A 113,954-nucleotide genomic window follows, 5' to 3' on the forward strand; every position below is an offset into this window, starting at 1 on the left:
TTGAATCCTATAAAAAGTATATAGATAAATGTGATATTAAATTAAATGACTTAATCACTATTAATACAATTTTATTATATTTAAAAGACAAAAATGTACATAAATATTTTACAAGTGTGTTTTATATTTTATTTAATGTTCAACAATAAAAGTTAAAAAATAATTAAATAATAAAATAATTATATTTAATGTTGTTGAATTTAAATATAATTAAACTTAAGAAAGTTTAAATTAATATAAGTTGTTTATTATATTTATATATTTATTGTATATTATTTGTTATTTATTATTTATAATTATTGTTTATTCTTCATCATTTATTTTTTCTATTATACATATTTAATATATTTATCATATTTATTATCTGTATTTTTATTTATTTATTACTTTATTTATTTGAATTTTTATCTGAACTTCAATAATAATAATAATAATAATAATAATAATAATAATAATAATAATAATAATAATAATAATAATAATAATAGTAATGCTTAATCATTCATGTGTATCTTGCAAAGGTTCACGTATTTTCAACACTCAAGAACTAGAACGTGGAACTTATTATAGTATCTTGCCAACCAACCTCAACATCCCAATCGAAAAATTAATTTATTTGACATTTATGGATACATTGAGCTTATGCGTATCTATGTTTTACCTACAGTAATATGTCGGCAATCACAACTTTGTCAGTGGTGCACTGTTTATGTTTTATAGTTCAGTGTTATTTTTCTTCTTTAGTATTTTTTAATTTCCTTTATATATTATTATGTGTTATAAAATGTCTTTACCCCCAATAAGCTTACAATGTTGTGTACAATAAATCAAACCAATGGATGTCAACATACAAATAGCATATATGTATTGAACTTTACAACAAATGATCACCAAACTCATTGTAAAAATACAAGAAGCAAACAGAAGTTGATTCTCATTTAAAAAGTAGTATATATATATATATATATATATATATATATATATATATATATATATATATATATATATATGATTTTTTATTTAAATTATAGATATTTCAATTGATTTATGTCTATTTTATGTTCTTTTTTAAATTATTTATAGAATTACTTTCCAACTACTAAATAGAAGAAAAAAAAACAAGTTATATTTTTATAACGATTTAGAAAAATATATCACAATTTGAAATTTACACAATAAAAAGAAGTAATGAAATTTTTATTTTTTTAAAAAATTAAGATTTATATTATACACAAAAAAATAAAAATTCGAAATATATGATATCAAACTTTGAATTTAAAACTCAAAATAGCAAACATAATTAGTAAAAATATGATATGAAAGTTTGAATTTAAATTTCAAAATCCAAAAAACTATAAAAAATTAATTTTTTTTAATGTTTTTAACAACTGTTACATATTTCTCTGTTTCTTAGAAAAACTTAACAATAATTAAAAAAAAATTGATAACATAGACATTAATATATTATTACAAAATAAAAATTATAAATTCTTAAAATTTCTAAAGATATAAAAGTTACTAACTTTTAATTTCAATATATTTTCAAGACTATGATATATATTTTCAAATTTGAAATTCAAAAAATAATAATAAAGTTTGATAACATACGCATCATATATTACAAAGTAAAAATTATAAATTCTTAATATTTTTAAAGATATAAAAGTCACTAACAATTTTAATTTTAATATTTTTTCTAAAACTAAGAAATATATTTTCAAATTTAAAATTCAAAATATATGGTAACAAAAGTTTGAATTTAAAATTTAAAATCTAAAATAATTGTAAAAAAAACTCTAACATATGGTTGATTTTTTGTATTTTTAGTTCGTTTACTATTTATGTTATTTTACGTCGTCTAATATTTATATCTTTACATAGTATATATCTTGTAATTTATGCATACATAATCTATTATCTGTAGTTTTATATTTTATGTATCAATTAACATTTATTGTTCTAACGTGTTTATTAAACAATTTTTATATTGTTATTTTTTTTTATTATTAAAGAATTTATTACTTACATTTTTCTACATTATGTAATCAGTAAAAATTAAATTTGATTTCTTAATTTTGATTAACTCAATGTTAATTTACTGTCTAAATAATTATATACAATATATTTTGTTATATATATAACTTAAATACATTTTTATCATAAAAATATTTAAAAGATTATTATTTAATTTTATAAAATAAAATACTTACATTAAATTTAACTATACTTTTATAATTTCAAATTTATTTAATAAATATACTATAACTTTTAAAATCCCGTGGGGTAAAATTACTTATTTTAAAAATAGGAAGGAGAACAAGGATTCCTTTAGATCTTTTATGGTAGAATATATTTCAACCTTAAAGTATTGCCTAAAAATTTGCATTCCACAAGTCAACAAATTTATGTCGAACGAAGGTTACAGCCACATGGTTCTCTTCTCAGCACTCAAACTTAAGAATGTGGAGTAACCATGATTATGATATTATCCCTAAAAACCTATGTATAAAAATATATTGATCTTTCAGTATAGTAAAGGCATGGATTAAAAATTCAGTATAGTAAAAAGTTAAAACTTGTATCCATTCAAATACGGTCAGAGAAACACTAAGAAACAACAAAAATTACTTCAGTGAACACCCCTCACCAAAACAAACACTAGTGCTCGCCATCCTTAATCTTTATGATTATCTTTCGAAGGAACCTTTGATTTCAGTTCTTTAGGAGTTGACTTCTCTATAACCCTGAAAAGTTGGCACAAATTTTATTACAATCTATGAATTACATATTTTAATTAATATAGAGATTTTGATACACAATAATACTTTATAATTATGGGATCGATTGCATACTTTACTTTTAAATAACACTCTTCTTACTGGTTTTCAATCATCAGTATTATAGCAGATCATATTCAAGTAAACTCAATGTGGGTAATAGATTTGAGTATCAGTGGATAGATATCTGGAGTAATCCATCAACGTATTAATGCATATATATACATACATATACATATATATATATATATATATATATATATATATATATATATATATATTTATTTGTACTTTAGTATCCTACTCAAACCAAACCATTAATATCCTTATCACATCTCTGTTCTCCAAAACATCAAAAGATCATATATTATAAAAAAATTATAAACACCAAGTACAAACTTGATTTGTCTTGTTTTTATATAGTTTAAGAGTAATTAAGAAAACTAGCCAAACTACTTCTGCCCTTCTATCTTTATAATTAGAGCATAACATGATGGATTTTAAACTAGAAAAAGACAAGCCAATTCCAACCTAAATAAAACAAGCAATCGAACCCAAAGTAATTAAAAATTATCATCAGAAAATATTCTAAGCTGTCATTTAAATATTTATGGCAATGACCTAAATGACCAAAAGATACGGCCAATTTAACAAGAAGATAAATAAATCAAGTGAAGGACGAAGCAAATTAACATGTTTGTTCAATATTTTGCACAAACTGTGAATAAAGCGAAAAAAATTGCATGATCCGGAGGATTCTTCAACAATTTTTTTCTGATTCATTGCTAAATCTCTATCAATTAAGCAAATAATTAACATAGAAAGAGGAAGAGAGATAGAAAAGAGAGACTGACTCGGCAGAAGCTGCGGTTTCTTCTTCAAGCCAGTGACGAATGTGCTTCACGTTGCGCTTGAAGATGGACGCAGATTGCTTCACGTCACTCCTGAGGAGGAGAACGACGGCGCTTACACCGGCCACCGTGAGCACGAAATTCGTCAATCCCATCTTTTCTCTTTGATTTTATCCTCGCTCTGTTATCTCTGGTAAAATTTCTTCTGTCTTGTAGTGCGAAAAATGAGGGTAGGTTTCTAAAGGCTTTTGGAAGCCCAATAGTTTATATAATACACACATTATTCATGTATTAACGAAAATCTTTACTTAATTGTTGTGTATTACAATTACAATAATCAATCATGCGTGAATTATTTTTTGAAATACAAAAAATGGCAACAAATTCAATTCTTAACACCGTGTTAAAAAGAAGTATATTATTTTAAGAGAAAAATAATTTATTGATACAAAAAATATAAATAAAAATGATTTGTTGGTTTTAATAATAATTAGATTGAACAAAATAATATGTGATAATAACTCCGTATTACGCGTTCAACACTTTTCCTTAAATTCCTATTTTGAACTCATAAATATCTGCAGCACCAAAAAAAGACTATACATACCTTTGTATTCTGAAAACCTATTTGATTTGGTGAGAGGTGCAAGCAAAGACGCAATGGCAGTGGGAAAGAACAAGAGGATATCGAAAGGGAAGAAGGGTGGAAAGAAGAAGGCGTTAGTGTCCATTCCCTTCACCTCTTAACTTTCACCATTTTCATGTATCTTTCTTCTGTAACTCTCTTTTTGTCTTCTTCTTCAGCGCTGATCCTTTTACCAAGAAGGATTGGTACGACATCAAGGCTCCTTCAGTGTTTCAGGTCAAGAATGTTGGCAAGACTCTCGTCACTCGCACTCAGGGCACCAAGGTATAACACTTTTCTTTTCTTTTTATATAATTTCTCGTCAATTTTTTTTTTTTTTTACATTTACGTTTCAATGATCCTTCGCTTATCTGCATGTGTTCTCACTAACATATAGTGAAATTTTGTGTATGGATCCGTGAAACTAATAAAACTAAAAGCTGAAGCCTTAAAAGTGGAATTTATCATACACGTTAGGCCAGCAGGTTACACATGCAACGTGTGATTTAAATGATAACGTTGATATATGTTTAAGAACCAAAACGACATTGATTAATTTAGGGATTTTGTTGACATCGCTCAACACTTAAAAGTCCGATTACAAACGAGTGATTAAGGTTAGATGCAATTTAAATTACTGAGCTTGATGTAGGCTTATAGATGGTGACATGATGGCTGTTTTACACTACAGATTGCTTCGGATGGGCTCAAGCATCGAGTGTTTGAGGTCTCGCTGGCTGATCTTCAAGGTGACGAGGATCATGCTTTCAAGAAGATTCGTTTGAGGGCTGAGGATGTTCAAGGGAGAAATGTTCTGACGAACTTCTGGGTATGAATATGATAGTTGCTGAGCCTCCTTTTGGTCACTGTAATTGACTTACATGATATTAATCATAGTTAAGATTGTTCCTCTGTAAATGTAGGGAATGGATTTCACAAACGACAAGTTGAGGTCATTGGTGCGAAAATGGCAAACTTTAATCGAGGCTCATGTCGATGTGAAGACCACTGATAATTATACTTTGAGGATGTTCTGCATTGGGTTTACTAAGAGGCGAAGTAACCAGGTGAAGAGGACCTGTTATGCACAATCGAGCCAAGTTAGACAGGTATAAATAATCAAATCCACTTTCTTGCTTCTGATATGCAATGTTGGTTTCTTTTCAATCTGATTTTCAAATATAATGAGATTTGAATATATTCCAGCCTTCATTGGGTTAACTTGTCTGAACATGCTTTTTAATTGAATCTCTGTCTCAATATCGAAAGTGCCTAAGAGAATATCAGAAATTTGAAGGATGTCAGCTTAAGTTATATCATTACCTGTTTGTTATAATGTCGCAATTACGAGATTCTCTTTCTGAACTCGAGAATTGGAAGATGGGTTTTGCCTATCTTAATTATATCATTACATGTTTTCTCTATTTCTTTAATCGTAGGATGATTTTGTATATTTAATTGCATAAAACACGTCTTTAATTTTTCAGATTCGAAGAAAGATGAGGGAGATAATGATCAACCAAGCAACATCCTGCGATTTGAAAGAACTGGTCCGTAAGTTCATCCCTGAGATGATTGGAAAAGAGATTGAGAAGGCAACCTCCAGTGTCTATCCTCTACAGAATGTGTTCATTCGTAAAGTTAAAATCCTGAAAGCTCCGAAGTTTGATCTAGGGAAACTGATGGAGGTACACCCTTTTCATTAAAAAATTTCTTACCCCTCTGTTCTTATATGTCAATGAATGTTTCAATGAGTTAATGATTCCTGTATTTGAATGAAATTAGTCAATCATTGTGGTATCCATCATTGAATTATTGAGTGTACTGTTAATGGTTTGAACCAAAGTTTTTATACGCTGAGGATTCATTTTCCCCTCTATTTTACTAACACTTCATGTTTTCGATTCTTTTAGATTCATGGGGATTACTCAGAAGATATTGGTACAAAAATTGATAGGCCTGTCGATGAAACAATGGTTGAGGGAGCCACTGAAGTGGTTGGAGCTTGATTGACTCATAATGCAATTTTGTGTTTTGAAATACTTCTAATTCAGTTTTGTTGACATTTAGAAACTACATTTGTTATTTGGGCCAAATTTTCTTGTTGGCTTATTAGTTATTTTGTTGTTATTTCCAATAAATAACTGGTGCAATCTTTGAACACTATTTATGAAGATATTTTATGTTGCATATCAGAATTAAACTTCTACTCACCAGTAATTGCTTCATTTCTTGCACCTTATTATGGGAGCTTGCTGCCTTTGTATATTTGTTTTTTTTTGTGTGTGCATAGGATTCAATTGGCTTTAATGAATCCTATTCACAGTCAACTAGAGATGGCAAATAAACCCGTCCCCGTGGGTATTGCCCGAATCCGTCCCCGTTTTGACGGGGAATCCCCGCATTGACTGGGTATGGGTATGGGTATGGGTATGGGTATGGGTATGGGTATGGGTATGGGTATGGGTATGGGTATGGGTATGGGTATGGGTATGGGTATGGGTATGGGTATGGGTATGGGTATGGGTATGGGTATGGGTATGGGTATGGGTATGGGTATGGGTATGGGTATGGGTATGGGTATGGGTATGGGTATGGGTATGGGTATGGGTATGGGTATGGGTATGGGTATGGGTATGGGTATGGGTATGGGTATGGGTATGGGTATGGGTATGGGTATGGGTATGGGTATGGGTATGGGTATGGGTATGGGTATGGGTATGGGTATGGGTATGGGTATGGGTATGGGTATGGGTATGGGTATGGGTATGGGTATGGGTATGGGTATGGGTATGGGTATGGGGAATTCTCGACTTTTTCAGTTGGGGATGTGTATGGGGATGTACATATACCCGCCATAATACCCGTCCCCGCCATATCTCCATTCTCGTTTAAATTATTAAAATATTCACAATTAATCAAGTAACCCCTATATATATATATATATATATATATATATATTTTTTTTTTTTTTTCTATTTTTTATTTCTTTTAATTATTTCATTTGTCATGAAACTCATTCTCATCTCCAATATATTTTTTATCTTATCATAACCTTTATGTAATTATGTTAAAATGATGTATGTTAATTAAAAAAAAATTATGCCTCACATTTGAATATTTATATTATTTTTTAATATTTTTATTTATTATAAATTTTTCTTTCACATGAGAATGTTTATACTCTCAATTTAAGATAATATAAAAAAAATTCTTTACTTATTATTATTATTAATTTTTGTTTAATTTGAAGAACTCTTTTGTTTCATTAAAATAATTTTCGTTATTTTTCAACCATTAATTATATGTTAATATTTGAAAAGTTTTCTTAATTCTCTAAGATATTTTTCGTCTTATCATACCTTAGTTATACATTTGATTTCCTTTGTGTGATTTTTTTCGATAGTCTCTCAAATTATTTCTAAAACACACATTTGTTAGTTTTTTAATATTTTTATTTATTTTTTTTATTTTCATCATGTAGAATAATATTTCGATATATTCTATCTAATTATTTTTTATTTTATAACTCATTATTAATCATAATGTAATTTTTTCACTTTAAATTCTGTTTGAAGTGGTTAAAATTTTATATATATATATATATATATATATATATATATATATATATATATATATATAATGATATTTAGGAATAGTATATGATAATTCACTACAAGAAAAACATGAAATGGTGACTGATTTGGTCAGTAACCCATATCAGTCACTATTTTTCGTCATTGGTGTCATTGGTGGTAGTAGTTGATTTATTGTATGAATCAATGACTAAATTAGTGACCGATTCAATGATCGAATCTGTACTTGATTTAGTGACCAATTTAATTACTAATTTATATGTAATTTAATGACAAATTTTTTGGTCACTAATGATATTTCTATTTAATTTTAACCACTTCAAACATAATTTAATAATTAGTTCTCTAAGGTATTTTTCATTTTATCATACCTTAATTATACATTTGATTTCCTTTGTGCGATTTCTTTCGATAGTCTCTCAAATTATTTCTAAAACACACATTTGTTAGTCTTTTAATATTTTTATTTATTGTTTATTTTCATCATGTAGAATAATATTTCGATATATTCTATCTAATTATTTGTTATTTTATAACTCACTATTAATCATACTGTAATTTTTTCCACTTTAATTGTATAAATAACTTTTATTTACTACAATATAAAAATTTAATGTAATTGCTATGAATATTTTTTTGTCACTATCCAACATATATTGAAGTTCAAAAGATACAAAATCTATGTCAAAATTTTATTATTATGTTTATTATTTGTTCTTTGTGTCATTTTGATCAAGTGATGTATTATAACTTTTATTAGTGTATAAAAAAGAGATTCATTATAATTTAAAAAATTGAAGTAAACAAACATTTAAAATATATTTTAATTTGAATATTTGTTTTCCTTTTATTATTATGTTTATTATTTATTCTTTGTGTCATTTTGATCAAGTGATATATTATAACTTTTATTAGTGTATAAAAAAGATATTCATTAGAATTTAAAAAATTGAAGTAAACAAACATTTAAAATATATTTTAATTTAAATATTTGTTTTCCTTTTATATTTTTTTGAAATATTTTTTAATTTTATCAACTAAGTTCATCAATGTTGTAGTTTGCAAATTTAACAAATGTTTTGGTTCACATGAAATTTTATTTGGTATTCTAATATAAAATGTAAACAATTATAATTTATTTTAAGGTATTTGGCATCGAAGAAAATCCTCCTAATATTGAATATTTCATAATATTATGTTTTCTTTACCGTAATTTTTTTTCTTTTATAAAAATTAATATTGAAGTAGTTAGAACACGGGTACGGGTATGGGTACGAGATTATACCCGTTACCCGGTGGGGATGGGGATGGGAAAAAAGTTTGATACCCGTTGGGTTTGGGTATGGGGATGGAGATGAATTTTTTATGCGGGGATGGGTATGGGATAGCGAAACCCGTCCCCGCCCCGCCCCGTTGTCATCCCTACAGTCAACCCATTCTTGTTAGAACTGTTATACTAATCAAACTCACGTGTGTAGGACCTCGATTTTAAAAAAAGTGTTGATATATTTAACATACTATTATCAATTAAATTTTATAAAATTAGAATTAAAATGTATTACATTAAATAAAAATAAAATTTTCGAATTTTTTTATATTTTTAATAAATTTTGTTTACGTTGTGGAGGGTGTTAATTTTTTTTTTAGATAGTTAAGATTTATTATAACGTTGTCATTTTGTAATAGTGCTATTATTTCATGAAAGGTCTTAAGGTTTATTTACGTACCGTAATATTTTATTTTTTCAACTTTGATAATTATTTTTGGATTTTAAATTTAAGTGTTTTCAATTTCTCATGTTGTAGTTAACTGTTTTTAGTATTTAGGTTTTTTTTCTTCTATTAATTTCTTTAGAAATCTAATTACAGATTTAAGCATATTAATTTTATTATATAGTGAAAATATTACTTTATTGTTTTTATTTTCTGTTTATTTTTGTAAAAAAATAAAATAAATAAAAAGGCAACAGAAAGTAATTTTTTAAATTAAAATTGTAAACAAAATGCTAAAATATATTTTCATCATATTTAGATCCCATTATTTTTGTACATGGCATTTATATATCTAAGAACCTCAACAAGCTGATTTTAACTCGTTTTTGTTGTGATCACTGTGAAGTTACTTAACTCCATTTTGAGCTTCGAATAATATAATAACGTGCGTTCCGGCAATCTCGGTTCAGCACCTGTATGAATTCTTATAATCATGCAACAACCCATCTTGTAAGGAGTTAACATGCCTTGCATTGCATACAAGTCAGTATGCTCATATGCTCATGCACAAGATCATCATGAAGTTAGGGTCGTGCACAACGGTGAAAAATCTTAATTTTGTATGGTAATAGGCAACATTATGATTTAAGTTTTGCCTCTTTTATTTTACGTTTTCGGTATTTTGGTCCAACAGGGATGAAAGGTCATCACGTATTTCTTTTCTAATCATACCCTTTCCTCCTATTTCGTTGAGTACAAGAGTAGGTCCAGTCATAACCATAAGTTAGCCTATCTATAAACTTACTTTAGTAAGATTTTTTACAAAACTAGCCCTACTTAAAAATATATTACTAAGGTTTATTCTTTACGTAAACATATTTTCTTTAATAAGCTTCTATTGCTTTTCACACGGTTCAAGAAACCTGGTATTTAACTAGTGCTTCACTTATTTAGCATATACACTTAGCCTTAGACCTAGCACAAACAATGTAAACAAGGCAAGGTCTGGTCTATTTGCAGCCGGTCCTCCTAACTCTAGATATGTTTGCTTGAGAGAAATAAATGTCACTTGTTTTCTTTCCTTTGAAAGAGAAGGTAACTTTTTCATAAAATTATAACTTAATTCGCACAGTGTGACTTTTCACTGATAATCTAAACGCATGTGGTTAAATGCCACAATCACAAGGTATCCTGCACAATTGATGGTAAACGATCTTCATTTAAATTCAAGCTAAGTTACAAAATAATAAGAAATGGGTGACTTGGTTTGTTTTTCCATTTGAAACGGGATTGAACGTCTATCCAACGAATTTCCCCTTTCACGCTCAGGAACCTCGGACAGTAGTACGCCTAAACAAACACGCTTAAAAGTTAATCCATTCTTCCTTTCAATATCCTCTCCTTTACTTCGGTTGGGGTGCTGCACCAAATAAACCAAAAGACTAGTAAGCCAAAACAATTACAATATACCAATGAGAGTCTTTAACAAAAATTAAATTCAGAATAAACATCTAAAGGCAAGTATTCTAGTTTAGCAGAAGAAAATTAAAAAAAAATAGTAAGAAAGAAAACTAAGTCATAATGGTGAAAAAAAGTAAAACTACAAGATTTTCTTTCAAATCATTACATCTATCCTCTATATTGTCGCCATTGCTATGTCATCCATGTAGTACCGCAGTAACTCTCGTTTTACCTAAACCTAATATATTTAGCCGTGTCTATTCTATTATAACTAGGAAAATTATTCGTGACCCACAGAAATTTAGAGTAACATGTACCAAAACAACATCTTTGGAAGTAGATAAGGATTTGTTTTCATTAGGCTATCACTCTTTTCTCTAGAATCTGGTAAAAGTATCATCAACTACATAAAGTATAAAGTATGAATGCTTAGTGCCTAATTCCAAAATGGTAACAGCATGCCAAAAACTTGTGGTCAACTATGATGAGAAATGGAGAAATCACTTACACAACATAAACATGTCCACCCCAGCCACTTAAGCAATCTCGATCGACAGATGACAGCAGCGCTTGGGAGATAGTCTCGAACAATTCCTCTGGTTCCTGAGTCACAATTAAGAAACCAAGGGAACATGAATAATCTTCTTCTCTTTAAAGATCATGAAAAAATATTTAAACATCTTTGAAGTTTCAAGAATATATAATAAGCCTCTATTTGTAGCAACTTTAATTTAAATCCCACAATCCAGTACTATACTACTATTGCAGAACATCTTATTTCATACAACAATTTTGTCCCAACATTTAGGCATATTACACCTGATTTGCATTTTGCAATTGTTATAATCTGTATTAAAAGAACCTTCAACATCAAGCAGACATGCACATGAAATAACCTTTTCTTATTTGTACGTACCCCATTTCTAATACCAACATTAAAAAATGAAAATATATGACTTGCTAATTTGTGTGTAGTGTGATAGAATGATGAGATGTCTTCACGGTAAAATGAAAAATGGAGTTTCATAGAGCTACTATTAACAAAAGATTTTATTATAAAGCAGTGTTCCAAATACAAGTCTCACTGACACAATTCCAATACATCACATCTACTTCTAATTCGAGCCGGCATATGATAGCCACACGTAACAAGCTCTATGATAGAAGAACAAAATGATACTTTAACAGTTTTTATAAAGACTTGTGTATTATGGGATGGCTAAATGCCACATCAAAAAGTGAGATACTCAGTGAAGTATTTAACTGTTCCGCTTTCTTCCCTAAATATCTAGCTTTTGAAGGTGGGTTTCCCATGTACCTATCAATTGGTAGATTAAATATATACCAATTAATGTAAAGTAAGAATATAGAATGTTTATTTATTTTATGAAATAAAAAGGATAAAAGTACAAAGAACAGACTCCTAATGGAGTTCTTTTGTATATAACACTGCGCTCCCAAAGGAGTTCATCTTTGAAAGATGGATTACTAAAATACTCCTTCCTGATTATCCTCAAAAAAACTAGAATACCCAATCTCCTTAAGTTCTGCCAACTCCCTACACATGGTGGTTACCCTCCCCTCTTTTTCTAAAGGGAGGGGTAATATACATGCATATGTATTTATATTTATATTAATACACCTATACATACAGATATAAAGATAAAAAAGGATAACTAACTTCTTCCAACAGATAAATAAAAAAGAAAGCTTACTTATTTCCATTTTTCTAGATATGGATTAAAATAGGATATTAAATTCTTCTGATTTCTAGGCTATCCTTGGCTCCTAGGAGATATATCATGTGATCCTACCTACTGTACATGAATGATATTCTGAATATATGCAAGCAGCTATTCCAATTAAGATTCAGTAACATGTGAACATGTCCATTTGCATATACTTATTTCATAATTTAGTATTAAAACACAAGCAAAGTACAGACATGACTGCAAGAATTGGCAATTTTATATATATATAAAAAAAAAAATGGCAATGTCAAAAGCACCAAATTAAATATTGAGACAAACCATGTCAGGCTTAAACATTGACTCGCAAGCACCATAAAGAGACTCAGATGCAGTACCAGCTACAACAAAATCTTTTGCAAGTTCCCTGCCAAAGAAAAAAAGCATAAAAAAAAGTTATTACCTATTACCATAAAAAACATATGGCTTCATGAACAATAAAAAGATTGCTCTAATAACTAAAGGGAAAAAATTTGCTCAGATTTTCAAAAAAAAAAAAAAGAAATCTAGAAAAAAATTAGATTAAAGAATACTTAGTGTGCTGTGCATCCAATTGAGAAAATAAAATCGGTTATTTATTGCTTCACTGCCAAAATTTCAAAATTATGTAGATAGAGTTCATCCAACAACACTTCAGGGCACAGGGCAGGGGTAGCTTAAATCTCAATAAAATTTAGAAACATTTTTTCCAACAAATTAGTAGTTTGAAAAGAAATAAAACGTCCAGCACACTAAATATTTAGCTGCAGAAACCAACGTCTGACTATGACAGTTGTGCCACTTTGTTTCTCTCAACAACAATGATTATTAGGTTATACAAATTTAAAAAGACGAAAATATTCAGAAACTTCCTCTGATATCTAATTCTAGAGTAGCATAAATAGCTAGAAATGATATAGTTCAGCAAATTATTCAGATTTGCAGATGCTATTATTCACCAGTCTCCAGCTAAATGCATTATAATATGTGTAATCTGTTATAGAATTATGACTCAGAAGAAATGTATACATCATGTGCATGTCACTAAAACACTAACCTTCCTCAACACTCAACCGTAAATAAGGGCATAGATTATACAATACTTCAACTTACTTTGCTCCAATTGCATCCATGGTGCAAATGAAAGGTTTATCTTCATCTCCTAGTCCAGCAATTACAGGTTGGCAAAAGTATGGACCAAACCTGAAATGTAAAAGAACATATTTAAAATACAGAAAACTGGATGTTCATGCTGACTAAACATCAAGTTCAGTAACACATTCCCACACCTTACGAATTAAAAATAAAGCACATTTAGACTGCATAGCCATGCACAAAGCCAGGGCAGTTCCACAAATGTTTTATTGAGTTACAACAATTTTATCTTCACAAAAAGATAGGAATATTAAATTACTCTGCATGTTCAGTTAGAAAATATTCACAGTCAATTTGAACATACACCATCAGTCAAACACTTGAAGTAGCAGATTCGGACGAGATATTACATCCTTAACGATGCAACTTTCAGTTTGTTGACAGGAGACATACTGTTGTAGGAATATGTCTTACACATCATTTTTGTTTCTGTATCTCACACTCATAGCAACATCATTACCATTATGTTTTGCTGATAAGAACAAAACTCTTTTAATAATACCGAGTCTCCCTTCCTCCCCCGATAATTATCTTAACAATACTATATATATTCATTCCTTTAATGAAAGTTAGAGTTCCACAATCAAGTTTTAGAATAAACGGAACATCCAACAAAGTCAATCCCAAAATAAAATGTACAACGACGGCGCTCTACATAAAAAAAATGTTTGCATAACGCCACCTAAACAGAATTTACCTACGAATCAATTATACAAATTTAACATTTAAACCCAAACAAAAAATGCCAGTTAACGGTATCCCGCGATTGACCACGAGGCCTACAACACAGTCTGGAATACTAAAGCGTTACAATAATGGAATGGAAGGATTCAGTTCTCGGCGTGTTTGGTAACAGCATCATTACTTATCAACCATTTTTTTTTTCGTTCTCAGATAAAAGTGCATAATTACCCTAATCCTAAGAATACTTGATAAAATTAAGATGGAGAGACACACCTTTTCTCGTAGAGAATAGCAGAGACTAGGCTAGCGAAGGTTTCGGGTTTCATATCCCTCTCTTCACGCAGCTGATACAATTTGTGGCGGAAAACGAGGCGCTGGTAGAGCGTCTGAGCGTCGGTGGCGAGGCCCGAGAGACCGATGAAAAGCTTGTCGTGGATCTTGGAAATCCTCTGGAAATCGGTGGCGATAGTCTGGAGCTGAACCCCGAGTCTCCGATCGCTGGCAATGGCGAAGCAGTTCTTCCCCACCATGGCCACTAGGGCACTCCCGTTGTACTCGAAGATCGACATCTTTCGCTACTGATCAACCAATTTTCTGAGTTTGTCACTGATTGAAGTGTTTGGAACTAAGCCCTAACATGGTGCTAGATTTAATAAATATGTAAATTATATCCATACCCTAATATACTTTAATACTATTAATATTGAGGATTAATTTATAGGATTCTTCGTTAAGTAAAACATTGTCAAATAATTTCTAATATTTTAAGTATATGTCATCTAATTCTCTCATTTTAACATCTATTAAACATATTTCAATTATATAATAATTTATTTTAAATTAAATACGATCGATACATTTGCATGTGTATAATTTAAAGAAATTGGTATACACATATATCTTATATAATCAAATTTATATTATCTGTATAAGAATATATACTAAGATAGTACCGTTATTATATAAAAAAAATTCTATTTAATTTTTAATGATATTTTAATTTCATAATGATTGACGCTGACGTAAAAGAAAATTGAAAACAAAAATATAGTGAAAAAAAATATATAAAAAAAATAACTAAAGCATGATAAAAAGAAAATATTGGGAGTAGATTAAACATAATAATTTTCTACTCCTCATTATATTTTCATTGTAAATATTTGATAGGTCAGATTTTATAAGATGTTTTTCTATTGAAACATCTTTAATATAATAAATAGTATATTTATTTATTTTATTTTATATAATAAATAAAACTGCATAAAATAGTGAATAATATTTATAAATATTCACAAAAATATAAAATTAAAATTAGTATAGACATTGATGTTGTGTTTGAATGAGATACTTTAGAAGAGTAATTTATTCATTTAAAAAAATTTAAATTTTGTATACTAAAATAAATTATTTAGATAAAATGATCAAAAATTCAAATTTAAGAATTTTTAGAATGTCTTTCAAATGAATCAAATACAATAATTTTAAATACTCTAAAAATTATAACAAATTTGAAATTTCACTTTTTCTCATTCCACTTAGAGATGTCGAGTTGAGTGGAACGAACTAAAGGTTTATTTAAGTCACCATGAGACTAGAGTTGGCTAGGGGTCAATTGAGTTAACATAGGCTGAAAGTTGAATCGATTTGGTTCGATCTAAAGTTATGTCGAGTCAAACAAATCAAATCGTAGATCAAGCCAAGTTGAGACAGGTAGTTGAAAGTCAAATTGATTTGATGCAAGGTGAACATCAAGCTGATTTGGCATAAATCGAAGGCCAAACTGATTTGAAATAACCAAATGTTGAGTAAAATCAATTCAGCCAAATGTTGAGACGAGTCAATCTGAACCGAAGATCAAGCCGAGTTAGCTTTTATCGAAGTTTGAGTCGAGTGGGCTCACACTGAAGATCAGGCGGAGTCAAATATTGAAGGTTGAAATCAATCAGCTCTAGTTAAAAATTAAGATTGTCAACCCGAACTAAAGACCCGACTTAATCAATCTTGGTCGAATCTTCTGCAATCGACCCAAACCGATAGTTGAAATGAGTCGTTATAAATCGAAAATCGAACTAACTCAACTCAAATTCAAACATAAAATTGAGTTTGTTTAAAATATTAGTTAAATAACTTATCCAAACAAAAAGAAAATTGAAATCTAAGATGTTTCATTTATTTCATTAAACAAACTATTTATAAAATAATTATAGATAATTCAAATATCAATGTAATTTAATTTTTGTAATGTTTGAAATCTCTCGTGAAACCATAAGGTAAACTCTTCATCTTACGAAAGGCAAAGTAGTATAATACTTACATGTGTATATCTACATTTAACTGTGTAAAAAATAATTCTAAACTATCGTAATTATTGTATTATTTTAATCCCGGTATTAGGTTGAATTTATACTGCATCACGCTATATTTAAACGAAGTAAATGCAAAAGTCAAAGTTTTAAATTTTATATATGGTTGTTATAAGAAATTTCTATTGAATAATGTTGATATGATTTTAAAGATAACAAATATTTATGTGATTTTAATATAGTGTTTTCAATTTACTAAATATTTTAATTTGTAAATAAAGCTTTTTAAAATCTTAATGTTACAATGACGTGTTTATACCTATGATCAATCCTAGTTTAGTTAGGTTGGGCTAGAAATGAAAATATTTTTATAACAGATAAAAAAAAGTTGGACACAATCTACTTACTATTCAACTCATTTAGAATTAACATACCAACTCCTTAGGAAAAACATAATTACAAGCATTTACTAGATTAAATTTGCAATTATTAATTAATTACATATAATATGAAAAGCTTAAAACTCGTGAACCAAAGGTTATAAGTAATGTTAAAATTTAAAACTTACAAAAATTAAGAAATAAATTAATATGATATTTACGGCTTTAATTCATAACTATAAATCTTATTTTCATATATGTTATTTTACATACATTAAAAAAACATTTTTTTTACTTTTATTTTAAAATAAATATTTTTAAACTTATGGAGCATGTCTTATGAAAATAATCTAGAAAATAACATTTTAGAAGTGATAATGATTTACAAATATAGAAACTTGATTATTGTAATATTAAAATGTTTTAATATAAATAGTTTTGTTATAAAAGAGTTTCATTATTTTAAAACACATCATCTTTTTAGAAACCACCTATTTAGTTCTCTAATTGTTCTATAGGAGTTTTCGTCTTCTTTTTGTCTATTTGAATATCGGAAACGCTAAGGTAATTCTCTTTGCCTACTCTTCCTTTATATATGATAAGTTTCTTCAACCATGTAAATTGAACCTTCACTCGTTTTCCTGCAAGTCTTCTCTTTTCTGGCTTGCATGTGACTCTCATTTGGTTGCATGTGAGGTTTTAACCTTCCCTATGAGTCTCTGTTGATTAGTGATTAAAACTGTATGTCAATCGTTATTATGTTGTTCATAGGTATAGATAGAGCATCATGTGGAGCTAAAAGTATTTTAGTATTCTTATAATTGTTTGGGTCTTTTGAGTCGCTTTGTTAGGCAAGGGGAGCTAGTTACTATCAAGGTGTGTGAGTTTATCAAATTGATTGCAATTGAGGATTTTCTTATGAATTTGATTGTGTGTCTTTTTATGTAATATTAGGGGTGACAAACGGGCCAGCCCAACCCGTTTTGGCCCGGCCCGTATGTGGCCCGTCAAAAAACGGGCCGGGTCGGGCTGACCCGTCAAACAGAAACGGGCCAATAGTCATAACCCGTCCCGTATAGGACGGGCTAACGGGCCGGGCCGGGCTGGCCCGTCTAGTTTTTTTATTTATTTTTTATTATATTTTGTTTTTTAATTAGTTTTCAAATTTTTTAATTTGTTTTATTTTTTAAATTTGTTTATATATACATATAAATTATTATTAAAGTCATATTTAATTAAATAAAATATTATTTTAACTTTTAATTGATTAGTTAATGTTTTTAATTAGATAAGTTAAAATAATTATTAAATTTACATATTAAATTATTCAATTATAACTAATAATTCAAACTTAATTTGTAGGTGTTAATGATTTAAATTACAATACTATTATATATTTATACATTTAAAATATATAATCTCAAAAATTAATCTTTTTAATTATTTTTATTTTATTTTATTTTTTTAAAACGGGCCAACAGGCCAATGGGTTAGGACGGGCTGGCCCGTACTTTGGCCCGTCAAGTTGACGGGCTGAACGGGACGGGCCAGAACAGGCTAACGGATTGAAATCTTCAACCCAGCCCGTTCCTTTTAGCACGGGCTGACGGGCTGGCCCGTTGGGCCCAACCCGTTTTGCCACCCCTATGTAAATGGTGTGTCATGGGTGTTAATTGATGTTTGAATGAGCTTGTTTGAATTTATGTTGATCGAGGCAAAATTAGAATATGAGCAATTGAAGAAGTTGATACTCGCTTTTATGTGTTAAAATTGCCTTGAATCAATGTATTGAGGAATGTGTATAAATTTGAACGACTGATTAGGTTCAATTTCACTTAACATCACAAAATAAAGTTGTTGTCATTTGGTGCAACGTTGAGTGGTATCAAAGGGGCACTGAGCGCTATTGTGCATTGTATATTTGGGAGCCTTTTTTGCTCTAGGGCGTTGAGTGCTAGTTTTCCTGAATGGTCTGGTGTTGAGTGATGACATGATGCAGTTGAGCGTCAAATTTTGCAAGGCAAATAGCATTAAGCACCACTGCGCCAATTTTCTTTGTTGGCCGTGTTTTACTTTTCATGCATTGTGATGGTGCTATTTGGCTTAGTTTATTTTGTTTATTGGTTTAATGATTGATAATCGATATAAGTATGATGTTGTGGACATGTATGATCATGATGGAGATTAAGGAATTTAAAGGAGAAACTATTGGTGGTGGTAATTTTAGCGTATGCCTTGACGTAAAGAGGCCACTAAAGAGATATCTTGAACTCTAATAAGTATTCATACTCAAGTATAACAAAATAGGTTATGCGGTGGGAGTAGTAGGAGATCTTAGTGACTAGATTGGTTATAGGTGCGAAAGGGACTTACCTTGTAGGTGGTTGGGTGATAACCCCTTAAGGCCAAGCTTTGCAGAGTCTAGGAACCACCATAGGTGTACACCTACAATGGGTTCGACGTCATTGACATGTATTTGGATAATTGAGTTAGTGTCAACTATTTGTGTATATATGTATTCTCGTATGTTAACCATGCTCAATAGTATTTAATATTGCTTTAGTTGTGTAGTATAACATTTTTTGTACACTAGCTTACCATTTTGTGTGTTTTGTGTTCTCATGTGTTGCCCATCTCTTTCTCTTGCAATAATCACCTATTTGGTAGTAGCGGATAAAATTGAAGGTTTAGAGGTACATATAGAGGATGAAGAACCATCACTCAGAGTAGTGACATGTCTCGAGGAAGCTTTAGTTTCTATTTAATTTTTTATAGAGCTTGCTAATCTAGTTTGAGTGTATAAATGTTATATTTAACATTCATATATCATTTTAAGATTATATTAATATACTTTATATTTTGTGTTATTTGTTTTGAATATTATGATCAAGTGTTCTATTTTATTAATTTGAACTAAAATGAAATGTTACCTATTATCTATTTTAAACTTTATTATGTTTTTCATTAGAATGTATTTTGAAAGTTAAATAAAAAAATTATATTTAAGTTGTTCTCAAATTTTAAACAAGATAAATTATTAAATATATCGACACAAATACATTAGGAGAAAGAGAAATACAGTGATATTGAAAATTGAGAATAAAAGTATATATTTAAGTGCCAGAAAAATCAATTTAGCATAATTGGAGTAATGTAAATAAAAATAACATTGTGTTATTTAAAAAATAAAATTGCAGTCAAATTTATTAATAAGGAAAAAAGAAATATATGTTATAACTTCATAAACGGATTATCCTTATCAAATAAAGCATATTCCCTTCACGTATGCAATGAATGGTTTAGATTCGCTTTGGAATAATAGGTATGTTTCCGGTGGGAATGCTGTGACCTGGTAGAACTTCACCGTAATAAAATAAACATTTTGAATGAAATTCAAAACCCCATAGTAATACCCATTTGCAACTTCCTACTTTTTAAAATATTAAAATCATGGTTAAAATATTCTTGTAGTCCTCGTTTTTGTCGCAAAATCTCAATTTGGTCATCATATTTTTATTAGTCTCAATTAGCTCCTCATTTTTGTAAATTAGTATCAATTAGGTAATTTCCGTTAGTAGAGAACTAACACAGTAAGTAGGTACCACGTGTTAACTCCTCGTTTTTTTGAATTTTTTGAATTTTTTTGAATTTTTTTTGAATTTTTAATTTTTTTAAAAAAATATTTATGCCACGTGTCACGTCTATAATATGCCACGTGTCAATCTAATATGGTGACACGTGTCAAATTATTATATGAATATCAATTTGGTCCTCATATTTGTTAATTTGATTTAATTTGAGTCCCAAATTTTTTTAAAAATTTTCAATTTCACGCACTCCAAATTTAGACCAAATTTTACTTTTATATAATGTTATGATTATTTTTATTAAAATTGATACTTTTATTAAATATTTTAATAATATTAATTGTATTTAATATTAAAATTTTAAATATATTTATTTTAATTTGTTATAAAATTATTTTAAAATTTTACATTTGAATTTATAAAATTGTTATTTTTAAACGAACTTTAAAATATTGTTGATATTGAATATTATACAAATATTTTGAATATAAATTTATTAATCTATATATTTATAATTTTAAAATAAAATTTAAATAAAGTTTAACGTAAAATATAAATTTAAATAAATTAAATATTGTTAAAAATATGTAATAGAAATATCACTTGTAATAAAAGTATCATCATTATATTTATAAAAAAATTAAAATTGTTCTAAATTTGGAGCACATGAAATTAAAATTTTTTAAAAAAATTTGGGACTAAAATCAAATCAAATTAACAAAAATGAGGACCAAATTGAGATTCATACAATAATTTGACATGTGTCACCATATTAGATTGACACGTGATACACTACAAACCTGACACGTGGCATAAATATTTTTTAAAAAATAATTCAAAAAATTCAAAAAAAAATTCAAAAATTCAAAAAAACGAGGAGATGACACGTGGCATCTATTTAACGGTGTTAGTTCTTTACTAACGGAAAGGACCTAATTGATACTAACTTATAAAAATGAAGACCTAATTGAGACTAATAAAAATACGAAGATCAAATTGAGATTCTGCGACAAAAACGAGGACCAACAGAGTATTTTAACCTAAAATCAATACCGTACTGTTATTTGAGGGTTGGATATATTGTCATTCTGTTGAAAGGTGTGGATCGATCGTTAACAAATATTAATATGGGTATTGCTTCTTGAATTTAGTTTTTATAATTTCTCTTTAGTTTATCAAATTATCCTTTTCTTTGTAAACTGAATCAGATCATGAAAGTTCAGACGGTTAGGTTAAATGGTAAATGAGCAAAGGTTTCACATATCTTTCTAAAACAAGAAATTAAAATTTAAACTTCACTTAAAAGTAAACATATCTATTTGGTCAATGACTGATGGGTGAGTTCTGACTCATTTCTTCCTAAACCCCTTTTGAGGGGACTCTCAAATGAGAGTGCTAAAAAAACCTTCAATTTTAAACATCCCTTTCAAGTAGGTTAGGATTAGGGATAAGGTGGATTTGACTCACTAAAATACTTTAATTAATTTTAAAAAATAATATTTTGAGTTTTTGAGTCAGAAATGAAGTCAATTCATCTCAGACTGACCTAGATCGAAGATTGAGACTGAATGATCGGACCAGGTCAGACCAAAGACTGAAACAGGTCAGTTCGAGCTAAAGGCTGAGACGGGTTGGCCTAAATCCACAAACAAGATGGGCCAGTATGGACCGATCCGACCCGACAACCGAGATGGGTCGGTTTGGGCCCACTGCTAAGACCAGTCGGTCCAATTCCACGATCGAGATGAGTCGACATATGCCAACGATTAAGACAGGCTAAGACGGTCTAGTCCGTGGTGACAGTCGAGACAGTATGGCTCGAGTCCATGACCAAGTAGGTCCGGATACACAAATCAAAAGTTTAATGGTATTTTTAAAAATAATAATATATTTTTCATGTTTAAAATAAAAACCTATAAAGTGGTTTTGACTCACATAACTTTTGTGAACTTTTTAGTCTTGTAAGTTTTTTTAATTAGAGAATTTTTTGTCATATAAACTTTTTGACTCCATCCCATATGAACTAAGACCAAACTTAAACTGGATTAAATTGACGATTCTACTTCAAAATATAAAATATAAATAGTCACGGTTTACCAACAACTAAAAGTAAAAAATTGAAATTACTACTATTATGTGTCAATTGAAACTCTATCTTTAAACATTTATTGAAATTAATAGATCATTATTTCTGTGTCTACTTTTTAAAAACATATTTTTGGTGTTTTTTCACCATACTAGTTGTTGCAATATTTTACTCTTCTAATACTCTTCTCTCTCGAAGTATATATACTTTAAAAAAATATTAAAATATCTTAATTTGTTTTTATCAAATAGTTTTTAATTCTTTTATAAAAAAGTACATGCATATCCATTAAATATTTAAAAAATAATATAAATCTGTTAATAATTTATATAATTATCCATATTGAGATATTATTTAAAATTTAGGTGTGAGAATATGATAAAAGGAATTAAGATAAAAAAAAAAAAAATTAGAGCAGGTACGATACCATTCCCTTCGATTCAAGCAATTAAGACAAATTTATTGTTGCAGTTGACATGAGAAGACTGAAGATTGGAGTGGAGAAGAGCACCAAATAAAAGTAGGGGCTTGTTTGGATTGGATGGAATAAGAAGAAGAAAAAGAAGAAGAAGCAAAAGCAGCAATGGCAATGGGTGAAGGAAAGCGGAATGCGGTGGAGAAGTTCTTTTTTGGCACTCTACTTCTCTGGTTAGGCTCCGTTTGTTTTCAGATTTTGTTGAATCAGCGGTGGGAGCTTCTCTCCGTCGTAGCAGGTTCAATCTTCTATCAGACATCTAATTGCATCATCCGATTCTTCTCCCCCGCAGATAAAGATCCTCTCTTCGTTAACACTTCCGTCTCTCTTCTCCACTCTTTCGTCACTTCCGCTTCAGGTCATTTCTCTAATTCTCTTATAACTTCGCTTCTTTTTTTATTATGACTTTGTTTAGATGCTTTTCGGGCCACCCAATTTCCATAACCAGAAAGCAGAGTTCTAGGGATATTCGACTGATTTTGTTGTAAAAGAGAAATGATAATTATATGAATTACAGCTGAGTGCTACCAGCTTCAACAAACTTTTGCTTGAATTGAAACTCGGTTGAGGGAGAGTGTTTCAATAATATCCATTAATCAAGCATTCTACGAGTCTTGTTTTCTACCGTGAATCTCCAAAATCCTCTCGTTTTTCATTTAGGTCATGTTTGAATAAGTTTGTCCGTAGAAGCATTTATAGAGAGCTGATTTTAAGTTATGCGTAGCCTAGGTTATGTTTATGAAATGATCTTATTTCGATTTTTCTTCATTTTTCTTACCAAACAAGACCTCAATCTACTTTCCTGCATTTCTGTTGGTGGTTCTTTGCTAAAATTCTTTCTGTTGGATCGATGAGAATTCCGTATAGATGTTGTGGTTTTTAATACCTTTTCTCCTTTCTCTTCTCATCGGGTTCTTGCTGTTATTGCCTTTTCTTTTGCAGTGATCCTCATCTTGTTCAGAGAGTTGTTAAGTAATAATGGGCCAAGTGGAATGTTTGACCACTCACAGTTGGTTGAACATACTTGGCCTTGGGCCTTTGAAGCATTGAGCTTCTCATGTGGTTACTTTGCGTATGATCAGTGGGATATGCTTCATTATCGCTTGTATAATGGTTGGATCCCCTCTATCCTTGTGCATCATCTGGTTCTCCTTATTTGCTTCACTCTTGCTTTGTATCGAAATGTTACCATCAACTACCTTATTCTCACTCTCATCTGTGAGGTAAGCCACACTTCCTTTGAAACTCTTGCCCTTGTTTATATCTAATGTTTATTTATTTTTTTCTTCAAAAGACTAGAATTTTGGCACTAAGTTTTCCCCCCTTTCTAAGTTGTATGTGTATGTGATGTTCGTAGAAAGATATTGCTAGATGGTGGTATTTTGGTAAAGCACCGTGTCCATGAGAAAAATTGTTAGATTGTTGTGAACCACATGATCCCCATTAATTTTTGGAAAATAATTTTTTAACTACTAAATTTTGACAACTTTCTCTTACAACTTTAGGTGTTAGATTTTAAGCAGTTCACTAGTTTTCTATTTTTTCATTCTCAATATTCTAAATCCACATAGAAGATGACACCTCATTTTGCAAGAGAAAATTGTTAAAATTGAATAGTTAAAATATCATCGTTCTTAATTTTTATGTGACATAGTCGAGCATTTTAGTAAGTAAGAATTAGTAACTCATGATTACATATTATTTAAAGATTAGTTTGGACAGAGATTATCTCATCTCAAATGATGTTATAATTTCTCATTTGTATGAGTGTGTTGTTAAGCCCTGACTACATAATACTCAATGGTCAATGTAGAAACTAAGGAATACTTACTTATTTGTGATGTATGGCTCAGCTGCATTCCATCTTTCTGCATGTGAGAAAAGTGAGACGAATGGCCGGTATTCGGGATGCAAAGAGCATTCTTGTTAAGTTAGAATGGTTTCTGAATTGGGTCACCTTCTGTGTGGCAAGATCTGTACCTCACATTCTCATCACAGCCAAGCTCATGAAGGATGCTCACAAATTTCAAAAGGGTGTAGAGCTACCACTGGCTCTGTTGGGCATGGCTGGGATGAATTTGCTCAACATTGGTCTTGGCATGGATCTTCTCAAAGCTTTTAAGAGAGAAAGGAAGTCCCAACAGCGAAATCTTCATGACCACCGTGAGTGACAAAAGAGAAAAAGTACAATACTGTACTCTTTTTGGTGTATGTACAACAATATTTAATCTTCAGCTAATGGGAAAAAACAAAGGGAAACGATGCAGCATGCATGGAGAGTGATTGTGTATGAATATGTTCAGCCTCTTAGTTTTTTAAATACAACACAGATAGATTATCTGTAATTTCTTCTAAGAATTATTTCGAAGCATCAAGTTCCAGCATGTTGTATCCTGGTAAGTTGCCATTTACCAACTCCTCCTTGGTTATTCCAAACCAAGAATAACGTTTCGGGTTGAAATAACTTGGATTTAGACACACGAGTTTAGAATAGTATATATTTTTTTTTTTCTGAAAATTTGTGTAATGTCTAATGTTATTTTTGTCCTTTTTGTTTTGGTACATTTAATTTTAAGTCTTAATATGATAGTTGACGTGTCCGTAAATATAATTTTCTAAAAGTTTAATACGATGGTTTATGTTTTTAAAAGTGATTTGTTTCTGCTGTCTATCTTTAAGATCATTCAATTTTTTAACACGCCGAGGGGTTCGATTAGCTTATTAACATTTTTGTTTAAAATGACCAAAATAAATTCTCTTAAAAAATATAACATGTCACATTGAGACTTTGAAAACTTAATGTATTAAAACGCATAAATACCATGCCATTAATTATTAAAAGTAGTACTTAGCTTTTTTGAGAGCAGTCATCATATCATAAACTCGACTCAGATTTAACTAGTAAAAATATATAATATAAAAATAAATATCAAAAATTGTATTTATAATGTGTATCCATAACATAATACTCTTACTACTGTAATATAATTCAATATTTCCGCATCATAAAAAAAAAACTACCAAATCACAATCATAAAATGTAATAATACCCTAGTGGTGCCGAATAAGTTGAAATTACATACATGATATAATTATATATAAATTCATAAAAACGTAACTTTACGGTGAACAATCTAAAAAATAATACTTGAAGTTTAATAAAATATTATCATTATTGAATAAAGCTGGAAAAGAATTACATTTGAGTTTAAACTTAATGATTCATTGACTAAATTTGGTACGAATTTAAATAAGTTAATTAGAAAAACAAATAAACTCGTTTAAATTGTAAATTCATAACAAATTTGAGTACTTTCCTCCTAGCCTTTTATTTTCTATCTTTCTTGCTCTCTCTCTGTATCAAGTATCTATGTTTTCTTCATTTTCTTTTAATTTAAATACTTTGTTTTACTGCAGAGGCAACACCTTAATATTCGGTTGCGTGCTTTTCATAGCACAGAAGTACAATTAATGTTCCGTTCCTTAAATAACTACAACTATGGGACATAAAAAAGAAAAACATATTCTAGGGGAAAACAATTATAGAGCGAACTGATGTTAAATAATTCAATCTAACTAGCATTAACAACAGAAATAATAATATTATATAACTATGTAACACTAATAATTAAAATAAAAACATGATTTTATAATTTAATTACAATCAACCACTATCTTGATTAAAAATTATATTTAGGCAGCAAAAGTGTCAATATTAACTTCTGAAAAGATGAGGTCAGATCGTTTGAATGAGAAAGCCTTGAACAAAGGGGTGGTGGCGCAGTTGGCTAGCGCGTAGGTCTCATAGCTTCTGAGTAATCCTGAGGTCGAGAGTTCGAGCCTCTCTCACCCCAAATGTATTTTAGTTTTCGGTTATTGTTAGTTTTTTGTTACGATTACTAAGGGAATACAGAAATAGTTTTACGTAGCAAAACCATAAAGAATGTAATCCATGGTTCAACACAAGAATACGAAAAAATTGATTGTCATATTATATGATAGATAGCAGTAAATGAAGGCGTTCCATCATTATAGTTTTAGTCCCCACTAAATTTCTAGTTGGAGTCCAATCTCGGTTTGAGAGAACAAATTTACAAAACCATTTATGCTCTTCTCAGAATCATGCTTTGGCAAGTTAGTTGATGAGGGTGGCGGTGAGCTTTCTTCATTTTTACTTGAAGAACCAGAATCTCTTTTTGTTGAGTATGTGCCATTTGAATTCGACTTCAACATGACTGCACCGTCTCTAGCAATGAGTGATGGAGTTGCAGAAAGTTCTGGAATGCTGGTAGTGTCAATCAGGAAATCTTCCAGTGTTGCTAGTGAACTTAATTGATTCCCCAAAGACGCTATTGTTTTCTGGCACTCAGCAAGCTTTCCTGCAGCTAATGCTAGGTCCTCCTGGCGTAGAACATGTAAAAAGTATTAAATGAGTTTTCATGTTAGGAAAATTTAATATAGATGTTAATGTTCATGTTCATGATTACCAACCTGCTTGAGCTTCATTTCACTGAATGAGGTTATTGACCCGAATTTCTCTTCCTGCTTCTTCCTTTCTAGTTCTTCCTCTAATTCCTTATACCTGTTTTCAATTTCGACTGATATAGCCTTTTCCTTATCAACTTCTGCTTCTATTAGGTGAACTTTTGCAGTTATTGATTTAGCCTCAGATTGCATGGTTGCTAGTTCATTTTCTAACACTTGCTTTGATTTGTAGGCGTTCTCTAACTCTCTTTGCAACTCCTCCAATTTTGTTTCTGCCTCCCTCATTTTAAGCTGTGATATCTCAATGACACACTCACTTTTTACTAAACATGCCTTCACTTCCTCTTTCTCTTCTTTGGCCTTCTCTAGCTTCTCTTTTAGTTCATCAATTTGCCGATTGCTAGCGTCAAACTCTTCTCTGGTGGAGCTTTCTTCGTGAATGCAATCATTGGCAACAGCTGACTCTTTGATAAAGCTCTCATTCTTAGTATCTGGGAGTGCTGCGAGTCGTTCCATTTCAAGAAAATCATCCATGAGATCAATGTTAATGGAACTGGATGAAATTTGTTTGTACTTTTCATTCTTGAACTGATCAAGCTCAGCAATTAGTGCAGATGCCCATGAATCAGAACAACTTAATTCATCTATGTCTGGTTCTGAGCCACTCTTCTTTGTGGTATCAATCTCCACTGTAGTCCTCTCTCCAGTGTTTGATTGACCATCTTTGAGAGATTCAACACAACACAAGGATGATGTAGTGGAAGCTCTACAGGCCATGTTTGTCAGTCTCCGGCACTCAGCCTCAAGCCTGGCCACTTTATTGATGCTTTCTAAATGTTGCTTGCTAGCCATCTCAGCTGTTTGAGTACTTAAATTCCACTCTATTGTCCTGAGTTCCAGTTTTTCAGATAGAGCTTGGAGCTCATGTCTGAGAACCGTGTTCTCTTTCTCCAAATATTCGACCTTCTGGTACTTGTCAAAATCAATTGATGTCGAAGAACTAGCATTCGAAAAATCTGATTTGCTCTGCACCTCCATGAGCTGCTTCTCTAGTGTAGCTTTGGAAGATTCCAGCTCATGTGTTTTCTTTAGTACAGCATCATGAATGTTTTTCTCCTGCTCCTCCCTTGTTTGTCTAAGCTGCCTAACACATTCCCTAAGTGCACTGTCTAGATGTGTGACTCGATCTTCCAATGTTGAATTTCTGAGAGTCAGTGCCTCGACTTGTTTCTTTAAACTTGTCACTTCATTTTCAGCCTTTTCCCAGCCTATAAGTTCATGGAAATTATCCAGTTAAGAGACAATGAGAAACAGAAGAAAAGAAATACATATTCAGCAATCATTTAACATTAGCATTCTGCTGATCATATCTAAGCCATTGATACCAAAATACTATGGACACAACTTATGTAGTTATGGGGTACTGGGAGTTAGGGATACCACAGCCTATAATGAGGCACTTGTGGGAAAACGGAGATGAATGCTATAAACTAAGTAAAAAGTTATGGACTAGAATTATAGAGTAAAAATATGGGGACTGGGAAATCCTTCGGTTTGCTATTACTTGTTTAACGGATGAATTGTTTAGACACAAGTTCCGCTACAGCAAGCATATCCAAGTAAGAATAGAGAGGTAACTACTGATCATTAGAAATAAATGTACCTGAAATAGCTTCTTCAGCGACTTTGGCATGTTGCTTAACCAAATCTTCTTTGGCACTTACATTCACGAGCGCTGCAGACAGCTTTTCTGACATATTCCTCAATCCATCAGGTACATCTCTATCCTTTGATATACTTATCATTGCTCCATTTACATCTTCATCTGTTGAGCCATCATTTACATTCTCTGTTGCATGTGAGGTGACTTCAGGTGATTGTGGTTTGATAAATGACATATCATTAATATCTTCAGGTATAACCGCAATTTTTGAGGTGACCTCGGGTGACTGGTTATGCTCAATAGGAGATTCATTCAATGCCTCATCCTGCAGAAACAAGAAAAATATACTCAGCATAAAGTAGAAGAAAGTAACAAGATAAAATATCAACCTTCAGTCGATGAACAGCTCAAAAGAAATGATAATTATGCTTCATTTACATTAATGTATGGCAGTGAAGTTGGTAATATATACATCCTTCATTGTACTGAACTTACATACATCCGAAAAGACATGTACGAGTCATAGTTAGCCTTGTCTTAGTTCATTTGTTCAAACAATTGCTATCAATGTAACAGGAAACAAAGTTGTTCTTTTTTCTTTTTGGAGACAGACTCTGTAAGTATCACCTTCTAATCAAGACAGTAATTACCTCTGCAAATAAATTAAGGGACCAATATCAGCAATATGTGAAACCTGGCTCAATTGGATGAACTCGTTATTTTGACAACTCTTTCAATCTTCCAGGTTTACTCGTGTTACAAGCATTATGACATTTGTCTATATTATTATTTATCTTATGTAATGACATTTAAGTACAGAAAACGATAGATAACGGGGGAGTAAAACAAGTGAATGTCATCTTAATAGCAGTAATTGATTGGTAAAATTCATCCATTAATTGATGAATTCTAAGTTTAGTACAGAACAGTAATCAAATTATAATTTAAAACTTTTGACTTGTGAATGTTAAATATCATATCAACAAGACCCCAGATTTTCAAGAAGGAACAAAGACTGAACATTTCTGATATCACTGTAACCCCAGCTTAGTAGAATGATTTCGAAAACAGCAAATGTACCAGGCTTCTGGAGGTTTTATCTTTTGTTTCAGTTAGCTAAAATGACAGTAGTAAACTGCTTACCTCTTCATCTAATTGCTCCTCAGAAAGGGATGATGCAGAGCTTGAATTTTCAGTTTCACCACAAGATTTCCTCTCCCATAACCCTCTATTCTCCCCCATCATCCCCTCTAACTAATAACCTGAAATTAACTTGAAAACTGCAAGCATTTCATCTGCGGGAAAAACCCAGATGTTAGAAGCTTGCCCAAAACGAAGAACAAAAAACTTTCTCAAGGATCAAGATTATAATGAAGAGATTTATAAACAAACTTCGCTAACGTTTCACCTTGTTAGAGAACAGACTCTTCAGTTATACATGAGAAAGTGGAAAGTCAAACTCAAAAACACATTTCTTCTTCAACATTCTCAATTGTTTACAAAGAAAACAGGATTACATGGCTTAACATTTCTTTCTTCTGACCATCTTTGTGTATAATTCATAACACACCGACAATAAATTCACGAGGTATATGACTAAAGAATGAACCTTAATTTAAAAATACGCAGTTCTTGAAGCATTATTGAGATTCGTATTCACATATATTTCGTAGCATTTCGCCTCAAATCTACAGATTGAAGGTAATGAAACAGTAAATGATATGACAGGCAATGCAAAATATCGCAAGACGAGAGAGTTTTTCTGCCACAGAACACAAACTGCCTCCAACATTCCCATAAACAAAACAATTGGATAAAAAAATTACTTCTTTCAAAGCGGAACTTTAAAACATGAATGAAAAATGTTGAGGAAACAAGAGATCAAGTACCTTTGAGTCTTTCACTGTGTGAATGACAGGTTAAACGGTAGCTGGAACCCAAAAAATTATGAAATTGTAAACATGAACAGTTCAGAATCTGTGGACAAAAAATCTGTAGAATGGCCAATAGTAACCTCATAGAAACATACAAAATGATAACTGCTACTGAGAAACAAAACAAGAAGCATGTAATGGGAGTTTCTAATTTTTGTTTTTATGATTGCCCTTTTCTTCTCTCTTCGAATAAAATATTGGAGGGGCACGTGACTGTTCGTGTCCAGTTGTGAAATTCAAGGTCAAGGTGTGTATGACAAGAAAGACCAAGATCACTTTTTTCAGCTTTTTGAGAAATTTTTTTAATCTAATTTCATATTTGAAAATTTGCTTCTCTTATTCCCGCCATGGATGAGGACTATAAATGGGGGATTCCGAATAAGAAAAAACATTAATGCAGGTCACTGTCCATTTCCCTTCTTAATAATCTGTCTAAAACCCTAACATCTACCTGCTCTGTTTATTTTCCGTTGCAGTTATGTGTCACTGAAAAAGTTTAAATTTTTAAAGATCAGTTTTCATAAAATAAGTTTTCATTAATTAATCATATTTTGATTTTTGTTCTTGTTTGCCTATTGCTTTTGTATATTTCTTCTGGCAAACAGTTTATAAATTGTCTTACTTTATTTTTTTTTTCTCTTTACTTTTAATTTTTTTCCAAGCTAAACATACAATAAAATCATAGGCAAATATTCCTATAAGCACTACCATAAGAAAAAAAAGACCGGATAAAATTTAGTCTTTAAATTAAAATCAAATATAGTTTTAATTTTTATAAAAGTGAAATATATTTTTAATCTTTAAATAATTTATTTATTTATTAATTTAATATTTATATTTTAAAAATGAATAAATATAATTTTCATATTTCAATTGCATTAATTTTTTTATGTGTCAAATACGTTTGAAAATTTTAACTCAAAAGCTTAAACCAATAATTTTGTTAACTTAAAAAGGTTATATTCATTTTCTTTTAAAATATGGCAACGATCTCTATTTTAACCTATTTTATAAAACTCTTTCACTCTTGTTCTATATATATGCTTTTCAATATGAATTAGGCTATGATTAAGAGAAGTTGAAATGCAAAATGTGTAGCATAAGGAGTAGCTTTGTGATGAAAATGACTTTGTACTACCTCTAAGGGGCCTTGAAATGATTTTAAGATTGAGAAAACAAAGTATAGTGTTTTGTGTTTTGATTGTAACAAATAAATAATTTGATTTTGACTTACACGAAGTTTAAATATTTTTGGTTTCTTGCTTCTTTATATTGTATATGAAATTAACATCAACAAAGAGTAATAAGAAGGGTGACTCACTCATTTTGATCCTCCCATTTAGCCCACAAAAATAAATGGAGGAGAGTTGATTCACATGAGATTTGTGAATTAAAAATATGGTCTAGTTCACATAAATGTAGATTTGAAAATCGACCCGCATAAATTAAAAATCTTTTACAATTTATTAATCTCTAATTAAAATATATTAAAAAAAAGAATTTATTACAAATATTACTATTAAAAATACTAAAATATTAATAATTTATTATTTACTATAAATAAACAAATGAAACATATTATTGTGATAACAAATATTAAAATAAATCATGAAATAAAATATACATTTATATTTATAAATATGATATTAATGAATAAAAATGGTTAATCATATTTAACATGTACAATATTACATAATAAAAAAAAAACTAATGCAAATTGCAGGATAGTATAAAAAGGATACGTTCACATTTTTACCTGTTATGGGAAATTGATCTATGCTAGAGTCAAATGTTCAACCTATTCCACATATTTTTTATTATGAATTATTGTTCATCCTTACAATATAAAAACATTTAATTCATGAAAAATAAAGATGAGAATGGGAGGATTCATGCTTGACTAACTAGTCAACACAACTTTTCTCACAATTCACGTACATACTTATATTATTTCAACGGATCTTTATTGGAATGGGTCTTTATTGGAAAACATGATTTAGAAAAAAAATATATACAATGATTATAGTAATTATTATACAAAAATCATTATAATTGTTCTGATATGAAAATATATTACAAACAGTTATTTCAAATTTTTTTATACTCTAAAAATTTTATTTTGGGTATATTTATAAATTCAAAAATACCTTTTAAAATAATTAATTCAAATTCTTTTTTTATATTTTATTGACCGAGAGTGTCCCATGGCATTCCAACTTTCATGGGAGTGCAGAAAGGAAATGGCGGTGCAGGAAGAAAGAACCCTTTAACAATTGAATCGACCACAGGCCCATCAACATTTGAACTGAGCTTGGTCCATCTTCAAAGACCTACATGTAATACTTTTTTTTTATGTCCAGAAAATTTATAGAAGGCTACAAGTTGGATATGGAGAAGTTCATAACCAATAGTTATGGGGATTTCTTTTTGCGTCTCCAAAATGTTTTCTGTGGCCCAAACATTTTTCAAATTTTAAAAATATTCGTTGACTATTTGATCAAGGTTAGGGATGTCAACGGGGCGGGTAAGGTACGGGTAGTAGCTCCCCCGTACAATATCCGCTGGATAAATATTCGCCCCGTACCCGTACTCATATCCGTCGGATATCCGTTATATGCGGGTACCCATCTATTTTTTTCATACCCACGGATATCCACGGGTACCCGCAGGTATTTACAAAATTATTTAAAAAATAAATATTTAATCATAAATTCAAATAAAATAAAATAAAATACATCACTGTCATAAATTTTAAATAAATTTCAAACTAACTCAAGTCCATACAAATCCAAATAATTATAAAAATAAATATAAAATGACGTTCATGAAAATTCTTTAATTAGTGTTTTGATCAACAAGTCCACTTTCTCCGATTGATTCCTGAAATAATCAAATAATAAACTTCAACTGTCACGTGTCAAATATTTTATTTTGATTTCATCATTTGACAACAAGCATATCATAAATGTCACTATCTATATATGGTAGTTTGATGTATATGCCCAATTTCAAAGAAGGGAAAGAGAAAAATGTAAAGGGATGTACTTGAAAGAAGACAACGTACCAATACTTGAAGTTGGAAGAATGAAGACTAGAGATGGCAAATAAACCCGTCCCCATGGGTATTGCCCGAACCCGTCCCCGTTTTGACGGGGAAGCCCCGCATTGACTGGGTATGGGTATGGGTATGGGGAATCCCCGACTTTTTCAGTTGGGTATGGGGATGGGTATGGGGATGTACATATACCCGCCATAATACCCGTCCCCGCCATATCTCCATTCTCGTTTAAATTATTAAAATATTCACAATTAATCAAGTAACCCCTATATATATATATATATATTTTTTTTTTCTATTTTTTATTTCTTTTAATTATTTCATTTGTCATGAAACTCATTCTCATCTCCAATATATTTTTTATCTTATCATAACCTTTATGTAATTATGTTAAAATGATGTATGTTAATTAAAAAAAAAATTATGCCTCACATTTGAATATTTATATTATTTTTTAATATTTTTATTTATTATAAATTTTTCTTTCACATGAGAATGTTTATACTCTCAATTTAAGATAATATAAAAAAAATTCTTTACTTATTATTATTATTAATTTTTGTTTAATTTGAAGAACTCTTTTGTTTCATTAAAATAATTTTCGTTATTTTTCAACCATTAATTATATGTTAATATTTGAAAAGTTTTCTTAATTCTCTAAGATATTTTTCGTCTTATCATACCTTAGTTATACATTTGATTTCCTTTGTGTGATTTTTTTCGATAGTCTCTCAAATTATTTCTAAAACACACATTTGTTAGTTTTTTAATATTTTTATTTATTTTTTTTATTTTCATCATGTAGAATAATATTTCGATATATTCTATCTAATTATTTTTTATTTTATAACTCATTATTAATCATAATGTAATTTTTTCACTTTAAATTCTGTTTGAAGTGGTTAAAATTTTATATATATATATATATATATATATATATATATATATATATATATATATATATATATATATATATATATATATATATATAATGATATTTAGGAATAGTATATGATAATTCACTACAAGAAAAACATGAAATGGTGACTGATTTAGTCAGTAACCCATATCAGTCACTATTTTTCGTCATTGGTGGTAGTAGTTGATTTATTGTCTGAATCAATGACTAAATTAGTGACCGATTCAATGATCGAATCTGTACTTGATTTAGTGACCAATTTAATTACTAATTTATATGTAATTTAATGACAAATTTTTTGGTCACTAATGATATTTCTATTTAATTTTAACCACTTCAAACATAATTTAATAATTAGTTCTGTAAGGTATTTTTCATTTTATCATACCTTAATTATACATTTGATTTCCTTTGTGCGATTTCTTTCGATAGTCTCTCAACTTATTTCTAAAACACACATTTGTTAGTCTTTTAATATTTTTATTTATTGTTTATTTTCATCATGTAGAATAATATTTCGATATATTCTATCTAATTATTTGTTATTTTATAACTCACTATTAATCATACTGTAATTTTTTCCACTTTAATTGTATAAATAACTTTTATTTACTACAATATAAAAATTTAATGTAATTGCTATGAATATTTTTTTGTCACTATCCAACATATATTGAAGTTCAAAAGATACAAAATCTATGTCAAAATTTTATTATTATGTTTATTATTTGTTCTTTGTGTCATTTTGATCAAGTGATGTATTATAACTTTTATTAGTGTATAAAAAAGAGATTCATTATAATTTAAAAAATTGAAGTAAACAAACATTTAAAATATATTTTAATTTGAATATTTGTTTTCCTTTTATTATTATGTTTATTATTTATTCTTTGTGTCATTTTGATCAAGTGATATATTATAACTTTTATTAGTGTATAAAAAAGATATTCATTAGAATTTAAAAAATTGAAGTAAACAAACATTTAAAATATATTTTAATTTAAATATTTGTTTTCCTTTTATATTTTTTTGAAATATTTTTTAATTTTATCAACTAAGTTCATCAATGTTGTAGTTTGCAAATTTAACAAATGTTTTGGTTCACATGAAATTTTATTTGGTATTCTAATATAAAATGTAAACAATTATAATTTATTTTAAGGTATTTGGCATCGAAGAAAATCCTCCTAATATTGAATATTTCATAATATTATGTTTTCTTTACCGTAATTTTTTTTCTTTTATAAAAATTAATATTGAAGTAGTTAGAACACGGGTACGGGTATGGGTACGAGATTATACCCGTTACCCGGTGGGGATGGGGATGGGAAAAAAGTTTGATACCCGTTGGGTTTGGGTATGGGGATGGGGATGAATTTTTTATGCGGGGATGGGTATGGGATAGCGAAACCCGTCCCCGCCCCGCCCCGTTGCCATCCCTAATGAAGACAAAAGACAAAATGTGCAGCTTATAAAAAATTAGGACAAAATGTTTTTTACTAATATATATATATATATATATATATATATATATATATATATATATATATAAGGGTATTTTTGTGAATTAAAGTTTAGCGGGTACGGGTATCCACGGGTACGGATACTATGATACCTGTACCCGCCTCGTTAACATGCGGGTATCAAAAATACCCGTACCCACGAATAGCAGGTATCCATTTTTAATATCAATTTCTTACCCATTGCGGGTTTTATCTGCCACGGATATGAATATTTTTGACATCCCTAATCAAGGTAGAGCAGATCTCACTTTCAAAATTATTTTTGGATGTTAGACTTACGATGAAAGATGCTTTTGCATATCAATATCAGTGAAAATTTTGTACTTCCAAATATTAATTGAACATATATATTTATATAATATCGAACATCGATATCTATAATATATATATATATATATATATATATATATATGGAAGTCGACTTTCGATATATATTTATATATATTTTTGACATTTGAAAGTCTGTCATTTTCACCGGATGTTAACAGTCATAGGTATTCTTTATTGAAAGTCGATATTTGGAAGTAATTTGGAAATGAAATTTGAGTTAGTCTAATTAAATAATCAAAGAGTATTTTTGGAATTTAATTTTTTTTTTTGGAGTTGTAGAAGAAATTTTGAAGGTGTAGGAAGAAATCTCCATATTTGTTTGTGCCACGTGGGTGGTTTCACTAACTTTATCATTTTTGCACTCATTCTTTGTTTGTTAGGAGGATAGAAAGGGACTGAGAAGAAGAAGAAGGAAAGATGAAAAAAGCCAGGAAAAAGGGAAATAAACAAAATTATCTGTATTAAAAATAAATGAATAATAATAATGTAAAAATTTACCTAAAAACAATGTAAAACATGTTATAAAATCTTTTACAAATCGTACATCATACAATTACCAAATCTATTTAGTTATATAAAACAACAAATTTCTTTTTTGTTTACTAAGAGATGTTTCCAATAAGTAAAGAGAGGAAAAAATCTCCACTAAAAATAGTTTACAAAGTATGGTGAAGTTATGAATGAAGGTTGTGGATACATTTTCACGTGCGTTAATTATTAAACCGTTATTTTAGAGAAGTATTTTTTTGATGGTAAGATAACAAAAACTGTGTACTAGGAATATCCAGCGGTGGTTGTTAACGTGTCAAAAGAGGATTTGTGGAGTTGAGATTTCCTTGTCCAATCCTCATAGCTACAACTGACTAACTTCTTTCTTCAGATTCTGGACCGCAATAAAACCCAACTTAGAATTTGGAAGAATCTAGACACATTGCTTTTCAAAAACTTCAACTTCAATTATTTTGTACGTTAATAAAATTGAACCAAGAAAATAAAATACAGAGAGCGAAATGAACTAAAGTGAGTGAGTGTACTAAGTTTGAGGCAGGAAACGAAAGGAGATGAATATTATTTTTTGCAAAACCTGAAATGAAAACATTATCACCATACCACAAATAGTGTTGGAGACGTGGTCACTCTTGTTGCCTGTCATCAACTATTACACCACATCCACACCCTTGTTAAATTATAGATGGTGTTCCTCTTCTATCATCATTTTGGTAAACCCTACCTTAACATATTCAACACTACCATTCCCAACATTCTGAACCAAACCACCGAGGTAAGGTAACACTTCGTTTCATACTCCACCAATGGCGCAAACCATGTTGCTCATGTCCAGTGTCTCTAGCAGCCACTCCCTGGGTTTGAAGAAGGATCTTTTCCTCCAATTGAGGCCTAAATTCTCTCAACTCTCCTTCAACCCTCTTCCATCTTCAACTCCTTTCCCTTCTTCACCTCGTACATTCACAACTCTCGCCCTCTTCAAATCAAAGACCAAGGCCCCTCCTGCCAAGACCAAGGTACTCATTTTCCATTCTTTTATGTAAATGAAACCTGTGTCTCAGAAAATTACGAGATTTACGTTGTGTATTCATTAATTGAGGTTGTAAAGCCAAAGCAAAAGGTTGAAGATGGTATCTTTGGTACTTCTGGAGGGTTTGGTTTTACTAAGCAGAACGAGCTCTTTGTGGGTCGTGTTGCCATGCTTGGTTTTGCGGTTAGTAAAATAAATCTTACCTTGTAATTTAATAAACAGTGGCATGACGTCATATTTTATTGTGAGTCAGGAAGATTTATAAAAACATTTGTGTAGGCATCATTGTTGGGTGAAGGAGTAACTGGGAAAGGGATTCTTGCACAATTGAATCTGGAAACTGGAATTCCCATTTATGAAGCAGAGCCACTTCTTCTGTTTTTCATCCTTTTCACGCTGCTGGGAGCTATCGGAGGTTTAGGTGACCGTGGGAAATTTGTTGACGATGAGGAACCCAACACCGGAGGTGTTATTCCCGGAGGCAAAGGCTTCAGAGAAGCACTTGGTCTCGGTTCAGGTACCTCACTTTCGAAACAAACAATGTTGTTCAATTTCGGAGTTCTTATAGTAACATTTATAGAAGAGTAACATTTGTTGGGTTATTTTTCAGGTCCTTTGTTTGGATTCACGAAAGCTAACGAGCTATTTGTGGGAAGATTGGCTCAATTGGGATTCGTTTTCTCTCTGATTGGAGAAATTGTTACTGGGAAGGGAGCACTCGCCCAGCTCAACATTGAGACCGGTGTACCGATCAACGAAATCGAACCCCTTGTCTTGTTCAACGTTCTTTTCTTCTTCGTTGCAGCTTTGAATCCTGGAACTGGCAAATTCGTTACAGATGAGGGGGATGATGAATAGAGAATAGCTCTTTTTCTTTCTTTATCTCTGTTTAAACAATACTTCCTTCCTTATCTATCATCAATGCATTCAGTTCACAACAACAACAAAAAAAAAATCATCACACTTTTCTGATCTGTTTTACCCTATTATATCCTACTTCCTCATACACACGTTACACGTGTCACCGAACAAGCTTACCGGTGTGGGAATTAACCATTGCTTGGTGTCGGCGCAACACGTAAACTAAGAAAATATAAATAATTTGTTTTGTTTGTTTGTTTTGACATACGTGGTAGATATTAATAATGCTTGGTCGACGCCTCCATAAATAAAACAAAATCACTTGCATCATGGGCGGTAGCATATAAAATTTCTATGATAAATTTATTATAAAACAAAGAAGATTAGAAAGCGAAAAATGTCACGAACACGTTAAATTTCATACATTTTCTCACCTTCGTTAACATGTACTTAACAAAAGCAACTACAAAAAGAAACCCTGTCTTACGATAAGAAATAACTTAACGAGATTGGTCCCGCGTCTTATTTTAGTCTAATTACGAATTTAATTTTAAATTAACAAATAGTCAGCAATATTAATCATAAAAGTAAGTGAATAAATGTATATTGCAATGGCTTAAATACTTTATTTATTTAAAAAAACGTAAAAATGTCTATTACATCACAAATTTTCTAATTTAAACGTATGACATGAAAGGTCTTTCTTAATCCCGTCAATTGCTACAATGACTAAGCAAATGTGTAATTAACTCGGGAAGTAATTGGTGACCCTAATTAATTATAATGGACACAATTACGGGCATAGTGGTATGAATTGTAAATATAAAAAAAATGTTAAATATATTCTAAATATGATTTGTAAAATTGTAAAAAACGACCATTTGATTGTGTAAGTAGTAAATAAATAAATATAGTATATAAAAAATTAAAAGTCTTAAGGAATGTTTAGAAATTAGAAGGACGTGTGAATTGGTTTGGGTAGAGTCAAAGTGGTGGTGGACTCTATAAGGGACACGAACCTGCACAACCATAACTTCCAATAAGGCAGTTTCTTTCCTTCTTCCTCTTGTTATTATTAACTTTTCTTTCTCTTTATCTTTCTCATTCGCTCACTCGATTCATCTCAAAATGGAGAATTCCGTGTTTAACAAAAAATCACAAGTTCATCACAATCCAATTTCCTCCTCCTACACCTATTCCTGCTCTTCTCAGAGGGATGTCCACTACAGGTTCTTTCTCCATCTCTTTTTGCTTTTCTTTTTCTTCTTCTGTTTTTTCTTTCACAATAATTGCAATATCATGTTTGCTTCTTTCCTAATAAATATACCTGGTAGGTCATTTTTCAAGTCTGAATGACTGAAAAGCAGTGGCTACTTGATTCTCCTTTCACTTATATTCCCTCCTCTATGCTCTATCCATCACATGTTTTCGGATTCTTTAGGGTTAATGTTTCTTTCCTTTAAGTGTGGTTCAATTTGTTTCTCTTTTTTGGGATTGTTGCTATGAAAGAGTAACATAACATGGTATCTAATTCGCCTTTTTCATGGAAAAGGTTTTGGTTGTTAACATGTTTTGAGTGGCCAGAGTATTTCCGGGGATAGTCAAATACTACCATCTAAAAGGGTTGACTTATCTTAATAGATGTTCTTCGTGACACACACAAAGATTAAACTCATGATCATCACAAACTTGAGAAACATAATTATCTTCCATGTTAGTCGAATTGTTTATTTGGCATCTCTATACAATTTGAACACGACTACCCATGTTCTTTACCTTTCTTTTTCCCTTAATTCCACTCAAATTAATTTCTCAAATCGATCTTCAAAATCAAACGCATCCTAAATTATTAAAAAAAAACTGATTATGTGTTTCACTAAAAAACAACGAGACCAACTTCTCAGTAAACCGTCGCAAAATTTTGCCTTGTGTTGTAACAGTATGCTATGGTCAAATTTGCCTCTTCTACTTTTCTTTCTTTTTGACCATTTCACAAATACTTGGTGGGTGATGATTGGGATGGTCCAAATCCAATGCGAATGAATTTTCAAATTCTTGTTTTTGCAGTTGTGGCACTTGTGGGTATGAGCTTAACCTATCATCCTCTAACCGGAGCATATCCTCCATCGGTTCAAAATATGGGAAATCCATAAGGCGAGGTATTATATCATTCTTCAACGTTGATGACAGCAGATTCACCCGTGCTGATGAAATTGAATGTGCGCCATTTTTTTCTAAGCACTCGTGGGGTTTGTTCCGCAAAAAAACCAAGCTTCTCTGTCGCAAATGTTGCAACCATGTTGGATATTCCTACAATGATCACACTTCATCGTCTTTTCCCCTCCTTTCAAACGGAGCCCAACCATCACCTGCCACCGAAGCCTCAACTCGAATGAAATATGACATTCGCATTCGTGCCTTGCAACCTTCATCTCAAGAATATGGAATCACCGTGTCAGCTTGACATTTTAATTACCTAGCAAAAATTGTTCCATTCCTTACCACATAGTAATAATGATCACTGACTACAAGAAGTTTGTGATTTTTTTTTTCTTTTTAAGGTGTGAACTCATTATTCATATACGTAAAGTTCTGTCTTTGCCCTGTTCCAGTGTGTTTGTATATAAAAGTTGTAGCTGTTGGATTTTGGAATGTGAAATTCAATTGGAAAAAACTGAGACATAGCATCAATTGGTGTGATACCTGGTAAATCAGAAGTTATTATCTAACATTGAATTATCAGATTTCAAAGTTGATGATTCCTACTCTGGTGGTCCTCGCATTTTATTATATTTTATATTGTAGACTATGAATATAATGTTGATATACAATCGTATAGTATAGTATTATTTTAGCAAACTTTCATTTCAATGTCCATAAATGTATGCATGTCTTGGGTAAACGCCAAAAGTAAAAATCAATATAAAGATAGTTTGAAGAATGATATCATATTCATATCAATTTAGACATTTAGACGCTGGGGTCAGCCACATTCACTTTTTTATTTTTTTTTTCCAAGTATAAATTGTTCATGTAAAAAATCTGACATTACTTTCAAACTTTTAAGGGTTAATCTTCCTAGAACTTTCTAACTCATATTTGAATTCTTCTTATCTGTCTCTCTCACAAGTGAGTTAGGTTTTACCAACACATTTTCACTAATACTAATTGTGGTTGGTCTTACTACAAGGAGACATACTTATCTCTATTTGAGTTGGATACCAAAATAAATCAGAGAAAGATTAATCACTGCTGAGATATGAGTTATGTAAGAAACTTAATCATGTTCTTAACATAAAACCTTAAAGTTTAATATTTGTGGGACTTGTTTCTTTTTAATATACAATTTTACTTTTTTTTTTCTACGAGACTTTCAATTTATATTTAGATTACTAACAAATACTACAGTGAATTTTGAAGAAAAAGTAAAGTACAATGATATATTTTTTTTCAAAGTGATTTTGGGTGATGCTCCTTTCTCACCCTTCAATCAACTATTCATGCATATTTACTCTCCTTGACACACACCTCTTGGTGTCTGTGCATATTGTGTATGGGTTAGTGATAAAGAGAGATGACAAGCATTTCTGAGTGAAATTGAAACGTTCGAATATCTTAGGTTGATTGATGTTATCGGGAGACAATTATAGATTTGAATCCAAAACTATATGTTTTTGGACCTAAAAGACGTATTCAACAAAATGAGAAGTGAAAGTGGATTGACTTTATGGACCCATGCTTGAATTAAAACTATAACTTAGCTGGGTGCTTCTTCCTACACCCCCACAGTTTTCTTCCTGCACCTCTTTAAGAATGTAGTTGTGTTGGTTCTCAGTTAGGTATTTATCAAAGTCTCCACATCGAGTAATATGAAGAAAATAGAGCAGTCCAAAAATATTATAAAAATAAAAATTGCTTCTGGAATTGTTACCACAACTCAATATGTCTTCTGGATGTATGGGAACTTGGAAAGTTGTGTGTCACTGAAAGATTTATAATTTTTGTCAAAAAAATTACACTATAATGAGTTTGCCATTTTGGTTTATAAAAAATAGTACAAAGGTTTGCAATTTTTGTTCAAAAAATTACACTTAAGTGATAATGTTTTTTTTTAAGTCTTTTTGGATATAGGTCTTAGGTGTCGGACAACATTAAATGTTCAAGGAAGAAGTGTGTTATGTTCGAGGGAGAAGTGTGTCAATGTGAAAGGATTAACACTTGAGGGAGAGATTGTTTAGAAGATTGTTGCGAATCCAAATGTGAGTCTAAGTCTCACATTAAGTAAAATTGAGAAAGTTGAGCACCCACTACTAAAATTTGTCATAATATATGATATTTTTCTTATAAATTTGTTAAAAGAATTTGTAGAGAAATACTATTTTCTGCTATTTTTCTAAGAAGCTTAATTGGTAGATAATTTATTCATTGATAATTATTTCCTACAAAATTATAAAATTCGTAAGTATTTCCTATAAATATTTTTGTGAAAAGTTTGTAAAAAATTTGGTAACAACTTCCTATAAATTTTTTTCATAACAAAATTTATAAGTATTTCTTAAAAAAAAAATTATAACAAAATTGAGAGAAAATATATTTTTTTTTAATAATAATCATATAATAATAAAAACTCATAAATCATGATATTTAGGTTTTGGATTAAGAATACTCAGTAATTCTAAATTATGTTATCCGATTTGTTACTACGAAGAGGATAAAATGGAAAGAAAAAAAAGTTTGCAGATAGAAAAAGAAAAACGTGGGTTCAGGAAGAAACGCCTCTCTTAACATTAGTTTCCCATTAATGGACTGCACAACCTTAAGAGACTTGCGTCACTAATGTTACAATAATCTAACAATTTAATGCTTAAAATGGTACCTCTTCATCAAGAATCCTGGACAATAATAAAAAAACAAATTCTAAAATTGTGTACTATTAATCAATTTAATCTTTTAAATTGTGATAAAATAAAATCGATATCTAAAATAAATAAAACGGAAAAATACTCCTTAAAGTTATAAATTATCAATCAATTTACTCCTTACAATATTGTATCCATAATATAATAAGATAATTCAATATTGGTCCATAACTATAAAGATTTTATTGTATTTGATATTTTTTAAGTTATATTTATGCTGATTGGTATAGTATTATACTAAGTTTATATACAATGTAAATTTTATCGACCAATATTTTTATTTTATTTTAAATATCTTTTTCAATTTTATGGAAATGAAGTAACAATAAAAAAAGTAATAAAATGACAATTGTTTTAATATATTTTAAATAAATGTATTAGAACAATTTTAGCAGATTTTTGACCGTGTATTTTTCACGGAAGTCAATCCAACTTGTGAGACTCGTGGGATTTGTTTTTTGTTGGTAAAAGAGTTGTGGGATTTTTATAAATAACAAAGTTTTTCCTTTAAATATTTAGTCTAAATGTTTATGCTTTATTTAGACTTGATTCCAAATTATTGATCAAATAATATAAAATTAAATTTTATACTAATTTATAAGTTATACCAAAATATTTATTACACTTGGACATTACGAACTGAGCATAATGCCTCTAAGGTCGAAAAAAATATGTGAAATGAAATTCAAAATATTATGAATGATATTTTTTTAATGCATTATTTTTTATAATATATTTTCATATCGTGTTGACTTTTCAAATGAACAAATAAAAATATCTTGCATTTCTAAGAATAGAAACAAAAGCAGCGTATTGTATTATTACAGTTCAAAAAAAAAAGTGGTGGCTGAGATTAAATCCCTTATACTCTATTCTCATCCAACTAACATTTTTTTTTTCTTTATCGACAATAAAAAATATATTAATCGAAAATACTTGGGATGTTTTAATTCTTAAAAAAAAAATTTAAATACTAAGATCACACACAAAAATTTAGGAAAAAAAGAAAAAAACATGTACTGACATTGTTATGAAAAAAATTTAATAAAGTTTGATCTTCAACAAAATATTTCCAATATTGTTGGACCAGACTTTCATTTAAATATAAAAATTTTGCTTTTGGATATTTTATTTGTAATACATATCCAAACTTTTGGACTAAATCTAACTAACAGATAATGTAGTAGTTTGGGGGCATAAATCCTCTTTCAGTTACCAAGTTCTTGTCACTATAACCTCATCTTTTCAATCCACGTTTAGCTTCTTATCGTAAAAAATTAATCACATCATCAAATATAAACATTCCTTAAAATGTATTAAAATTAACCAAAACTTGATGCCCTTCTATCCATATTCTTTACTTTCTTTATTCCTTTTTTTTATTCGAAAAATGAGTATATATTCAGCAGCAAATATTCTTAATTGGCATCCTAATCTGTAAGTAAAGGAATACTACATCATAATCCAATCTTACGCGGCCCAAAATTACGTCTTTTTTTTTTAAATAAATATTTTCTTAACTAAAATCATTTCCCACATACATAAAGATTATCTTTTTGAAGGTTTTGAAAATCTTGCATAAATCAAAGATAAAAATCAATACAATATTAAAACATATAATTGTAAGATTTGTTCGACCTATAATGTTGTTTATTACAATATTATTTAATAACATTTTCCCAACAAATAATATGGAAAGGATGAGGTTTGAAGATAGAAGAGAGGGTGCATTCCACATGGGGTGTTATTGTTGTAACTTTGAAACGAAGTTGACAAGAAACTGAGAAGTGAAACCAAAACAGGAAATACGTGAGCAATAGCTTGTGAACACACTGTCCCTACGTACTCCCAATTCTCATTATTCATCTTGGAGTAATAATATCTTCACATATATTACATTTATTTAAGACATAAATTATTATTTATTAAAAAAAAGAAGTAAAATTTTGCGTAAAGAAAAGAAAAAGAGTAAAAAAATTCAATTTATTTTTCCCAATCTCTGAACCAAATTAAATTTATAGAACATATATAATTGTGTGTATGCGCTGTATCTTCTTCTAGTCCTCTCTTTCGCTTTAGTTGGGCAATTCCACACAAACTCAAATTTCTTGGTTTGAAAAGGAATGCATAGTTGTTTGGTCGCAAGTATCTAAGCCTAACTCGGCAAAAACATACTCATCACACACACCTATCATTGGACCATTTATGTATATTTGTTAAATTTTGAAAATACGTGTAATGCCAATTTTGATTTATATATAAAAAAAATGCATCAACAAATGAGTTGTTAACCTAAAAACCATGATTGGATGATAGAAAAATATGGAAAAACATTAAAGAGCATGAGATTTAAAAGAAAAGGTATACCTAAGTTGATTCTAAACTTGGTGATAAAGCAAAATATTTGCGTGGTGCATTATAGAGAGTAATATAAATGATAATAATAATTTGGTATGATGGAAATGGTGCCACATTTCGTGGATTTCCCAATCTAATGAGCTTGTTGGTTTTTAGTTGGGTGAGGATTGGATCGTGTCTTGTCATTTTCTTGTGCTCCGAATAAAGCTTTTCTTCTTCAGTCCCTTCTAATATGTTGTGGTCCTTATGTGGCAAATTCATGACCCCACCCCCAATGCCATCCATCACTTGGGGACAAAATGGCCTTGTGTAGGGCACCCATCACACCACTAAGCTAATTATAAGGGCCTAATCGGACAAGCACACATGCACTATCACTTGCGTCGTCGGAAAAAAAACATTTATATATGTAACCCAGATTCATCATCATCATTATTATTATTCACCAAATAATTTTTATAAAATGTTTGCACTGTTATTTATTATTATATATAGTGGTATTTAGAAAACTGGGAACAAGACATTCTCCCCCCTAAGACAACTATAAGACAAGTACTGTAACACAATGTTGAAGGGCCCTTATGCTTCATTGTTTCCCACTACGGGTACCTAACATGAGGAGTTCGTGTTTTTTTTTATGGAGAAAATTCTTAATTTTTCATTATATTTTTTTAACTATATTATAACTCTGAAAACCAAACCTTTTACAGCCTGTACTGTCTATAGCCATGAAGAAATTAAAAACCCAAAACCATTTGATTACAAGGAAGAGCATATTTTTAGATAGCAAGAAGGAGAGAAAGGGAATTTGAATAGTATGATGTAACTTTACAGTGCAGACTGCAAAGTGAAGAAGAAAAATGGTGGTGTTGTTTATGAGGCTTTATTCGATGGTCGTTTTCCTCTTTGTCAGAGTCCTCATCCAACCACCACCACCACCCTTTCTCACCTTGACTCCCTCCACGTGGCACACACCGCCACTCTTCTTCCACCGTATGAGCTGGAACATGTGCCCTATCCTCTTTCGCCACCTAAACGCCTCACGTGACTTCGCGTGCTCTATCACGCTCTTCTCCTTGTTTTCCTTCTTCCACGACACTTTCCTGTTGCACTTCTCTAGGGACACCTTCTTCGACACTCTGCTCTTTTCCCACGACGCCACCCCGTTCTCTTCAAACTTGATTGAGATGAACGACTCTGCAAAGTTTTTTTTTTTTTTTCTTCCTTTTATTAAAGTCATTCCACAACAAAAAGATAAAGCAAAAATGCAAAAAAAATATGTAAAAGAAAACCTTTTTTTCTTTTATACACTTTACTATCATACCCTAACCTTTGCTTTCCTTACTTTTTGGTTTCTGCTATGCTAGTATTCCCCCACAGTTCCACCTAACCAGACTCATAATTCTTGCTACATCATAATAATAATAATAATAATAATAATAATAATAATATCCTTATATATGTTTTTGTTCGTACTAAATCACTATGCTGCCGACGTATTTTGCTCAGTGAAAAACGGAGATAAAAAAAAAAAAAAAACAGTTATGTGGCCTAATTAACTCCCCCATCAAATCTTGGAAAATAATTTTGCAGTGTCATAATGCTCTTGGCGTATGCATCTGACAGGCATGTGCGACGCCAAGAGGAAAAGAATGACACACAACACAACACAACCCAAAGCCTTCAACTCCTCTCTTTCTGTCTTATAGCACTCTTATCGTTGTAGCTACGCTTTTTGACCTTAATTTCGTAATCATCACACAATGTAATCTTCCACATGAAGACACGCAAACATGCACTCATAATTCTCCACCAATAATGAAAGCAATTCATCAACATTCAAGTGAAAAAAAAAATATCCCCCACTACAACCAATTACCAATTATAATCACACCACACCAAACACCCAATTAACCGAGAAGGAGGCAATAATTAAGAGATAATTATAATTGCAATCGCAAGCATTCAACATTAATTAGTAACATAATGAAGGTAAAAGTGAATCGGGAGGTTCTAATTATTACCTTCTGGACTGGGAGAGACATCGTCATAGTCATTGTCGTAGTCGTGGTTGTGAGATTTCCAGTGGTGGGATTCGTGGCGAGTGAAGAGAGAGCCGAAAGCGAAGATCTTGTGAATGGAAGAGGGTGGTTTTGCGTGTGGAAGCCGGTGGGAAGATTTGGAGGAAGAAGAACAGTGGTGGTGGTGGTGGTGGTGACGGTGGCGGTGGCGGTGGTGGTGGCGACCTTGTTTTGCGGCGAGGAGGAGGAGCCTCTCGTTCAAGCACAAGGGGCAGACCCCGAGAAGAAGTTGTCGGGGGTGGAAATAGCAGAATGATTTTTCTTCTCTGTAGGCATTATTTGTAATATTGTTCATGATATGGTGGAATTGAAAGACACTTGGGAATGGAGAGAGAAGAAGAGGAGAAGGAAAGTTGAAAGGGAGAAGGAAGTGTTGGGAATATATATGGTGGAAAAGTGAAACTAAATGGAAGATCATCAACGTGGCCCACCAACACAACACAACATTCATCAATCTAAACGATGTATGTAATGTGAATAGTGTTGTGTTGGGAGTATAAATACTGGTAATGTGTTTATACAGTACAACAAATTCCTGTTAAGTAATCACCTTTGTTTTTTTTTTTCAATAGAAAAAGTAATCAACTTTTTTTTTTCTGTTAAAGCTAAGCTTTATAGGTTTTAATCTTCAACCTAGTTCTTTATGACACTCTCCCATGTTCTTTTACAAAATATTCTCTTGTGCTTATCACTGTAAAACTCAAACCCAAAGATTATTATTATTTTTTTTATGTATATTTGTTTGCTTTTCAGAAAGTTTAAAAGTTAAATAACAAAACAGTATTTTGAGATTGAAAAGTGAACCACAGCACAGGTGCCTAATATGCTATTTTCTGAATCTGGAATATATACTTTTTGTTAACGTACTTACAAATAAATAGTTACAATTTAATATGAGATATATTTTTTTAAAGTAATTTTTTTATTATTTTTAAATTACTTAAAAAATGTTACGTTAAATTTATTTAACAAAATTTAATTATAAAAATATCATTCTCCTTAATCAATAACACTTAAACACACGTATAGATATATACATGCATAGTTTTATTTTATAATTGTCTTCTGAAACTGGATTCTTTAAAAACTAACTTTTACCTTAAAGTAAAATTTTGGAATTGAATCGCATGATAAGAAAAACCAAGATTTGAAATTGTAAACTAGTTAAAAGTAATCCATAAGTTTTTTTCTGATATTAATCATCAATAGATCATCGAACATTTCTTATTTAATAAAATAGTCACCAGAAAAAAAGTTAACCATATGTATTAACCTAATTAGGTTATACGAAGAGCATATTATATAATTTTCTTTATTTTTTCTCTATGGAATAAAATAAAATATAGTTTTTCATTCAAATTTTCATCTGAGATTGCTTACAAGTTTGATGTTAGTCTTTTATTTTTATTATTAATTACTAGAAATTCTCATATTAATAAAATTTTTCTTGCAAATTTGTATCAAAAATTTACAAGAAAAATTTTTTTTCTATTATTTTTTATATTTGTAAATAATTATTTTCTACAAAATTATAAAATTTGTAAATATTTTTTACAAAATTTTGTTGCGAAAAGTATTTTATACAAAATATTTTGTAAAAAATTTGTAACAATTTCTAGCAAAACTTTTTTACAACGAAATTTGTAAATATTTTCTATAAAAAAAATTTCAAAACAAAATTGTCAGAAAATATATATATTTTTAACGGTCATTCCATACCATTTTTAAAATGGCTCTTTTTTAAACGGTTTTCAAATTTATTGAAGATTATTAAATAACATGTGTAAAAAAAAATATTTATCGTAAATTTGGGTTTCTTATAGTTTTTAATTAATAACAAAAAATATTAAAAATACACAGAAATTTTTTATTTGGTATAATTTATACATAAAAGAATTACAAAAATATGACAATATGTAGTGTAGTATTACTATTACATATTTCAGTTAAAATGTATTTTGTTCAATTAATTCATCTATACAACCAAACACAAGTAAAATGAAAAATAATTATTTCATAAATATTTAATATGTCTACTCAAGGTTAAATTATTTTTCACCTGAAACTAATTATTTCATATATTCAATAAAAGGATCCAAAATTAATTTAATAAATAATTAATCATTTTTTAATAATATTATTTACTTTATTAGTTGTGTCTAGAAATATTAAAGTAGGATTTGTATCCAAGAATTTCCCTTGTTTCCAGCAGCTGCCACAGGGTACGGTACGGTGCATAGAAGAATAGCCAATTTTGTTCTTCGCTATGTTTTTAATTTGTGGAATTTAAAAGATTTGAAATAATATTATTTTATTTATTATTTTTATGACTAATTATAAAACTGCCACGTATTTTCATTTTATTAACAAAACTATGTATAAAAAATATAAGGAGATAAATCTTGTTTTTACTATTTTCTATACAAAATTTTTAAAATAAAATAAAGAAAAAAGTGTGAAATTCAAAATTGTTTACATAAAAAAATACCTAGTTTAATAGGTCCGTCATTGAATGTCTTCTGGGAATATTGTGCACTGCGTTTTAAGGAAAACTAACTAACTGAACCTTCTCCAAATTGTTGGGTTATTTATATGAATTTCAACATTTCCTTTGACTTTAGATGGGAAATTAACTTAAAACAAATAAATGTTTGAATAAGGAAAACAAAAAAGGTTATATTTCCGAAAATTTAATGTCATAGAAAAAGTCGTGGGTTTGAATAAAGCATTAATGTAAACTAGAGCAGAGACTTTTTTTGAGAGGTAGGTTTGAATAATAAATGAAAAATATGACCATTGTAAATGCACTTTCTTTCAATGATGTAACCTATATGAATATGAGCCTACATGAAAGAGATGGCCAAAACACCCAAACCTAAAATCAAATAACCTCTACTTCATTTTACAAATTAATGTGTCCACATTTTTTTTGGCATGCTTTATTTAAAGATAAAACTACCAAAGTTTAGGCTTACAAACAAACAAAAAATCTTATTGAATTTTATCGAACAAAAAAAAAATACACTTTTTGGTAAAGAAAATGTAAAATGAAAAGATTAAGCTTACTTTATATCTCATTATATTTAAAGTGACTTTATTTTTTTAGTCAGAAAAACAAATATAGTTAAATAAGATAATAGAGTCATACAAAAAATAACAAATACAAATAAAAGATAACATATTGATATGGAAAACAATAAAGAAAGAGAAATTAAAGATTATAATTCATCTATTTGATATGGAGACTACAGTTATTACTCATTTATAATTTTGAGGATTATTTTGTTATTTTTTTATTTTAAATACTATAATTTTGAAAACCGCATTAGTTGATAGGTAATGATATTAATTTTTATTGTAATATTTATTCAGTTTAAATACTAATTAACTTATCGTTTTAGTTTAAAAGCTAAAGTAATGATTTAGATTTTAGGGTTTAATACCAGATTAGATTTTGGATTGCAACAACAATACACAGCTAGTATATGTTGGAATAGAATAGGATGTAGTTTGAATTTATGATAAACGTGTTATGTTTATTTATACTTATCAGTATATCATCACATTATGAGTTTGATTAATTAGTAATTATATACAAAGTATCAAATTTCCTAAATACATAATAACATTGGTGGATATAAGTATAATTATGTTTTTTTATAGAAAGTTAATCAGAATCAAATCCGCCACAGTAAATTATAATTACTTATTTTTAATGTAACATTATCACATTTCACCTGTTATTTAAAAGTATATCAATTCTTACAAATAATTTTATCCAAGAGAAAACAAAAGGAATCATGAAGTATTCTGGTGGGTGTGAGCCAGTGATTCCCCTTTTCAGAAAAAAAAAAGAAAAAGAAAAAAGTGGGTATACGTGAGTGTATCAAATAAAAGCAATTACCTACATGGTTCCATAGTCTATATGTCAACATTGTTTTTAAAAGTTTTTTTACGAAAAACATTCTAAGAAAAAATTTATTAAAATTGTAGATGTTTATTTCGATTCTAAAAATAATCATTAGCTTAAAAAAAATAAAAACAAAGTTATGTTGAATAATTTTTCACTTTTTTTATTTCAAGTAATGTTATGATTGAAAACCGTAAAACCTTATAAAACTGATTACTTTAATATTAGAATGTTTTAGTATAAATATAATTGTTATAAAATAGTTTCTTTAATTTGAAATATATTATCTCTTTGGAGTCCCAGTGATACACTTGTTAGGCGAACAATTTGATCGTTCGTCAAAAATGCACTTTTCATCCAACGAGATGACTTTTCGTTGAAAGAGTAAATCAGAACCTTAGTAGTTGTTGACTAGTTTATTTTAGAAGTTGTGTAACTTTTATGAATGATTGATTTAGAAATGATTAATACACGAAATGCAATATGAGATTGTTTACATGAGGTTGAGTTGGGATCGGTTAATTCTAATCCAAGGAGGATTAGTCGTGGTTGTTGTAGTGTAAGCATTGATGTGAGAGTTTAATTAGAAGTTATCTTGACGCTCTAATGACCATCAATTTTTCAAGTAGAGAAGGATGAAGCATGTGGTGAGAGGAGCATGAAGTCCTGGCCTAGGATTTTACCTTGACCAAAGGTGTTAATGAACTAACCTTGTGTATGATATTGTCTACCGCTCTGTAGAGCACTGGATGCCACCACAAGTATATAACCTACCAAGACTCAGCATCAATGCTTGTATTCAAAAGGTGGTTGCAGTTTCAAAAGCACCTTGAAGGATGAGGAGTCATCTATTAAATTGGTGGAAGGTTTTAGTGAAGTTGTTGTAAGTGAGTAATCTATACTTAGTGTTAGAATTGATTTTTAGTTAGTTTGTATAAATGTTATATTTTTATAATCGTATTTGTTATAGAGTTGTATTAATATACTTTATACATTTGACTACTATAGGAAGACAATCTTATTTTATTAGTTTTTAAGTTGCTAAAGTTGAAATGTTACAAAAAATATTATTTTTCTGAATTTCCGAATATAGTTATGTATAAATATCATTATTATCAATATCAAATTTTCATCTTTATATTTTACAAATGTTCAATTTTAGTCTCCATAAAAATTTAGTGACAGGTATGATTTTCTAGTTTTTTTAAAATTGAAGTGCTAAAGATCAATATTAACAAGGTAATTAGTAATAATAGTATTAATTACTAATTAATGTAAATTGTTATTTGGCATATATTACCATATATTACGTCCCTAAATCAAATCACCGTACATTTTTTAATTTGAATACTTAGAATTTTCAGCACCTCACACAACAAAAAAGATCTATAGTAAAAACACGTATTTAAAGCAAAAATGAGTTTCAAATTACAAACTTGATTTTTTTTTCTCAACTTTGTTTCTTTAAAATACTTCCCAAATATGTCGAAGTACTTAACGTAAGTACTACTTTAGCAACCAAAACTTGTAAGTTTAAAAGAATATAACCTTAGATGATCAATTTAAGTTTAGTAATAAAAAATGTTAATGAACAAACCCAAAGTATTTCGAATGTTCACCAAATGATTAAACATAAATGTGCTTAATAGTTTGAGTTTGTCCATCTTTGTAACATGTTGATTTCACAAATTTAGCATTGTAACGTAATAAATTACAGATTAAATGTTATCTCATCTGAAAAATTCACGATAAAGTGGAATTTATATTTTTTTTATACCGCTTTATTTACATGACATGTGAAAGTGTCATGTTTGCGTAAGATTACACTAGATTTTTAACTGTAGTAAAAAGTGTAATACTACACTAAATTAGACACTTTTGTAAAAAATTTTACTTTGACTAACATAATAAGTATTTATTTATATATTTATTTAAACTGATAAATTACTTTTTATATTATTTAGAGTGTCAATTTTAAAATCCATTAAATAACAACATATATTTCAAAAACAGTTTTAGGATAGATAAATAACAACATATATTTCAAAAGCATTTTGCAATTTTCTGAAATACGTTGATTACTAACATTATATTACAACACCAAAACAAAAATAACCTCTTAGAATGATTACTTAACTTATCAATCAACACCAGCACTTAACAAAGTACTAAGTGATAAAAAAAATTAGAAAACTAAAATAAACCCACTCTCGTTTTATATTATTAAAAAAAATACTTCAATTATTATTTTATTTAATTTTTACTTTGGAGTTAGTAGCTTTTGACTAGACCTGAAAATTGGTAAATTTTAGAATTGATCTGTTTTGGATGAAACGATATACCTTGGAACTCTTTCGAAAAACCTTGAAACTCATTAGATACACCAAACGAGATAAAAGATTTGAGGTTGTAGAGAGAGAAAATTTTATGTGCGAAATAAAATATAAAATGAATTTGAAAAAGTTGATGCAGCACCGTCCAAATGAAGAGGAAGTTCTAGAAAAACATGTTAGAAAACAAGTACAAAGGTTGATGGATAAGGTCAACATTTGCGACTGCAACTTGAATTTTTGGGTATGAGAGCTTTGACAAGGTCAAAATAACCCATGGCCCATGGGCTTTCTCCTGCTATGCCCCTTCTCAATAACTTCCTACTTTCTCCACAATCAATTACTTTTAAGATTAATTATGTCATTGATATCTGGCTTTAATGCAAAATTAAAACGTATATCAATATATTTTTTCCCAATTTATTTTAGATTAAAAAAAATTCTAAATTATTATAAAGTTGAAAAATTATAATTGGATTGACGATTTTATCATGTGTGTACAAATAATTGAAGTTTTACTTTCATGAATTTTGCTTATTATTTCTTTTAAGTCTCACTTTGTTGTAATTATTTTTAAGAAGTTTCACTTAAAATGAAATTTTTTTATTTTTTAATTTCCGACCTTAGCATATTGAAGATAACAATTGAGAATATCAACTACAACTTATATTCATAAAAAATTACATTAACGTGTTCGAAATAAGCTAAAAAATATTTACTTCTATTAAAAAATAAAATTTATAATTGTTATAATTATCCATATAAATCATGAATGAGATACCTGTTATAACATTTATAATTGTAATTTATTATTATAATTTATTTCAATATGTTTTCTATTTTTACTTTATATAAAAAACAATAAATTATGTCAATAATTTCAACGTATATATATATATATATATATAATTAAATAATTAAATTATACATTATTTTCAATCAATGTGTGTTTTAAAACATAACATATACACTTTTTCACTATTTTAAAAAGAAAATTGTTTCTACGAAGAACAAATAAGAGATGTTAGAACAAAGATCATCTTACCTCAATCCGCGTAGGCTTCCTCCCGGCTTACATATGCTATTTGCTGGTATCTTGGTTTGAACCGGTCTGGACCTAAGAGGGGTTACCTGCAGAGAAAACTCTGACGCTCAAGTCATAAAAGAATTCTCAAAAAGTCAAATCTCATGATTAAGAGATTAATGAATGCGTACCTTTAATTAGTGGGGTCCACGCGTATGTAAGCCGGAAGGAAGCCTACTAGAGAGATTGCGGATTGAAATAAGGTGATATTTTTGTCTGACATCTCTTATTTGTGCTCCGCAGGAACAAAAATATAATAATTTAGACTACATTCATTTACTCCATTGTAAATGTAAATGCGACTTGCCCTGACTTTGTTAAAGGTTGTATCTAAAGTTAGGTCGAAGAATAAAAAGCCTCAATAATTTTTGTTTTCTATATAAAAATAATAATAATAATATTATTAAAATACAAGAAGTAAACAAAAAGTCATTCCTTTAAGCCAGACTTCATAAAAAAAATAACAAATGAAAATCATCTAGCAGGTAAGACTTCAATGTAAGAAATTTAAATATGAAATAAATTACTGAAATGACTACTTCTTTATATAAAGAAAAGAAAACTACAAAATCTTGGGATGACAATTTTTCTTATGGTAAAGTCATGAACCCAATAACAATTTATAAAAAATTGTAAATTTTCGCACACTTATCCAAATTGGTACATTGCAAAAGAAAAAGAAAAAAAAAAAACTTTGATCGCAAACATGTGATACACACTATAGCTAAGGAAGTAGTTTGAATTTTGTTGTTTGTTGTCTGTCTTTATGAAGCATGTGACAGACAGAAGACACGAAGTGATTTGCAGTAGTTGTACTCACTCCTTCCCTCCACCACTCTATATTTCATTACTTTCTTATTCTAATACTCTTTCACTATTTCTTTTCATACTCAACTATCACAACGTAATTTCTTTTACTTGAGAAACAAAGATAAACTCTAAGAAACAATGCAACATACTCTAGTGGATAAATGATAGATCCCTTTAAAATATACTAATTAGTATTAGTATATTAATTTTTAATGTATTTTAAAACGTCAAAATAAATATTTATTAATTACTTTATAAGAAATAAAACAGAAAAAAGAAGGATAAATTACGTTGAATGTAATTAATAAGTTTTCTTCGCTATTAGAATTTTTAATACTTTACGAGGTTTTTTTAAAAATTTGTTATAAAATTTTGTAGGAAAATACTTTTTTATAATTATTTTTTATAAATGTATATAATTATTTCCTACAAAATATAAAATTTACAGATATTTCTTACTAAATTTTCTGCAAAAATATTTTATGTAAAATATTTTACAAAAAATAGTAGCAAATTTTTCCAAATCATTATTCATAACAAAATTTACAAGTACTTCTTAAAAAAAACTTTAAAAGAAAATTGACACACAAAATATGTATTTTTTTAACAGTATTTCTTGTCAATTCTTACGTGTGATTTGTATGTGAAAAAATAATATGATTTATCATTTGTTACGTAAAAAATTAGTTAACATCGTTAGATAGAAATGATTATATCTCTACATTTATTAAATATGAAAACCTAATAGAATTAAAGTTTAAAATAAGAAATTCTATTTTAAAATATCAAAATTAATATTATTAATATATTTTAAAGACTCCACAGAAAGACATAATACCAAAAATTTAATAGAAAACCTAATTTGTTTTATCTACACTTTGGAAAAAAAGAAAAGAAAAGAAAAAAAATCAGAACAGGAAATATATATAGTTAAATTGAAGAAAAGGGTTAGTGACATTTTGGATGGAGAATGTATGGAGTTTCCATGAAACATCCGAAAATATTTGAGAGTTTGAATTAAACATATTAACTCATAATGAAAACAACTATTTATAGCTTTATGCTAAAGGAATGAAAGTGTGATGTTGCAGTTACTGAATCAGAATTTGACATTGTTTCTTAAATAAAGTTAAAGTTTCCTATAGAAGAAAAGAAGAAGTATAATGTGGTGGATGTGTATTAATCATGGTTATCAGTTTCCATTGATTGATGTAATGTGATTGTGATGGTAGGGCAAGTATCCCTTGGAGTGGCATAAATGTTGTTACATATACATACACAACCCTAAAAGTGTTTGTTTTTTGTGGTGACACATCTCTCAAATAAATGATAAACATCATCAGTGGAAAGAGAAATGCTTTTCAATCAAATTGCATGGAGAAGGACACTCACTTTGCAGTAACTGAATCACAAACAAATATGCTATTCTCATTTCAACAAATTTCGAGTTATACCCTCTTTAATTAATTGTCATAATTAGGATTTTGGTTATTGGCTGAAATTAAGGTTTAGATATCTTAAGTAGAGAATTTTGTATGAATATACTACTTGTGACATCGTTATATTATTATATAGAATAGGAGGATATATGTAATTGTTACAACAAAATAAAAATTGTTTATGCTAATAAGTATATTTGGATTTTGTAGTAAAAAATATATTTGTTGTCTTGTATCAATGCAACTATAGATAAAGCTTTCCCACTTTCTTTTAGTTTTTCGATATTTAATCCATGATAGTATTTCGTACAATAAAGTAGAATAAAACTTATATTCTTGTTGATACTTTAATATTCTCCTTTTTTTTTTTATGTTGTTCAATAAATCTTTGAGATATTCTTGTTATTATGATAGATTACAATGATATATTATGCGACTATTTAAGCAGTGTGGTAAGTTTAATGTTCGAGTACAAAGAATATTTTTGTTGTTAGGGAGAATGTAAGAACCTAGAAAATTGCATTTTAGGATTGATAAAGAGTTTAAAATAATGATATTTGATTATTTTAATATTATAAAGTTAAAGTATAAATATAAATTTTATAAATGAGTTTCATTATTTATAAACACATAATCTCTTTAAGAATCTTTTCTTAGAGCCTTCTCCCTTCTATCTAGATTTCTCCTTCCTGTATTCATCTTTTTGAAATTTGGAGACAGTTAAGGTTATCCTTGTGACGATCTCTCCATTTCCGACTGATCAATTTATCTAATTAAGTAAGTTGATTTTTTTTTTCTCAAGGTCAATTGTTATTCTTGTTGCATGTGAGTGAATATACAGCTAACATGTGACATTTGAGTCATCTTTGTGAGACTCTATTGATCAATAAATTGACATTGATGTTTGTGATAAATTTGAGTTTGGTTTGTTTTTGGCAATTGGATTAGCTATTGGATTGCTTAAACTGTAATGAAATGTCAAGATTATGCAGAATCAGATTCTCCAAGATTATGCAGACTCGTTGAGCGAAAATATGTTCACTGAATGAATCCAATTTCAGAGAGATCACTGGCTATAATCGCTGAGCAAAAATATACTCGTTGAGCAAATCCAAAGTCATAGAGCTTATTGACTTTGTAGTCGCTAAGCGAGAGTACACTCGCTAAGCGAATTTTGGAGAAATTTACCTCTGTGAGTTCTAGTGATTTATTGCTGAGCAAGTGGACATTTGTGCACTTTTTACCTTGCAAGTGGATGATTTCACTGAGTGAATACATTAGAATCTGATAGCCATTTTATATTATAAAGCTTTGGTGTCTTGTGGTAAATGTGAATTTGGCCTATTAAATGATTGATATATGAGATGTAACAGAGATTATTATGAGGTTGAGTTGAGATTGATTTATGTTAATCCAAAGAGGATTAATAGTGATTGTGTAGTGTAACCATTGATGTAGGGTCCAATTGGAAGTTATCTTGATGCTCTAATAACCATTCAAATTCTCAAGTAGAGAAGAATGGAGTATTTGGAGCCTAGGGGTTTTACCTTGACTAAAGGTGTTAACGAACTAACCTTGTGTGTGATAATGTCTACTACTCTGCCGGATGCCACCATAAGTGCACAACTTACCAGAGCCCGACATCAATGTTTGTATATGGATTAATTGAGTCTTAACTTTAGATTTCTATATCAAATGAATTGGTTGTTTATCTATGACTTAAGTAATTGCAGTGTGAACTGATTTAATCTTTTAATTACATTAGCTTATTCTTTTCTTAGGTGTCTTACTTTTTTTTTGTATGTTTCTTTTTGCCACGATCACCTGAATGATGTGAGTAGTTGAAGATTTTGTGGTTGGATCAATGTAAGAAAGAAGAGATGCAACTATTTAGTTGTATCTAAAATTTATGATGTATAACCTTTCGTTTCCTTCTTCTGAAAACTCTTTAACTAATATTACAATTATGAAAACTATTGTGGTATATATTCAATTATGAAACGTTTTTTTAATATTTTAAACCGTTAAATGAGATATTCCAAAATGTTTATAATTACATTGTTTTATTATTATAATTTTTCTATTACCTTAATTACAATATATTTAAATTATATTTTTAATTAAATACATTTTTTAAATTTAAATTCATACGAGTTTGTAAAATAAATTATAAATTTTTAATAAAATAACTTATTTATAATAAATATACAAATCTATAAAATTAAAAAAAAAGTGCTAAGAATTCGTTATTGAAAAAATAGGATTTCCAAAATTAGAAAAAACATGAAGAGAAATTTTGTCAAATAGCCAAGTCAATAAAATTGAAAGAATATAAATGTAATATTCAAAATACGGAAACAATTTTAGGTTTCATGAAAAACACTAGTCAATTATTACAAAGTTCAATGAATTTAATCAAACCTACCTGCTACAAAAGTATAAATTAATTCAATTAAACAAGGTTTTCATATATCATTAGAGAACCTAACTAAAGTATAATAATTTACCCTCAAAGCAAAATTATTCATATTAATTGAGTAATTGAATTCATTAATTATCACTGTGATTATATCAAATATTCATTATTGACACTGATTTCCCAACCACAACACAACTGTATACTTGTAATCTTTCCACGTCATTAAAAATAAATAATCATCATTATATCCAATTACATTTCCAATGCAGAGATAATCATATTTACTCAACTGGTTAATCATTTGTGTAAGGTGTACAACAATTTTCCGATTTGCGATAAACTATATGTATTCATGGGAGAATTAAGGTACATTGCCGGCTGGCCACCCAAAGGGCAGGGACAATGCTTTTTGTCCAGAATTAAGAAATAAGGGCGTCTATTGGGAAAAAAAAATTGAAGATTTTAAATTCTTATCAGATAAATTTATGATAGAAAATTTTGTGAAAGACAAGGTTTGATAAATTTCATCATTCGCCAAATTCAGACTATTCAAAGATGGTTGCTTTCTACTCTTAATAAGCCTCGCTGTGTGCATGAGAAATATAATTTAAAATGGACATATGATTATAAATAAAAAATATATAAAGCCCTCCCTACAAAATCTAAAAATAATTATAAGTGGTTACTTTTATTGAGACTGGTAACCAGATCCAATTTTGGTCTAGTCGGAGGCATATAACTTTGCAAGCTCCTCTTGAAAAGTCTTTCTAATTACCTCTCTCTTGAGCTTAAGAGCTGCAGTGACTAGGCCACTTTCAGGAGTCCATGGCTCAGAAAGGCAAGTAATTTTTGCAGGAATTTCAAACTTTTCCAAACGAGCCTTCTTTGCTTCCTGGAAATGGTTTATGATAGTAAGTAAGAAAGTGGAATGATACAGAACTAACAACAATAAAGGCAATGAATAAGCTAACTCAGTTATGTTAACCTCAATGCTAACTCAGTTAACCTCAATTGTAGATTTTACCGTTGATTTAGACAAATGTACTTTCTAAAACTGAAAACATTCTTTCAAAAACATTACCAATAAGTTGTAAAAGAACTTCGATACAAAAGGCATACCTTTACAAGTGATGCATGCACCTCGTTCACAGTTTCTTCTTCCTCGCACAGTTCTGAAAAACTACAATAAGCAATTCCTTGGTATGAAGCCCATTGATCCAATGCCGGACGAGAAACTGACACAAGTGCCACACAGTAGCTATGAAAAGGGTCAGCATGCAACATGATATTGGAGACGTAGGGACTGGTAGAAAGAGCTGCCTCCACCTGTATTAAATTAATTAGTCATTATATATATTGGAAGCAGTCGACAAACTAATATCCATCATACCTTTCCCAAGGACACATATTCTCCATGCTGTAGTTTAACTATGTCCTTTTTCCGATCAATGATCTCAATGCAACCATCTTTATGGAATCTCCCAATGTCACCAGTGTAGAACCACCTTACTCCTCTTTCATCAACCTTTTTAACAAAAGAAAAGTAGATGTATATGAGACAGGGGAGTGACAGTAAACCACAAATCTTAGGAAAATGATTTTTTAACAACTAAATTTTGACAACTTTTTTTATAAATTGATGTGTCATTTTTAAAATTGTTTCGCATTTTTTATTTTCTCATTTTTCTATATTTCTAAACCAATTATAAAATGACATCTTAGATTTTAAAAGAAAATTGTCAAAAATTGATTGTAAATATATCATTGTCCCAAATCTAAACATGACTAAGCAAAATTGTCAAGGACCAAACTTCTAAAAGCTTAACAGTTACATGAAGTGTCGTTAATGGTTCCTCACGGCACTGAAGGCTTGCTTAAAGCATGGATGGCCCATGCACTGGACCTAATCTGACCTCTATTTTGAAAAATAGAGGCCGTGAGGATCAAACGCCTAATTTAATCATTTGTCATATAAACTTTGTTAATATGTGAAGGATCAAACCTCCTAAATGGTCAGGCTGTTAGGTAAAGATTTGGGAATGGTTTTGTGTCTTAAAAAGAAAAATCACTAACGTGACAATGGAGGAGAATCGTAAGTGATCCGCTACAAGAAAAAAAGAGAAAGAACATATATAGCATTACCTTGTAAGATTCTCTTGTTTTTTCTTCATTTTTGAAGTAGCCAAGACTGACATTTGCACCGCCAACCACAATTTCACCACGAGGCATGGGCATGTCATTAGTTGAATATCCACCTTCGGGCCAGTCAATTAGCTGAGCCAAAAAAAAGTAGAGTTTATGTTTGTAAATATTCGTTGAGCTTAAAATGTATGGAGTTGGATTACATCTGATCAATTCCTACTTTAATATATGAGCAAGGAATAGGTGGCCCAACACGGCCCACAGACGTATCGTCGAAATCAGAGAATGTCCCACCAGCACACGTCTCAGTGAGACCATATCCTTGACCTATTGGAGCACTGAAAATGACAACCAAATATCAGTTTGATAGGAAAAGACAGTACTGGAAACTAGAAAAGCAATAAAAGAAAAGTGCATGTAAAACTATACAATTTTAGAGTATTTATTTTAGAAGGCCAATCTGTAGAACTAGAATTTCCCATGAAAATTAGGCAAAATGCACAAAGTGAAAGTTGTTGTAAACTTCAACTATCAAGCCGTGATTTTGTAGTTTACTCAGAACCTCTGCAGTGTTGGCTCCTTTTTTCGGTTTCTTTAAGAGAATATCAAATCCTCTACTATCATGTTTCCACCTTTTCTTCTGTAATGATATTTGTTTTATTTACAAAAAAAAAAATAATAACAAGGCAATGTTACTGACCCAAGACAAATGTTGATGAATCTTTGGGTGTCACCAGAAAGTGGAGCACCACCACACAGTATAAACCGAATGCGACCACCCAAAATTGCTTGAACCTTCTTGAACACAAGAAGATTCCACAGAGCTTTTTCTAAGCCCCAAGCCCCAAACCAGCCACCATTAAGTGCATGCAACCTTCGTGCAAAGGCCAAATAAAACAATTTCTTTGACATTCCTCCTTTTGCATTTACCTGCACGATCAGGGTTTAGCCTTACTACGCAAAGTAAAAGGTTACAAACTCACCAACACAGACACCAATGCATAATATTGATATGGAAAAGTATATTCTTCAATGGAATCACAAATCGAATACCTTCTTGAGCACTCCTTCGCGTACACGATCAAGAATTGCTGGTACAGCTGCCATCACAGTTGGCATCAATGCAGTGGCATCCCCCCTTTTCCCCCTCATTATTTTGTTTGATGTATCAGTTAAAGTCAAGGGAGTTCCATATCCTATACTACCTCCAACAGCTGCAATCAAATTCTAAAACAAATACTTGACATTGTCAAAACGTGCAAGATAAGAAAAATATAATACAATCAAAATGTAGTTTGAACGGAAATAATTATTCAACAATCACTGAAGTAGAAACTCATACCTCAGCTACTAATTCAAGGATGTGAGCCATCGGTAAGTAGGCAAGATAGACATCCTTTGGCCCAAGGTTAGGAACTATAATCATTACCGAAGAGACTGTTGCCAAGACATTGCCATGTGTCATCATTACACCCTGTCAAAATAATACAGCCGAAAAGGGCGGAAGGAAAAGAAAAAAGGATTAAAAAAATAAGTAAAAATTGCTCCTATCAAGAATCTAGATTACTATTTAGGAAAGTCAATCCAGTGCAATGATACAATTGTTGAAATTTAACTAAATATCTCAAAGATGCTTTTAACCTTGGGTAATCCTGTACTTCCACTTGTGTACATTATAACTGCAACATCGGCTGAAAGGGGTAAATCAGCCTCTACAGGATTGTCTCTACCAAGCCTCTCAACGTCAGAAAAGGAAGTGATTTCCCATCCAGTCTGAGCAGACAAATCAGATGGAATTTTGTCATCCATGCATATAACACGTTTCACAGAATCAAGTTGACCACTGATATGTACTAGTGATGTCAATTCTTTGCGCCCACAAATCACTGTTGTGACATCTGTCTGGCATAGATTTTGCATGTTAGATTAGATTACAAAATAGAACAAGCACATGAACTAAGAAGCACATCAATTTTAGTAAACCGTTTGAAAGCACGGACAAGATCCAATAAGTACATAAAAATATTGTGAAAAGGTTGAATTCTTAACCATTACATAAACTTTGAATACCAGAATTGTATGTTGAGTAGCTGAAACGAAAAGAAGGAAACTGAGGGTAGGAATAAAATGAAGAACTTCATCATGAGAAAAGGGAAAATAATTAATCCCTTAGTTTACCTAAAAGAATCCTCCTCCACCGGAAGGTTTTCTGTTCCTATTCTTTTAGTTTAAATAATTCATTAGGATTTCAAAAGTCTCACTTGAGTAAATAAGAAAAAGAAAAAGAACCTACAAATACATAGTTTTAAAGGTTTGGATTGAAGGTGCTTTCTTGGTTCTGGTTGGCTCGTGTCTCATGATACCTATCCCCTGTAGTTTTATGTGAGAATATACCAGGTGAGCTCCCATCCCGCGAGTCCTACCCCTCCTTTTTTTCAACCTCCTCGCAGACAAGTCTAGTTGCATAAGTGTGTATATCTTTCCAATGTTAGTTATTACTTAATAAAGTAAACAATATCATTGTCCCTTTTTCAACCTCTTCGCAGACAAGTCTAGTTGCATAAGTGTGTGTATCTTTCAACTGTTAGTTATTACTTAATGGGAAGTTTGACACGAGATTTTAATACAGTAATCATTGCTGTCCCCCCGATCCCCAAAAAGAAAAAACTGAAAATTCATTGTTGATACTGTCTTTCACGAGAACTGTGCCAGTCATTTACGCAACGCCACCTTAAAAGTTGCCAATAGCATTTAATCAGATTGCATGGTTGGCGAGGAGAACATGCGGAATTTTGAGAAGCAGGTTACTGCAAGTGGTTTTCTTCTAATCAAACCAGGAGGACGAGTATATCTTATTCCAGGTTTAGAAATTTTACAGATCCTTCCCTCGCCGTCAAAATTGTAATATCACTATTTAGTTCAATGTTACAAAGAACCGATTCTACCTCATAATACTAAACCAACGAACCTCGTTAACACGGCACAGCAAATGCAGCATAACCATAGAAACATATATAACAGTAACAGTTAGTCTACGATGATTAACATAATAGTATGTAACGATTAACATAAACAGAGAACGAACCTCATTCAACGAGTGACACAAAGCTTCCTCTCCCAACGACGAATATATGGTCACAACTGTCACATTCCTCCTGAAGCATCCCTGCATAAGAAACAAAACAATGAGAAACACAAATATCGAACGAAAAATCGTCCGAATCAGAGAAGCAAAAACCTGCAGTGCAATAAACCAACGATCTCTGGTATCAGCGAATATAGCCACGCGCTCTTCCCTGCGATGACCGAGCAACGCCAAACCGGAAGCGAAACTCGTGACGGATTGGAAGACTTTCCCGTAAGTAAGCCACCGGTAGTCCCCGAGGTGAAGCTTCTCGAAGCTTCTACCATCACGAGAGACCTCAATTTCACGCGTGATCAGCTCGCGCGTACCGAGCAGCAAACGGTCATGATGCTCACTGCATGCGCGCTCGAAGAGCTCCGCCAGGGTCGTGACGCCCTCCCAGGCAGAAGTGAGCGGCGTAGTGAAGCGGTGGTTCCGCAGCGTGAGGCCGCGCTCGCCGCCAACGTCAGCTGGGAGGCCGCGGCGCTTGATGGAACTGCGGCTGCGGAAGAGGATGACGAGGAGAGGAACGACGATACCGAAAATATAGGCATTCATTGTTCTGGATCCAGATAGGTGAATTCAATTGAAAGCAATGTTGTATTGTTCTGTGGCGGCGATCGGAGGAAACAGTGAGGCCCGAGAATGGCGTTTGGTGCAATCAATAATTGGGAGGATCGAATAGTTTCTGGTTTCAGGTTTGGATTGCGAGGGAGAGGGCGTGGGAATGAGGCTGCATTAGGATCAAAGATCGAAGAGAAGAAAGACGAAGGAGTAAATGCATAAATGCATAGGAGATCTTTTAGAGTACTGTGATGGTCACTGCAATGAGGCGGAGAGAACAAAGGGCATTCTGGTTTGGAATTTCAGAACTTCTCTGAAATATATATATATATATTCTGTGCGAAATTTGAAATAAAAAAGTTATTATTGTTATTAATAGCACTAATAAATTATATAATTGCAAGTATGTAACTAAATTAATTTTTTAATCGCAAGATCTTATGCTTAGGTGATTTAACTAGTGATTCAAACACGAGCGGTGTATCTTTGAAGAAAATGTTGAATGTGAAAGAGACCGTGTTGCCTTTCATAATAACCATGTGGAAAAAACAAAAATATTTTTGATAAATATTTTATTGACAAAATTATTAAATAGAATATTTTTTTATTTTTTATGGAAATTACATAAATAAAGAAATAAAAATTTTAAATTTTTCTATTAAAAATAATTATTTGTTAAAGTTTGTTAAATAAAACTTTGTTAAAATATATTTTTTGTGAAAAAATTAGGTATCTACATTAGCCAAAATCAGTAAAAATGTGGCCCTGGCATGTAATGTGTAAGTGTAACTATGAATAGGGATATCGCTCTTAGTCAAATAAAAGTGGCAATGACAGATTTATTCTCAGTCTATATCATTATGAAATTTCTGTCTACAAATATTCATATTATACAATTCATTACAAATTGTAGGAATCAATCGAAACGTTGATCACCAAAATTTAAATTAAACTTTATTCCTTTTAAATCGAACTGATTTTGTATGTATTATTTAATAACATTTATATGTCCATGTATTTGAAAAAATATGTAAACTATATTTCAATATGTAGATTTACTGTTTATTTGAATATTTGTTTACTTTTTTTAAAAGTATAAAATCAGTCCAATCCAAACTGAAAATATAAATTGTATTTTAAAATTAATGTAACTAATTTGGGCACCTATTTTCAGCTTTCTATTATTTTGTATGCTTTACATTTTCCACTCACTTCTAATTTCATAACAATTTCTTCCTGCACCTCGTGTTTTCTTACTGCACCTCATAAGCAAGTTAACAAGTCAAATTTGTTCTACTCTTTTTCCCTCGTCCTCTCCCACAACACTTATATACTTTCCTCCACCTCAACCCCATCTTCTTTCACCTCCATCTTCACCGTATCTTCTTCTTCCTCCATTTCCATCTGCATCTTCACTTCCACCTCATATTTTTATTCCACCTTCACTTCTATCATAAAAAACATTCACATGTGTCCATTAAAACAAAAGAAAAAATCATAATAATATAAAGTACAAGAAAAAAAATGGAAATCAATAATAAAATAATGTGAAATGTAAGAATTTCACGACGATCTGTGCGCATTTTAGATTGTACAATCCATAATACAATTTTGCATTACAAATTGTAAAATTCAGAATATTTACAGATTGCACAATCCAAAACTATAATTGCACCACGAGTATAATTGGAATTTAAAAAAATATAGGTGTGTTGGAAGAAAATATGGTAGCAAGGATATAATTGGAATTTTAAAAAATACAGAGGTGTTGGAAGAAAATATGGGGTGCAGGAGGATATTATCTTAGAAGAATTGTCATCTTAAAAAAATTAGCCTGTTTGGTATACAAGTCAGTAAATTATGTATAAAGTAAAAAATATATTCTAAAATCTACTTTTTAGAATACAAAATAAAAAAATGTACTTTAAATTCTATATTTTAAAATATAAACTATATTTCAAATCGTATAGTATAAAATACTAAAGTTTATGGAGGTTCAAATCAAAATCACGGAGGTGCAGAAAGAAATTTCCTTTCATGTGCATTTTTTTCTTTGGGTCAACCTGGAAAGTCCAAATTGAAAAATAACTCTTAGCTGTAGAAGCTGGTGTGGGCTTTGGAAATAGTTGGGTTGCCTTGCACGATCCAGGCTATTACTATCTGTATCTTATGATTTCTCTCTGCACATCGATAAGGTGTGTTAAATACAACAATACTCCTCCGATCTTAACAATTTTAATATACATTTCTCTCTTTCCATAAGGTATCACATAGCATTCATAAGTCCCAGCTATTGCAAATTCTTTCACTGTTACCCTATGAATTATTCTCCAAGTCACTCATAGGCTTCTTTCATGAATAAAATTGGAGATTTTATGTCTTTAAATTGAGAGTTATAATTTACACAACACACTCTTATAGATATCAATGAATGAATCTGTAGACTTTTTTTATTACTATGATTAATCATTTTTCTTCATATGTTTCATTGTACGATAAAAATCGATGTATTCAATATTGTTTTTTCGTTTCTCAGTCGACCAGCACTACATTAACTCATTTTCTTAAGTATTAATCTTATGATTTAACCTTTTTAGTGAAATAAGCCCATCATTCTAGTGGAAAATCTATTTGAAAAAGGTTACACATCTTAGAGTGACGCAATGTAATACCTATTAGAGTTACAAAATTTACAAGATGTCGCTTACGAAAGTGGTTTTATTAGGTGTTACAAGTGAGTCTGTATAATAGATTATAATATGTTCTCGTAATTGACACAACCATGTAATCTTTATACGAAAAATGGTCTTAAAATATTTTAAATCAACAATGCTACTGGGGTTGTACTCATGAGAGAAAATGGTGAGAACCGTGACAGTGATTGAGAAGTTAAATAAAGCTATGATGATGAATTTAATAATGGGGTTTGATTTAGCAAGTGTATCTTCAGGGATGATTGGCCAACTTGTTTTTACCAAGGGTGAGTCTCAGTTGAATGCAAAATTCTATCTCTTGTAAGGTTTGATATCAAAATATGCTTACCAGTATATTTTATTTTAGGTTTAATTAGTTGGATAGTTGAAATATATCAGTTTAATATTATTTTAAAAGTGTCAATTGTATTCCAACTATTTTAAAAGTATTTTAATTAGATCTCAATTAAAAATTATGAGTATTATTAAAAATGTTATACTATTTTTTTGTTGAAAATAACGTTATATCATATTATATTTTTATAATTGTTAACCAATGTTTTATTATTTTTAACTTTTATTACTAAATTTTGTTGAAAGATACATGATCGAGATACTTTTTAAAAAATTAGGATGCAACACTGGATATCAAACTATAATTCTCTTTTAAATTGTATTTTTTTAATTTGAAACAATTATATGCAGAATTGTCATGATTCCAACAATACCATAATGATATTTCAATCAGACATTCTCATTTTACTATATTCAGAGATAGAGAAATCACAGTATACATACCTACTCCAAATTTTATGCAGATAAATTAGAATTGTAGCGCCTTATAGCATGGTCCCATCTTCTATTCCCTAACTAGTAGAAGTTTGGGCCACCTTGCACTGCATCAATGAGTTAACTCCCCCTTCACACACGCAATTGACGCCGCGCCTTATTTCACACTATATGTATCTCTATCTCATAGCTTCTCCAAACAAATCACGCACCCACTACCTTCGCCAAACTTCTATCCCCACATTTCTTACCTTTTTTTAGTATACTCACATCACATGCTTAATATTCATTACATTTTAAATCTTCTCAAACATTTATTATTCCTTTAGTCCACTGTTAATTCTACGTATGAAAATTGTACGAAAATTATACTATGATTCTTATTTTTGTATTATCATCATTTTCTTCTTGATGTGATTTAGTATTGTATCGTATGACTTATCAACATCCTTAGTCAGACCTTCGGTCAGGCAACCTAAGGATAAGCAGTCGAAGGTCGTCCATTACAGACGGATAATCCAGTGGGTTATTGATGTGACAATTTCTCCAGAGTGATTTTAGACCCGAGCAGCTATAGTTCGCACCGTGACAGTGGAACTTGGTCGCCATAACATAAATATGGGGCCTCCGACAGCACGCACGGTCCTTCGGTTGGGCGGGTGCATTAGAATTAAATATGCAAATTAAAATAAAACAAGTCAATAATCAAGTTTAAAAAGTAATTGGGCCATGATTAAGAAAACCCTAATCACCTAATCAGATGCCCATGTCATGTCAAACACTATAATTAGGAACCGAAAGTAAGTTTGTAAGAACTTTTACTTCGCATTTATTACAGCATTAATTACATTCACCCGAACATACTTGAACTGAAGTATCAGAGTCTTATCCATAAGTACATACCCCAATCGTCTGAACAAAGACAAATCAAGTATTTTAAATAGGTGTTTGATCCTTATAACCGAAATAAATATGATGAATATTATTGAATGATTCATACTAAATCATATCAGAATAAAAAATAAAAGTCAAAAAATAAGAATTATAATATTATTGTTCAAACACTTAACACATGTAGCAAGAGAAATACAAGAACGGCCAATGATAGACTTTGTGAAACGTTGCAGAAGCGGTGTTTGGAATCAATCTGCATGCAAATGAAAGAAGTATCAAGTTGATGTTTAATTTTGTCTTTTTACTTTTGTAGCAAGTTTGGGTATATACATTTGGTTTATTTATCCTCACTTCGGAAACTCCACCCAACAAAACTATGCTGCAAATGAACATAGTAGAACTGTGTTATGGCTCATTTGTAGCCATGTGACGAGGTGTTGCCCCTTTCCGTATCAAAGCGATAAACCCAATTCCCCGTAAATATATTATTTTTTTATTTTTCTAACAACTTGCTATTCCGTTATTTTTCTAAAGTCTATCTATTTTTTATTTTTTATAATCTATCATTTTGTTATCTTCTCATTTTTGTTACGTTTCGTTCGTTCTTTGATTCTACGAAGTGTTTTATAAAATAAGAAATGAAAAATCTGCTATGATAACTAAAAACTTAAAAGAAATTAAATGAAAATTATTGCTAAGAAAATTATCTAATTAAAAAAAAACAAAAAATAATCACATAAAAATAAATGTCGCCAAAAAGTTCACAAATTGGTTGAGTGGATTTTCAATCCATACATATAAAGAAGAGTGTTGTAAGATTTAAGTTAAATTATTACTTTAGAAAACATAGATATATATAAGAATTTGTACAACAAATTAACAATCCAACACTATAGTCCATTGAGTCATCTCTCCTCAAAAAATTCAAAATTTATCAAAAAGCTAAAATTCAAACGTTTTAACAATTTATAAAATCATATAAGTCTTGGATTCCAATACTAAAAATTTTAAATACATAGAAAAAAAAAGGACCTTCTCATCATTTACATTTTTTTAATTGAAAAAATCTAATCTGATTATTTAATTGAATCTCTCACCAATCGAATACCTAAATTACAAAAAAAAAAGATTTTTTACCAAAAGAATTATTGATAATTTATAATAAAATAATTTATTCTCAATATCAATTTATTTTCGATACTCATATATCTCTCTACATATCCTAAAAAATCTTTATTTTTATACACTTAGTATCTTAGTATTAAAAAAAACAAAATATGTTGTAATATAAGAGAATCTATCGTCTTTCTTTGTCGGAACATAAAAGAGTAATTTATATGATGTACAAATTTTTACATAAAGTTAGTTTTCAATATTCATTATACAATGATCGTAATTTTTTTTTTCGATTTTAAGATTTTTACATTATATTTTTGTATTTTTTATATTGATTTTATTTATATGTTAATAGGGTGTTTTATGGTACAATTTTTTTCAATACATTACAACATTTAATATTACTACAAACTTATCCTATTGATTAGAGTTTTCAAAAATAAATAAATAAAAAGATATCTTTTCTTTTACCTATTCTTGAGTCATACGTATCCAACTGAAAGAAAACTTATTGCTTTACCAAAGCCAAAAGAGGTAGTTGACCTCAAAGTCGTATTTTCCCTAACATCACACATCACTCTTTTGTTTCTTCACATGCATTAGTCTCAACACACTCGCTTACTTACATTTTCAAACATCTCAAAGTACACACTGATAACCCCTCATAGAGTAATGCCTTAGATCATCCAAGGCAAAGCATATGAACAATTACTCTCACTACCCTTAAATTCCCTAATCAGTAACACTTGCATTCACTACCCAACTTTGCATCTTCCTTTCCATCTCTTCAACTTTTCGATCACATTAACATTATTTCTAGTTGATATAGAATTTCCAACACACTTTTCATCGAGATATAGACTTTTTTTAAAAGAATAATGATTTTGATACCATGTTAGAAGTGTAATTTAAACTTAATTCAACCCTATAAAACTGATTTGTGAAGTGAAATTTTGCACTCTATTTATATATTGTAAAATTGTCTCGTCTTTAATTGATTTGAGATTTCTAACACACTACTCGACAACTTTTAAATTACAAAAAAATAAACAAAAATTTGCCCAAAAGATGAATTTTATTCAACAACCTCTGTATTTTATGAGTGTACGAATAAAGTTAGTAATAATAACAATTTGGTTCCAAATAATTTCATTCTATGTTGTCCTTTCTGTAAATGAAGTTAACTAGGGAAGGTCCTTCTGCTGGTGGGTGGTAACTCTGTGCGGCATTAGTGTACGCTTTCATTTATTTATTTACAAGTACAATGGCTAATATGTATATATTTATAGTAATATTTTAATACTTTTAAGCTGTAATAATATATTATTAACATGTGGAGGGATTTTCTCACGTGGGATGTCACACTAGATAGTTTAAGAGAGATGATATTTTTTTTCTTATTATATTGAAAATATATTATATTAGTACATATTTTAAAGTGTTGTGTTCTCGTCTAATCAAAATGTTATGCGAGAGAGAATATTCTTCCTTTTAATCATATATCAATATTTAAAATTTTTCAAAGCATTGTAATAAAGATGCAATTTGTTAAGTTTAGTTAAAAACAAGTGATAAAGTTCAAATCCCCATTGTCGGGTAGTTGGGTGGCGATGAGAAATTGTAATTGAAATTTGATAGATAACTTTATCTTTTTTATTATTTATTTTATTTAATATTTTGTTCATAGAGTATATATTAAAAAGATTGTAAGAAAATGTATGGAAAGATTTACTACAGCATTGAAAAACAATAATGTTTTTTTTTTTTAAATTCCTAGCATTTTTTAAGTTTAAACCAAATATTTTAAAAGATTACTAAAACCGGTAAAATACAAACGCTATCATACTTGTTCATATTTTTTATGACAATAAAAAAATAGTTATAAAAGTATATTGCAACATATCTTATTTTATCTATGTTGTAACTGTTTTATTTTTTATATTATTACAACCGTCAACTTGTACAATTCAATTTTATAAAAATGTATAAATTTTCCTTGAGAAGGAAATGAAATTATATTATAATTGTCGTGTCGAGTTAAAAGACAATGTCGGGTTAAATTATCGTCTTTTATTTAAATGCAGTGGCGGAACTTGGATAAAAAATGTAGGGGAACCAAATAGATTTGTTATATATAATTTTTTTTAGTTAGAAAAAAAGTTCTTTATCTTTTCTCTTCATTTTCTCTGCTTAAAATAAGCACACATAATAGTAGAATTTAAAAAAAAATATTACTATCATTCACTATTATATCATGCTATTATTTTATGATACCAAACCATGAATACCATTTTAGATAAACTCTTCATACCTTATCAATTTGATTTTGTGATATTGTCAAATTTGAGACCGTTTTTCTCGCGTTGTAATGAATTTTTAAATTCATTATATTATAACTCTAAGAACTTTAGATATTTGTTTTTTATTGTCTTGAATTCTTGGTTCTCATAAAACCTACCTCTTAAAAAAAAGAGAATCAATTTTTTTACTTTTTATCATAATCTTTCTAATATAAATTTATCATCTCTCGCCTATCTAAAAAAAATAAAATTTATATTCACAAATCACAATGCAAAACATAACAAAACTCATACCACTTTAATTAAAAAAGCAACACCGTATGAATTCAAAACTTTTAAAAAAATTTACCATAAACAGCAAAAAACACAAAATCCCTAAATTTCACAATTAAGGATTATAATAATATGGAAAAAATTATAACTAGGGTTCATATCAATTTCATAAAAGAATCCCTCAAATCATAATTAGGGTTTTATTAATTTGGGATCAACTTAATTTGGGATAAACATTCTAAAAAAATCATAAATTTAACATACAGAAATCATAATAAAATATTAACCTTGATCTGAGAGATCATGCAATAATGTATACTTCAATCTCAATTTATGTGTTTTTCAACCTCTATTTCCCAATCTATCTCTTTGTATTTATTTCTCTTCACACACTTTCATCATAATTTACATGGTGGAAAGATCTTATGACGAAAAAAAAAATCCTAATCTCTTTTATAAATCAATGTCTCTATTAAATTTTTTTATTTTATCTTTTATTATAATTTTTCATAATATAAACTTAATATAAATAATATATAAATATAATTTAAAAAATATATAAATATATATAAAAAAAAACAAAAAAAAAAATGGGGGAGCCACGGCTCCCCCTGTCACCACATAGGTCCGCCAGTGTTTAAATGGGAGTTACATAAAATTGATAACATCTTTGTATGATAGTAAAGAAATTGAAAGAAAAATATTTTTTTTGGTCAAAATTTGTGTTTCGATTGATTTTAATTTATTTATGAAATAGTGTTATTATTAATATTGTTCCACATTCTTATGTTGGTACTAATTATTTTATCGTGACCATATATTGGATTTTGAATTGAGAATTACTCATATATTAATTTTCTTTATATGTTAATATTTTATAACACTATTAATACATAAACTATGTTTAAAATAAAAATTAAATAAAGTAGGTCAATCTGTAATTTAATAATTTAACGATTGATAGAATCAATGATGAAGTTTATTTTTACTACATTAATATTGTTTAGATCCATGATGTTACGTGTGATTATCTCACTCTCTCTTTAATTTATTAATCAAAGTCTGAGGGCAGCGTATATTGTATGTTTCTGCTTAATATTTTAACCATGTTGAATTCAATTAGTAAGCTCGTCCAACTAAACTTTTGAATGAGTCAAATTCAATTAAATTGTACTTTTTGTAATTCACGTCATTGAATTTTAAATATGATGAACAAGACTCAACTATTATTTGTTTAATAATTTTATGTTTCGTGGTATAAATATTATTCATGTATTTGTTAATTAATGCAGCTACCTTATAAAAATACAAACAACAACTAAAAATAGTTATGTTAAGATATTATTTTCTTTTAAAAAACTATTTTAAGGTAAACTTTTTTTAAAGGGTGATAACTTTTTTTATATATATCATCCAATTTAATGACAAAGTCAACCAAATAAATTTAACTAAATTAGAAAAAAGTTAGATTATGTTTGATAGTAAAATAAAAACACAAAGTACAAATTCTTATCATTATACAAAAAAAGTTCATGAATTGTTTCAGTAAGGAATGTATTCATGAGTTAATAAGGATAGTATAATATTTTTTCATTAAAATTTTATTTTAATTAAAAAAATAATTTTTTATAGCATAATTTTATTTTATTTTTTGCGCGAGAATGTTGATTAAAGTTAATTATTTAAAAACTTGCTTTTATAGGAATATTATTTCTGTGCGAGATAATAAATCAAATATGGACACGTATTTTTCAATTTAAGACTTCTGAAAAAAAATAATTTTTTTTATCAAAACACGTTTACTTTAGAATAAAGATGTTTAACATTAAACTCTACTTTTTAGAAATTTAATTAAAAAGTAAAACGTACAAAATCAGTCAATGATGATGCTTAAAGTAATACAGAGAAAGATAAATCATCTTAAGGCAACCACAGTCGTCATTTCCGTTCATTTTAGTTTTAGATTGATTAAAATATATGATATATCCTCATAAGAAAATATCAAAATATAGCATATTCCCTAATTAAGATTTTTTGTTAATAATTTAATAACATTACCATTTTTAAAAATAGCAGCATTAGTATTATTACATTAAATACAATTTAAAGATAAGGTAATTTGACATTATATTATAAAAGAAGTCTCGTTCTTTATGATTACTTATTCGACCATGATCTTGGCTAAGATTTTGATTTGAATATAACGACAATGTAATTAACTTTATGCCCTAACTATAGATAGAATTAAACTATTTTGATCGATACCAATTTTTTAAAAATAGTGTTTTACGATATAAATTTGAATTTTATTTCAATATAATTAAATAACACTTATTTTTTTTTAAATAAATTATTCAAACATAAATCACGTTTGTACCAGTTCAATTTTAATTAAAATGACGGTCTCTAATTCAAACACACACACTGGAATTAAAATTAAGAATGTCAATTAATTATTCCTTGTTTTAATTCGAATACTGTCTAACTCAATCATGATTCAATATTAATTAATTAATTAAATCACTTAACTTAACATTAATTAGATTAATATTTAAATGATCTTATAACTGGTATTTGGTTAAGAATCATTAATAATATAGTTTTACTTTAATAAAAGTTTATAATTAGGTGTGACTTTAATTGAATTCTAAGCTCAACAACTATTGATGTAATTTTATTTTATTTAAAAGATAAAAATATCTATAAATATTATCAAGATATAGTTGATAATTTATTTAAATACGTATCAAAATTTATCATCTTATTTGTGATTTGACATATTCAAAACAAATAAAAGAAAATTAAATTGAAAGAGTAGAGAATACTGTATGAGAAAAGGAAAATTTGGAAAAACTAAAAATAAAAAACTATACCTTTTAAAGATTTTTTAAGCCTTCATCTTTTAAACCTTCACACTTTATATTTTATCTGAGAAACAAAGAGACAGTAAGAATATTTTTGTTTGACTTTATAAAGTGTAAAATACTTGTTTTGTATTTAAAAAATTATTGACAAAAAGAATATTTTTTCCTTAAAAAATATGTTATGTAAATTTATATTATTTTAATTAATGAAGTTAATTATATCATACTTCAACATAAATGCAATGAAATTAATAATTATTAATTTTTTCTTAAATTGTATTTTATTTTAATTAATGTAATTAATTATTTTAAATTTTAATATAAATACAGTGAAAATAATAATTAATTATACATTAAGCACCAATTAGCATTTATCATGTTTAAAACATCAAATTGAATTGCGCTTGCATAGAATACACAAATGCATTACAATACTGGGAAACAATTAATTAAGGAAACCTTTACTATGTTTTGTTAAGCATGGCAAAATTTACCAGATTAATATTTAAAATACCAATTTTGCTATTAATGCATTGCGGTACAAGGAAACAGTGATTTACGAATATTTCAAAATAGTTTTTTTTAAACATTCGTAAAGAAATAATTAAATATGTTTTTAGTCTGATAATTACTATTAATTTTTTTTTAATTTTTGTTTAATTTAGTTCATCAATTTTAAAAATATATGAATTTAATATTTTTTATCAAATTATATTAAATTTATTTTATATTTCAAACTCTTTTCATAATAAATAAATATTTTCGTTTTAATAATAAATAAATTCGTTTAATATTAAAATATAAATATATTAATTAATATAAATAATTTAAATATTATCATAAAATATATTAAAAATTTAACAAAATTTAATTAAAATAATTAAATTGAATTAAATTTCAAAAATTTAATTTTAAGTATAATATGAAAGCCTTAAAAGAAACATTAAGATAATAATTTATTACAAAAGCGATATTTAATATTTTTATCCTAAAGAAGATAAGCAAGTAAAACAAAACAATATGTTTTGTTCAGCTAAATTCATCGGCCATTCATTAAGTTTAACTAAAATCCGAATAAAAGGTATTGTAGGAAAAAGAAACCAAGACTTCACGGTATTGGGAGGGAAAGAAAAACAAGGTGAGAATTAATGAGTTTTGAAAAAGTGGGGAATGTTGATTTCTGACCAAATTGACCCTGAACCTCAGAGCTGGAATACCGTGGGACCCACATGCCCCACCAACCAAAGCAGAAAGAAACATAAAATTTCCATGGCGTGACAGGGAGAGAGCGAAATCGAACCGAAACGTTTCGAAAAATTTCTCTGGCATAATAAAAGGGAGAGAGAGATAGAGAGAGAGGGAACGCAAATTGCAGAGAGCAGAAGAGGTGCCTCTTACTCGTTATTCACCGTTACGAGTTCGACCCTCCTCTCGCTCTTCATTCTCTTCGTGTTCTCTTCGTTCCTATTATCGTAGACACAACGCGCAATAGCTGCGCCTCTGGAACCGTAGATGGAAGATAGTTTCGTTTTCCAGTGGAGCGATATCAGATCTCTCTTGTCCATCATTCAGTGGTGGGCTTTCAATGTCACCGTAATCATCGTCAACAAGTGGATCTTCCAGGTTCCCGCACTTTTCTTCCTCTCATTTCAATTTCCAAACACTCGCCGATTCGCTTCTTCTTTTCTAATTCATGAGATTTCTTTTCTGTCATGTCGTCGATTTTGTTAGATTCCGCCGCTAGGATGTTCCACACGGATGCCTCGTGTATCGTGATGCTGTCAGAATGAAATTGCCATGGATTACTGTTTTTCTTAGTGTTTCTGTAGATTGCTATTTTCGGCGATGCGTTTTAATTTGTAGAGTTTCATATCTTAGTCGAAATCCATGTTGCGTGTCTGGATCGAGTTTTTGTGTGTCTTTGAAGCGCCTTTTAAAATTAACCAAGATAGTGATTCTTCTCTCACAATTAAAAAAAAAAGTACACGTGATCCTAGCCTGTCCACCGAGTACGATTGTAATTCAGAAATTTTGTTTCGTTACTGATCTAGTTAATTGCCCGGTACTTCTACGTGCAAGTTGTAGGTTTCTCTTAATTTATCGAGTTATTTGTCTGGGCTTTGTTTGATTTTATTTTCTCTGGCCGTGCTATGGATTTAATTTAGAGCTAGATGTTTTGTTTATGGTGCAATAGACCCGAGACTATAGTTTGTTAATCATTGCAAAATTCGTCTGTTTTTGAATCTTGGAATATTTCGTGTGAGTTTTAACAACTGAACTAAAATGTGAAAAATACTGTTACTGTAATGTTACTTTCCTAATGTGGAACATAGCTTAGTATGATTTTAAAATAAAACAAAAAATTATTCTAACTGGTGGCATGTGTGGTTTAGTTTGTGAACAGCAGTAATTGTGTCTTTAAAGTCTGTTTTCTGTTTTTTTTCCTTGGAGATTGGGCTTTCTATTGGTGTGTATATTCTACAAGATGCAATTCTGTTTTTTGCTTGTCAGTAAAGGTCTTGCGGTTTTCTTACGTTTCATCCCTGGTTCTCAAAACTCCATTTGGAAAGGAATTATTGTAAAATAATCATTTCATGATGAAATGGATCTGTAGATAAAGTTTTGTGATCGCCGACTGTTTATATCTTTTATGCTTGTGTTCCATCTATAATCAATAATAAATTTATCTATATTGACCACTTATTTTCTACGATCCATGTGTATTTAGGATTCAGGGTATGGATTATAAACAGTTTACCTTTTTTTTTTGTTGCAGAAATTGGATTTCAAGTTTCCCCTATCAGTTTCATGCGTCCACTTTATCTGTTCAGCCATTGGGGGATATGTGGTAATAAAGGTGTTGAAACTTAAGCCACTGATAACTGTTGACCCTGAAGATCGCTGGCGAAGAATCTTTCCAATGTCGTTTGTGTTCTGTATTAACATCGTGTTGGGGAATGTGAGCCTACGATACATTCCAGTTTCTTTTATGCAGACAATAAAGTCATTCACACCTGCCACCACAGGTGGGTTTAATAATCGGTGTTAACATTTCTGCCACATATTTGCTACTTGCTTTATATTAAGATTCGAGGATGTTTACGATTACATCTAATCTTGGTAAACTGGTGCAGTTGTTTTGCAATGGCTAGTGTGGAGGAAGTATTTTGACTGGCGTATTTGGGCTTCTCTTGTACCCATTGTTGGAGGGATTCTTCTGACATCTGTAACAGAGCTTAGTTTTAATATGTTTGGATTTTGTGCTGCATTATTTGGCTGTCTGGCTACTTCTACAAAGACTATTCTTGCAGAATCTCTTCTGCATGGATACAAATTTGACAGGTACCATCTTTACGCTTGACTTCCCTTGTTGTTCATAACTCTGTATTTTGGTTTTCTTTCTTCCCCTTCTCTATTTTTTGCCTTTTCTGGATTTTCCAGTATATAGACTTTACACTTGACCGTTATTTCCATGTCCGTAATATTATTTATTATGGAAAATGGGTTTTACCTCATACATTGCGTTTTTTATTAACCTTTTTCTCACATGTAGAGCTAGGAAGTATTCTATATTGGTGCTCCGAACATCTCTGGGTACCGTTTAGTGTTTAGTTTGATTGCAACAAGTCAATCACTAAGAACCAGATGCAACTAAACCAAAGCAAAAAATTGCTGGGTTTCACCTTTAAGTTAATGTAGAAGGCCCCTTATACGGTGACTTTATTTATTAATAATGATCAATATTTGTGCTATATGATTAGCATCTGTCAAGGTGCCAAGTTTACAACAATGTTTCATGAGTTCCTTTGTATTTTTGTTTGCTTCAAAGGGGAGGCGTTACCTCATTCCAAGGTCAGGGGCGTGCCTCAAGCCTTTGTAAAAGTTTTATGTTAGGAGTCCTACATTGAGTAGGATGAGCTATGAACTTCAGTCTTGAGGTTTTCCATCTAATGGACTTGTCTTTTGAGTTGAGTGACTCTTATGCTTATGTCTTAACAATTTATTCTCTTGTTGAGAGTTGGGTTAGGAAAGGGTTATTTATCGGCTGAATTAAGGAGCAAATAGAAACAGATAATTGAGTGAAACTGTCAAAGAAAAAAAAGATATAATTGGGTCAATATTGGTTGAGTGATGTTGTGGATGTCCTCCCTCCAAAAGGAGTAACAATGCCACGAGTTCTACATTAGTAAAATGAACTGCTTAATATTGTTAAGAAAGGATTATTTATAGACTGAATTAAGTTAAAAATAGAAACTGATAGATGAGTGAAACTGACAGAAAAAGAAGAGCTACCATCGGTTCGATATTCGATTTGGGTAGAGTTGATGTCTTCGCAACAACGTAGAGCTCCGCATCGAGTAAAATGAAATACTTAACATTGTTCCGTAGAAATTGCACCGAAGACGTTTTTTTGGGGCAATGACTTAACATTGTCTTGGCTGTTTTATTCTACTCGGGTCATGTCTTGGTTTCTCTGAATAGCTTTACCATGACTTTTCTGCAGCACACGGACTAACTTTTGTTTGCATGTATCTTTAGCATAAACACAGTTTATTACATGGCACCTTTTGCAACCATGATCTTGGCGCTTCCTGCCCTGTTACTTGAAGGCAATGGAATCCTCGAATGGTTTGGTACCCATCCATATCCTTGGTCGGCTCTCATCATTATTTTTAGCTCCGGGGTGTTGGCTTTCTGTCTTAACTTCTCCATTTTTTACGTGATTCACTCCACCACTGCTGTAACATTTAATGTTGCCGGAAATCTTAAGGTGAGATTTGTTATGTATATCATCATTCCTGCACGAGATGCGTTTCTCTCCTTTTGGACTTTGTTTCATTCTAGCTTAACATTTACTCCCTAGTTTGGATTTATTAAATTAATTTTCATTCTTTGACTTTGCTTGTAAGTCATTAATGTGCTCGTGTTAAAGGATAACTAATGTCGGTGGATCTGAAGTACATGTTAAATCTCACTTCGTCTATAACTCTGTTTCATTTTATTGGAGCATTTTAGTCTTACGAATTATTTGACATTTTTGAAATTAATGAGAATCGTGTTTTTTGTGCAGGTTGCAGTGGCTGTCCTTGTTTCTTGGCTGATATTTAGGAACCCAATTTCATATTTAAATTGTGTTGGATGTGCCGTGACTCTTGTGGGCTGTACATTCTACGGTTATGTGAGGCACATGCTCTCCCAACAGCCAGCAGTCCCTGGAACTCCTCGGACCCCCAGGACTCCCAGGACCCCCCGTAGTAAGATGGAGTTGCTTCCTCTTGTAAATGATAAATTAGAAGATAAGGTCTAGTTTGTTTAGCTACGCATGAAACTCGTGTTTCAGCCTTTTTAGAAGGCAGTAATAGCAATAGGTACAAATGACTTCTCGTTATTTATTGTTAGATTACCCAAAATTCTTAAATACAACTTTCTTTCGTTTTTCTTCTACTATCCTACCTCTCTTCCATCTTTCTCAATTCTCTGTTTTTCCCTTCTCCACACCACCTAGGGCTCAGTTTGTTTTGTCTCCAATACCCTTTTCTATATTTTTCCCGTTTGATGCTATATGCACTGTAAAATCACGGCCCATTAGTAGTGAACTTATTGTTATTTTTGAAAGTGAATACGTATTCATTCATATAATAGCAATGTTTACGATCTACGTTTATTGACAAAAAAGAAATGCCTGTTTCTTTTAGTGAATCGCGAAGACCGGATAAACTGCATGTGATTTACAATACAGATAACGTAAACGATAAATTGAAATGTGCTACTTTTTATAATACTACTATTTCATTATATAAATTTAAATTTATGAAAATAATTAAAATTTAATGTAAACATTTTATTTTTTAAAATCGAATAATAGTACTTAAATAATTTATAATAGGTATGGTACACTTCTCAATGAATGGTACTGCAAAAATTAGTGGGTCTCTGACGATGACTTTTTTTTACCAGCTCTAAACACTGAAGAACACAGTAACAAAACATACTGTTCACAAGCATGGACAATTAGATTATTTTTATTAAAAGTCAGAATTCTTGGTCACTCGACATTTTAGTACACGATATAGTTAGAAGTAGTTACAGGGTGCACGATATAGATTATAGATGACGATGCAGATACAAAGGTTGCTTTAGCCACTTACCCCTGTTATCCCTTCTAGGATCTGAACTAGCGGTATCTAAATTTTCAATCTAAGCCAAAAGCCAGAAGTTCTTCTGCCACCTAGTGCTAATGAAGTATCCATTTGTTCCCTGGCTTCTCTTCCTCACCCCAATTGTCAAGCACTCTGCTTTATTGATGCAATGCTTCACAAACTCCTCCGTATAACTGCTTCCGCTGCTTCCACAGATACTGCAGAAATAATTCTTAACTCAAAAACTGCATACACCGAATCGCTTAAAAACTCGAACTGAGTAGCAAGAAATTTAAAATTTGGCCTCAAAGGTTCTTTATTGCAGTTGTGTGGATGATAGAATAGAACTCACCAACTTAAAAGAGAAGATGATTTCTTTTGGCCCAGTACCAGGACAGAGACCTCCAACTTCTTTACTTGGCTCATTACTGTGGCCAGTTTTGGTCCTTGGATAACGAGCGCTTCCACTTCAACCTATGTCAGACCATAACCTCATCAGTAACTCTTTATTCAATAAGGGTGGGAACAACATAGGAAGAACTGTCAAAAGAAAAGCTGAAACATCTGAAAACTTCTCATGATTTCTCTCTGAAAAGTGAAAAGGGGGCAATACAAGAAGCCCATCCAAAGAAAAGAAAAGTCGGAAAAGAAACAACGGCAAAAGAGGGGATGTGAAAAAAAAAAAAAAGATAAAAGAAGGAACTTCCTACTCCATTATTGAACAGCACTGAAAAATCAAAGACCAACTGGAATCAAGATCTACCAAACAAACACAACCATCTTACCCCTGGCTTGCAATCTTTGCAAAGGGAGCCGAGATAATTGACGAGATAGGTGGAAGAAGAAGATTCAGGACCTTTGTGAGGAGGTACAACATGAAGCAGAGTCAAAGAATCACCCTTGTTAGTTACATGAGTAAGTGCCCACATCATTGCATGTTTGGAATGTGAAGTTCCATCAACCAACACCATCACCCTCTTCTTCCCCATCACCCCACTCTCCTCATTTCCCTGAATGTTAAACCCTTCCATTCGATTCACGCTTTCCCCACACTCTTTCTCAGAAACGAAGCCGAAGAACCGAGCATTGATCTCTAGAACACACGCGACACTTGATTTATGTAACCGCAAGTGTAGCACCGTACTATCATTTCCAGAAAAAGAGGGTGTAGGTGCTAGAGTGTTGCAGGGGTTTTGTTTGACAGATTACTATAGTTGGGAAAACACACTTGCACTTGCTACTTCCTAGAGAGAGAGAGAGAGAGAGAGAGAGTTGCAGCAGAGTAGGTAGAGAGGGTGATGTGTAGAGGGTAAAATGTGATGCCAATGGCGAAGGTTTGGGCTTTTATTTTTCCGTAGATTAAAGTGTCACGGGAATCTGAGGTCTGTATTATGCATGATGCAAAACAGGATCTTTTGGGAAATCTTTTTTATCTATTCCAGAATCTTTTGTACCATTGTAGTAATACTTGTTTTGTCTAGATTTAAACTAATAACAATAACGATAAAAACCAATTTTCCCATAACATATGATGTCTTACCTCATTCCGCATGATGTTTAGTGGTCCATCACTAGTCAGATCAGTAATCTATGTTTGTATCATATCAGGTTGCATTCTAATAATCTCAAATCATGAATATGATTAGAAATGGTTTCAAAAAGCCATGAACTTAACTTTTAATTATGTTGATGGGATTAAGAATTAGCCACAAGAGGAACAAATATTGTTTGAATGAACCATACACAGTGAATCTCTGCTGAAATTTAACACTATTACTGTTTGGGGGTGAACTTAAATGCAACCCACTTTCACCAAAACAGTGTACCCAACTGGGTTTGCCTGGGGAATCGTTTGTGCCTATTTAGATTAATTTCTTTATTTCTATCAGAGTAGATCAATTAAACATTTTTTTTTAAATACGATTACAGAAACAGTATTTCTATAACTGTCATTAGCTTCGTTGCTTTAACTCTATCTACTAGTAGCTTTTCAAATTGAACATAGGGTGAAAGCATGAGTTGGATCACTTCACCTTCCATAATAAAATCAATTGATGATGGTCTCAGTGATCAGATTCAGAGCAAAAGGGCACAGGAAGAAACTAATAATAAAAACAAATAAATTTTGGCATGAAGAAACATATAAAAATACCGACATATAACTACTAATCAATCTAGGATTTCAAATGTGGTTGTGTTGTGTTTCTTGAAATCGCGCTTTTGGCATCATTGAGGGGTTTCAATTAGCACCCGTAGTAATTAAACTGGATTAAACCTAAATGAGAAGATAATGGCAGTTTATATTTTTTTGAATAAAATAAGAGTTGCTTTACTTCTCATTCACTCGTCAGTGTTCAGAGAGCAGTAAAGAAACCTGACCTGACACAGACTATAATAATAACAAATTTGAAAAGAATAAAATAATAATAAAAGGGTTTTGTCTATTTTATTAATTCATTAATATGATGATTATTTATTTATGCACAAGGTGTCAGAAATAAATAGATGCATCGTGAATTGGGTTTGATTTGTTTGGTAATGGAAGGTGAGATTGGAGGAAGTACAAAAATCGGTAATATCAAATTATTGCTCCAGTAACTTTCGCTGAACCAACTCTGCACTATACATCAAAACTACCATTTTACCCTTTTCATCATTTCTCACTTACCCTATCCTAACTCAAACCTAATTAATTAATGAAAGGGTGGGGTGATAATTTGGTGTCAGATTCATTCATTCACCTATTGAATCACGATAGTTACTATTGCATCTGCATCATTCATATCATTAATATTAATATTTATTTATGTATTCCATAAAAAAATTCCATTGAATTAGTGTAATTTTGTATTAAATATAAATTTAAGATGGAACATTAAACATGACTGAAATTCTATATAGTGTTTTTTTTAATATGGGTAATATTTTATTTATTTAATTATGTTTTTGGTCTCTATTTTAGATTCGAAATCTCAAATTGATACCTGTATTTTTGGAAATCTCAAAATGGTCCCCTTTTAACTTTAAAAGTCTCACTTTTGCCCTTTCCGTCAAGTCTGGGCAAATGACGTTAGGTGAACAGTGACATAGCAAGGTTTACCATTTGTTGAACAGTGACTTGGCAAGAAAACGTTGACGTGGAATGGGCAGCTGTAATTAAATTACGTTTAGGGTAAGAAAAAATGTTAAATTAAATTAGGGTTTAGGGTTTTTATAATTTAAGGTGGGATAATTATTTTTCAAAAAAATTAGAATTGCGAAATTAGGTTTAGGGTTTTTAAAAAAGAAAGCTGGGGTGAAATTGGGGAAACTGTGGTGGAAGCTGTGGAGTGCGATAGTGAGTCCTTCTCCATCGTCATTACACTTGCAATCTGTGGATATTGAGTTCATCGCATTCATCTCAAACGCTGGAGCAATCTCAGGTTAGTGACTTTCCCTATTTTGGTTCGATGCTTTTGTTGGGTGCATTTGTTCGGTGCCTTTTGTTTGTCGGTTGAAAAGTTTGCTTTTTGGAAAGGAAATGGTAGTGCTGTCGCTGAAATGCAGTGTATTATTGAATAATGTGCTTATTTGAGCATGGGTCTGTGTCATAGCATGTGGTCCTTTATTTTTTCGTTGTGGTCCCCCTTTTTTGAAAGTGATATCGTGTATTTCTGTACTTTGTATTTTTTAATTTTTTTAATGTTTGTCTGTATATGAATATTATATAGGTGTAGTTGGTGAGTATTATAAATGGACGAGGAAAAGTTTGATGTAATGTTCCATCACGGAGGGAAATTTGTGAATGAGGGGAAACTTATATATGCTTATGGGGAAAGTAGAACGCTTTCTTGTGACCCGGATCGTTGGAGTTATTTTGAGGTCTTAAGTATCTTGAAAGAGATGGGATATGTTGGGGGGAATGATTTGTGGTATTGTGTGGGAGGTGGTTCGGTTTTGGAGGATAGGTTAGAGCTCTTAAGTGATGATCGTGGGGCCATGCACATGGTAACCATTGCTAGGATACTTGGTGAGGTTCATCTTTTTGTTGTTCATAGGATGTGTGACGAACCACAAATAATAGAAATGTTGGAGTATAATGTTGGAACAACAGATGGTGGTCAGGTGGGCGAAGTTGGTGAGTTGGGTGGTGAAAAAGAGGATGTTGTGGATAAGGTGGGAGATGCAGGTCAATCGGAACCTGTTGGAGAGGCTGAGTGTGAGTTAGATAAGGTGGGAGTGGGTGGTCCTGCACATGTTGAAGCTGAACCTGAAGGTGTTCATACTGTACCGTTGAAGATGAACTTGTTGGATGTGAACCTCAAAGAGGTGAAGGTGTTGAAGGTGAAGCTGTTCAACCTCAACCTTCAGAAGCTGAAGGTGAAGAACCTCAAGGTTTAGAACCTGAACCTTTACAAGCTGAACCTCATGGGGAACATACTGTTGGTACAAGTGTTAGAGTTGCTCATGTGGACAGTTGGAGTGATTCTGGCCGTCATGGAAGTACTTAAGAGAGTGTTCATGGTATTCATGATGAAGGATTAGTAGATGTCTCCGTTGATGCAGATGTGGAACACGGACATCATAAATGGCAGGGTACTGTACCTGTTGAGGTGGGAAGCATTGGAGAGGAATTGGGTGGTCCATCTACCAATAACATGGGTTCTGATTCAACAAGTGAGGAGAGTCATATCCCCCCTGTAATGGCAGATAGAGGGTTATCAGATAATGAGTGGCATTCAGAGGAATTGGACAGTGATGCACCTATTGGTGAAGGTGATCTTGATGACACAGATGATAGTGAGGAAGGTTATGGTAAATTTGATACATTTTCGATGCCCAAATCCATGAGTGAATATAAGTGGGAGGTTGGTACATGTTTCGCTGAGAAGTCAGAATTTGTGGAAGCCATTAGGACCTATGCTTTGGAAAATGGAAGAAGTCTGAAAATTTTTAAAAGTGATAAAAGAAGAGTTAGAGTTAAATGTTTGGGTGCAGATGGAAAATGTTCGTGGTATGCATACTGTGGATACATGAGTTCAATGAAGATGTGGCAATTAAGGATAATAATTGACCATCACACCTGCAGCAGAGAGTTCAATATTCGTTTAATTAATGCTAAATGGCTAAGTAAGAGGTTGGAGAAGACTGTTAGATCCAATCCAAAAACCAATGGTGTGGAAATTAGAGAAAAGGTTAGCAGGAAATATAACATAGGTATTTCTAGGTGTATGGCCTATAGGGCAAAAGAAATGGCTGAAGACAGTGTTGAGGGGTCATTTGCAAAACAATACAAGAGGCTTTATGATTATGCACATGAACTTCTCAGAACTAATCCTGGATCAACAGTGAAATTAAAAGTGCATGAGAATGAAGGTCAACCTATGTTCCAAAGGTTTTACGCATGTTTCCGAGCTTGCAAAGACAATTTTATGTCTTGCAGACCCATAATTGGACTAGATGGATGCTTTTTGAAAGGGAAGTATGGAGGAGAGTTATTAACTGCTGTTGGAAGAGAAGAGAACGATCAAATGTTACCTATTGCTTTTGCAGTTGTGGAGGTGGAAAATAAGGATTCATGGACCTGGTTTCTGGAGCTCCTTATTGAGGACATAGGTGGGACACAATTGTGTACAGGATGTACTTGAATTTCAGACCAACAAAAGGTACATTGATATCTTCATTAAGCTTTTAGATCCAATTTTATAACTTAATTGCCTACTAACATTTATTTTATGTCATTCAAACATCAGGGACTGTTACCAGCTATTCAGGATCTACTGCCTGGAGTAGATCAAAGATTCTGTGTTAGGCACCTATATGCCAATTTTAGGAAAAAATTCCCAGGTAAAAATTTGAAGAGATTGATGTGGAAGGCAGCTGCTTGCACACATCCAGAAGGTTGGGAGCAAGATATGAGGGACATCAAAGAGCTAAACGAAGATGCCTTCAAATATTTGTTGGCCATTCCACCTAGGTATGTTTTCAAAACTGTTATTGTGTGTAGTTGTCATTACTAACTGGGATAATATTAATCTAATTATTGTGCTGCAGGTTTTGGTCACGATCTAGATTCACAACAACTGCACAATCTGATACGTTGGTTAATAATATGTCTGAAGCCTTTAACAATGTCTTAGTGGAATGTAGGGGCAAGCCAATAATCACCATGTTGGAGGAAATAAGGCTGTACATAGAGATGACAAATAAACCCGTCCCCGTGGGTATTGCCCGAACCCGTCCCCGTTTTGACGGGGAATCCCCGCATTGACTGGGTATGGGTATGGGTATGGGGAATCCCCGACTTTTTCAGTTGGGTATGGGGATGGGTATGGGGATGTACATATACCCGCCATAATATCCGTCCCCGCCATATCTCCATTCTCGTTTAAATTATTAAAATATTCACAATTAATCAAGTAACCCCTATATATATATATATATATATATTTTTTTCTATTTTTTATTTCTTTTAATTATTTCATTTGTCATGAAACTCATTCTCATCTCCAATATATTTTTTATCTTATCATAACCTTTATGTAATTATGTTAAAATGATGTATGTTAATTAAAAAAAAATTATGCCTCACATTTGAATATTTATATTATTTTTTAATATTTTTATTTATTATAAATTTTTCTTTCACATGAGAATGTTTATACTCTCAATTTAAGATAATATAAAAAAAATTCTTTACTTATTATTATTATTAATTTTTGTTTAATTTGAAGAACTCTTTTGTTTCATTAAAATAATTTTCATTATTTTTCAACCATTAATTATATGTTAATATTTGAAAAGTTTTCTTAATTCTCTAAGATATTTTTCGTCTTATCATACCTTAGTTATACATTTGATTTCCTTTGTGTGATTTTTTTCGATAGTCTCTCAAATTATTTCTAAAACACACATTTGTTAGTTTTTTAATATTTTTATTTATTTTTTTTATTTTCATCATGTAGAATAATATTTCAATATATTCTATCTAATTATTTTTTATTTTATAACTCATTATTAATCATAATGTAATTTTTTCACTTTAAATTCTGTTTGAAGTGGTTAAAATTATATATATATATATATATATATATATATATATATATATATATAATGATATTTAGGAATAGTATATGATAATTCACTACAAGAAAAACATGAAATGGTGACTGATTTAGTCAGTAACCCATATCAGTCACTATTTTTCGTCATTGGTGGTAATAGTTGATTTATTGTCTGAATCAATGACTAAATTAGTGACCGATTCAATGATGGAATCTGTACTTGATTTAGTGACCAATTTAATTACTAATTTATATGTAATTTAATGACAAATTTTTTGGTCACTAATGATATTTCTATTTAATTTTAACCACTTCAAACATAATTTAATAATTAGTTCTGTAAGGTATTTTTCATTTTATCATACCTTAATTATACATTTGATTTCCTTTGTGCGATTTCTTTCGATAGTCTCTCAAATTATTTCTAAAACACACATTTGTTAGTCTTTTAATATTTTTATTTATTGTTTATTTTCATCATGTAGAATAATATTTCGATATATTCTATCTAATTATTTGTTATTTTATAACTCACTATTAATCATACTGTAATTTTTTCCACTTTAATTGTATAAATAACTTTTATTTACTACAATATAAAAATTTAATGTAATTGCTATGAATATTTTTTTGTCACTATCCAACATATATTGAAGTTCAAAAGATACAAAATCTATGTCAAAATTTTATTATTATGTTTATTATTTGTTCTTTGTGTCATTTTGATCAAGTGATGTATTATAACTTTTATTAGTGTATAAAAAAGAGATTCATTATAATTTAAAAAATTGAAGTAAACAAACATTTAAAATATATTTTAATTTGAATATTTGTTTTCCTTTTATTATTATGTTTATTATTTATTCTTTGTGTCATTTTGATCAAGTGATATATTATAACTTTTATTAGTGTATAAAAAAGATATTCATTAGAATTTAAAAAATTGAAGTAAACAAACATTTAAAATATATTTTAATTTAAATATTTGTTTTCCTTTTATATTTTTTTGAAATATTTTTTAATTTTATCAACTAAGTTCATCAATGTTGTAGTTTGCAAATTTAACAAATGTTTTGGTTCACATGAAATTTTATTTGGTATTCTAATATAAAATGTAAACAATTATAATTTATTTTAAGGTATTTGGCATCGAAGAAAATCCTCCTAATATTAATATTTCATAATATTATGTTTTCTTTACCGTAATTTTTTTTCTTTTATAAAAATTAATATTGAAGTAGTTAGAACACGGGTACGGGTATGGGTACGAGATTATACCCGTTACCCGGTGGGGATGGGGATGGGAAAAAAGTTTGATACCCGTTGGGTTTGGGTATGGGGATGGGGATGAATTTTTTATGCGGGGATGGGTATGGGATAGCGAAACCCGTCCCCGCCCCGCCCCGTTGCCATCCCTAGCTGTACATGATGCATAGGTGGGCCAAGAACAGAAAGAAGGTTGCATCTTATGAGGGGAACATATGTCCCAAAATCCTGACAAGGTATAACTTGGAAGCAAATTTGACAAGGCATTGGATTCCTAGGTAAACATCTTCCTGTGGTTCTGATTTTGTTGTATGTACCCGGTTTTGTATAACCACTTATATTATCATATGCCAAAACCTTGCAGTTGGTCAACAGACAAAATTTTTGAGGTGAGGCATGCATCACATGTTGGTGATAAGTTTGTGGTCAATATCGATGAAGCATCATGCACATGCAGGAAGTGGAGCATCACTAGGATACCCTGTTGTCATGCCCTATCAGCCATGAGGTTTCTAAACATAGATGGAAAAGATTTCATCTCCACATGGTACAAGAAGTCCACCTACGAAGAGACATACGCATCCATCATATACCCAATCAATGGCCAAAGGGTGTGGGAGGTGACACCATATCCAGATATTTTACCTCCTCCAAAAAGATCATTACCAGGCAGACCAAAAAAGAAGAGGAGATTGCAGGAATGGGAGCTATGCAAAGATGACACACAAATGACCAAAGCAGGCTTACGCAAGAGGTGTCGCATATGTAGGAAAATTGGCCATAATAGAAGACACTGCCCTCAAGCACCTGCAACTGAAGCACCTACTCAACCATCCCAGCCACAATCACAGCAACAAACCCCTGCAACTGAAGCTCCTACTCAGCCATCCCAGCCACCATCACAGCAACCAACCCCTGCAACTGAAGCTCCTACTCAGCCATCCCAGCCACCATCACAGCAACAAACCCCTGCAACTGAAGCTCCAGCTCAGTCATCCCAACCACCATCACAACAACCAACCCCTGCATTATCACAGCCAAGTTCACAACCTCCACAACCTTCTACTGCAGCACCAAGGAGTTCAGCTCAACATTCTCACCAAGGATCACGTGGGCGTGGAAGACCAATGATGAGACCAAAACTGAATGCAAGGAGGGGACGCATATGGAAACCCTGACTACATGTGCTTTCCATATTATAATGTTTTGTAGCTTTGGTCTGTAATTACCTTTTTGAAAAACAATTTAGGTACTACTGGATGAATATATTTTGTCAATCTATGTAATTGGTATTTGAGGGACCACTTTTTTATCCGTTTCAGTTATGTTGTAGTGGTCCACTTTATTCACAGATGTTAAACATTTGCTGCTGAAATCAAAATCTGACTACACCTTATTTATATATCAAAAGCTGTATTCATGTCCAATTATCATATTCAGTACTGGCGCATTAAAGGTTTCCTGCCAATTTTAGTTAAACAGATACTGATATCATTCATTAGCTTTTTAAACCTTACATAAACAAAATCATCTACTACATTAAAGGTTTGCTTGAACAAGATACAACAAAATCTACCCCTGCCTGAAAAACATACAACAAAATCTACCCCTTTGACAGGTCACACACTAATTCTAATTCACTAACAAAAACACACTAAAGATGTTCAATACAACGCAAAGACAGACCACTCCAATCAACAGTTTAACCCTTTTTTCTAATGAATTAATACATATTTTGATATCAGCAACTACTTCTTCAGACATCACGCAACTTCTTCTCATTTCTTGGGTATTCAAACTGCCACCAACAACATGTTCTTCAATCTTCACATTGCCACCAAGCTTTTCTTCATTCTTCACATGCTTCCAAAGGTTTTCTTCAATCACTACAATGCTTGCAAAACCCCCTTCTCCCATCCTATACTGATCAAACCAGCTAAAGTAATTGCACCCACCTAGGGATGGCAACGGGGCGGGGCGGGGACGGGTTTCGCTATCCCATACCCATCCCCATAAAAAAATTCATCCCCATCCCCATATCCAAACCCAACGGGTATCAAACTTTTGTCTCATTCCCATCTCCACCGGGTAACGGGTATAATTTAATACCCATACCCATACCCGTTGTCTTACTACTTCAATGTTAATTTTAATTAATTTGTTATAAAATAATAAAAAATTATGGTAAAAGAAACATAATATTATCAAATATTTAGGACGATTGTTGTTTCTTCAATATCAATTACTTTGAAATAAATTATAATTTTTTACATTTTAGATTAGAATAGCAAATAAAATTTCATTAGAACAAAAATATTTATTAAATTTGCAAACATAGTTCATAAAATTTAAAAATATTTTTTAAAAATATAAAAGAAAAACAAATATTCAAATTAAAATATATTTTAAATGTCTGTTTACTTCAATTTCTTAAATTCTAATCAATATTTTTTTATACACTAATAAAAGTAAGGTTAAATTATTCCTTTGGTCTCATTTTGGTAGCAAAATATCAATTTGGTTCCTCAATTTTTTTTATCTTAATTTGGTCCTTATTTTGGGAAATTTGATGTAATCAAGTCCTTTCCGGTAGTGGTGTAGTAACGGTGTTAGATGGGATGTCATGTGTCAGTTTCTAGATTTTTTGAATATTTTATTATTTTTTAAAATTTTTAAATTTTTTTTAATTTTTTTAAAAACAATTAAAAATTTGTCACGTGTCAAGCTGACATCGTGCCACGTGGTCGTGATAGTGCCACGTGTCACAATTATGCCAGATGTCATTTTCTCATTCTCAATTTGGTCCCTATATTTTAATTTTTGTCTCAATTTAGTCTTAATTTTTGTAAAAATTGTGCAATTTCGCCGCTCTCCAAATTGAAACAAAAATTAACTTTTATATAAATGTTATACAAATATTTTTATTAAATTTGATTTTTTTTATTCAAATTGACATTTTTATTACATATTTTCAACAAAACTAAGTTTATTTAAATTTGTTTCACATTCAATTTTACTTAAAATTATTTTTAAATTTTAAATTTATTTGTTTTTTGTTACATAAACTAGTTAATTTTTCTTAAATTTATATAATTATTCTTTTTACACCAACTAAAACATTTGTATAGAAATTATTGAATTTTACACATTTTAAAATATGCAATTATTTAAAATATAAATCAAATAAAAAACAATAGTAAAGTATGATGTAATAAAATATCAATATAATTTATGATTTTTTTTGTTATTATCATTATTTTCTATTAACAACTTTAAAATAATTTTAAATAATGTTTAATGTAAAATATAAATTAAAATAAACTTAATCTTGTTAAAAATATTAACTTGAAATATCAATTTTGATAGAAATATTTGTGCACATTTATATATAAATTTAATTTGGTTTAAATTTGGAGAGGGACAAAATTACACCATTTTTACAAAAATTGGGAATAAACTGAGACAAAAATTAAAATACTGGGACCAAATTGAGAATAGGAAAATGACACTTGGCATAATTGTGACATGTGACACTATCACTTCCATGTGGCACGATATCAGTTTGACACGTGGCAAATTTTTATTTTTTTAAAAAAAAATTCAAAAAAATAAAAAATAAAAAATAAATTCAAACAAAATTCAAAAAAAATTCAAAAAATTCAGAAACTGACACATGACATCCCATTTAACACCGTTACTACACCACTAACGGAAAGAACTTGATTGCATCAAATTTCCTAAAATAGGGACCAAATTGAGACAAAAAAAATAGAGGGACCAAATTGATATTTTACTACGAAAATAGGGACCAAAGAATAAATTTAACCTAAAAGTTATAATACATCACTTGATCAAAATGCCGCAAAAGATCTTTTGAACTCCAATATATGTTGGATGGTGATAAAAAAATATTTATGCGAATTACATTAAATTTTTATATTGTAGTAAATATTTATACAATTATAGTGAAAATATTAAAGTATGATTGATAATGAGTTAGAACATAAAAAATAATTAGATAAATATATCAAAAGAGTATTCTACATGATTAAAATAAACAATAAAAGTATTAAAAAACAACAACATGACATCCCATTTAACACCGTTACTACACCATTAACGGAAAGAACTTGATTGCATCAAATTTCCCAAAATAAGGACCAAATTGAGATAAAAAAAATAGAGGGACCAAATTGATATTTTACTACGAAAATAGGGACCAAAGAATAAATTTAACCTAAAAGTTATAATACATCACTTGATCAAAATGCCGCAAAAGATCTTTTGAACTCCAATATATGTTGGATGGTGATAAAAAAATATTTATGCGAATTACATTAAATTTTTATATTGTAGTAAATATTTATACAATTATAGTGAAAATATTACAGTATGATTGATAATGAGTTAGAACATAAAAAATAATTAGATAAATATATCAAAAGAGTATTCTACATGATTAAAATAAACAACAATAAAAGTATTAAAAAACAACAAATGTGTATCTTAGAAATAATTTGAGAGTCTATTGAAAGAAATCGCACAAAGAAAAATAAATGTATAATTAAGGATATGATAAGATGAAAAATACCTTAGAGATCTACTTTTTTTTTCAAATATCAACATATATACTCAATGGTCAATAAATAACAAAAATTGTTTTAGAGAAGCAAAAAAAATTGTTTAAATGAAACAAAAATTATTAATAATAAGTAAAGATTTTTTTTTTATATTACCTTGTAAATGAAAGGTTTATGCTATTAAACACTTAAATTGAGAGTATTAAACATTCTCATGTGAAAGGAAAATATACAATAAATAAAAATATTAGAAAATAATATAAATATTCAAATGTGAGACATAAAATTTTTTAATTACATACATCATTTTAACATAATTACATAAAGATTTATGATAAGATGAAAAATATATTGGATACGAATGAGTTTCATACAAACCAAATAATTCGAAGAAATAAAAAATATAAAGTATATATATATATATATATATATATATATATAGTTACTTAATTAATTATGAAGATTTTAATAATTTAAACAAGAATGGAGATATGGCGGGGACGGGTATTATGGCGGGGATATGTACATCCCCATACCCAATTGAAAAAGTCGGGGATTCCCCATACCCATACCCATACCCATACCCATACCCATACCCAGTCAATGCAGAGATTCCCCGTCAAACCGGGGACGGGTTCGGACAATACCCACGGGGACGGGTTTATTTGCCATCTCTACACCCACCACACTCTTCACTTCCACTCTGATGCAAATATACCCTTAAAGTCAGATTTTATCACAAAACACAAAAAATAAGACAAACAAAACACAAAATACAAACAACATTACCTTGAAGTTTGGACAGCCCCAAAACCTTTTTCCTTTGTTCTTGGCTGTTCTCACGGTTCTCAACACTGCCTTAGCACCACAATAACAAATGGGCGTCACATTGGAGCTTCTACACCCACCTTCATTGCAATTGACGCTGCTCTTCTGCTTTCCTCCAACATCTGAACTTGAACAAGACCCACAAGACACACAACTGGTTGGATTCATCACAGAAGAAGGGAGAAGATGTTGACAAAATTAGGGATTCTACATTGCAATGCTGGTGGCTTAAATAAATAAACATTTCCACACCAATACACCTGTATTTGACACGTTTCAGTAACAGAAAGTCACCTCAGCAACCACAAACGCCGTTTGTCCAGACTTGACGGAAAGGGCAAAAGTGAGACTTTTAAAGTTAAAAGGGGACCATTTTGAGATTTCCAAAAATATAGGTACCAATTTGAGATTTCGAGTCCAAAATGGGAATCAAAGGCATAATTAAACCTAATTTATTCAACTTAAATAAAATTATTTAGTATAAATAATGTAAATTATTCTTATTTTGATTAAATTTATTAAACAAGATAAAAGATATAAATTGATTTTTTTCGTCTTAAAATAATGTTGTTAAATAAGTTATCTTATTTAAGTTATTGATTGTTTTTAAGTTGTATGTTTCTATCGGGATTTTATTTTTTAAAATTGTTTTCATAAGTTGAAAATATATATATAATTAATTTTTAATCTTATTTTTTTTAATAGGTAATACTTTTTAACTTACATAAATTAAATTAGTTTTTATAATTTTGAATCAAAGTGACATTTTGATTCAAGAAGACGAGTGAAAAAAATAAAAATAAAATAAAAAATAAACATGAGTGAATTAAATATATATATATATATATATATATATATATATATATAATTTCATCATTATATAGAGTAAGAAATTACATAGAAAATGACTAAGATTGAATTTTATATTGTTTTGAATTATAAAATTTAGACGAATTTAAATAGGTAGTTTTTATTATATTTAAATTAATTTCATTTTTTTTAGTTAAGCCTGTCACTGTTTATTTGAATGAGAATAAATAAAGTAAAGATAATAAATATAGAAAAAAAATGAAAAATAGATTTGTTTGGGTGGCTAAAAATAAAAACATAATGGAAATTGAACTTAACCGAACTTCTCTACCTTTTTTATTTCTTATTTGAATATGTAAGCTTTTACTAGAAAATGAAAAATCTTTACGTATTGGAATATGTAAAATTGATAAACTATTATAATATGTAAAGGATCAGCGGAGTTACTGTGTCCCCGTTACTTGAATTAGTCTTCCATGTCATTCAAAATTTCAATATTATTATTTGAAATTGTTCGTTGTTATTGAAATATCTTTACTAAGTATATACGTGAAATTGAACGATTGGGGTATAAAAAAAAGATAAATAATTATTATTAATTAAAATCTTAACGTTCTGTTCTTGTTTTTCCCCAAAGAAACATAACCTAACATCTTTTATACGTATATGACAAAGTTACAAATTTCAATGCATTGTTGATAGACGAACATAGAGAATGTATTTTTGTGTATATAACGTTAAATGAGAATATGCATCTCATTCATTCACCTTAACATTGAAATGAGCAAAGAAAGAGAGTAGAGACGAAATAGCGTTCAGCATCTCGTCAAGTACTCAAATAAAAATCGCATCGATATTGTTTCATCATGCACAATACATTAATTTATTAATAAATCTATAATCACGGTTAAATTTAAAAGAATTCTTTCAAGATAAAAAAAAATGTAAAAGTTAGATGTGGAAATAGGTTTGACCACCCAATAGGAACCTATGATCTGATCCGTGACCTAATAATAAAGAAGGTTTAGGTTTGAACTTTCAAAAAAACCTATTTAACTAAATAGGTCAGGCTTGAGCTTATGAAAAACATGTTAAATATAATAAGCCAACTTACTTATTTATTTAAATTAATAAATTTTTATATTTTTGTAAATGATTAATAAACAGATAAAAGTATTAAAAAGGCCAAACCTAGTAAAAGAGCATCTCTAATAATCTGTGATCGAATCCTAATTTTGTCTTTTACAAATAATTTATTTATACAAATCATAGCTGTCATTAGTTAACAGTTATTATTATTACTATTATTATTTTATCGGCACTTAAAACAATTAATTCAATTCAAGGTAACTTATTTAACTGGTACAGTCTAAAACATTTCTAACACTTTTCTACGTATTTAAACACTAACAATTGAAATACTGAATCCATATCTATCTTTTTATTGCAATATATAACTTCTCTCTTATTATATTTCTCTCTTTTCATGCTGATATATATGACCTGTTTGGATTTGAAAGAAAATACAAGGATGAAAACAAGTAAGAAACAAAATTGAATATCTAATTATTTGATAATGTAGAAACAATTAAGCGAATAAAAGTTATATAGTGTTATAACTTTAATACAAATAAAGAATAGATTGCACTACCATTTCAAAATTAAAATTTTCATATTAATCCTTTATCAAACAATAAAATTAAGAGTAAAATATCTTAGACTCAAATCCATACAATTAGTTCGTATTCCCTATTTTGTCATTCCACTTGCTTTCTCTTTATCCTTGTAAGAGTTTTTTTTTTTTTTTTTTCAGTGGTCGATTTATCCTTAAAAAGTAGCCTGTGAAGTGGTTATTTAGGAATCAAGCTATTAGTTTTTTCAAAATTAACTTTTTTTGTGTTGTATATAAAAGCAGTGACCAAATGGTGTTGGTGAGATTTGAAAAGGGAAAGAAAAACGAAAAGTAAAAAGCAGTGATGGCAATTATGGCTGTCTATGCCACCGAAGTTCTGTGGAGAGACTGAGCAGAGTAAAGCAATGTAACAAAAATATTAAATAAACAACACAATCATAGTGCTCTATCACCACACACCAACACTTTTTAAGACCTTATAATCATTATTTCGTTACTACAAAAATTTGTATTTATGGCCTTTCTAACGAAAACACTCCCTGTATTACCATTTTTCAAGGATCTGTCTGAAAAAAAAAATGTAAAATAAATGTTCTTTTGTACAAATAAAACATAGAATTTATGAAAAGTACGTGAGTAACTTTTTTTTTTTTCAGTATCAAATTAATCACCTTTTTTTTTCTAGTGTGTTTAATTTCTCTTCTCGTCCTCTGTTTCTCCTCCTTCATCACCAAAGACTAACTCAACTATTTTTAATTCGTTTTTTTCTAAAGAAAAAACCACAATCCAATAGGAAAGTATAAGTTTAGGGTTTATAAGTCGTTTCTTTAATTTTTCATAAATATTTTGATAAACTAAGGTAAATATATAAATCAATGTACCAAAAAAACTAAACTTATAAATCTCACATGTAATGAGAAAAACATTTCATCAACATTTACTAGAACTTTCGTAAAGTATAGCTGTAAAATAGATACATAATTTAGTTGAAGTACAAAAACATAACTTTTAAGAATAATTTAAGAATTAAAAAAAAAAAAAAAACTCCATGAGTGATGTTGATGTTTTGGTCGTTGTATATTATGAAAGTAGGAATCTGTATGCCTGTTCTTGATCCATACATGTCTTCGTTTTAATATAGTGAGCAGTACATTATACACAACGAATCCTTCTTTCTATATGAATTAAGATGGGAAAATTTTGATGACATCTTTGAGTTTTTTATCCCTATTTGACACCTACTAAAAAAGCATCATTTTTATTCTTTTAGGTGATTTATTTTAAATTATTTTATATTTTAAAGTAAAAATATTATTTTATAGGTGTGGGATTGGAGTTGAATTAAAACTTGGGTGTTTTCTATCATCACCCATCTATAAAACATGCCTTTTCAATATACTATTTTTAATTTTTTAATCTTATATTCTTTATTGTTTTTATTTTCTTACCTCCTATTATATGTGACTATTGAATCTTATGAGGTTGAAAACAGGTTAGTCATCTATACTTTTAACTTCAAATATTCTAAAAGAATGATGAAACCCAAAATGCAAGATTCTCTAAGAATCGTAGTTCTCGTATACACAAACTTCTACCGAATTAATAAACAAGGGATGTAAATACGGACCTCTAACACAAAACTACATCCTAACAGTACGCACTTTTTTCCCTCATACAGAAACTAATTTATGCTTTGCAAAGATGAAAAATCATTTTTCATAATTGGGTTAACCCCAGTTCAATTTACAACCTTAGCCCCTCACAATAATGGTAGGCAAGAACAAATTGCACGAACCTATCCTATGTCAAACGTCAACAAGCTCTTCTAAGCTGGCTTTTTGTGCATTATTAAACCTATACTGAAGTTATAAATTGCCTACTATGTTGTATGTTGGGAAGAAATTTTTCTGTATGGATCACCATCGGTCACCAAAGATATATCTTCTGGAGACAACTCGGTATTTGTGCTCAAGTAATGGTGAACGCCCCGTACCCTGCATTGAAAACGTAGTTGAGCAAATATTCAAGGAAACCTTGTTAATTTGGATTAAATCAAAAGGCTAAACTGAATTGTTCAACATTTACCTTCCTCCTCTCTTCTTTTCGACCACTTGTGAAATACGGAAAGCTTCAGACCTTGAAATTTGGCGTAATGAAGATAGATATTCGTTGAATGCATAACCTTTCATTGCCAAGGATGTTCTTGCAGGAGCAATGGATTGGATGACCTCGATTAGAGATCTTTTCTTTTCACTGTATTAAAGGTTCCCAGAGTAAGGTTTGATATCGCAGAAAAAAATAATTTTAAAAAATCATGAGAAAATTTGTCACTAAAGGCAAGGTGAAATACCTCTTCTGCATATTATTTATTGGGGTGTTCCACTCTACTTCATTTCCAGTACGGAAAGCTTTCATTTTCGAGAGATCCTGTCGGGATAATTTCCCCAAAGCCATAATATCAGTGGAGGAAGCCAACATCTCAGAAGTAATATCAACACAATTTGCACAACCCAACTTTGATCCTTCATCTGCTATAACCTTAGCGTAAAAGCAAAACCCATGCTCAGCCACCGTGGACATCATTTGTTCACAATACCCATTTGATGCGGCTTCATTAGAAAGGAACATTGAAGGTTCCATTTTATCCTGCATATGCATATACTATCATAATTTAGTGCCAAATACACAAAGTAAGAAAAACTTCAAAGTTTTATTATCAGCTGAAAAAGACACTTACCAAGTAAGGAAACAAGTCAACATCTGAAATTAGATTGCACAGTCCACTAGCAAGTTTAACAACTTGAAAAGCACCAAGCTCTTCTGAGATAGAATGCTGTCTTAAATCCACTCGGTGATCACGGAGATCTCTCCACACGTTTTGTATCTTTTCTGTCTCGTCTAATGGATTGGACTGCGACAATGTTGGTTTTGGTTTGAAATCCATTCGACTGCATTCATCCATCACTTTAACAATTGTTTCCGTATGTTCATCTAGAACATTAGGCTGAACCCCTTGAAAAGAATGATCTGGAATTTCAGTATCCGCCAACAAATCTGGATTCTGTAACAATTTTGTTAAGCGCCTACGAACATTGAAATTGAATGGTTTCAACTCATTATTCACAGATACTTCTCGAAGACTAACAAAAGGGAGAGCAGGACCAGAAGACACGGCTCCAGACAATGTCTCTGTTCCATTTTCAATTTCAGTTTCAGGAACATACGTTGATTCTGGCACACATGATACATCAAATGATTTACATGTTTCATTCAAGTATGCACTATCAGCCTCTGAGTGCTCCAAATCGGAACAAACTAGTCTGTCAACTGATGTGCCCGGGTAGTTTCCATTTAATTGAAATTCTGATGGACAACCATTAGTTTCTTTCATCAGTTGCCTCATATTAGCTTCATCGTGGGAGTCTACAGGATATCCACAATTTGAATCTTCGTCATCAGACATGACTACATGTTTCCTTCGACCATTATGCCTAGAAGATGCAAGAGGGGAACCAGAAGAATTGGAAAACTCGGAAATAGTGCTACGTTGAATTTCAAGCTCACAGTAATCCGTCAACGATCCATTCCTATTAATCATCTCCACCTTCATGGCCTCTATATCATCAGTCCCTATATAATTCACATTTAAATCTTTTTGCTGTTCACTTACATTAAGCTTTTCGGTAATCAACCCTTTGGAGTTTTCTTCCATTATATTTGTTTGTTTGGCAATTTCGTTTTCAATTAGATCGGATATCACTGAGGGGAAATCCCAGGGCATTATCTTCGGAAGAATCTGATGGCCAAGCTCAAGATCAAATGGACGTGAGCCATAACCTGTTTGTGCCTTTTCATCTGTACAACAACGGGAGAAATCTAAAGGTTTTGTAAATCAATACAATGGCAAGAAGATAAATGGAATTACAAATTACATCACATTCCAACATTAATTCCTAAGCACAAATATAATAACAAAAAACAGCTTTTAGAGTTGTAAGCTTTTGAAAGGACCTAATCGGGGGGAATCTGCCAACATGACAAAACAGTTAAAGAAAACGGGGAGTAAAAAAGAAAAGGAGAGAACTATTATTCACTCGCAAGATTAAAAACAGATTATTGTGCTGAAATACTAGATGACAACAACAGACATTCTTAAGTACTCCACACTTCTTATAATCCCTTCCTAAACACGTTTAAATCATGTTAACTGAAAAGCAACGTCCCCAACAGCAAAAGAAACTTAAAGACCAAAGGGTGCGGGGTGAATAATGATCACGTGATGGTCATGATTTAAAAACGAAGTTCATCATGACTACACCTGAGAAGACAAATCAATCAATAATTATAGAAACAAAATTAATCTGTATTGGTAATAAATAGTGTTCAATTAATTTTACTGCTTTTCCTAGTCCATGTTACCCTTAAATGTAGCTTCCAAAGTCAATAAATACATATGGCAAATATTTGCTTTGCTTTGACATGTACATGCTACAACCTACCACCAACGAACTAATATGGTCTACAAACACAGAAATGAACCAAATGCTGTGAGGTATACCTTTTTGAAACGTTTTACTCTGAAACCAGAATTGAAGATGCATAATGCTTTTTCGGATATCTCCATCACAAGAATGTATAAACTTCTCTAGTAAAAGAGGATGGATGTTGACTCCTTCAGCGAGACAAACCTACAGGTAATTCACATAACATTAATATAAATTTGGACAAGTTTCTTTTACTACCTGAGAACATAAACTGAAAAACATACACTGTACAAATGGCAAAGCAATTCCTTTGGTGATGGCAACACGAATGGAACATGGAGCATGTCAAACTTATGTGGCAGACCAGGATTATCACCTAATTTACATCAATATGTCTCCATAAATATGAAAATCAGAGAAAATCAGTGACTTAAGAAAAAGTGCATCATTCTAACCAAATGTCTTACTATTACTGGTCAATATAATTGGCCCCTTTGATGTCTCAGCAATCCGTTGTATGGCGGCCATACATCCACGATCTTCAGCAAAAAGGATGTCCACATCCTCAACTAGAACTAGTCGACGGATTTTATATTTTTCAGTATCATCATTTTCCCCATGTAACTTTAAAGTTGATCCACTATGGGTACAAGTTTCATCATCGGATATGGTTACCAGTTCATCCACTCCATTTGCTTCATCAGCAGCTTTACCACTGAGCATAGCCAGAGCTCGGGCCGATTTTGTAGAGGTCTTATGTGAACTTTCAGAGTTTCCTGATTGCCTGAAATATATACATATCAAATATTATCATAAAACAGGTTGACAGAAGCTTCTGTGGAGTAACTTGATTTTACTTGAATACAATTGAATCAAGGCAAATCGTGTAATACTGAACTTCAATAAATATCACACCCTTATTTTACTTAGACCTAGAGGTTTTAACTTGAAGGGAAGAACCAGTTTTTACATATGAACGCAGAGAATAACAAGTGATTGAAGAATGAAGCAAAAACTACAAGTCTTCAAGAATTGTTTTGGCTTCTCATAGTATGTTGAGGTAGCTTACGACAAGGAGATTTTAAAAAGACCTTATTAAGATCAAGGAAGAAATTTTAGGGTCTATTTGGACAAACTTATGCACAGAGACTTCTAAGAGATAAACAAAAAGAAAACCTAAATTGATTTTCAAAAGTTAAAATTACCTTATGCACAAGCTAATTTACAACGACTCTGGTAGCTTCTTCATATTTCTATTTTTAACTTGCACATAAGCTAACTTTAATTCATATAAAGTCAATTTCATTTTACTCCACATATTTTTCTCTCCTATTAGTTTTTATGGAGAAGTTTGTCCAAACATACCCTTAAAATCAATACAGTCGGTTTCTGTAAATAAAGAAATTATTTCGTGGCTAAGAGATAATTTTCAAAAATGTTAATGGGTTAAAAAGGTTTCATAAACACTTACATGAGTTTTGGTTTTTGAATAAGATTAACTTTACGTTGTAATTGATTACAAAACATGTTCTAGGCTTCTGGAAAACAAATGTCTCCATGGTAATCAATTACATTAGGTTACATGAACATAATTCAGCATGTTATTTTACACAAATTTAGTCCCCACATCAAAAGCCTACAACCCAAGATCTCCAGGGACTCCAACACCACTATCCCATGCTGAGTTCATAGTTGTTTAACAATTCTACTCACTTCTTTAACATCAAAATTTTATTCTGAGCCAAACTGGATAATCACACTACTGTACTTTTGAATCCTAACTAATGACAGATTGCCTTTTGCAACCTGGCATACAGTATTGTTTATCAATAACAGTTGAACGAAGGCATCTATATTTCCATGTTCAATAGCCTATTGATTTCTGAGAAATTTGAAATGCTCCTAAAAATTATAACAATCAACTAATCCAATGATATTGCACGAAAGTGAAAGTAAATGTAAGACATTTACAGTTAGTTAAAATTGCATAGCTCTAGAAGACTGGAAGTTATAGCAAGCACGGTTACAATAAATAAGCAAACCTTTTGAACCCAAGTGAATCAAGAGAATGTTCCAAGTTCCTGATAGCAGTCCCATTTGTAGAATTTGATGAATTGATCTGTTAAGACAACATGAACCATAATTAAGTTTGGCGATATTCATGGTTCAAAAGACAGATATATGACAAGGAGAGAAATTTTTTAACTAGTACATGTTTTAAGGGGACAAATACAAGAAATTGTTTCCACCATTCCTTCTCATTGTTTTAAACCAAAAATTGCCATCTTCAGACAATCATGCTTCCCCCATTGGGGAGCAAAGACAAAGCTCAAATTCAAACTTCAGAGAAGACAGCAAACTTTCATCAGGCTAAATTCAAATCTGGGTAAATAGTCACTGTACATGATCTTGAGTATTGCTTATAAGAAAATTTTAAGGTGGCTACTTACAAGACCATCAGATCCATCAATGAATATTATTACCAAAAAGTATATCCGTTTAAAAGCATAAATTAACCAAATATGTTACAAAACTGTTATACCTCTAAAATAATAAACCCTTGCTCTTTGGCACAAGCATGGACTGCTGAAGACTTGCCACTCTGCAACATCAAACTTATATTTAGCTACCAACTTGAACAGGAAGTGTTTATGCAGGAAATGAGCCTGGTTCTAGATAAAGTGATAATGATAATGCATTGCAACTAGGATAAAGTTATCCCAAGAAAGAAGCATTTAGAAGACATGAATAGTAACGTTTTAGATGTTATGCAAATAATTTGTGTTGAATTACCATGAAAAATAAAGATCAACATTCCTGAGTCCATCAAATACTATTAGAACTCAGAGAAAATTATTATTAATGATCTTTTTCTAACTATTACGACCATACACAGGTTCAAAAATAGACAGGGGAAATTAATTGCTAAAAAGGCAAAATACAGACAGAGGTTCAAAAATCAATAACTAAAAGGAGAATCGGGACTTGGCTATCGCCAGATTAACCTTGGCGAGGTAAAAGATCATTAATAAGTAATAACCTTAACACTAGTAGTACAAATAGTACAAGTGCATGCAGAGAGTTGTGACTTAGCAATAGGCACAGAAAAATTCACAAGCTTCTACTCGTTCCTGAAATTTTGAACAGAATATAAAAAGAGCCACATCTAGTTTGCTTTGGTGGTTTTCAAGAGGAATGAAAAAATTGTCAGAAAAATAATCAGTAGTGCATTACCATCTTGATTTCAAATAAGCTCTGTTTGAAAAATCCATAAGTTCTAGTACTTATCCTAAATTCATATTTTAAAATTTTAATATTAATTTTAGAAACTATCCATTATATTACAGAATAATAGTAGCCAGCAGTGTATGCATAAATGAGGTGCACAGGCCACAATTCATGTAAAGTATGTGCAGAAGTTTTGAAGTAGATTTACACACCCCAATTGGACCTGTAATTAAAAGAACTTTTGGCAGGGAATCCTTCTCATTTATATCTTCTGAATCACAGTCACTATAAGAATATTTATAATCGTCGTCGTCATCTTCAACATCTTGCATGCCACTTTTATTAGTGCCAGTGTTATCCTTCCTGCTTTTATACTGCCTTTCATGCCAACGATGTAGCCAGTCACTCAAGAAATTAACAGATTCATCATTACCACATACCTAAATTCACAACAAAAAAGGCAAAAATTAGATCATAAAATTGAAAAGGCATGCAACCTTAACATTTTTAAAAGTTACCTCAACAGCCTTCGTTGGCTTGTATTTGTTTGTCCATAAGTTGCACTCCTCCATATCTAAACAGCTACGGTAGTATGATCTCATACTGCAATGCAGATGGCAGAATACAAGGTTAAACTCACTAAAAGGAATAAACTTCCTATATATGTCTTAAGCATGTTGAACTGATGAAGTCAGTTTTTCTTTTAAAAGCAAGAGTATAATTATTTTCTCATTTACATTTCATAAATCCCAGAGCTTAACGGCCCAAAGATCACAAGTATACTTCACAGTAGGCTAGGAGAAAGATAGCCAAGAGTGCAGAAATAATTGCTGTCGTCAGGAAACCCTGACTATCAGAAGGGATAGTAAAAACTATCAAAAACCATTTTGCCTTTAGCCACAATATAATCTCAAATAAGTCAATCAATCGGTTAGGACACATAACTTCTTAGGCATAAGATTCTCTTGATTGGAACCAAAAAGCAGTCATGGCCTAACCAGTGGAAAAGATAAAGACATAGGGAGACAATTGCAAAACTTTCTATTGTATCAAAATCAAACAACTTTGACAGAATGGATCTTTCATAACTTGGCATTAGTCAGGAGTTTATTTCAATATAAGGGAAGAAAACATCAGCTGGGAGACTCCTTATTATATCATGATCATAAATTGAAAAAATATAGTTTATGAAATGAGTTACTTCTCTAGCAAGTTGCGATTTATATGGAACAAGCAATTTTCTGACTCATTCTGTGAGCTTTGGCAACTACTTTGATTCAATAATAAACATCGTCTTTTAGCTCTGACAAAGATAGAGAAATATTAGGGCTAAATTTTGACAAATTTGATAAACAGATAACTAACCGCATACATCACTATAAGCCATTAAATTTATGATTCCCAAAAGTCCTTATATATACTCTTTATATTTAGCTTATACTCCATCTTACTACTCAACAAAAAATCAGATGAACAGGAGGTGATACACTAGTATACAATAAATGAACTTTCCCTTAAATTTTTTCAACCTTCAAACATCTATTTACTAAAATATCTCTTTACTATATTGTTTGGAAGCACTTTATACATATTCCATCCAAATAATATTCTAGCTTTTATTTATTGCGGGAGATAAAGTGCAGCAAGAGGAATTACTTAGAATTTGCAAATGCATGAAATGAATATAATATATATATATATATATATATAGAGAGAGAGAGAGATAGAAAGCTGTAAGCATATGGGACTTATATAATGAGAAATTTCTTATTTTTAAGTATGCCGACCATACAACCAAGCAAGAATAATCAACAATACAAATTACTGAGTAATCAAGTGTCCAAAAAAGTAGTGTGCATTCATACTCTTGGTCATTTATATAACACTTAAAGGTTTCAGTATATTTATCTAACGGGCCATTGCCAAATGTACAAATGGTATTGCAATGAAGATACTTGTGTGGCATGTGTCATGCCTCTGCTAACCTTTCTTGAAGAAATCTACTCAGTGGTTCGGTATCTTTAGACTTTCTAAAAATGCCAGCTTGCACAGTTGTAGTAACAGATTCATCCACCTTCATGTCCTTGATAATTTTTGGCCAACAGTCAACCACAAATTTAGACAAAGAAGAAAGTACCTTTCATCCTCTAAACTAGTTTTAGTGGATTATCGACATACTACAGCTATGCATAGAGAGTACGTAACTGGTGACAGGGCTACAGAAGTGATTCACAAAAAATAAAGAAGAAACGATGTACCAGTTCAGCATTTTCACACGTCAGACATGCTGATTGCTCTACTAGTGAAGATGGGTTTGATGGTGATACTTCTTCCGGTTTTTTCCGAATTATAGAAAGTCTGTCTGAAGATAAGGCATTCTGAGAAATTGAAATGCCTAATCGATTCAAAGAACTGTGAAGCTTATCAAAGTTTAAGGATTCAACCGATCCCTCTAAAACAGATGCATTTACACTCTCTTGACCATAGTTCACAGAGATCATATTCTCCACAAACGTCCAGTTTCTCCAGTCAACGGATAACGTATCATCCTGCATGAACAAATTTTACACCTAACTCAATTATATGATGCTACAGAATTCAAAACCCAAACAAGATACGTACATACGTACACATATATAACACTCCTTTTATCACATGAAAGCAAAGCAATAGCAACTCCAAGGCTCCCAGCCGAAAGTAACATACCTTAACATTTTCAAATACATGAATAGGGCCGCAAGTAGCCCTTTTATGGTTACTCTTAGCTGTTGGTAAATTACTTCCTGACTCACTCACATCTTGAACTTTTTTTCCTTCTTTCCATAATGAAAAAAACGGATGTATCTGACGTCCCGCATATATCCTCGAATCTTCCTGGTTAAAGAAAAGTTTCAAATTACACAAATATCAAAGATTGTAGAACTGAAGTTAAAGCAACAATTCAAGGAAAGTTTCAGGCCAGTGTCATTTTATATTTAGAGCATTCACATGTTTCTCCTAATTTTGTAATTTTACACAATTTAAAGCACACGAGAGCGAAGGATTAAGCTATTACAGACAGAGCAAAACCAAACACACTAACCTCAGCAGCCAATTTTGCTTCTAGAAACAAATCATACACAGGTGCCTTAACCTGATCGGAATTAGTCAACACCTGCTGCGAAGTTGACCCCTTAGTGCCATTAGCAGTTGCTTTTTTCCTTGGCGTTGGACGCTGCTTGTAGAGGAAAAAGAACAATACCAAAACCACAATCAGAAACTGAAGCTCTCGATTCTCTGCCCTCAATGCATGTCAACGCATCCAGCAACAATTTATTTTACCATGACATTATCAAGCACGAGAGATAAAGCTTATAGATTTCACAAGTAAAGCTTCCAAAGAAAAATAAATTAAAGCTTTAAAATGAGAAACTAAGAGAAAAAGGAACTACCTTAGATGAAACTTTTTTCGGAGGAGTGGCTTTTGCCTTGGACCTCTTCCTCTTCTTCTTGTTATTCTCAGCCTCAGAGTAATCCTCGTCGACTTCGTCCTCTTTGTCCTTCTTCTCAACGGGCTCCGGTGGCTTGAGAGGGAAGAGCGTCGATTGAACCAGCTTCTTGCGACCACTGCGGCGGGGCGGGGCGGCACTGGAGGAAGGACTGCAGTCCATGACGGTGGACTCCATCTGGATTGAATCGAGTTGAGTTGGTGAGATCTATTGGATAGGGTTTTGGGAATTGGGAATAAAGGAAAGGGAGCGCATTACTGCCAATTGAAATTTAGGGCGATAACGATTTGGGGGGAAATCAGTTTCTATCTCATGGATCTGGAGGGAACATACAGAATATGTTTCTTTTCTGTTTTCCGTTTTTCTACTGAAAACATTATGAGATAGGAAGTAAGTTACAAAATACATAGTATCATTGTCTTTAACCTATAACAATACATAAACTAATCTTCCTTCAGGTATATATATATATATATATATATATATATATATATATATATATATATATATATATATATTAATTATGTGTTAAAATTAAAATATAAATTATGATAATATATGAAGAAGATATATATTTAATAGTTCTATTTTACTTTTTTACCATTAAATAAATATCTAAATACTAAAAATATCTGTGAGTATTTATTAATCTTTTTACATAGCTATTATTATTAACATTTTTTTCCTTAAATGTATATAGACGAAATGCCTATTTTGCACTTGTATAAAGAGAATGGATATACTACTTCATAATTTCCTTTTACATCATTTTTAAACTGAAATTTTTTTCTTTAATAAATAAAAAGATAATTTATTCATTTATTTAATAAAATAATCATGTTTTAAGAAAAATGACCGGTAACTTTTTTAATACTATTCTCATACAATTATATTATTTTCGTTTTTTTAATTGATTACTCGTAAAAATAATCAAATTATATAATTATATAATGTAAACAGTAAATTTATATAAATAACAAAACTAAAATTATATTTTTAAAGTTGTAGTATTTTAATGTAATTATAGATACATGGAAACACATCGTAATGTAAATTTAATTTTAAAATAACTCCTTTAAAAGTGGTATACAACCACTTTAGTCTCCCCTTTCAAGGAATCAATGTATTTTGACTTTTAATTTTTACTTTTTAAAATATTTAAATAATGAAGTAGCTATTCAAATGAAATAATGATTTTAGTTACATTTTTTATGAAAATCGTAATATAAATAGCAACTTCGGTTTTTTAAAATAAATTAAAAACAGTAATCTCGAAAATGTTTTTTCTTCTAAATATGTAACAAACATAAATAAAGTTGTTTATAGGTTCATAGCCATAATTTATTTTGAAATCTCCTTTTTACTCTGAAATTGTAAAAGTCCTTCCGTTTCCAGATTTTGTTGGGTGCCATTTTTAAATTTGTGTTCGCGTCGTGACAGATAATTATTGTTGCATCATATTATTTGTTTCCTGCACCCTATCACTTTCAAAACCTATTTTTCAAAATACAATAAATAATTCTGAAAATTCTTTTTCGGAAATCAATTACCCCTTACTTTTACGAAAAATATTTTTGGGAAATTTTTTACGAGGTGGGAGGTAAAATTTGATTGGTTGTGGGAAACTTTAGCCAACTGGACAGAATTTATGCCCACGACTAATCATTTGGTAAAGTTTGGTTCAATCCAAAAGCAAAAGGGTATTTGTTCGAAATGAATTTGGCAATTGAAATATATTTTTATACATGGAGATTAATCTTTGAAATTGGGATTATGTAATTGGTCAAAAGAAATTGTTATAAATATTTTTAATACATCATCACGCTAAATAGTTGAATAAAAATAACAAGATACTTTTACGGTGATTTTTTTTTTTTAAGCTTATAATATATTCTGATTTCCTGCAAATAATTTGACTAATGATTTTTTAGGATAAAAACAATCTAAAAACCATATTTTCTTAAACTAAAAATTTATTTTTGTGGGCTTCTAAGGAAATATATGAATTGAATTTTCTTATTATAGAAATCGTTATTTCGAAGAAATGGATTTAGAGAGAATATGATGAATTTTAATAGATTTGAGTGGATGAATATGTAGATTTAGAGGGTAAAGATAGTAAATTTAAAAATAAATTTTGTGAAAATTAATAAATGATTTGAGTGATATGATAAATTAAAAAAAATTATAATAGATAAAATTTTAAAATTATCTAATTACCCTTAAGATAAAAATAAAAATAAATAATTTTTAAATAAGTTTAAAATATTAAATTTTAATAATAATATTAATTATTATATACATATATTATTAATTATTGTATGTTATTATTAATTATTATAATATATATATATATATATATATATATATATATTATTAAAAGATTATATATATATATATATATAAATATAAATATTATACTAATATTTTTATTATATATTTTTTTATTATTAATTATTACTAATGAAAATAAATGCAGTATTCACATTTTTTTATTTTTATAGAAATTTAGTCAAGATAAATAAATAATATATAATTAATTTTTAAAATAATTATTAAATGTAAAATAAGTAAAATATAATATGTACACAAAATAAATTTTTAAAGTAACAATTA

At 30.4% G+C, this 113,954-nt stretch overlaps 13 protein-coding genes, 1 non-coding gene and 1 pseudogene across 22 annotated transcripts; 8 read left to right on the forward strand and 7 right to left on the reverse strand.

Moving 5' to 3' along the window:
- Positions 1–2,545: 2,545 nt before the first annotated feature.
- LOC114164636 (uncharacterized) lies at positions 2,546–3,915 on the reverse strand. The gene is made up of 2 exons (XM_028049374.2): positions 3,632–3,915; positions 2,546–2,744 (listed from the first exon to the last, which is right to left on the reverse strand). Exons 1-2 carry the CDS (start codon positions 3,781–3,783, stop codon positions 2,675–2,677), a joined length of 222 nt encoding a protein of 73 aa, XP_027905175.1. The 5' UTR covers positions 3,784–3,915; the 3' UTR covers positions 2,546–2,674.
- A 236-nt stretch (positions 3,916–4,151) lies between these two features.
- On the forward strand, positions 4,152–6,447 carry LOC114164541 (small ribosomal subunit protein eS1-like). Its single transcript, XM_028049251.2, has 6 exons — positions 4,152–4,347; positions 4,433–4,538; positions 4,945–5,082; positions 5,177–5,362; positions 5,741–5,941; positions 6,167–6,447. Exons 1-6 carry the CDS (start codon positions 4,289–4,291, stop codon positions 6,260–6,262), a joined length of 786 nt encoding a protein of 261 aa, XP_027905052.1. The 5' UTR covers positions 4,152–4,288; the 3' UTR covers positions 6,263–6,447.
- A 4,313-nt stretch (positions 6,448–10,760) lies between these two features.
- On the reverse strand, positions 10,761–15,242 carry LOC114162150 (proteasome subunit beta type-3-A). The gene is made up of 5 exons (XM_028045938.2): positions 14,862–15,242; positions 13,863–13,952; positions 13,053–13,137; positions 11,531–11,625; positions 10,761–10,981 (listed from the first exon to the last, which is right to left on the reverse strand). The coding sequence occupies exons 1-5, from the start codon at positions 15,155–15,157 to the stop codon at positions 10,933–10,935; spliced, it is 615 nt and encodes a 204-aa protein (XP_027901739.1). The 5' UTR covers positions 15,158–15,242; the 3' UTR covers positions 10,761–10,932.
- Positions 15,243–23,351: 8,109 nt separating this feature from the next.
- On the forward strand, positions 23,352–25,937 carry LOC114196145 (TRAM, LAG1 and CLN8 (TLC) lipid-sensing domain containing protein). Of its 2 annotated transcripts, XM_085666234.1 has the most exons (4): positions 23,352–23,592; positions 23,712–23,777; positions 24,362–24,642; positions 25,273–25,937. In XM_085666234.1, the coding sequence occupies exons 1-4, from the start codon at positions 23,553–23,555 to the stop codon at positions 25,588–25,590; spliced, it is 705 nt and encodes a 234-aa protein (XP_085522360.1). In that variant the 5' UTR covers positions 23,352–23,552; the 3' UTR covers positions 25,591–25,937. The 2 variants fall into 2 exon arrangements, with proteins under 2 accessions (XP_085522360.1, XP_027942497.1); XM_028086696.2 differs by having other exon boundaries at positions 23,354–23,777.
- Positions 25,938–27,188: 1,251 nt separating this feature from the next.
- Positions 27,189–27,273, forward strand: TRNAM-CAU (transfer RNA methionine (anticodon CAU)). The gene is given in 2 exon segments: positions 27,189–27,226; positions 27,238–27,273. It is a non-coding gene; the product is annotated as a tRNA-Met (tRNA).
- Positions 27,274–27,388: 115 nt separating this feature from the next.
- LOC114162437 (filament-like plant protein) lies at positions 27,389–31,716 on the reverse strand. 5 transcript variants are annotated; one of them, XM_028046327.2, is made up of 6 exons: positions 31,457–31,716; positions 31,177–31,255; positions 30,711–30,862; positions 29,568–29,892; positions 27,911–29,172; positions 27,389–27,820 (listed from the first exon to the last, which is right to left on the reverse strand). In XM_028046327.2, the coding sequence occupies exons 3-6, from the start codon at positions 30,810–30,812 to the stop codon at positions 27,467–27,469; spliced, it is 2,043 nt and encodes a 680-aa protein (XP_027902128.1). In that variant the 5' UTR covers positions 30,813–30,862; positions 31,177–31,255; positions 31,457–31,716; the 3' UTR covers positions 27,389–27,466. The 5 variants fall into 5 exon arrangements, with proteins under 5 accessions (XP_027902128.1, XP_027902127.1, XP_085522407.1 ...); XM_028046326.2 differs by lacking the exon at positions 31,177–31,255 and having other exon boundaries at positions 31,457–31,715; XM_085666281.1 differs by lacking the exons at positions 31,177–31,255; positions 31,457–31,716 and adding an exon at positions 30,067–30,219 and having other exon boundaries at positions 30,711–30,854.
- A 6,821-nt stretch (positions 31,717–38,537) lies between these two features.
- NPQ4 (Chlorophyll A-B binding family protein) lies at positions 38,538–39,842 on the forward strand. Of its 2 annotated transcripts, none has more exons than XM_028086472.2 (4): positions 38,538–38,854; positions 38,947–39,051; positions 39,148–39,385; positions 39,479–39,842. In XM_028086472.2, exons 1-4 carry the CDS (start codon positions 38,645–38,647, stop codon positions 39,724–39,726), a joined length of 801 nt encoding a protein of 266 aa, XP_027942273.1. In that variant the 5' UTR covers positions 38,538–38,644; the 3' UTR covers positions 39,727–39,842. The 2 variants fall into 2 exon arrangements, with proteins under 2 accessions (XP_027942273.1, XP_027942272.1); XM_028086471.2 differs by having other exon boundaries at positions 38,539–38,854; positions 38,938–39,051.
- A 911-nt stretch (positions 39,843–40,753) lies between these two features.
- On the forward strand, positions 40,754–42,420 carry LOC114196203 (uncharacterized protein At4g08330, chloroplastic-like). Its single transcript, XM_028086769.2, has 2 exons — positions 40,754–40,958; positions 41,797–42,420. Exons 1-2 carry the CDS (start codon positions 40,858–40,860, stop codon positions 42,191–42,193), a joined length of 498 nt encoding a protein of 165 aa, XP_027942570.1. The 5' UTR covers positions 40,754–40,857; the 3' UTR covers positions 42,194–42,420.
- Positions 42,421–47,727: 5,307 nt separating this feature from the next.
- On the reverse strand, positions 47,728–49,470 carry LOC114162465 (uncharacterized). The gene is made up of 2 exons (XM_028046370.2): positions 49,031–49,470; positions 47,728–48,203 (listed from the first exon to the last, which is right to left on the reverse strand). Exons 1-2 carry the CDS (start codon positions 49,380–49,382, stop codon positions 47,890–47,892), a joined length of 666 nt encoding a protein of 221 aa, XP_027902171.1. The 5' UTR covers positions 49,383–49,470; the 3' UTR covers positions 47,728–47,889.
- Positions 49,471–61,575: 12,105 nt separating this feature from the next.
- Positions 61,576–67,213, reverse strand: LOC114196114 (long chain acyl-CoA synthetase 9, chloroplastic-like). The gene is made up of 11 exons (XM_028086646.2): positions 66,460–67,213; positions 66,307–66,387; positions 64,863–65,123; positions 64,564–64,695; positions 64,275–64,448; positions 63,922–64,151; positions 63,442–63,559; positions 63,222–63,353; positions 62,470–62,604; positions 62,199–62,405; positions 61,576–61,971 (listed from the first exon to the last, which is right to left on the reverse strand). The coding sequence occupies exons 1-11, from the start codon at positions 66,901–66,903 to the stop codon at positions 61,801–61,803; spliced, it is 2,085 nt and encodes a 694-aa protein (XP_027942447.1). The 5' UTR covers positions 66,904–67,213; the 3' UTR covers positions 61,576–61,800.
- An 11,917-nt stretch (positions 67,214–79,130) lies between these two features.
- LOC114163271 (UDP-galactose transporter 1) lies at positions 79,131–83,286 on the forward strand. The gene is made up of 5 exons (XM_028047486.2): positions 79,131–79,461; positions 80,615–80,864; positions 80,973–81,180; positions 82,378–82,609; positions 82,910–83,286. The coding sequence occupies exons 1-5, from the start codon at positions 79,351–79,353 to the stop codon at positions 83,144–83,146; spliced, it is 1,038 nt and encodes a 345-aa protein (XP_027903287.1). The 5' UTR covers positions 79,131–79,350; the 3' UTR covers positions 83,147–83,286.
- Positions 83,287–83,843: 557 nt separating this feature from the next.
- Positions 83,844–85,303, reverse strand: LOC114162775 (Adenine nucleotide alpha hydrolases-like superfamily protein). Its single transcript, XM_028046749.2, has 3 exons — positions 84,764–85,303; positions 84,331–84,452; positions 83,844–84,196 (listed from the first exon to the last, which is right to left on the reverse strand). Exons 1-3 carry the CDS (start codon positions 85,007–85,009, stop codon positions 84,037–84,039), a joined length of 528 nt encoding a protein of 175 aa, XP_027902550.1. The 5' UTR covers positions 85,010–85,303; the 3' UTR covers positions 83,844–84,036.
- Positions 85,304–88,385: 3,082 nt separating this feature from the next.
- LOC146883956 (uncharacterized) lies at positions 88,386–89,632 on the forward strand (annotated as a pseudogene).
- A 192-nt stretch (positions 89,633–89,824) lies between these two features.
- LOC114163674 (uncharacterized) lies at positions 89,825–93,465 on the forward strand. The gene is made up of 4 exons (XM_085666793.1): positions 89,825–89,934; positions 90,012–90,150; positions 92,447–92,565; positions 92,652–93,465. The coding sequence occupies exons 1-4, from the start codon at positions 89,825–89,827 to the stop codon at positions 93,463–93,465; spliced, it is 1,182 nt and encodes a 393-aa protein (XP_085522919.1).
- Positions 93,466–101,823: 8,358 nt separating this feature from the next.
- Positions 101,824–111,719, reverse strand: LOC114163118 (P-loop containing nucleoside triphosphate hydrolases superfamily protein). 3 transcript variants are annotated; one of them, XM_028047208.2, is made up of 16 exons: positions 111,282–111,719; positions 110,933–111,064; positions 110,557–110,724; positions 110,109–110,399; positions 109,836–109,933; positions 108,369–108,453; positions 108,063–108,290; positions 107,165–107,224; positions 106,665–106,741; positions 105,090–105,406; positions 104,907–104,998; positions 104,697–104,826; positions 102,876–104,014; positions 102,489–102,784; positions 102,224–102,391; positions 101,824–102,132 (listed from the first exon to the last, which is right to left on the reverse strand). In XM_028047208.2, the coding sequence occupies exons 1-16, from the start codon at positions 111,513–111,515 to the stop codon at positions 102,018–102,020; spliced, it is 3,630 nt and encodes a 1,209-aa protein (XP_027903009.1). In that variant the 5' UTR covers positions 111,516–111,719; the 3' UTR covers positions 101,824–102,017. The 3 variants fall into 3 exon arrangements, with proteins under 3 accessions (XP_027903009.1, XP_085522973.1, XP_027903013.1); XM_085666847.1 differs by having other exon boundaries at positions 102,876–103,993; positions 111,282–111,530; XM_028047212.2 differs by lacking the exons at positions 110,933–111,064; positions 111,282–111,719 and having other exon boundaries at positions 110,481–110,645.
- Between the last annotated feature and the right edge of the window lie 2,235 nt (positions 111,720–113,954).

This window comes from Vigna unguiculata, chromosome 9 (genome assembly GCF_037176805.1).
Source record: "Vigna unguiculata cultivar grain cowpea cultivar isolate G323 ecotype 2 chromosome 9, ASM3717680v1, whole genome shotgun sequence".
NCBI lineage: Eukaryota > Viridiplantae > Streptophyta > Magnoliopsida > Fabales > Fabaceae > Vigna > Vigna unguiculata.

Bases quoted from the DNA above. Each gene is read 5' to 3' on its own strand.
- LOC114164636 (XM_028049374.2), bottom strand. From the start codon at position 3,783: ATGGGATTGACGAATTTCGTGCTCACGGTGGCCGGTGTAAGCGCCGTC. The intron at 2,745-3,631 runs GTCAGTCTCTCT...CCAACTTTTCAG, and splicing joins GAAACCGCAGCTTCTGCCGA to GGTTATAGAGAAGTCAACTC.
- LOC114164541 (XM_028049251.2), top strand. From the start codon at position 4,289: ATGGCAGTGGGAAAGAACAAGAGGATATCGAAAGGGAAGAAGGGTGGA. The intron at 5,363-5,740 runs GTATAAATAATC...TTAATTTTTCAG, and splicing joins AATCGAGCCAAGTTAGACAG to ATTCGAAGAAAGATGAGGGA. The intron at 5,942-6,166 runs GTACACCCTTTT...CGATTCTTTTAG, and splicing joins ATCTAGGGAAACTGATGGAG to ATTCATGGGGATTACTCAGA.
- LOC114162150 (XM_028045938.2), bottom strand. From the start codon at position 15,157: ATGTCGATCTTCGAGTACAACGGGAGTGCCCTAGTGGCCATGGTGGGG. The intron at 13,953-14,861 runs GTGTGTCTCTCC...TTTACATTTCAG, and splicing joins GCTATTCTCTACGAGAAAAG to GTTTGGTCCATACTTTTGCC. The intron at 10,982-11,530 runs GTAAGTGATTTC...TATTTGGTGCAG, and splicing joins GGTGGACATGTTTATGTTGT to CACCCCAACCGAAGTAAAGG.
- LOC114196145 (XM_028086696.2), top strand. From the start codon at position 23,528: ATGGCAATGGGTGAAGGAAAGCGGAATGCGGTGGAGAAGTTCTTTTTT. The intron at 23,778-24,361 runs GTCATTTCTCTA...TTTCTTTTGCAG, and splicing joins TTTCGTCACTTCCGCTTCAG to TGATCCTCATCTTGTTCAGA. The intron at 24,643-25,272 runs GTAAGCCACACT...TGTATGGCTCAG, and splicing joins TTCTCACTCTCATCTGTGAG to CTGCATTCCATCTTTCTGCA.
- LOC114162437 (XM_028046327.2), bottom strand. From the start codon at position 30,812: ATGATGGGGGAGAATAGAGGGTTATGGGAGAGGAAATCTTGTGGTGAA. The intron at 29,893-30,710 runs GTAAGCAGTTTA...TTGTTTCTGCAG, and splicing joins AGGAGCAATTAGATGAAGAG to GATGAGGCATTGAATGAATC. The intron at 29,173-29,567 runs GTACATTTATTT...ATGAACTTATAG, and splicing joins CGCTGAAGAAGCTATTTCAG to GCTGGGAAAAGGCTGAAAAT.
- NPQ4 (XM_028086471.2), top strand. From the start codon at position 38,645: ATGGCGCAAACCATGTTGCTCATGTCCAGTGTCTCTAGCAGCCACTCC. The intron at 39,052-39,147 runs GTTAGTAAAATA...ACATTTGTGTAG, and splicing joins TTGCCATGCTTGGTTTTGCG to GCATCATTGTTGGGTGAAGG. The intron at 39,386-39,478 runs GTACCTCACTTT...GTTATTTTTCAG, and splicing joins AGCACTTGGTCTCGGTTCAG to GTCCTTTGTTTGGATTCACG.
- LOC114196203 (XM_028086769.2), top strand. From the start codon at position 40,858: ATGGAGAATTCCGTGTTTAACAAAAAATCACAAGTTCATCACAATCCA. The intron at 40,959-41,796 runs GTTCTTTCTCCA...TTGTTTTTGCAG, and splicing joins CAGAGGGATGTCCACTACAG to TTGTGGCACTTGTGGGTATG.
- LOC114162465 (XM_028046370.2), bottom strand. From the start codon at position 49,382: ATGAACAATATTACAAATAATGCCTACAGAGAAGAAAAATCATTCTGC. The intron at 48,204-49,030 runs GTAATAATTAGA...AAAACTTTGCAG, and splicing joins TGTCTCTCCCAGTCCAGAAG to AGTCGTTCATCTCAATCAAG.
- LOC114196114 (XM_028086646.2), bottom strand. From the start codon at position 66,903: ATGAATGCCTATATTTTCGGTATCGTCGTTCCTCTCCTCGTCATCCTC. The intron at 64,696-64,862 runs GTTAAAAGCATC...TTATTTTGACAG, and splicing joins GAAGTACAGGATTACCCAAG to GGTGTAATGATGACACATGG. The intron at 62,605-63,221 runs GTAATGCTATAT...TTTGTTAAAAAG, and splicing joins AAACAAGAGAATCTTACAAG to GTTGATGAAAGAGGAGTAAG.
- LOC114163271 (XM_028047486.2), top strand. From the start codon at position 79,351: ATGGAAGATAGTTTCGTTTTCCAGTGGAGCGATATCAGATCTCTCTTG. The intron at 79,462-80,614 runs GTTCCCGCACTT...TTTTTGTTGCAG, and splicing joins TCAACAAGTGGATCTTCCAG to AAATTGGATTTCAAGTTTCC. The intron at 81,181-82,377 runs GTACCATCTTTA...ATGTATCTTTAG, and splicing joins CATGGATACAAATTTGACAG to CATAAACACAGTTTATTACA.
- LOC114162775 (XM_028046749.2), bottom strand. From the start codon at position 85,009: ATGGAAGGGTTTAACATTCAGGGAAATGAGGAGAGTGGGGTGATGGGG. The intron at 84,453-84,763 runs GTAAGATGGTTG...GGTCTGACATAG, and splicing joins GCAAAGATTGCAAGCCAGGG to GTTGAAGTGGAAGCGCTCGT. The intron at 84,197-84,330 runs GTGAGTTCTATT...TTATTTCTGCAG, and splicing joins TCATCTTCTCTTTTAAGTTG to TATCTGTGGAAGCAGCGGAA.
- LOC114163674 (XM_085666793.1), top strand. From the start codon at position 89,825: ATGTGGAAGGCAGCTGCTTGCACACATCCAGAAGGTTGGGAGCAAGAT. The intron at 90,151-92,446 runs ATAGAGATGACA...CCCTAGCTGTAC, and splicing joins TGGAGGAAATAAGGCTGTAC to ATGATGCATAGGTGGGCCAA. The intron at 92,566-92,651 runs GTAAACATCTTC...AAAACCTTGCAG, and splicing joins ACAAGGCATTGGATTCCTAG to TTGGTCAACAGACAAAATTT.
- LOC114163118 (XM_028047208.2), bottom strand. From the start codon at position 111,515: ATGGAGTCCACCGTCATGGACTGCAGTCCTTCCTCCAGTGCCGCCCCG. The intron at 110,400-110,556 runs GTATGTTACTTT...TTGTTCATGCAG, and splicing joins ATGTATTTGAAAATGTTAAG to GATGATACGTTATCCGTTGA. The intron at 106,742-107,164 runs GTATAACAGTTT...TTGTCTTAACAG, and splicing joins AAGGGTTTATTATTTTAGAG to ATCAATTCATCAAATTCTAC.